A 113,545-nucleotide genomic window follows, 5' to 3' on the forward strand; every position below is an offset into this window, starting at 1 on the left:
GCTAAAGAGATTGAGGAAGCAATTTGAAGAATCTCAATGTACTGTTGAACCACAACCTGCATGTCAGAAAAGGAAGATTTTCTCTGCTGAACCTGAGGAGCCCGTCTTTGATGAGGACATTGTTCTTCACACAAGGTTAGCAAACTCTCTCTTACCTTATCAAGAAATTCCTTCTGAAATGTCCAACAAAGAATTTCTGGATTCACTGTTTGTTGACAATACTCAAACACCACACTCCTCTCCAACACATTCACAACACCACACTGAACCATTGCCAAAACTCCCACCAAACACAAACCTCAATGAACCCTTGACTGAAACAACAAATGAACCACTCACATCTCAACCAAACTCTACCATGAACACTGCTTTCATCACTGACCAAACTGCCGTTGCACAAGAGAATGCCTCTGCATTCCAACTTGTTCAATCTTTGCCTAAGTCATTGATTGCCGATGAGCATATGACTTCTACTCTCAAACCGTTCACGAAAGCAAGCACTAAGAAGGCAAGCAGATCCGGTACTGTTCTCTATTTTTCTCAAGCAAGAAAGAGGCGCCTTCAGACGCTAGTGTCCTCTGCTATCCAACGCAGACGCACCTTGAGGACTACCAAGGGATCGTTCAAAAGCTACCTGAACCTTCTGGCAAGAAAGATTGACAAGTCTTCAAGCAATCAGCTCACCGCTACATGGAAACGACAAGAGGGTGACAACTACTTGTTCCAACTTCACGCTTGCAAAGTTCCTGATCCAGAGTTCTGGAAATTGAGTGTCTCTGAGGGATATGTTGGTTACTCTGCCATATTCTCTCATGAATCGGACCTCCGCGCTCTCACTGAAATTTGGAACTTGGGTGTTTGTAGTCCTACCCACTCACATCCTGAAGTTGTTTCTCATTCTGAGAAAGCCAACACTGAAAAAGGAAAGGAGAAGATGCTTGAAGAAGCAGATGATACAGAGTCACAACTGAACAGTTCTGCTGATGGAAAAGAAGAAGATGAATCTGAGGGACTTCAAGCTGATTTCAAGACTGAAGGTGGAAGCTCAAGTGCTCAAGTCTTGGCGACTCAATTTGTCACCAGAGAAGACTTTGAAGACCACCGTGACCACATCAACCAGCAGTTCATGACTCTTGCCCAGAAAATCGATCAGCTGCTGACACGCTTTGGCTAATGGCCAACTCTCTATCCTGAACAATTCGCCTTTACTTTTATGTTTTCAGACAATTGTTCACTGATTATGCATATTTTATCGTTCCATCATGCTTATCGTTTTATAACTAACGTTTGCCATGTTTACTATGCATATTATACCTTTCCACTAATTTCTTTTCCCTTTCTTTTTAATAATGCCAAAGGGGGAGAAAATAGGAATTAGGAATTATAGAAAAGTTTAAGATCAAGTTCAAGGTTGTTTCCTTAACCTAACACCAAAGTTTTATACAACTCAGGGGGAGTAATATGATTTGAATAAGTTTTTTTTTTTTAAAAACTTTTATCTTACCCCAATTTAGGGGGAGCATAAATTCTTTTTACTCTTGATCATTATCCTTTTCAATAAAAATTGTCATTATCAAAAAGGGGGAGATTGTTAAGTTCAAACGTGTTACAACGTGTTTCAATCTTATTTTGATCCTAACAATTTTTATAAATACTTTTCTCTACTAAAATCTAATTCCAGATGTTAATGACATTTTTCAGGAAATATATATTATAAGGTCGCATGCTTCAACGAATATGTCTAAGCCTTATAAGGAAAAAGAAGTTTACGCAAGATATGACCGCATCGTCCAGTAAACAAGGAAGACACTTATTCTGTATCGTTTCATGCCACGTCATACCTCAGAATTTCAGAAGAAGCCTTTGAGCGGGAAAGTCAAAATTGTATCTCAACTATTTGCCCCATGCTTTAGTCAGAAGGAAACTAATCTGGTTACGTGCAAACTGATTTACCTTTGAAGAGAGAAGTCTCGATGACCAATGAAGAGGAAAAAGGACAACACGTCAACATCACTTTTCCAAAATGTCTCTCTTCTGCAAAGTAGCCCAAAGCTATCACCACCTACTAGCTGACAAAGTACACCTTTTTGGCTAAAGGATAGCTTTGAACAGCGGCATGCATTTAATGAAGCTACCAACCGGAGATTTGAATCAATGGTTAGATGACACTCACAACGGCTACAAACAACGGCCAGATTTTGTGTCTCAACGGCTACACAACTAGCAAGATCATATATAAAGGACATATCTGAAGATTGAAGAAGAAAAGAAGAGAAAAATTTATTGCAAGAAAAGAAAGAACTCAGAGCAGTTACTCCAAACATTCTTCAAAGCATTAAAAGCTCACAGCAGATTTCCTAAGAGTCAAATCCGATCTCATACCTCTGCTAAATCAAGAGAGAATACCAAACCTTAAAAGAGTCAAACCTCTTCTCTTACTTCTCTCTTAGATTCTGAACTCTTGTGTGCTCCAACGTCCTTTCAGAACCCAAAACACTTGAGAGTTCCAGTGCCATAAATTGTCTACACCAACTCTTTTGAGAAGAGATTTCTTGTAGAGCCAAACAATCTTGTTGATTGTAGGAGGAGTCCTGTACAATACTTGGAGAAGTCCGTGATAATACTAGGAGGAGTCCTGTACAATACTTGGAGAAGTCCGTGATAATACTAGGAGGAGTCCTGTACAATACTTGGAGAAGTCCGTGATAATACTTGGAGAAGTCCTGTCTAATACTTGTATTGGAGAAGTCCTTGATACTTGCTAGTGAAAATCTTGGTGGTGGCCAAGTACTGGACGTAGCCCAATCGTTTAGGGTGAACCAGTATAAATTCCTGTGTGCTGATCGTTCTGCTTTATTTACTTACTTCCGCTGCACTAAACAGTTTTTGAAAAGTCACCAGAACAATTTTCTTAAGAACTTATCTTCTTTTCATAAACTAAAGTTTTAACAAGTAATTTTTAAGAACACAATTCAAACCCCCCCTTTCTTGTGTTACTTATTTACATATCAATTGGCATCAGAGCTTAGGCTCTAGAACTAACATCTTAACAGGTGTAGAGTAAAGATCCATGGCAGAAGATCAAGCTATCGCTACAGGCTCATCCACCAACAAGCCTCCTTTCTTTGATGGAACCGAATATCCCTACTGGAAGACGCACATGCAACTTTTCATAGAATCCTCAAGCTACAAGTTGTGGGATATCATTGAAAATGGCAACATCGTCTATAAAGATGACGCTGGTGAACCCATCAAGAAAGATCAGCTGACAGAAGCTCAACGCAAAGACTATCAACTCAATTCAAAGGCAAAACTATTTCTCTTATGTGCCTTAAGCAAAGCTCAGTTGGACAAAGTTGATGGACTCGCAACTGCCAAAGAAGTATGGGAAGCTCTAGGGCTTGCCTATGAAGGTACAGCAAATGTACGTCAAGCCAAAGTAAGTTTACTAGTGGCTGAATATGAAACCTTCAAAATGAAGGAAAATGAAACCATTGATGAAATGTTCGCAAGATTTCAAACCATTATCAATGGTCTTCGAAATTTCGATCGCACATACGCACACATTGATCAAATCACAAAAATACTGAGGTGCCTTCCTAAAAGATGGAGACCCAAAGTTACTGCTATCCAAGAAGCAAGAGATCTTAGCACACTAAAACTTGAAGATCTCCTGGGATCCCTGAAGGTTCATGAGATTGAACTTTCTCAAGATGAAAGCCTAAAGAAGCAGAAAAGCATCGCCTTCAAAGCTAACATCTCCAAAAACAGTCAGACGAATGAAATGTCTGATGAAGAAGATTCCTCAGAAGAACTGTCCGATGATGAGCAAGCACTGTTCAACAGAAAGTTCAAAAAGATGTGGATCAAACAACAAAGAGGAAAAGGCCTGAAGAAGGACAACAAAAGAGAATCAAGTCAGAAAAAGAAATCCTTTCCACACAAAGGTGAAAGCACCTCAACTGCAGACAAAAGCAACATTACATGTTTCGAATGCAAAAAGCCAGGTCACATCAAACCAGACTGTCCTAGACTAGCTAAAAAGCCTGTCAGGAAACCATTCTACAAGAAGAAGAAAGCTCTAGTAACTGGCTGGGATGATTCTGAAAACAACTCTGAAGATGACGAGGAAGAAGAAGATGAAGAATCTCTATTCGCTCTCATGGCTTCAGTAGATGGATCAGATGATGATGAAGATGATGAGGTAAGATCTGAAAACCTTGAAGAAGAGTTTAATGAACTGCTTGAACATTCTTACACTTTATCTGAAAAATACAAGAACCTGAAGAAACGGTTTTCCAAGTTGCAAAAAGAACATGAGAAAGTTTTAAAAGAAAAAGATTCCATTATTCATGAAAATGAGTTTTTAAAGAAACAAGACTCCACAATGGAAGTATCGGCTTTAAAGAAAAGAATCAAAGTTTTGATTGATGATTTATCTACTTTCACAATAGGGCATGACAACTTAGTTAAACTATGTGGAAACAGTAGAGACTTATATGATAAAAGTGGTCTGGGTTTTGACAGCAGTGAACCGTCTAATGAAACTATGTCTGATATATCGTTTACTTCTTCTATTGATAGTGAATCTAAATTTGTTGTGAACTGTTCAATAGAAAGGGAAGGAAAGAAAATCTTCTATGAGAAGAAGATTCCTCCCAAGCGTGCAACTAACCCTATAGGACCCAAGAAAATCTGGGTACCTAAGAAATCAATAATTCCTGTTGCAGATTTACTTAACAGAACGAAGGAAACGCCAACAATGGTACCTGGACAGTGGATGCTCGCGTCATATGACGGGAGAAAAGTCTATGTTCCCCAAGATTCAAGTTAGATCTGATGGTGGATTTGTAACCTTTGGTGGAAATCAAAAAGGATTCATTGTTGGAGAAGGTACTGTTGGTAAGGAACCTCTTCCAGTAATTAATAATGTCTTATTAGTTGAAGGGTTAAAACATAATCTACTTAGCATAAGTCAATTATGTGATAGTGGGTTCACTGTTTCCTTTAATAAAGTGAAGTGTAGTGTTACTGATTCCGATGACAAAATCATCTTTGAAGCTCAGAGACAAGGGAATCTATATAAGACGAACTTGGAAAACCTAGCAAATCAAAATGTAACTTGTCTAGTATCATCAGAGGATAATACATGGCTTTGGCATAGGAAGCTAGGGCATGCATCCTTAAGGACCATTACTAAAATCATAAGTAATGACTTAGTACGTGGTTTGCCAAAACTATCTATTAAATCTGATGCTACATGTTCTGCATGTACTCAAAGCAAACAGCATCGTACCTCCTGTCGTGCTAAAAACTTTGTCAGTACTAGCAAACCTCTGGACCTCTTACATATGGATTTGTTTGGTCCCACTAGGGTAGCTAGTGTTTCTGGAAAAAGATTTTGTTTTGTCATTATCGATGACTACACAAGATTCTGTTGGGTCTACTTCCTAAGAAGCAAGGATGAAACATTCCAAGCATTCAAGATCTTCAGCAAAAGAGTTCAAAATGAAAAGGGCTACTGCATCACAGCCATTCGCAGTGACAGAGGAGGAGAGTTTGTGAATGAAGATTTTGAAAAATTCTGTGCACAAGAAGGTATCAGCCATCAGTTCTCAGCTCCAAGGACACCACAGCAAAACGGTGTAGCTGAACGGAAGAACAGATCACTTCAAGAAATGGCAAGGACAATGCTCAGTGAAACTTCACTACCAAAGTATTTCTGGGCTGAAGCTATTGAAACTGCATGCTACATTCAGAATAGAATATCTATGCGACCCATGTTGAAAAAGACTCCATATGAACTATGGAAAGATAGAAAGCCAACTGTATCGTACTTTCATCCATTTGGATGCAAGTGTTACATTCTCAACACCAAGGACAACATCGGAAAATTTGACAATAAGTCTGATCAAGGAATTCTCCTTGGATATTCTTCTCACTCCAAAGCCTATAGAGTTTACAACTCAAGAACAAAAGTTGTTGAAGAATCTATCAATGTCAAGTTCGATGATAGTTCAATCAAGGCCGTTGATCGTTTAGAAAGAGATTTTCTCAATCTAGACCTATCAGATCATGATGAAGCAGATGACGACACAACAAGAGCTCAACCATCAGAATCAGTTCATGAAGATCAATCTCCGTCACCTCCTGGTACTATTCCTGAACAGTCCGACCAAGTCATGACTTCAAGCGGAATCTCACTTCCAAAGGAGTGGAAGTACAGAAGTGATCATCCACCAGAGCAAATCATTGGAAGTGTATCAGAAAGAGTAAAGACCAGATCAGCATTCAGAGAAGAATCAAACAGCGCATTCATCTCAGAGATTGAACCAACGAACGTTGAAGAGGCTCTACAAGATGAAGGATGGATTCTGGCGATGCAAGAAGAACTAAATCAATTTGAAAGAAGTCAAGTATGGACCCTAGTTCCAAGACCAACTGGAAAATCTATCATTGGTACTAAATGGGTCTTCAGAAACAAGATGGATGAAAATGGGAAAGTCACTAGAAACAAAGCGAGACTAGTAGCACAAGGTTACAACCAACAAGAAGGAATTGACTACACTGAAACGTTCGCACCAGTTGCAAGAATTGAAGCAATAAGGATACTCCTAGCTTTTGCATGTCAACATTCCATCAAGCTATATCAAATGGATGTCAAAAGCGCCTTTCTGAACGGAGTAATTGAAGAGGAAGTCTATGTGAAGCAACCTCCAGGCTTTGAAGAACCATCCACTCCAGACTACGTGTACAGGTTGAAGAAAGCTCTGTACGGTTTAAAACAAGCCCCAAGGGCTTGGTATGATCGTCTAAGCAACTTTCTCATGAAGAATGGTTTTTCAAGAGGAAAGATTGACAACACCCTCTTCAGGAAGCAATTGAAGGACGACTACATCCTTGTACAATTGTATGTTGATGATATCATCTTCGGTGCAACTAGCAATAAACTGTGTAAAGAATTTTCTACTCTCATGCAAAGTGAATTTGAAATGAGTATGATGGGAGAACTGAAATTCTTTCTGGGACTTCAAATCAAGCAAGAGAAAGACAAGATCTTCATACATCAGTCCAAGTACATAAAGGATATGCTCAAGAAATACAACATGCACAAGTCAAATGAGATGAGTACTCTTATGTATCCCAACACTGTTCTGGACAAAAGTGATGAAAGCTCACCAGTTGACCCAACATCGTACAGAGGGATGATTGGTTCACTTCTTTATTTAACGTCCAGCAGACCAGACATAATGTTTAGTGTTTGTCTATGTGCAAGGTTTCAGGTAAACCCACAGCAATCTCATCTTAGTGCTGTTAAGCGAATCTTTAGATATTTAATTGGTACTGCTAATCTTGGTCTATTATATGAGAAAGGTGAAGATTTCAGGTTGAAAGGATTTTGTGATGCGGATTATGCTGGTGATCGAGTTGAACGGAAAAGCACTAGTGGAGGATGTCACTTTCTGGGAAACTGTTTAGTATCCTGGACAAGTAAACGTCAAAGCACTATTTCCTTATCCACTGCTGAAGCTGAATATGTGGCAGCAAGTTCTTGTTGTACACAACTCCTATGGATAAAGCATCAACTTGAGGATTACAACATTCATGAAAACAAGATACCTCTTTTATGTGATAACACAAGTGCCATCAATATTGCCAAGAATCCAGTTCAGCATTCAAGAACAAAGCACATTGAGATCAAACATCATTTCATTAGAGATCTTGTGGCAAAGGGAAACATTGATATATCTCATATACACACAGAAGATCAACTTGCTGACATACTCACGAAACCTCTTTTAGAAGGCAGATTCTCAGATCTAAGAACAAGGATAAATATGCACTCTGCTCAATAAAAGGTATGGAAACAAAGGTTTCTATTTTGCAGGTTTCGTTCTTCGAAGAACATCCGCACTGTTCTGTCTCCTCACTGTTCAACCAGTAGATCAAATCGTTCAACAACTCTCCGTTCAATGAAGTTGCTCTCAGGAAATCTATATCGTTTGGTTAACAACTGGCAAAGACATTGTTTAGTTCAATGCATCATTACTCTTGCACGTGCTACAACAGTGAACTTTGAAAGGTCTCATCACATTAAATGCGAAGCAGTTATCTCTCTTACTTTTAACGCGCGTGGTCTCAACTGCTCAATTGTTTAATAGTTTCCCTCTCATGAAAAGAAAACCGCCATCTGCACACCACCCAAAACTGCCATTCCTTATTCCAAATCAAATATATCCAAAAGATTTCCTTCTCTCTCTTTCACCTCACTTCATTTGACATTTACTCTCTCTCTCTCTTCCAAGTAAAGAAACCCTAAGCCTTCTCTGAAACTTCCTCTCATTCCCAAATGGCCGGAGTTCGTGCTACCTCTTCCAAAGCCCCTTCCAAATCTAAGGCCCCATCCAAGAAAGGTGGTAAAACACCTTACTCTGCTGAAGAAATGGAGATCATCCAGAGGAGATCAGAGAGGATCAACCGCCAACGCTCTGTTCAACTCAAGGAGGTTGGAGCCGTGAAAACTGAGAAACTGGGTGACAACTCTCTTGTGTCCCCAAGGTACTTTGATCTGAAGGTGTTTGCCTTCGTGAAGATGGCTGGGCTTGCAGACTTACTTCATCAGGACTGGGAGACGGTGTACACCATGGCTCAGCGCGAAGTGTATGTGCCTTTTGTAAAGGAATTTTATGACTGTGCCGTTGTGATAAATCACAGACAAGTCATTAAGTCCAAAGTAAATGACAAGATCATCTCAGTGACTCTCAACGACATGGCTGAAGCACTGAATGTGAAGTTGGAAGTTGGTGAAAAATATTCCCCAAATTGGTTTGCGAAAGTTAATGACTGGAAGTGCATTTGGAAGAACCAAGAGGAACCACTGACTATGGAAGTGGGCAATCTCATTGATGATGTAAAGTTCAACAATGCTGTGATTAGCAAGGTTGTCTTACCAAAGGATGGTGCAAGAAATTATGTAAATGCGCATGCAAGGTACGCATTGTACAAGATCTTGAAAAGAGTGAAAATTAACCCTGCACACTTGATGTGGAACTACTTGATCAACTATCTGGAGAAAAGCCAAGGATACCTTCCTTTTGGCTCGCTGCTGACCGTTATTTTCGAAAAGAAAGGTGTTATCAAAGAGTTTCTGGAATCAGAGGATCGCTTGAATGAAGATGTGATCTTTCCTTCACCGATCAGACTGGGAGATGTGAGCAAAATGAACATTCCCTTTGATGCCTCTGATGTTCCTGAAGAATACTTGCCCAGAACAAGGAAAAACACCAGAGGAAAAGAAAAGGTATCTGATGAACAGACAAGGAAGAAAAATCTGACAGAACTGTCCGATGTGTCAAAGAAGGAACCGTCCAAGAGAATCGTTCCTGCAGCTCTCCGCATCGCACCGTTCCCTGAGGACGAGGAAGAACAGTCTGTTCGAATCAAGATTGTGACGAGTGGTGAATCATTGCATTCTCAATCCAACCCCATCGCTTCAAGAACCAGATCAGGAAAAGGTTCTCCGCCTGTCAAGAATGCTGATCCCAAAAAGCTAAAGAGATTGAGGAAGCAATTTGAAGAATCTCAAGTTACTGTTGAACCACAACCTGCATGTCAGAAAAGGAAGATTTTCTCTGCTGAACCTGAGGAGCCCGTCTTTGATGAGGACATTGTTCTTCACACAAGGTTAGCAAACTCTCTCTCACCTTATCAAGAAATTCCTTCTGAAATGTCCAACAAAGAATTTCTGGATTCACTGTTTGTTGACAATACTCAAACACCACACTCCTCTCCAACACATTCACAACACCACACTGAACCATTGCCAAAACTCCCACCAAACACAAACCTCAATGAACCCTTGACTGAAACAACAAATGAACCACTCACATCTCAACCAAACTCTACCATGAACACTGCTTTTATCACTGACCAAACTGCCGTTGCACAAGAGAATGCCTCTGCATTCCAACTTGTTCAATCTTTGCCTAAGTCATTGATTGCCGATGAGCATATGACTTCTACTCTCAAACCGTTCACGAAAGCAAGCACTAAGAAGGCAAGCAGATCCGGTACTGTTCTCTATTTTTCTCAAGCAAGAAAGAGGCGCCTTCAGACGCTAGTGTCCTCTGCTATCCAACGCAGACGCACCTTGAGGACTACCAAGGGATCGTTCAAAAGCTACCTGAACCTTCTGGCAAGAAAGATTGACAAGTCTTCAAGCAATCAGCTCACCACTACATGGAAACGACAAGAGGGTGACAACTACTTGTTCCAACTTCACGCTTGCAAAGTTCCTGATCCAGAGTTCTGGAAATTGAGTGTCTCTGAGGGATATGTTGGTACTCTGCCATATTCTCTCATGAATCGGACCTCCGCGCTCTCACTGAAATTTGGAACTTGGGTGTTTGTACTCCTACCCACTCACATCCCTGAAGTTGTTTCTCATTATGAGAAAGCCAACACTGAAAAAGGAAAGGAGAAGATGCTTGAAGAAGCAGATGATACAGAGTCACAACTGAACAGTTCTGCTGATGGAAAAGAAGAAGATGAATCTGAGGGACTTCAAGCTGATTTCAAGACTGAAGGTGGAAGCTCAAGTGCTCAAGTCTTGGCGACTCAATTTGTCACCAGAGAAGACTTTGAAGACCACCGTGACCACATCAACCAGCAGTTCATGACTCTTGCCCAGAAAATCGATCAGCTGCTGACACGCTTTGGCTAATGGCCAACTCTCTATCCTGAACAATTCGCCTTTACTTTTATGTTTTCAGACAATTGTTCACTGATTATGCATATTTTATCGTTCCATCATGCTTATCGTTTTATAACTAACGTTTGCCATGTTTACTATGCATATTATACCTTTCCACTAATTTCTTTTCCCTTTCTTTTTAATAATGCCAAAGGGGGAGAAAATAGGAATTAGGAATTATAGAAAAGTTTAAGATCAAGTTCAAGGTTGTTTCCTTAACCTAACACCAAAGTTTTATACAACTCAGGGGGAGTAATATGATTTGAATAAGTTTTTTTTTTTTAAAAACTTTTATCTTACCCAATTTAGGGGGAGCATAAATTCTTTTTACTCTTGATCATTATCCTTTTCAATAAAAATTGTCATTATCAAAAAGGGGGAGATTGTTAAGTTCAAACGTGTTACAACGTGTTTCAATCTTATTTTGATCCTAACAATTTTTATAAATACTTTTCTCTACTAAAATCTAATTCCAGATGTTAATGACATTTTTCAGGAAATATATATTATAAGGTCGCATGCTTCAACGAATATGTCTAAGCCTTATAAGGAAAAAGAAGTTTACGCAAGATATGACCGCATCGTCCAGTAAACAAGGAAGACACTTATTCTGTATCGTTTCATGCCACGTCATACCTCAGAATTTCAGAAGAAGCCTTTGAGCGGGAAAGTCAAAATTGTATCTCAACTATTTGCCCCATGCTTTAGTCAGAAGGAAACTAATCTGGTTACGTGCAAACTGATTTACCTTTGAAGAGAGAAGTCTCGATGACCAATGAAGAGGAAAAAGGACAACACGTCAACATCACTTTTCCAAAATGTCTCTCTTCTGCAAAGTAGCCCAAAGCTATCACCACCTACTAGCTGACAAAGTACACCTTTTTGGCTAAAGGATAGCTTTGAACAGCGGCATGCATTTAATGAAGCTACCAACCGGAGATTTGAATCAATGGTTAGATGACACTCACAACGGCTACAAACAACGGCCAGATTTTGTGTCTCAACGGCTACACAACTAGCAAGATCATATATAAAGGACATATCTGAAGATTGAAGAAGAAAAGAAGAGAAAAATTTATTGCAAGAAAAGAAAGAACTCAGAGCAGTTACTCCAAACATTCTTCAAAGCATTAAAAGCTCACAGCAGATTTCCTAAGAGTCAAATCCGATCTCATACCTCTGCTAAATCAAGAGAGAATACCAAACCTTAAAAGAGTCAAACCTCTTCTCTTACTTCTCTCTTAGATTCTGAACTCTTGTGTGCTCCAACGTCCTTTCAGAACCCAAAACACTTGAGAGTTCCAGTGCCAAAAATTGTCTACACCAACTCTTTTGAGAAGAGATTTCTTGTAGAGCCAAACAATCTTGTTGATTGTAGGAGGAGTCCTGTACAATACTTGGAGAAGTCCGTGATAATACTAGGAGGAGTCCTGTACAATACTTGGAGAAGTCCGTGATAATACTAGGAGGAGTCCTGTACAATACTTGGAGAAGTCCGTGATAATACTAGGAGGAGTCCTGTACAATACTTGGAGAAGTCCGTGATAATACTTGGAGAAGTCCTGTCTAATACTTGTATTGGAGAAGTCCTTGATACTTGCTAGTGAAAATCTTGGTGGTGGCCAAGTACTGGACGTAGCCCAATCGTTTAGGGTGAACCAGTATAAATTCCTGTGTGCTGATCGTTCTGCTTTATTTACTTACTTCCGCTGCACTAAACAGTTTTTGAAAAGTCACCAGAACAATTTTCTTAAGAACTTATCTTCTTTTCATAAACTAAAGTTTTAACAAGTAATTTTTAAGAACACAATTCAAACCCCCCCCCTTTCTTGTGTTACTTATTTACATATCAGATCAAACAACATACTAAGCTCATTTACATAAGTCTTTCAAGGTCTTAACATGTTCATAGTCATCATACAAGTTCATGCAATCCTAATACACGATTCGTGCACGCTAAAGTCCAAGACCCGAAGTGCCCTTACCTCGATCGTTGGCTTTCTCCTTAACTTCTCTAGTCCGATTTCCTTCCTAGCCTTTAGCTCCTCGTAATGGAATGAACAAGGTGTTCTTCACCTTCACACAAGCACACAATGCACACAACCATCATTCAGCAAAATCAAATAGAAATCACACACACTCTTAACTAAGTCTAGCACTTCTCATGAATGAACTTAGTCTTAAGAGTTCATGGGTTTTGAGTTTTGAAACAACACTTTGAATGTTCTTTGAGAGTTAAAAACTGAACTTTTAGCCTCAAGACTTTTAAGAAACAAGCTTGGAAACCTACTATTGAAGTCTTTACTTCATGAGAACATTAAAACATCAAGATTCAACCTTTTGAACAAGAAAAGGTTTTATGATGAGTAGTTTTCTTCCTTTGCTCTCCATTTTCAAAATCTAAGGTTCAGAACACAAGAGCATGAAGCCCTAACATCAAGCTTCAACCTTTTTCAAAACACTTTTCACATGCATGAAGCCAAGGAGATCACAAGCACAACAACAACATCAACTCGGTTTTTTGAAAAGATGAAGAGAAAGATAGCTCCTTTTTAAATTTGGAAACCATCACCATGATCCTCACCTTGAATTCTAACTCTTTTGTGAAGGAATGGAAGACAAAAGATGATTTCTTGGTGGGGTTTAGAGATGTTGAAGATTTCAGTTTTTGGTAAGAAGGATGAAGATAAGATGAAGATGATGTTCACTCTCTCTCACTTATCCCTCTAAAGTCCTCTTATTTCCTTTACTTTGGTTCAGAAATCTGATGGGAAGCTTCTATGATAAGGTGATGGATGTTTCCCTAGGTGAAAGGTGGCTTGCACTTTTGGTTTTGGTTTATCTTCCCATGCACACTACTTATGGGAAAGCAATCATGATACTAACCTTTTGACCTTGGTTCATGAGCCTACCCTAATAGCCTTTCTCTCCACACTCAACATCTGAACACTCAACCCCAAGATCAGATATTTTCTGGCCAATTTCGTGATTGGCTCGTTTACGAGTCGAACTCGACTCGTTTTCGAGCCGAAAACACTACCGGGCGAGATTTTTGACCTTATATCGATATTACAGTCAAAATTCTCGAAATCACGCGTAGATCATCGTAATGATAAGGAAAATATTTATTTCAAATTCGAATAATAATTCGATGACAAAAGGGCGCTCTCGGCGAAACTCGTCGGTTCGACCGTTTTCTGTAGTGCAGCCGAATTCTCCGACGAACGAAGAATGAAACACTTGGAAAATAACTTCGATATTAATAATCAAAATACTACATTCCTAAGATAAAATTCACCATACAAGGTCACACCCATAAACATCACATTAACCGAGCATTAAAGCACTAAACCGAGAAATTGACTAAGTTTATTTCTCTTAAACTTTCACGGGTCTTACATTTCTACCCCCCTTAAATTAGTTTCGTGCTCGAAACTTCAAGTCTAAAGGTAGCTCTAACTACCGCACTCTCTTCTATTTACCCGAAGTATCACCTCTACCTAAACTCTTGGTAGCACATCCACAAACCAACACTTGGGGAAAATCAACTTGACACCGAAAGCTCCTTCTCTAGTTCGATAATTCCAACAAAATCCAAACCCTAGCTTCTTGATCACATCTCACTGAATCTTAAGTCTCTCATACTCATAGCAAGATTCCTCAATCCCTATGATCTAAACCGTTCTCAAGTCCAAATCTCTGCTATCCCCTCACCTATCAACTTCTAACATGATTCCATTTCTTAACTCCAAATCCTCTTCCATAAACATCAAGAACTTAATCCCCAACTCATTTTCCACTCTCTAACAATAAAAACAATTAATGCCAACTTTCTCACTCCTCTTATCACAAAGGAATACACTTAACTCGAAATCGAATCTTCTAAGCTATTCATCCTCTAACAATTTCCCCTAGGATTTCACACAACCAAACATTGAATCCCTCGACTTAGTCTCTCTCTACTTGGAGCAATCGTGTTAACTAACCAATTAAGGATCTCACAACCAATTGTACGATTCCTTCGTCATCAACTTCTATACTTAGGCACTATTTTCAGGGACAATCAAAGACAACACCGAACGACAACTCCGAAAATTTCTTAAGTCGTATAAAGGATTCTACACCAAAACTCGAACTCAAACAAAAGGGGTTTCAAATATTCACTTTCCCCATTCAACCTTCTAAACAAAAGCCCTTGCCCGCAATTAATCACTCGACTATAGTCATTCATCGAACTTCCAAGTATTCAAATCTTAATCCCCTATAACCAATTACTTATAACGGAAGCCCTAAACTTCTCAACCCGAGATTCCAATCCTAAAATGCAACTCCATCCTCTAGTCTTCCATCACAACTCACTCAATTCACAATTCAGTAGTCCGACAAGTTGGTATAAGCCCCAACAATATTTTAAATCGGCCTAAACCTCCACAGTCCAAAGATTCAAAACCTATCTCGTCACTAATAATCCAGTAATCAAAACCTCCCAAAATTCAAATCCTTATTCGAGAATCCATAATCTACTTCTCCTATCTCAACCCAAGCATTCTCAAGTCCCAATTCTTCGAATTCCAACTTATACACAACATGACTTAACTCACTTCTAAACACCCTAACCGGTACAACTTTAGATCCTTCCCCTCCTCAAAATTCCTCAAGCAAAATCATCCGCTTAAACTCTAAGATCCATTTACCTAAACAACAAGAACTCGATCCAATTCTGATCCTTACCCATGTCTAAGAAAAATTTCCAATTACAACCCTTCTAAGGATAGAACTCGAGCAACCATACCCATACGAGGTCACCTCCTAGGATTAATTCCTAGCCCTGCCTTCACCTAATCCATTACACGTAAGCACATCACAAGCCTCTAACCTAGTATAGTTCTCTCGTCCTTCGACACTTCCACTTGAAGATCGTACAACCTTAACATCTCACTAGAATCAATGCCCTAGTTCCTCTCTTCCTTTACCAACACATACCAGCACAAGACGAAATTCTAGGCCTAGTGGAACTCCTCTAAATCTCCCTCAAGAACACTACAAGGGCAACACACAAAACAATCACGCGAGCATATCACATGCCCAACTAAGGCACTGAACATATACAAGAGGTTTGCAATAAGACACTTGCTTCAAAATACCACGAGTAGCTTAGATAAGACAAGGTCGTAGTCAGAGACTTAACACCCGAAGTAGCAACATAAGAACAAACGGGAAAAAAAAACAACATAAGGTTTGAAGCTAGTTCCTACAATCCATAAAAGAAACAAACACGTCGTGCCTAAGCAAAACAAAAATTAGAGAACTTGCATCCTCGCCACACATCCTCAGGTCTCCTCCTCAGCATCAGTAGCCTCAGTCCCCGCCATTAAGTGCACTCGTCCTTCGACAGTCGGGTGAGTCCCCCGTGTAACGCACACAGCTAGCTCCACTTTTGGTGCCCTACAGTCTCTGGAAAGATGTCCAGGCTTGTGACAATTGTAGCATAATGGTCCATCCTCCTTGCAAGCAGCGGAAAAATGCCCAAACTCTGCACATCTGAAGCACTGAACACCACGGTTTTGGGCTTGGCTCCCTTGTCTTCCTAGGGCTGTAGGCATGGGTTTGTACCCTCCCTGAGACTTCTCATCTTCTTGTTGACAATGGTAAGGCTTCCTCTGATGTTGTTTCCCCTTGTCGCGCCCTCCTTGGCCTTGACTTACGGACCTCATCGGTCCTCCTCGGTACAGCTTATCCTTCCTCTTGTTCTTTATTGCTTCTATCTCCCTGCACTTCTCCACCAACGGTTGGAATGCACGTATCCCCAAAGGTTGCACCGACTCTTTGATCTCAGGTCGGAGCCCATTCGTAAACTTAGCGCATAGGTACGCCTCATCAACACGGTTGGCAAGGAAACCGTGCTTCGCCAAAGATTCCAGCTTAGCGGCATACTCTGCCACCACCATATTCCCCTGAAACATTTTCAAGAATTGTGCTTCCTTTTCTTCCCTTGCGCTAATCGGAAAGTACCTGTCCATAAAGACAACGCAGAAAACATCCCACGTCACAGGCACACGGTTGGATTCCATCATCATGCGTGTTCCCCTCCTCCAATATTCAGCTTCTCCCATCAGCAGATAAGTTGCACAATCCACCCTTGTCTCGGTTGGGGTTCTCGACACCCTGAAGAAATCCTCGATCTCTTGAATCCACAAGTCCGCCTTCTCCGGGTCGGCTCCTCCAAAGAACTGAGGCGGGACAAGGCGACCGAAATCAATGAGTCCCCTAATCTGAGCTTGTGCCTCCTCCTGTCGCTGCTGACGTGCCAGACGCTCTTCCTCGGCGATAATCCGTTGAGCAGTTGCGGTAACATGTGCAGCAGCATTAGCAGCTTGTCGCGCTACCACATTCGTCAAGTTCGCCATGGCCTCCGCCATACGGTTCACGGTAGTCGTAGTCTGTCGCTCCAGGTCCAGTCTTGGAGGCAACAGGTTAGTTTTCCCAAGATAAGAAGCATAACAAACGCGTCAGCCCAACTAAGAAGTCACACATGAGTCAAACAATGGGTATGGCTCACACATACCCATCCACAACATACAACACAGAAACCACACAACCTAGCACAGTAAACCTATTCCCCAACAAGCCTTGGTATCCCTAAACCAATGCTCTGATACCACAATGTAACGCCCCGATTTCCAAGGGTTACTTAGTGATCCAAAAGTAAATTAATCATGCTAATGAACTTTCGAAATCATAATAATGCAGGTATATATATATTTTTTTTTTCCTTCTGAAACATAATACTTTCTAATACTTTCCAAAACATGCTCTACCATGAGTAATAAATACCCAATAATAAGTACCCTTACATCAATGTAAATAATTACAACATATACTCCAAAAGAAAAATAAACTAAGAGGCTCATATGCCCACCGAGCTCCCCGTAATCTCCACATGACTAATCTCTGAATCGCTAGCTCGTCGTCACATCATTTCCTTGCGGCGTCTCCTCACATGCGTCCATCGGTCTCTTGCTCATCCTTTAGGGCGGCGTCGTCGAACATTTATAACAGAGAAAAGGTGCAAGGGTCAACTTCTTATACCACAAGGCCATAATTAGGACGTGCACACATACGAGCAAGTAAGAGCATGCATATTCACATATATAATCACCTATCCAGAATCTTACCAAACGGCATACTAATACATCCCTAAGGAATTCTAGATGTAGCATAAGATAAGGAAAACACTTCAACAAGCAAGGCACAAGGCCCACAACCACACGTTGCACCTTATAGGGAATTCAATCGTCTAACACAAGCCACAAGACAACAACCAATGTTCTTACGTCAACGACGTTCAAGGGAACCTATGTGTCTCTATATTGTTAGCGTATGCAATATGCTTGATGCTCAATGCACACCATGATCCGGATAAACGCCAACTCCATACCAGGCAGGCGGGACAAGGACCCTTTCCATGCAGTCACATGCCACTTATCTAATGACCCTTCCCATGCAGTCATTAGCCAACACCTCGGTGTACCCTATCCAAGCGGTACCCTCGGTCAATGCAATGATATGCTCCATGAATTAGTCAAACAACGAAGTTATAATCTTCTGTCGATCGATGACGACTCCACCACACCTTAACATGAGTGATCGGGGTCACCAACTAATAGGTGTCACCAGCTATCCGTCGCCACGGTAGCCCAACCATCGTAGGTTCCACATTCGATCTCATTCGATCAATATCGCCCATACAACGCTTATCATTCGATAAATATCAGGGCATAATTCAAGACTTACATTCATCATGAACATCCTAAGAGTTCATCATATCATATTCAACAAGTAGTCATGTACTCAACAAGTAAGCATGTTCTCACAAGTAATCATGTCCTCAAACATCAAGGCACCTAAGCATGTTATCATTTATCATGTTCATAAACAATTTCTCATGGTATTCAAGCATTCTTAACTCATAAACTTCATGTACATCATGCATATAATTCAGGCAACAAAACCGCAGAAAATGGTAGAATTAAAATTGAAAACTGTATTAAAATAGAAACCTAAAAATTATTAAACTTTCACCGATTTAAGAACTTTAAGTTAGCTTTCAAATAAAGTGGTTTCACACAATTTGGACTCATATCCAAGGAGTTATGCCCAAAACAATACGAACTGTCCAGCTTACTCGGCAGTAGAGAAAGGGGTGAAATAAAATTAAAAACTGTATTGAAATAGAAATCCAAGAATTATGAAACTTTTATAGATTGAAGCCCTTTAAGTTAGCTTTCGAATAAAATTGGTTTCACCCGATTTGGACTCATATCCAAGGAGTTATGCCCAAAACATTACGAAGCAGCAAAGGAAACGACACTTGGCGCTGGAGGGACAGAAGTCCCACGCATGTGCGTCGTCTATCCACGCACATGCGCCCATAGCTGCAGGTTCCCCACGCATGTGCGGCAGCTACCAACGCACATGCGTCGCGGTTCTGTACCTCTTCCGAGTTTCATACATTTTCTCACTTTTAACTTGATTTTTAGCCCAAGACCTTTAAGTTCCCATTCATGATTATAAGGATCATACAACATACTAAGCTCATTTACATAAGTCTTTCAAGGTCTTAACATGTTCATAATCATCATACAAGTTCATGCAATCCAAATACACAATTCGTGCACGCTAAAGTCCAAGACCCGAAGTGCCCTTACCTCGATCGTTGGCTTTCTCCTTAACTTCTCTAGTCTGATTTCCTTCCTAGCCTTTAGCTCCTCGTAATGGAATGAACAAGGTGTTCTTCACCTTCACACAAGCACACAATGCACACAACCATCATTCAGCAAAATCAAATAGAAATCACACACACTCTTAACTAAGTCTAGCACTTCTCATGAATGAACTTAGTCTTAAGAGTTCATGGGTTTTGAGTTTTGAAACAACACTTTGAATGTTCTTTGAGAGTTAAAAACTGAACTTTTAGCCTCAAGACTTTTAAGAAACAAGCTTGGAAACCTACTATTGAAGTCTTTACTTCATGAGAACATTAAAACATCAAGATTCAACCTTTTGAACAAGAAAAGGTTTTATGATGAGTAGTTTTCTTCCTTTGCTCTCCATTTTCGAAATCTAAGGTTCAGAACACAAGAGCATGAAGCCCTAACATCAAGCTTCAACCTTTTTCAAAACACTTTTCACATGCATGAAGCCAAGGAGATCACAAGCACAACAACAACATCAACTCGGTTTTTTGAAAAGATGAAGAGAAAGATAGCTCCTTTTTAAATTTGGAAACCATCACCATGATCCTCACCTTGAATTCTAACTCTTTTGTGAAGGAATGGAAGACAAAAGATGATTTCTTGGTGGGGTTTAGAGATGTTGAAGATTTCAGTTTTTGGTAAGAAGGATGAAGATAAGATGAAGATGATGTTCACTCTCTCTCACTTATCCCTCTAAAGTCCTCTTATTTCCTTTACTTTGGTTCAGAAATCTGATGGGAAGCTTCTATGATAAGGTGATGGATGTTTCCCTAGGTGAAAGGTGGCTTGCACTTTTGGCTTTGGTTTATCTTCCCATGCACACTACTTATGGGAAAGCAATCATGATACTAACCTTTTGACCTTGGTTCATGAGCCTACCCTAATAGCCTTTCTCTCCACACTCAACATCTGAACACTCAACCCCAAGATCAGATATTTTCTGGCCAATTTCGTGATTGGCTCGTTTACGAGTCGAACTCGACTCGTTTTCGAGCCGAAAACACTACCGGGCGAGATTTTTGACCTTATATCGATATTACAGTCAAAATTCTCGAAATCACCCGTAGATCATCGTAATGATAAGGAAAATATTTATTTCACATTCGAATAATAATTCGATGACAAAAGGGCGCTCTCGGCGAAACTCGTCGGTTCGACCGTTTTCTGTAGTGCAGCCGAATTCTCCGACGAACGAAGAATGAAACACTTGGAAAATAACTTCGATATTAATAATCAAAATACTACATTCCTAAGATAAAATTCATCATACAAGGTCACACCCAAAAACATCACATTAACCGAGCATTAAAGCACTAAACCGAGAAATTGACTGAGTTTATTTCTCTTAAACTTTCACGGGTCTTACACTATTCATGTTAGATTTGACGATAAGCTTGACTCTGACCAGTCAAAGCTAGTTGAGAAGTTTGCGGATCTAAGCATTAATGTTTCTGACAAAGGCAAAGCTCCAGAGGAAGCTGAGCCAGAGGAAGATGATCCAGAAGAAGAAGCTGGTCCCTCTGATTCACAACCTCAGAAGAAAAGCAGAATCATTGCATCACATCCTAAGGAATTGATTCTGGGCAACAAAGATGAACCAGTCAGAACCAGATCAGCCTTCAGACCCTCTGAAGAGACCTTGCTCAGTCTGAAAGGATTGGTGTCCTTAATTGAACCCAAGTCCATAGATGAAGCTCTTCAGGATAAGGATTGGATTCTGGCTCTGGAAGAAGAATTGAATCAATTTTCCAAGAATGATGTTTGGAGCTTAGTGAAGAAACCTCAAAGTGTTCATGTGATTGGAACCAAATGGGTCTTCAGAAACAAGCTGAATGAGAAAGGAGTTGTAGTGAGAAACAAGGCAAGGCTAGTTGCTCAAGGCTACAGTCAGCAGGAAGGAATAGACTACACTGAAACATTTGCTCCAGTAGCAAGATTAGAAGCAATCAGATTGTTGATCTCCTTCTCAGTGAATCACAACATAGTTCTTCATCAGATGGATGTGAAGAGTGCCTTCCTAAATGGTTACATTTCAGAGGAAGTCTATGTTCATCAACCCCCAGGTTTTGAAGATGAGAAGAACCCAGACCATGTGTTCAAACTGAAGAAATCACTCTATGGTCTGAAGCAAGCTCCCAGAGCATGGTATGAGAGACTCAGCTCATTCCTTCTGGAGAATGAGTTTGTAAGGGGTAAAGTAGATACAACTCTTTTTGCAAAACTTACAAAGATGATATCTTAATTGTGCAAATCTATGTTGATGATATAATATTTGGCTCTGCTAATCAATCTCTATGCAAAGAATTTTCTAAGATGATGCAGGCTGAATTTGAGATGAGTATGATGGGAGAACTCAAGTACTTTCTGGGAATACAAGTTGATCAAACACCAGAAGGAACATATATCCATCAGAGCAACTACACTAAAGAACTTCTGAAGAAGTTCAATATGCTAGAATCTACAGTTGCTAAGACTCCAATGCATCCTACATGCATTCTGGAGAAAGAAGATGCAAGTGGTAAAGTTTGTCAGAAGTTCTATCGTGGTATGATAGGATCACTTCTATACTTAACTGCATCTAGGCCAGATATATTGTTTAGTGTTCATTTATGTGCTCGTTTCCAATCAGATCCAAGGGAAACCCACTTAACTGCTGTTAAGAGGATCCTAAGGTATCTGAAAGGCACCACTAACCTTGGCTTGATGTATAAGAAAACATCAGAGTATAAGCTTTCAGGTTATTGTGATGCTGATTATGCTGGAGATAGAACAGAGAGAAAAAACACTTCTGGAAATTGTCAATTTCTGGGAAGCAACTTAGTCTCATGGGCAAGCAAGAGGCAATCAACCATTGCACTATCCACTGCAGAGGCAGAATATATCTCAGCAGCAATATGCAGCACTCAGATGCTCTGGATGAAACATCAGCTGGAGGATTATCAGATCCTTGAGAGCAATATCTCAATCTATTGTGATAACACTGCTGCAATATCATTGAGTAAGAATCCTATCTTACATTCAAGGGCAAAGCACATTGAGGTAAAGTATCACTTTATTAGAGATTATGTACAGAAGGGCGTACTTCTTCTGAAGTTTGTTGATATTGACCATCAATGAGCAGATATCTTTACAAAGCCCTTAGCAGAGGATAGATTTAATTTTATTCTGAAAAATCTGAATATGGACTTTTGTCCAGCATGAAGATGGATCAGAACCTCTGACTATGATACTTCTTGATCAGAAGATGTCTAGTCCAGAAGGTAACTCTATCAGAGTGTATGTACCCATTGGTGCTGACTCTGAAGCTGAGACAGTAAACATGTGTCAGTATCTCTGATGCATAGTTCCTTGTGCTCGTGTGACAGTCTGTCATAATGAGTGTTGATGTGCTTCTCTCCTGCGTGTGATATGTGTATTAACTGTTACTATGATGTCTTTAATTTTTAACTGTTGATTTTAAATTACTTTTGATCAACAACGGTTACTTTTAAAAACCCACTATACACACACGTTCTCCTACACTTACGGTTTTATTTTCTCTCTCTTTAGCTTTCAAACCCTTATCTGCACGATCTCTCTCTCTCTCTCTATTCATCTTCTTCCTTTCTACCCAAAACCTTCAACCGCTTTCAAGATGGTGAGACAAACCAGAAACGAAGCTGCAGGTGAAACAACCCAAGGTTCTCAGTTTCCAGTGATGGTAGTTGGTCAAGCTACAGGACAGGCAGGTACTGAGGTTCAGAGAACTCAAGCTCCAGTTCAAGGGCAGATGATTCCGATTACAGAACGGGGCTGTGCCGTTCACTGCGTTTATGCTCCGGAAGAACTCCAGGTGCTTACTGAATGGAGATTCGACCTGGATAATATAGCTGCAAATGGGTATGATCTTCGTCCTGAAGTCCGTGTTCAAGGCTGGGAAAATTACTTCAACAGGCTTCGAGGACCGGTGTATGACAAATTGGTCAAGGAATTCTGGAAACACGCTGAGTGTGATGATACTCAGGTGGTTTCGTACATTGCTGGCAGAAGGATCATCATCACTGAGAAGTCGATTGTTGATCTTCTGGGTGAGCACACTGGTAGAGGTTTCCGATTCCAATTGACTGAATCCAAGTTGAAACCCAGAACAAAGGAAGAGACAAACAAAGCTCTTTACACCACCTACAAACCAGGAAAGAGTGACTACAAGGTTGTGGATCTTCATCCCAAGCTTAGAATCTGGCATAAGATTCTGCTCCACTGCTTCAATCAGAGACAGAAGGGTAGCTCTCCTGACTACATCAATTTCAACCAGAAGGCAATGCTCTACTTTATTCAAGATCGTCAGAAGATCTGTCTTCCATTCTTCTTGTTCTCCTACCTCAAGGAATGCATCAAGAAATCAAGAACCACTGCCTCAAAGAAGTCTGCCATCAAGTACATTCCCTTTGGAAGACTGCTCTCAGATCTTTTCATTGAGAGTAAACTTGTAGAAGATCTGACCAAGGCTGGCTGCACAGAGGATCTGACCATGATTGTGAGTGATGTCTTCACTTCCAGTTCCTTGAAGAAGATGGGGCTGGTTCAGAAAAAGATTGCTCCTGCTCATGAAGATACTTCAGATGAAGTCAGAAGAAGAAGAATCCCTCTGAATGATTACACTCTGTGGTCTCAAGCTGACAACCGAGAAGCAATCCTGTGCTACATTGATGATCTGAGGCAGCAAGGCTATGAGATTGATGTGGATGAATTCTTCAGAAAATTGCCACCAGCTCCTGAGTTTGATTCTCCTCCCAAGAGGAAAACTAAGAGAAAGATCATCTTGGAGGAATCCTCTGAAGAGTCTGACTCTGATGCTGCTCTGAAGAAGAAGGCAAAGGCTGACAAGCCTAAGAGGCAGAATGAGGAGCCAACCAAGCCTGATGATGATAATGATGGTGATAATGATGGTGGTCCCCCTCCACCAAAGAAGAAGAAGCAGGTCAGAATCATGGTGAAGCCTACCCGGGTGGAACCAGCTGCTCAAGTGCTCAGAAGGATTGAAACTCCTTCCAGAGTGACTCGGTCATCAGTGCGATCATCAAGTAAGTCTGTTGTTGATTCTGATGATGATTTAAATTCATTTGATGCACTCCCCATCTCTACTATGCTCAAACGATCTTCAAACCCACTCACTCCTATCCCTGAGTCCCAATCAGGTGCACAAACCACTTCTCCACCCAATTCACCAAGATCTTCATTTTTCCAACCTTCCCCACATGAAGCACCTCTCTGGAACATGCTTCAGAACCAACCCTCTAGACAATCTGAACAAACCTCTCCCATTACCATCCAATACAACCCATTAACCTCTGAACCCATCATTCCTGAACAACCAGAACATGAACCCAGAACGTCTGATCACTCTGTCCCTAGAGCATCAGAACGTCCGGTTGTTAGAACCACTGATACAGATTCCTCAATTGCTTATGCTCCTGTATCATTCCCTATCAATGTTGCTGATTCCTCACCTTCCAACAACTCTAAGTCAGTTCGTAAATTTATGGAAGTTAGGAAAGAAAAAGTGTCTGCCATTCCAGAGTACTACCTTACAGTACCAAGCCCTAGGAGATACCCTGGACCTAGACCAGAACGTCCAGTTGACCCAGATGATCCTATCCCGGCTGACCCCTTACATGAAGCAGACCCCTTAACCCAACAAGTCCAACCTGGCCACGTTCATCAAGAGCCCATTCAACCAGAACCAGAAAACTCTGTGTCTAACCACTCTTCGGTTAGATCACCACATCCTCAGGTTGAAACCTCTGAACCCAACCTTGGAGCCTCTGAACCAAATGTCCAAACTTTTGACATTGGCTCTCCTCAAGGTGCCTCTGAGGCAAACAGCAGCAACCACCCAACCTCTCCTGAAACCAACATTTCCATTGTTCCCTACACACATCTCAGACCAACCTCTCTCTCTGAGTGCATCAGTGTTTTTAATCATGAAGCTTCACTGATGATTCGCAACGTCAAAGGTCATACTGATTTGAGTGAGAATCCTGACTCTGTTGCTGAAGAATGGAATAGTCTGAGTACTTGGTTAGTTGCTCAGGTTCCTGTTATGATGAGTCATCTCATTGCAGAAAGGGATCAAAGGATTGAGGCTGCTAGGCAGCGGTTTACAAGAAGAGTGGCTCTGCATGAACAACAGCAAAGAACTAAGTTACTTGAAGCTGTTGAAGAGGCCAGAAGAAAGAAAGAGCAAGTAGAAGAAGTTGCACGTCAAGCAGCTGTACAAGCTGAAAATGGAAGATTAGAGGCTGAGAGACTTGAAGCTGAAGCTGAAGCTATTAGATGTCAAGCTCTTGCCCCAGTGGTCTTCACTCCTGCTGCTTCTGATTCCACTCCAGCTCATCAACTTGCTCAGAATGTTCCCTCTAGCTCTGCACAGCCAAGTCCTTCCAGACTTGACATCATGGAACAACGTCTCAATACTCATGAGACTCTGCTGATGGACATGAAGCAAATTCTTCAAGAACTTCTGCGTCGCTCTGACAAACCTTAGTCTTAGGATTTCTTTAGTTTTCCTTCTTAACTTAATTTTATTTTAATTCTACTTTATTTTGTTTTATTTGCATTATTTGCTATGCTTTGTTAGTTATCGTTTATCATTGCACACATATATCTATAACTTTGTGCTTGCAAAACCTTCTTTTCTTTATTCATATCAATTATGCTTTTACATCATACATTTCTTTTTCCCTATAATCTAGAATGGAGGATCTTCTGCACTCCCGGCGTTGCTCTGCTCTTTCCTTCTCCAGCCGTTCAAGCGCATACTCTATGTTGCCAAGCTTGATGCTAAGCTCGGTTCTCTCCAGACTATCTTCTATAGTCCTGAGTCTTCCTTCCACTGAATCTCTTTCTCCTAGCAAATTCAGTTCCAGCTGGCTGAGTTCCTCCACTTCCTTCACGAAGCCAAGGAATTCCTTCAGATCTTTCTCCACTCTGAACTCTTATATTATTTAGCTCAGAATCTAGACTCCACTAACGTTTTCATTAAGTATTAGACTCAGGGGGAGCTAAGCTCAGAATCAAGCAGTGACTTGAATTCAGAATGAGCAAGATAAACTATTCACATCAGGATAAGTCTTATTCTATATCTCTAAACTCTGAGTGAATTCAGTTTATTGTTTAAGAATTGTTCATCAAAAATCTTAGTTTTGTCATCATCAAAAAGGGGCAGATTGTAAGATCAAGTTTTGATCTAGTAGTACAACTCTATGTTTTGATGATTACAAGTTAACCTTTTGATATGAACAATTATGGTACTCTAACGTGTTTTTCTGAGTGTGCTATTTACAGGCTCTGACCTCTATCTTATCTCACACAAATCAGAAGCACTATGCTTAAAGAGTGACCCAAGCAACGCTTTCGCATTCTCCATGTTCAGTCTGAACAGTGGAAAAGCTTCAGAAGATCTGAAGTAAATCAAGCTCTGATAAGGACTCAGCTCACTTGAAGCTCTGTTGATCCAGACGTTCCGACAACCTAGAGACTCTGAAGGTTCAGAGGTTCTGATGGTGTAGAAGACTCTGATGATCCAGTAGCTGATGAGTGAAGACTCTGAAGTCCAGAAGCAACTGGCTCTGAAGACCATGTACTGATCCTCTGAAGTGAAGATCAGAAGGTACAAAGGTCAGAGGATCCAAGCTTCCCTCTGACTCTGGTCAATCAGCTTCACAAGTTCCAACACGAAGCGCTCCTCTGATCAGAAGTCTACGAGGTTAAGGTCAAGTCACTATCCAAAGTACAAAAGCAAAGTGTACTATCCTGACGACCTACCTAACATCCTCAGCCACAGCAGAAGCTGGAATTTCCAGAACTGCCCTCCAACGGTAGCATTTCCATGCAACGTTCAACCCTAATCCTTGGAGTATAAATAGAGGCTGAAGATTGAAAGAAGCGGCTAGAAGCATTTTACACACGCGCAAGAAATATTCAAATCCTTCTAAGCTTTCTTTCATCTTGAATTTCATTGTGTTTACTATAAGCTTTTCAGAAGCACTTTCTTTGTAAACAAGAACTTCATATACAGTTGTATAGTTTGCCTTTAGGAGATCAAGGTTGATCGGATCCTAGAGAAGACTAAGAGAGTGAATCTTAGTGTGAGCTAAGTCAGTGTATTGTTAGTCACTTGTAGGTTTCAAGTGCTGTTGTAACACATACCTGATTAGTGGATTGCCTTCATTCTAAGAAGGAAGAAATCACCTTAACGGGTGGACTGGATTAGCTTGAGTGATTTATCAAGTGAACCAGGATAAAATCCTTGTGTGCTTTTCTATCTCTTATCTTAAGCACTTCTTGAGTCACGAAAAGATTTGATAAAAATCTTAAGGAAGTTTTATTTGAAAACGTTATTCAAACCCCCCCCCCCCCTTTCTACCGTTTTTCATACCTTCAATTGGTATCAGAGCGCAAGTTCTGATTACCACACCTAACAGTGTTCAATGATCCGGGCCGGTGTGAAAAACAATGGCTACCACCAGTGAAACACAGAAATATGGATACAATGCAAAGCCTCCCATGTTCGACGGTCAGCTAGAGTAATGTTACATGCTAAGAAGATTCCACACCAGTTCTGGGCTGAAGCTATGAGTACTGCCTGTTACATACATAATAGAGTCACCATCAGGGCAGGGACATCCTCTATACAGTATGAGCTATGGAAAGGTAGAAAGTCATCTGTAAAATACTTTCACATATTTGGAAGTAAATGTTATATCCTTGCAGATCGTGATCCTAAGAGGAAGCTTGATCCTAGAAGTGATGAAGGAATTTTCATGGGGTATTCTATGAACAACAAAGCTTATAGAGTTTTTAACTCTCGCACAAGGACCATGATGGAATCTGTGAATGTGACTGTGGATGATGAACCAAGCAAGAAGGAAGAAGCAATTTTGAATGAAGATGATGATGGTGCTGATGTTCCAGCCGATGCTCCAGCAACCGCCCTCGACAATGAGTCAGAAACAAGTGCTGATGAAAAGGAAGACAAAGATATCACATCAAACAAAGCTCCATCAATCAGGGTTCAGAAGAATCATCCTCAAGAAAACATTATTGGTAATCTTCAAGAAGGGGTGACTACCAAATCCAGAAGTATGATTGCTCACAGTTGTTTCATCTCTAAGATAGAACCTAAGAATGTAAATGAAGCTCTCACTGATGAATACTGGATAAATGCTTTGCAAGAAGAGCTAGAGCAGTTCAGGAGAAATGAAGTGTGGGAGTTAGTGCCTAAGCCTGAAGAAGTAAACATCATTGGCACTAAGTGGATATTCAAGAACAAATCAGATGAAACTGGAACAGTCACAAGGAATAAAGCAAGGCTAGTGGCTCAAGGATATACTCAGATAGAAGGAGTTGATTTTGATGAAACCTTTGCTCCAGTAGCTAGACTGGAATCTATAAGACTCTTGTTAGGTGTTGCTTGTCTCTTGAAGTTTATACTTTATCAGATGGATGTGGAGAGTGCTTTTCATTGAGAGCAAATTCATAGAAGATCTGATTACGGCAGGATGCACAGAGGATCTGTCGACCATTGCGAGTGATGTCTTTACCTCCACATCTTTGAAGAAGATGGGGTTGATCAAGACAAAGGTTGCTCATGTTCATGAAGGCAGAACCACTGATACAGTATCCACAACACCTTGTCCCTCTGTATCTTTTCCTACTAATGTTGCTGACTCATCACCCTCCAATAACTCTGAATCTGTTCGCAAATTTGTTCAAATTGCGAAGGAAAAAGAGTCTTCCATTCCTGAGTACTACCACACTGTACCTAGCCCTAGGAGATACCCTGGACCTAGACCAGAACGTCTAGTTGACCCAGATCATCCTATACCAGTTGTCCCTCTGAATGCAACAGACCCTTTAGCTCAACCCATTCAACCTGAACCAAAAAACTCAGTCTCTAATCATTCCTCGGTTAGATCACCAAACCCTCAGGTTGAAACCTCTGAGCCTAACCTTGAGATCCATACTTCAAATGTCCAAACCTTAGATGTTGGTTCTCCTCAAGGTGCTTCTGAGGCCAATAGCAGCAACCACCCCACTTCTCCTGAAACCAATCTTTTCATCGTTCCCTATACCTACCTCAAGCCAAACTCCCTTCTTGAGTGCATCAGTGTCTTTAATCATGAAGCATCACTGATGATTCGCAATGTGCAAGGTCAGACTGACCTTAGTGAGAATTCTGACTCTGTTGCTGAAGAGTGGAATTGTCTGAGTGATTGGATAATTGCTCAAATTCCTATTATGATGAGTCATCTCACCGCGGAAAGGGATCAGAGGATTGAGGCTGCAAGGCCGCGTTTCAACAGAAGAGTGTCTCTGCATGAACAACAGGTGAGAGTTGAGTTCCTTGAAGCTGTTGAGGAAGCCAGAAGAAAGAAAGAACAAGCAGAAGAAGCTGCACGTCAAGAGGCTGCAAAAGTTGCAAATGCAAGGTTAGAAGCTGAAAGGTTATAAGCTGAAGCTGAAGCTCTCAGATGTCAAGCCCTTGCACCAGTGCCTTTCACACATGCTGATTCTCAATCCACTCAAGCTCCTCACTCTGCTCAGAATGTTCCCTCTGCTTCTTCTCAGCCAAGTTCTTCCAGACTTGACATTTTGGAACAACGTCTCAATTCTCATGAGACTCTCCTGATCGACATGAATCGAGCTCTTCAACAACTTCTGCGTCGCACTACCAAGCCCTAGTTCTTAGGATTTCTTTCGTTTTTCTTCCTTAATTTATTTTACTTTTTATTTATTGTTTTCCTAACTTTAAGATACTTGCATTATGTGTTATACTTGTTTATTCCTTGTTTCTTATTGCATCATTTATGACATATGTTTGCAAAACCCTCTTTATTCATATATAATCTAATCATTACATCATACATTTCCCTATCTAGAATGGAGGATCCTCCCTCATTCTTCTGCGCTCCTGGCGCTGCTCCACTCTTTCCCCCTCCAGACGATCCAGTGTATATTCTATGTTGCCGAGCTTGATGCTCAGCTCATTCTTCTCCAGACTATCCTCTATCGTCTTGACTCTCCTTTCTATTATTTCCTTCTCCTTCAGCAGATTCAGCTCAAGCTGGCACAGCTCCTGAATCTCCTCCACGAAGTAGAGGAATTCTTTCAGATTTTTCTCCAACTCTGGACCAAGATCCTCTTCCAGCAGTGTCTTCGTCAGCTCTTGTATGGTTCTTGTACCATCAGGGTGTCTACTATTGAGGAACATATCTTCCTCGAAAGCTTTCCTTCTAAGCTCTTCTAATGCAATCACGTATGATGCTATTTTCTGATACTTGGAATTGATCGAGTTGTGAAGCTTACCTTGCTCCTAATCGCCTTATATAAGCTTCATTTTCTCTCTGGAAGTTATTGCTCCTACAGTTTCTCGAGGTTAAGTCCTTGGTAACTGAAGCTTCTCTTTACTCCCGTGGCCGGTGGTAAACGTTCTACATTCGCATTAATACCTTTCTTTAATTCACCTATTTCTCCTTCATGCATTTTTTATTTTTTTTTAACTTAGACCTTCTCTAAGGGGGAGTACCTTGTACTTCAAGCTAAGTTTTTCACACCCCAATCTTTTTGCTTATAACAAAAAGGGGGAGTACAACCCAGTTTTTGATGTGTAAGCTGTGTTAGTGTGATTTATTTTTATTTTGGAGAATTTAAGAGTTCTGTAACACCCCGATTTCGGTGGCGTCACTTTAGTAACCGAAAAGAAAGTTTAAGCGGAAAAACGTGAATATTTTTTTTTCTCGATAATACAAAATTAAAACTGAAAGAAATAGAGCTTGACAACAGAAGATAACAGAGCTCATATACAATAATAATTACAGCCCCCGCTGTAAGTAGTAAACCACGTCACGAGTAACCCTCCAGTGACGGACAGCAAAAGAGAGTAACGCCCGAAGGCAAAAGGTACAATCCAAAAGGAAAGGTTAAGTGTCCGCAACACAAACCCTCAAAACGAGAATAAGTCAGCCCAGATGGCCTAAAACAAGACGCCCTAGTCCAACCAACTCTCTGTGATTTCCGTAAAGAGAACCACAAGAAAAGCTAAAGGTCGGGGACCTACCCTGCCCAAAACGAAAGACTGAACATCAGAGCCAAGACGCTACTCCTACACTAATCCCAACTATGCATCCCCAAAATCGTCGTCTGAATCTAAATCCAAGACGACTATGTCGATGACTGCATCGGTCTCCACAGCTGGTCGAGCGGGTTCTGCACCCGATCCCAAGTCTATAGCAGCCGCGACAGTGGGTGAACTAGTGCCTGAAGAAGTCCCTCCCACAGGCACCTCCTCTGAGGGGTACTCGTCGTCCGAAGGCGACGGTGGTGGTGGCACTCCCAGTCCAGGTCCGCAGTGTACACCCGGTGGCAAGTTGAAGCTGATAGTGTAGTGCCTCCAGACTCCGTGCGTCAGGCTTGGCATCCGGTCAATGCGATCCTCCATTATTCGCCCTGAATAGATAGCTCGGTGGCCGGCGGGGTCGACCACCCATGAGCTTGGGGTGTCTTGGTCCAACATCTCAAACCTGGTCCCCCCCCGAAGGGACGACCGTCTCGTACCAGTCCGCCATACTCAACTGACAATGGCGTAGTCCGCCCAAACACACACAGAAGACGCGAGGGTCAACTCCAAAGAATTATATAAATAATAAAACCAGATATATAGGGTAATAATTATTTAGCCTCTCAGGCTTATACGTTTAGGGATAACATCCTAGGGTTGCATATATCACAATGAATATAAAGATCATAATAACAATTAGCATGCCTCAAGTAGGATAAACAGGTACCAATCACACTCAGCAACTAAGTCAGCATGTATGTTGCATGAAATGCAATGCTGGGTAACAAAATGCATTCCGGAAGAAGGATGGACACCATCGAGTCAGCCCTAACACCGGCCAAAGTGGGACCATTCCGCTCGGGCGCCTCTTACACCACACAAAAGTAGTCAGATCAGCAGTGAACCCGTAGGTCTGCCATTCCGTCTGCTACTAAGGACCACCGTAGTGTCCTAAATATGGAAATCCGGGTCTTATGACCATTTTGGAATCCACCGAGGTCCGGTAATCCGCCGTGTATTAACCTCAAAATGAGTGCATGAATGCAAGTGATTAGCCAAACAACGTCTCCGACCTCACTCGACACGTCGTCACGTGTTCTAGCTAACTTATTGTCTCTAAAAAGCCTACCCTAAGGCAAACGTCGATTCTGCGACAAAATGAATTAATCAAAAGAAGAAGAATGTACTTTGGAACTCATGGTTCCCGACTAAACTTTAGATAGCCAATCAATAAACTGCTCATCGAGCGAAAAGGTACCGAAGTACTTGGAAACTTATAGTCTCCGGCTAAACTTTAGATAGCCAAACATTAAACTGCTCATCGAGCGAAAAAGTATAAGCATACTCGGAAACTTGTAAGTTTCCTCAAGACTTGGACTCGACGACACTTCTCATTTTTCAAAACTAATATTCGAGCCCTAAACTTTCGTCTGAGACTTTTATCATTATATTAAGGGTTTTGAGGTTGTTTAATACATTATGGAGGTTCATTATGAAATTGTTTAAGTTTCGTCTCTAATCCTATTAGTTTCAAAGATCCCATAATTCCAATGATTCCCTGGAGAAGGTCTCAAAACAAAAGGTCCATCATCACCCAAGTAATGGCCCGAGAAGTTCCCAGGTAAGCTGGCCAGGCACAATGCCTCATTAAAAGCCCTTCTTGCCTTAGACAGAACAACCCAAGTTCTTACGTGAATTCAAATGGGGTTTTTCCAATAACATTTTCAAGCTCATTTTCCTTTGAGAAGGTCTCGATCCATAAAACAATAATAGGGTACGAACCTCGGTCCGTCCCATCAAACTTTCCCAAAATCTCAAAATAAAATCGGCATGACATGCCCGTTATCCTCACTCTAAAGCATAACAGATATAAGTGGAGTAACATAAATAAATCAGCTCAATCAATAAACATAAACAGCATATTCCAACACATCCTAGATTAACCATTTAGCACATAACATGTGAATCATTTAGCACACAATATCATGGCATCAAGTACTCAACAAGATCGGCCGAAGCCTCAGAAATCATTTCAGGCAATTAGCAATTAAGTGCATAACACATAAATCAAGTCGAATTCGTCGACACCTAAAGCATTAGCTAGTAATTCAGAGAGTAGCCCTCACCTGTTGATTTTCCAGCTCGCTCGTTGAACTTTCCTTCACGATCTTCCTCCTCAAGTCCTCCGAATTCCTCAAACGAGCCTTAAAGAAATTTCACAGAAATCAATCACAATGAGTCAGAAACTCAGCAAACAATAAGTCCTAGGGTCACACGGAACACTACAACTCCGTGGTACGCCAATCTAACGCGTTAGGAAGGGTTTTCGAAAAAGTCGGATTTCCTCCCCCCCTTGGTATAGCTCTCGGCCACTTTTCCTAATTGGGAGGGTCGATTTTTCTTCGATCAAACTTGGTTCCTAGGTTATCATAAGTCGTAACTAAGGCGGATCTAAGCTCGGAAAAATTTTCGGATCGAAAACTGACATAGGGGTAGTTTGGTCATTATTTTAAACTCAGAATTTCAAAACTGGATTTTTGAAAAACAAATTGGATGGAGACGTCAACAACGACGTTTATGACAACTAATCCTACTAGCACTAAGCCAAGTCGAGAGTTCTAAGCTAAAAGATTGAGACTTTGCCCCAAAATGGGTATTTGAGGTAGAATTGATTCCGGCGACATTACGAAAAAACTAATCCGACAGAAGTGCTCCTGAGCACGTAGGGAAGATGTTTAGACCAAGAAATCAAGCTATTTGGACAATTTTCCAAAAACCTCAAAACTTTGGACACATAAAGACTTAGGAGAAGTCGACAGAAACGACGATCAGAAGAGAGATATAGTTTATCTACCTCAAGGTCTTCGATTAGCAACGATCGGTGAAGCAAACGGGCAAGAATTCGCGAAGATCAACTTCCTCCTCTTCTCCTCTCTTGGCCGCGGTTTTGGGGAAAGAAATGGGTGAGTTTTGCAAAATTTTCATTTTCTAGCTTATAACCTATATATAGTGAAGGAAATGGAGATATTTTGCAAAGTTTGGATAAGGATGCATTGGTGGATGGATAAGGATGGATAGATATTTTTGAGAAGATATTTTGGTAAAGATATTTTGTAAAGATATTTTGTAGAGATTAGATAAGGATGAGTAGATATTTATCAAGGATCGGATAAGGTTGAATAGATATTTATCAGAAATTGGATAAGAACGAATAGATATTTATCAAAGATTGGATAAGAACGAATAGATATTTATCAAAGATTGGATAAGAACGAATAGATATTTATCAAAGATTGGATAAGAATGAATAGATATTTATCAAAGACTGGATAAGAACGAATAGATATTTTAGGGAGATATTTTGAGAAGATATTTTGTAAACCGGTACAGATTAGTTTAGATACCGGAGGATTTAACTCATAGAGTTAAAATAAAAATATAAGAATGATTCCTATTTTTCCGGCTTCATTCTCCGTGAGTTCTAAGATAGGTTTTGGCGACAGAATTCCAAAACTCAACAGAGGTTTCCTTGTATTTTAGGTGACTAACGCAAAGTCGGTGTAAAACTATTTTACCCGATAAGTTACTTTTTGCAGTGGATGTCGGATGAGAAAACTTCCTTCTGAAGAAAGATTAGAAATAACGAGAGAAATAGGCGAACGCGGGTGGAATCTTCATTTGAAGCTCCGAATAGAAAAAGTCTTCATCGTCCGTCGATCTTAGGTTTCTCGAACTATCAGGGATTCCGTTTCGGCAAACTTCCGAGAATTGGAATTTGACGTTCGTACGTTCCAGGGTTTCGCGTCGAAATACTTGTTTATAGACGAATAAGAGAAATTCTAATATTTCTCTGAGGTTTTTTTTTGGAATTAGTTTCCATCGTGTCCTAAAGTATAAATTAACTATTCACTAGGGTCTTCGACCTAAGATTAGGCGAACGTTAGTCGTGCTATAACTTTTATCGGTTTTGATATAATCCTTGGACTTTTCCTGAACCTTCTCTTTCATAAATTTATTTCATCCAATAAACTCTTGTATTTTATTCCCTTATCCAAAACTTAAAAACTTGGGTCTTACATTACTACCCTCCAAAAAGAAAGTTTCGACCTCGAAACTTATGGTTCAGTAAAAATTCCGGATACTGTCCCTCGATCTGTTCCTTAAGCTCCCATGTAGCATCGCCTATGTCCTTGTTCCAAATGATTGTCACCATTGCTAATTGGCGGCGCTTTTCGAAAGACAGTTCATCTTTCAGCTCTATGTCATCCGGCTCGACCCCTCGTGTCGGGTCTATGTTGGAAATAGTATTGGTTGGCACTCTGTGCAATCGCACAGCCTTAACCACTTGCTCATTTACTTTCGTTCGTCCGATATTCTGCTTAAACCCAGTACACCTCCGCCATTCCAGAGTGGATGTTCAACCTGTCCTCGTGATCTTTACTCATGATTCGAAACTTAACTCGATCGCTCTATATCTCATAGACGAACTTATTCCCTTGGAGTCTACCAATCTCTTAACGTCAGTTCCAACTTCGTAACTATCCTCATTCGCACCATGAAATCAATATTCTACTTATTCATCATTCAAATTAAAACTCGACTTGAGTCTTAATACCTTGTGCATCGCTAGACCCAATCCCTTTTAACATCCATTCATCAGCAACTTATAAGCTAATCACCATCTTAATATCTTACAATCCATTATTGTCATCTCCCCTTTTTCGAGACTTCCCTTACTTGAACCATAAAACCAACCTTCACTTATTCACAAACCACTTTACACTTACCTAAAATCCTTAACACTTCCCCCAAATCCGAACTTATTCCCTAGAAGATCAAATCATAATTGTACCTCAGGAAACTTAACTAGTCATTTTATCATCCTATCTCTCAACATTCTGAGGTTTAACTACAATCGTTAATGCTAACACCACTAAATATCTTATTTGTACATGATTTTCACCTCCCAAGGTCAATCTTAACCCTAAGATCCTCATTCAACTTAGTAAAAATCACTTGCTAACCCCAGCATGTAACATCGGAATCCATAACCAAGTTCCATTCACTCTTAGACTCTAAGAAATTTGTCCACATATAACAACCTCAAGTATTCATCTTCATACTAACTCATTATTTCCGTAACTAGATCGTCCTCCAATTAATCTGATTCTTAGTCTCTTGATCAAAACCTGACAAACCTTGAGTCCTACGCACTTAAGACAAGAATTCATAGACTTAGAACCTAAACTTTCACCAAGTTTGGACCTCCAATGTCTTTTAATTCTTCAATACTTCTTAAATGAATATCCATTTCTTAAAACTATAACTCCTTCCCAAAGGAAATCAATTGCTTAACAAGAACTTTACTTCCCAACTCAACTAATCCTCGATCCAATCAAATTAATCTTACCAATCCATCTATCAAAGTCCATTGCCAGTTCTGATTCCGAATATCACCCCCTCAATATTCAGTTGATCAGGCCTAATTCATCGAAGGTGAAGATTTAGAAAAACCCACTGGAACAGTCAATGAGTTCCTATCATCCAGTAGTCACAAAGATCTTGATATTAAATCCCCAATGATGCCGCTACGAAACTACACACTCTCGACATCATACGTATACTATCCATACGGAATCTCTCTGAGGTTCATCCTTCAGCTTCTAGCTTCTTGTTAAACGCATCGGTGCAAGACTACTTTCTAGGCTTAACGTGTTATTCTAAACCTCGTGTAACTTCTATAGTTTAAACACGAGCAACGGTCAAATAAAATATTATTAGGCGTAATAACTATAAAGTCAAAGCTCGACAGTAAGGGCAAGTTAGGTGTGTTGCACGTTCTACGAGAGTAATGAAGCGTATTATACTAGAATGAGAAAGAATAGTTAGAAGGTTACCATCGTTTGTGCGCTCTCCTCTGACTAGTCGACCAGCTCCCTCGCCGCACGAGACATAGACTCCTCCCCGTGCAGCAGGATGTCTTCCTCTTACCGTAGGCACAGATGGCTCAACCCTGGTTACATTGCAATCCTTGGCTTGATGCCCCGGGCGATTGCAGTTGAAACATAGAGGTCTCCCGTCTGGACACTTGTTAGAGTGGTGCCCCACCTTCTTGCACCTGTAACACGTTACTTGCTTCCTCGCCCCTTTAGATTTGGCAGGAAGTTTACCCTTCATCTTGTTGTCAGACGGTCCCGCTTGGAACGTCCTACAGTTCACGGCCAAGTGCCCTATCTGGTTGCAATTAAAACATCGAGGCCCTTGGTCCAGACATGCATTAGCATAGTGTCCATTCTTTCCACACCTGAAACATGTCACCTCAGGATGTGCTGATTGGCTTCCTGCCCCTGGAGTGGCAGTAGTCGAAGACTTAAAAGATCTTGGGGTAAAACCCCTCTCCTTCGGATGCTGATACGGCCCCAACTGACGGTACTCCTGAGAACCTGACCTCACTGGTCCTCCAGTTCCATCTCGGTCCAACCTACTTTGCTGGTACTTGGACGCCTCGATTAGCGGTTGAGGTTGCTCACGTGCCGCCTCCTCAGCGCGTCTGTAAGCATCCTCAGCAGCCTGATTCATCATTGCCTCAATCATGGTAGCTATTGCCTTCGCCATACGGTCAGGGCTTACCATCCTATGCTTAGTCAAACAAACAGTTAGTACTCATCATAAGATAGTCTCTGGCACAACTATACAATATGATCGAGCAATAACTTCAATCAATTCTAAGCGAAAAATCGCTTGGCAGACAATCAATTTTTACTCTTTGCAGAGTCACACAACCTAGCACAGAAGACTTATTCCCCAAAGACTCCCGAAAGACTCGACAAGCTCTGATACCACAATTGTAACACCCCGATTTCGGTGGCGTCACTTTAGTAACCGAAAAGAAAGTTTAAGCGGAAAAACGTGAATATTTTTTTTTCTCGATAATACAAAATTAAAACTGAAAGAAATAGAGCTTGACAACAGAAGATAACAGAGCTCATATACAATAATAATTACAGCCCCCGCTGTAAGTAGTAAACCACGTCACGAGTAACCCTCCAGTGACGGACAGCAAAAGAGAGTAACGCCCGAAGGCAAAAGGTACAATCCAAAAGGAAAGGTTAAGTGTCCGCAACACAAACCCTCAAAACGAGAATAAGTCAGCCCAGATGGCCTAAAACAAGACCCCCTAGTCCAACCAACTCTCTGTGATTTCCGTAAAGAGAACCACAAGAAAAGCTAAAGGTCGGGGACCTACCCTGCCCAAAACGAAAGACTGAACATCATAGCCAAGACGCTACTCCTACACTAATCCCAACTATGCATCCCCAAGATCGTCGTCTGAATCTAAATCCAAGACGACTATGTCGATGACTGCATCGGTCTCCACAGCTGGTCGAGCGGGTTCTGCACCCGATCCCAAGTCTATAGCAGCCGCGACAGTGGGTGAACTAGTGCCTGAAGAAGTCCCTCCCACAGGCACCTCCTCTGAGGGGTACTCGTCGTCCGAAGGCGACGGTGGTGGTGGCACTCCCAGTCCAGGTCCGCAGTGTACACCCGGTGGCAAGTTGAAGCTGATAGTGTAGTGCCTCCAGACTCCGTGCGTCAGGCTTGGCATCCGGTCAATGCGATCCTCCATTATTCGCCCTGAATAGATAGCTCGGTGGCCGGCGGGGTCGACCACCCATGAGCTTGGGGTGTCTTGGTCCAACATCTCAAACCTGGTCCCCCCCCCCGAAGGGACGACCGTCTCGTACCAGTCCGCCATACTCAACTGACAATGGCGTAGTCCGCCCAAACACACACAGAAGACGCGAGGGTCAACTCCAAAGAATTATATAAATAATAAAACCAGATATATAGGGTAATAATTATTTAGCCTCTCAGACTTATACGTTTAGGGATAACATCCTAGGGTTGCATATATCACAATGAATATAAAGATCATAATAACAATTAGCATGCCTCAAGTAGGATAAACAGGTACCAATCACACTCAGCAACTAAGTCAGCATGTATGTTGCATGAAATGCAATGCTGGGTAACAAAATGCATTCCGGAAGAAGGATGGACACCATCGAGTCAGCCCTAACACCGGCCAAAGTGGGACCATTCCGCTCGAGCGCCTCTTACACCACACAAAAGTAGTCAGATCAGCAGTGAACCCGTAGGTCTGCCATTCCGTCTGCTACTAAGGACCACCGTAGTGTCCTAAATATGGAAATCCGGGTCTTATGACCATTTTGGAATCCACCGAGGTCCGGTAATCCGCCGTGTATTAACCTCAAAATGAGTGCATGAATGCAAGTGATTAGCCAAACAACGTCTCCAACCTCACTCGACACGTCGTCACGTGTTCTAGCTAACTTATTGTCTCTAAAAAGCCTACCCTAAGGCAAACGTCGATTCTGCGACAAAATGAATTAATCAAAAGAAGAAGAATGTACTTTGGAACTCATGGTTCCCGACTAAACTTTAGATAGCCAATCAATAAACTGCTCATCGAGCGAAAAGGTACCGAAGTACTTGGAAACTTATAGTCTCCGGCTAAACTTTAGATAGCCAAACATTAAACTGCTCATCGAGCGAAAAAGTATAAGCATACTCGGAAACTTGTAAGTTTCCTCAAGACTTGGACTCGACGACACTTCTCATTTTTCAAAACTAATATTCGAGCCCTAAACTTTCGTCTGAGTCTTTTATCATTATATTAAGGGTTTTGAGGTTGTTTAATACATTATGGAGGTTCATTATGAAATTGTTTAAGTTTCGTCTCTAATCCTATTAGTTTCAAAGATCCCATAATTCCAATGATTCCCTGGAGAAGGTCTCAAAACAAAAGGTCCATCATCACCCAAGTAATGGCCCGAGAAGTTCCCAGGTAAGCTGGCCAGGCACAATGCCTCATTAAAAGCCCTTCTTGCCTTAGACAGAACAACCCAAGTTCTTACGTGAATTCAAATGGGGTTTTTCCAATAACATTTTCAAGCTCATTTTCCTTTGAGAAGGTCTCGATCCATAAAACAATAATAGGGTACGAACCTCGGTCCGTCCCATCAAACTTTCCCAAAATCTCAAAATAAAATCGGCATGACATGCCCGTTATCCTCACTCTAAAGCATAACAGATATAAGTGGAGTAACATAAATAAATCAGCTCAATCAATAAACATAAACAGCATATTCCAACACATCCTAGATTAACCATTTAGCACATAACATGTGAATCATTTAGCACACAATATCATGGCATCAAGTACTCAACAAGATCGGCCGAAGCCTCAGAAATCATTTCAGGCAATTAGCAATTAAGTGCATAACACATAAATCAAGTCGAATTCGTCGACACCTAAAGCATTAGCTAGTAATTCAGAGAGTAGCCCTCACCTGTTGATTTTCCAGCTCGCTCCTTGAACTTTCCTTCACGATCTTCCTCCTCAAGTCCTCCGAATTCCTCAAACGAGCCTTAAAGAAATTTCACAGAAATCAATCACAATGAGTCAGAAACTCAGCAAACAATAAGTCCTAGGGTCACACGGAACACTACAACTCCGTGGTACGCCAATCTAACGCGTTAGGACAAGTTTTCGAAAAAGTCGGATTTCCTCCCCCCCTTGGTATAGCTCTCGGCCACTTTTCCTAATTGGGAGGGTCGATTTTTCTTCGATCAAACTTGGTTCCTAGGTTATCATAAGTCGTAACTAAGGCGGATCTAAGCTCGGAAAAATTTTCGGATCGAAAACTGACATAGGGGTAGTTTGGTCATTATTTTAAACTCAGAATTTCAAAACTGGATTTTTGAAAAACAAATTGGATGGAGACGTCAACAACGACGTTTATGACAACTAATCCTACTAGCACTAAGCCAAGTCGAGAGTTCTAAGCTAAAAGATTGAGACTTTTCCCCAAAATGGGTATTTGAGGTAGAATTGATTCCGGCGACATTACGAAAAAACTAATCCGACAGAAGTGCTTCTGAGCACGTAGGGAAGATGTTTAGACAAAGAAATCAAGCTATTTGGACAATTTTCCAAAAACCTCAAAACTTTGGACACATAAAGACTTAGGAGAAGTCGACAGAAACGACGATCAGAAGAGAGATATAGTTTATCTACCTCAAGGTCTTCGATTAGCAACGATCGGTGAAGCAAACGGGCAAGAATTCGCGAAGATCAACTTCCTCCTCTTCTCCTCTCTTGGCCGCGGTTTTGGGGAAAGAAATGGGTGAGTTTTGCAAAATTTTCATTTTCTAGCTTATAACCTATATATAGTGAAGGAAATGGAGATATTTTGCAAAGTTTGGATAAGGATGCATTGGTGGATGGATAAGGATGGATAGATATTTTTGAGAAGATATTTTGGTAAAGATATTTTGTAAAGATATTTTGTAGAGATTAGATAAGGATGAGTAGATATTTATCAAGGATCGGATAAGGTTGAATAGATATTTATCAGAAATTGGATAAGAACGAATAGATATTTATCAAAGATTGGATAAGAACGAATAGATATTTATCAAAGATTGGATAAGAACGAATAGATATTTATCAAAGATTGGATAAGAATGAATAGATATTTATCAAAGACTGGATAAGAACGAATAGATATTTTAGGGAGATATTTTGAGAAGATATTTTGTAAACCGGTACAGATTAGTTTAGATACCGGAGGATTTAACTCATAGAGTTAAAATAAAAATATAAGAATGATTCCTATTTTTCCGGCTTCATTCTCCGTGAGTTCTAAGATAGGTTTTGGCGACAGAATTCCAAAACTCAACAGAGGTTTCCTTGTATTTTAGGTGACTAACGCAAAGTCGGTGTAAAACTATTTTACCCGATAAGTTACTTTTTGCAGTGGATGTCGGATGAGAAAACTTCCTTCTGAAGAAAGATTAGAAATAACGAGAGAAATAGGCGAACGCGGGTGGAATCTTCATTTGAAGCTCCGAATAGAAAAAGTCTTCATCGTCCGTCGATCTTAGGTTTCTCGAACTATCAGGGATTCCGTTTCGGCAAACTTCCGAGAATTGGAATTTGACGTTCGTACGTTCCAGGGTTTCGCGTCGAAATACTTGTTTATAGACGAATAAGAGAAATTCTAATATTTCTTTGAGGTTTTTTTTTGGAATTAGTTTCCATCGTGTCCTAAAGTATAAATTAACTATTCACTAGGGTCTTCGACCTAAGATTAGGCGAACGTTAGTCGTGCTATAACTTTTATCGGTTTTGATATAATCCTTGGACTTTTCCTGAACCTTCTCTTTCATAAATTTATTTCATCCAATAAACTCTTGTATTTTATTCCCTTATCCAAAACTTAAAAACTTGGGTCTTACAAGTTCCATCTTTATGACCATAGATGTGTCACTGGGCAAATACAAGGAATACATTTCACTTCTTCTGAAGTGATATTAGTTTGACTCTGATACCCTATTCGTGACTCTGAATACCTATGCGCTCTGAATATTCCAATTCATCTATGTCATGCAATTTCACTCTGAACTCTTATATTTTTTTTAGCTCAGAATCTAGACATTACTAACGTTTTCATTAAGTCTTAGATTCAGGGGGAGCTAAGCTCAGAATCAAGCAGTGACTTGAATTCAGAATGAGCCAAAATAAACCATTCACATCAGGATAAGTCTTATTCTATTTCTCTAAACTCTGAGTGAATTCAGTTTATTATTTAAGAATTGTTCATCAAAATACTTAGTTTTGTCATCATCAAAAAGGGGGAGATTGTAAGATCAAGTTTTGATCTAGTAGTACAACTCTATGTTTTGATGATTACAAGTTAACCTTTTAGTATGAACAATTATGGTACTCTAACGTGTTTTCTGAGTGTGCTCTTAACAGGCTCTAACCTTGACACAAACTCACACAAATCAGAAGCACTGTGCTTAAAGAGTGATCCTAGCAACGCTTTCGCAATCTCTATGTTCAGTCTGAACAGTAGAAAAGCTTCAGAAGATCTGAAGTAAATCAAGCTCTGATAAGGACTCAGCTCACTTGAAGTTCTGATGATCCAGACGTTCTGACAACCTAGACACTCTGAAGGTTCAGATGTTCTGATGGTGTAGAAGACTCTGAAGATCCAGAAGCTGAAAAGTGGAGACTCTAAAGTCCAGAAGCAGAATGGCTCTGAAGACCAAGTACTTCGCTCTGAGTTCAGAATCAGAAGATACAACGGTCAGAGGATCCATGCTTCCCTCTGACTCTGATCAACAAGCTTCACAAGTTCCAACACGAAGCTTTCCTCTGATCAGAAGTCTACAAGGGTAAAGGTCAAGTCACTATCCAAAGTACAAAAGCAGTTGTACTATCCTGACGACCTAACCTAACTTTCTCAGCCACAGCAGAAGTTGGAAATTCCAAATCTGCCCCTCCAACGGTAGCATTCCCATGCAGCGTTCAAACCCTAATCCTTGGAGTATAAATAGAGGCTGAAGATTGAAAGATGCGGTTGGAAGAATCTCATACGCGCAAGCTATATTCAAACTTTCTAAGCATTCTTTCATCTTGAATTCATTGTGTTTACTACAAGCTTTTTAGAAGCAATCTCTTTGTAAACAATACTTTCTTAAACAGTTGTTTAGTTTACCTTTAGGAGATCAAGGTTGATCGGATCCTAGAGAAGACTAAGAGAGTGAATCTTAGTGTGAGCTAAGTCAGTGTATTGTTAGTCACTTGTAGGTTTCAAGTGTAGTTGTAACATTTACCTGATTAGTGGGTTGCCTTTATCATAAGAAGGAAGAAATCACCTTCACGGGTGGACTGGATTAGCTTGAGCTTTTATCTCAAGTGAACCAGGATAAAATACTTGCTTGCTCCTTCTTATATTCTTTTGCACCTAGTTCTTATCTTTAAGTTTGCCAAAAGTTCAAAGAGGGAAACGTTTATCAAAAGCTCTATTCAAACCCCCCCTTTCTAGTGTTTTTCGCACCTTCAAATTATCCTAACTATATACAAGTAGGTAACGTGATTACAGGGACATATAAAAGGTAAATACTGTTTTGATTCTAAACTGACTGATATCCCTTAATCTATGGGATATTACAGCTAATTACACCTATGCTGAATGTCAAATATTTATGTCCTCACACCAACAGTACTTACTGCTGAAGATAGTAAGTCTATCAAACAGATTTACTCTGATGATGTCTGTCCTTTTGTCTTTATTAGGACCATTTTCTTAATCTTGCAAGTAATTCAATATATTATGCTAATAATGTAGCTAAGATACTAGTTGGAGCTGCTGGAATCTTTGTTTCAAATCACTGAGCTTGCCAACTTGACTATGTCCCTGCAACTATTATGGGTTTGGATGAGGTATTGCATTTTGTTTTCATATGATTTCGACTTTATCTCTCTCTCTCTTTTAATTTTTGATTTCATGTGATTACTTTTTGCACTAATACAAAATACCTTTTTTATTTACAGTTACTTCTAAAGTAGGCATTCACTTCTCTTATGTAGTTGGTGAGCACATAAATCACTTCTCTTCTTTGATGTTTAGAATTGATAATTTAGCTAAATGTTTAGTTAGATTTTTCTGAATTTCATATTTTTTTAATTTCTTCTTAAGTTAGCTTGGACAACCCTACTTTCTCAAGATTTAACAAGTGTATTAGTAAATTATTATTTTGTAAGTGTCGGTTGTGAGCATTTATGTTGATTTACATGCTTAGATTATTCTTTGATTAATGGCTTAAGGGAAGCATTTTAATCCTATTCTATATCATTTTTGTGATTATGGATGTATAATGCTTAGAATGATGATGCCAAAATATGGTTTTAGGATTAATGGCTTCTGGTCCTTCCTGGTTTCATCTTGGACTTATAAGCAGTTTTTGGTGGCAGGGGGCTACCATATCATTTTCTGACAATTTCACCCTTATTGCAGCGGTTTTGAACCGCCACTAAATACCAAATTTTTTGTAGTGATTTTTGACATATATCGACGGAAGAGAATTAATAGGTAAATCTTAAAGCATTATTATGTATTTCCGTCACTATACACTATACCGACGGAAAGAAAACCGTCGGTATAGCGAATTAAAAACCACGAAAATAATTTTCATCGGTATCAGTTTTTTGGGCTATACCTACGGTTTTTTATCCTTTACCAACGGTTTGCTACCGTCACTATATGGAAAGTTTTTTGTAGGGTCAATTTTCTTCCATCTCATATACATTTCATTTCCATTCAAATTCTCTTTATATTTCAATCTTCTTTTCTATTCACATCACACAATATCTGCAGGTGATCCATCCGAATCATAACCTTAGTAGTTCTGAATCTGAGGAAGAAAGCAATGAGAATAATAAGATCTAAAATCACAAGGTGGAGGCTTTGGTGAGAGACGTAATGGTAACAGCAGGACCAAAAGCACTACTTTTAAACTCAAATCCAAACGTATCATAACGTAAGAATAACTCCACCAAGAACAACCTGCACATGAGCACCACCAGATTCCTCCCCGGACACTGCTTGTTCCCAGCAGACGGCTCCTCCGTCTCTTTCCCGTTGGCCCACAACACATGCTTCAGCAGCTTCTCACCTTCACCCTCAAACCGCCGGGGCAGAAACTCCTCAGGATCATCAAAGATCTTGGGGTCTTTTTGTCGCGAACGGTTGGTACCTGAATAATATCTCGCCCTTTTTAAATGAAGCATCATGGCTACGAATAACTAAGTCCTCTCTCGCCTTCGCGTACTGATACGGTACCACGGGCTGAATCCTCAGGACCTCATAAACCATTGATTTCAACAAACTCATTTTCTCCAAGGATAGAATTGTTACGCCTCCTTCTTCCTTCACCACGCTCCTGATCTCGCTCGCGAGTTCGTCGTGAAGCTTCTTGCTACCTAAACCCACCCACTTTATCACCACAGGAAACTGATTCTTCAACCCGGCGTAGGCATTGAAGCCCGCCATGAAAACGAGGTTGTGGCACGCCTCACTTCTTTTCAACCCAGCCTGCTCAGCCTCGTCAAGCACCGTCCCCGCCGAGGTATAAAATGCCTCATAGAGCTTCTTGTAGCCGGAGCTGCATTATATTAGAATTTAGAACCAGTAAAATTGTTAACAAAGAGACGGTAACTATTTGAAATACAATCCTTACACAACAAATTAATTGTATCAGAATTTCAAAAAAAAAAAAATTAATTGTATCTGGAATTGTAAGAGAAAAATTGAAGTGTGGTTTTACATCAAGCAGAGGAAGATTAACAAATATAGTAGGGATTTGTTTTTAATATCACAAACTGACTATAACTGATTTAACAATCTTCTTCCAAACCAACTTTAACTGAAACTGAGAGAGGAAGATTAAGTGACTTTCCATTAAACATGAGAATTAGAAAACAGTAACGTATCTACTAACTACTAGTAATTTTTAGTTATAAATTTTCCTAACAAAATGATTGTGACTTATTTTACGATCTTCTTGAAAAACTTACTAGAATTAAAACTGTGAGAAGGAGGCAACCTAACAAAAAAAGAAGAGGGGTCCAAGATCTTGACAGGATATATAGGACAAAAAATAAACTATCTGCCAACTATCTCTTCAAAACTGATCTATTATCTTCATAACACTAGCTGTAACTGATCTAGGATATTCAACAAAAAAGTTTTAGTAACTGCATACTTTACTAAATGCACAAGTGTGGTAACTAGTGTTTTAAATTGCGGATGCGGTCGCGGTCGCGGTCGCGGTTGCGGTCGTTGCGGATGCGGGTAATGTGGTTACCGCAATGCGGGTTGCGGCTGTTGCGGTGTGATTTTTTTAAAATTTTCACCGTATGTTAAAAAATCAATTATTTTTACCGCAATGCATGTTTATTTGTTTTTTAAGACCTTGTATCATACTAATTGATTATTTAAATTAGATTAAACAAAGAAATAAGAAAACATAATACATATTACATAGGATTCACGTTTATAATTCAAGTACAACATTAGCAAGTAAGTAAGAGAACTTAGGAACAAGTCTAGGATAAATTTAATCAAATGAAACTATCCTAGAAGAATATAACTTGTTGCAAGTTGATAGTCATCAATCATCACAAATTCTAGCAAGTCACCATTTTGATTCACTGCAAAGTGTAAGACCCTAGACTTACCTATGTAATGCTTAAGTGATAGATTGAATTAAATGAGACTTTTGGCTAAGTTTGAGTCTTGACAGATTACGCCTGTAAAGACCTCATTTTGGAAACCTTTCTTCATGAGAGTTGTAGCCCTTTAAGTGTAGAAAATTCTCGAAGTTGAATCAGGTCATTCCGACCTCTGTAGCTTGAGATATTCGAATTTTACTGAGCAAGGGTCGGGCTGTAATGTGCCAGCGGATTAAGTGTTGTATTTTCTTTTTAATTCCGAGTTTAATTGGGTTTTAATTATAAAGAGTGGGGCCTATCTGTAATTTGGACCTGGTTAAGTGGTGATTATTAATGGGTCAAGGGTGGTTGCAGGCTTAAGTGAAAAGAAGAAAAAGAAAATGAAACCCTAGCCCACATGTGTGTGAGGCCGCGGGTTGCATGGGAAATAAGGGAGGAAAACCCTTATTTTCCCCTCATTCTGAACAAGAACAGAAACCATACAGCTCCACGTGAAAATCTGAGAGAGAGCAAGAGAGAGGCGCCGCCGATCAAGCCGCCACCACCGCCAGTGACGCACGCGCGAGAGGGAGAACCTTGCGAGAGAGAGAGAGAGCTGCGAGGGAGAGTGAGGGGACGTGGACAGCAGCATTCTTGGACCTTTTCTTCACCAAAACCTTTTCCTTTTCACCAAGTTAGCCAAGGTAAGGGCTGGTCCTAGGAGTTGGGTAGCATGTCTAGGCCATATTGCCATGCTTTGACATGATTTTATGTATGAACTTGATTGATGTGCTTGAGGTTTTGAATATGCGATGTGTGCTGGACTTTTTCCATGTCATATTGGGTTACACTGTGAACATGTTACTATATTTGATGCTGGTAGATGACTTAGAACCCTTAGAATAGAATGGCTACAACGAAATTGATGGCAAATGCATTCTCTGTCAGATTTCTGTGCTGGACAGTAAACTTCAGGTCCTATTTTCACTTGTTTCTGGTCGCAAAAAAAAGAAATGATTAAAATACAAATTGTAGATCTTCGAAAGATCTTTCCAGGCATATAAAGATCATAAATTTTGGTCTAGTATTGTGTGTTGTAGGTCATTTTGGGTAACTGTCATACCTGTTGTTTTTCCCAGTGTTGGACAGAAACTTTAAGGAGTAATATCACCTAATTCTGGGGCTCAAATGAAAATGATTTTAACTAGAGAGTTGTAGATCTTTAAAATAGCTTTCCAGAAAGATATTATACATGATTTTTTTGTTGGAGGACGCATTCTGTAGACCAATTTCAATGAACCTTGTTTTTGCTGTCCAAAAAGCTAAGTTGCGAAAATGTGTTGTTTTCCATGCATAAGCCTTATGTTACCTTATTTGATAATTTATGCCATGATGTGCCATGCGTAAGTGTAAGTTTATGCTATGCCTTACGTGAATTGTGATATTATTGGAAATTGTTCAAAGGGTCGCTCATCTAGCTGTAATTCCCGATGTGTCTGTGATCGTTTAATTGTTGTATTTATGCGATGTTGATGTAAGACTCTAGGTTGACTTTAGAGACTTAAACAAAGAGAAACGTGTAATTAACTCGCTTGCAAGTAAATGTGAATAATATGGGCATAGGTCTAGTGTAGACTATAGTCCATGAGAACGATGGGCTTGCACGCGAGGGAGAATTATATTGTGGATTGACTGTTGGTCTCCACGTGAAAAAGTTGACTGCGGTCACCTAGAGATTTTGTGGATCATTGCGGCTCCACGTGTTTGGTTGACTGCGGTCACCATGAGATTTTTGTGAAGTATTGCAGCTTCACGTGATTGTACATCTGCGGATGTAAATGATTGACCAAGGCAGGATTGGTGGGTTGTGTGATGTGAGATTCCGTTAGTAACTGACTCTTTCCCATAAAAGACATATAATGTACTTATATTATGTTGTTGTTGATTTTGTCATTATCATTCTTTTTGTTGGACCTGACCCTGCTTGTTTGCTATGTGTTTATTTGGGGGGGAGGGTAGATGGTCGTGAAGATAATGGCGACGACTCATTCTTGGGAGTTGATGCTACGTGACGAGCCACTACCGGATGACGACTACACTTCTGATGAAGAGGAAGAAGTTAAAGAGGAAGGGGCCAAGGATATGGTTGGGTTGTGAGACATCCATTTTTCTTTTGGGTTGGGAGTACCGAGTTTTGGAAGTATTGAACCATTACTTTATTTTAGTTGAGATAGTTTAACTTGATGTAATTTACTTTGAAGTTTTCTTCCGGATATTTATTTCATACTCTTTTCAATGATTAATAAAGTTTGAGGTTTACGTTGATGATTATTTCCGCAAGTTTGAAATGGTTAAGTTTCGAGAATTTTGTAAAATTGAACTTTTATCATTAATTCAAGATTAATAAGTGAATCGACGAAAACTCTTTCTGAAAATTTGTTAATTAGTTACTGTGTAACACTCGAGAAATCGGGGCGTTACACAAAGGAAAACATGATAAAAATAAGAAATTAATTTCTACAAGTTTTAAGAATATTAATATTTTTATGCATAAATAATGAACTAATTTGCAAATACAAATTTTAAATATAACTCACATGAATTTTTCTACCACATAGTAGAATGGCGCGGACGATCATAACTTCCAATTTCACTTTGGCTATCACCTTGTGTAGCTCCTTGTCCAAAGACATAACCAAAAAATCCACCACTTTGTTGTTGATAATAAGGATCATAATTAATTGATGAGTGGTTCAAGGAAGGATCTCCATCACTTGAGTACTCATTGTTAGTATTATAATAAGGATATTGATAAGTAGGTGGATAATACGCTTGGCTAGTTTCAGAAGATTCATCAATGCTAAAGTCACTAAAGCTTTGTGCAACATGAGAAGAAGAAGATTCATCAAGTGGAATATTTTGTGTTGATCTTCCTCTTTTAGATTGTGAGTACCGACCTGCAATATGAGAAGAAGACTTTCAAGTCCACATCTTATTTATTTCTTCCTCTCCAAATTTTAACATGCATACTCTCTTATCAAGAAATAATATATCCAAAGGAACCATACAATATACCTGATCTAAGACCAGTCATATCAGTCACTAGATTTTGGTCACGTCTAGTATGTGGCATCTCTTGGTATGGATCATTCATCATTTGCTCATCCTCTTCATCACCCTGTTCACTTCCTTGATTACCAGCTTCATTTCCACCACCACCACCACTATTGTTACTTGGTGGACTCAAAGCACCACCACTTCCATTGGAATTTGTGTCACCGCTGCCATCTTCCACATGTTCATCATCTGAACTATCTATAGGCAACCATTGTGAATTTTGTGTTCCATCTAACACTGGATTTTCTCTTTCTTCAATCCAGGGTGATAATGGATCATCTTCTTGAAATATGTAGTCAAGATTGATAGGATTGAAACTTTTTTCAATTTCTTCTGAACTTCTTCTCTTCTAATGCCTCATTTTCAACTTCATATTATAGTATGTGAAGACAAGTTTCCGCAACTTTTTATACTTAAGCCTATTCCTTGTCTTTGTATGTATATAACTGAATGTACTCCAATTTCTCTCACAATTTGTGGCTGAAGTTGTTTGACTAAGAACTTTTATAGCCAAACGTGTAAGTTGCGGAGCACATTCACCAAATACTTCCCACCATTCAGCTATTTTAAATGAACAACCAAATTAAATAAATTATTAGCTTTATAAAAGATAAACATGTCAATAATGAATGTGTTGAAATAGAGAGTTTTTACCTGGATTCATTTTACACCATCCCATTTGAGCTTGAGGTGTACCAAATGTCTCACCTTTTTCCTTAAAAATCATCAACTACACAACACAACATAACTTGCCAATACGTGAATGTATAATAATATGATAAAATTACAACAACAAGATCAAATAACTATTTAATAGTAACCTGGTTCAAAGCTTGTATTTGATCTTCCATGTTTCTTTCCAATCTCATTATGACCTTTGTAGTTCCATCAAATGTTTCTTTGTATGTCAGCAGACTTCGCCCAGAATTCTTTATCATTAACAATTTTTTGGGCTTCAAATGCAGCACCAGATTTATCTCTCCCAAACTTAGATCTTTTGAATTCTTGAGAGTCAAACATCTTGGTCAAGCCATCCTTTTGTTTCAGAATTGCTTGAAGCTGTAAGCATTGTGTTGCAAACCGAGTAATACCAGGCCGGACAATTTCTCTACCATTTGTAAACTGTTTCATGAGACTCACAGTCCATATGTGGTTGTAGATAAAATTAGTCACAGTCTTTGCATCATTCAATACAGCCTGCACATTTTTCTTTTTCCCTATATCCTCCAAGCAAAGATCTAAACAATGAGCAGCACATGCAGACCAATACAGATGGGGCCTCTTTTCCATTAGCTTATGACCAGCTGCTTTTAATGTTGCTTCATTATCTGTAACCACTTGAACTACATGTTCTTCTCCCACCTCTTCAACAATTTTATCTAACAACTGGAAGTAAAAATTAGTGTCTCTTGTCGCTGCACCAGAAACATCAATAGAGTTCAAGAAAACTGTCCCCTTACTGCTATAAACCAGAAAATTCATAATATGTGTATGATTCAAACCATCTGTCCAACCATCACACATTATTGTCACACCTTTATCTTTCCATGTGCCTCTCAAAGTTTTTATCCATTTCTGCATGGTATTGTATTCCTCTTCTAAATAAACATCAGAAACTTCATAAGGTGTTGGACATTTAACATTTTTTCCAACTTCAGCAGCTGCAACTATCAAATTGTGTAGCCAAGGAGAGTTAGACAAATTCATGGGTAAGCGTTCATAAATAATAAACTTGCTTACTGCTACTCCAAGATTCTTCCTTAATGTTTTCATTATACCCGGCTTAATTTTCGGTTGCTTCATACTTTTTGTCCTGGCAAGACTAATATCTGTAGACCTCAAAGCAAAAGCAATATCCTCAGGCCTTTCACCACCACTAACACTTGCACGAGAACCTCCCCCTTGTTCATAAATATTTCTGGATCCTCCAGGTTGATGTCTGAACATGTTCCTATCCTCCCATTGACAATGTGTTCTGAGGCTTTCTTCTTGAGCTAACCTTACTTGATCATCAATAGAATAATCATCTTCTTCATCATTATGTCTTAGACGTTCCTCAAATTCTTCTTTTCTTTTTTTTGAATCTTTTATTTTGCTTTTGTATCAGCAAGTAGTTTCTTCAAATTTTCTCTAATCAACTGGGTGACATTAGGGCAAGGCTTTACTTGTCCTCTGTCATGGGCTAAGTGTTGCTTCAATCTTGTGATACCACCCTTATATATCACATTGCAAAGATTGCACCTAATGTTATTTCGGTTTTCATCAACTTGTGTTCCAAAATGCCATCCAATATCATCACTTCGTCCATCTTTCTCTATGCCTACTGGCCATTCTTGTCTTGGAGGCATAGTAATATTGAGGGCCCTGTTTGAACAATGGAAGTTTAACATGGTGATGAGAAATACAAACTAAGGTACTAGTAGTGACTAGTGAGTATTGAGTAGTGACTACTACAGTCAAAGATTACCATTCTTTTTCTTTTCTAATAAAGACTATCATTCTTGTCATAGCATAAAAATAAAATTTTGCATTCACATACAAAAAACCAATATAATATTTGAATCCAATATGTATCAATTTACATTATTATTGCTCACATATATAATATATAATGCTATATCATGCTCATAACGAGAGAGAGACATAGACACGTTCAAATAAAAGAGAAATAGAGGTCATCACTCATCAGTGTTCTCCTAGTACTAAAAAGATGGTATGAAAAGCTTTCTGTAACTGAAGTTTTTTGTGAATGAGGCATCAGAAATCTAAATATGAAAGGAGATCTAAATCTAACCAGGTTCAAAGAAGTGAAGAACTGAAGATTGAAGAAGAACTAAATCGGAATTCTGAAGTAGAAGATGATGAGACTTGAGAGTTGAGACTTGAGACTTGAGACTGAGAGGGAGACCTTCATGTACCAGACACAACCACAAGCAGTAGCACAGATCTGGAATTTTGAGAGGGTAGCAGTAGCACTAGCAGCAGGAGTGGAGTGGGTGAGTGACCGAGAGAGAGTAGAGTAGCAGAGTTGAACCCAGACTTCCAGAGGCAGAGAGACAGAGCTGATTACAGAGTAAAAGAGGTGAAAAGATAAGGTTGGTCCTTTTTTGGAGATCTGAATGAGATAAGATTCCCTAAATAATTTGTTTTTTACCTTCCAATTGCTAAACGGAACGGTGTTCGTTGATCGGAAAACCCCGTTGCGGTCGCCGGAACCCCGTTGCGGACATTTTTTCCGTTTCGTTTATGTCAAAATGCGGTTACGTAACGGGTTTGGGTGAGAAATCGAATCTCACCGCAATTGCGGGCCGATGCGGTTGCGCTGCGCTCCGCAACGGCAATATTGCGGCCGCAACGCGCGTTGCGGTCCGCAATTTAAAGCCCTGGTGGTAACCCTAACCTTATAAAACATGACGGGAAGGGAATCGTGCGGAGCAAGATATCTTCGATGTAGCTGAAGATCTTCGGAGGACCCAACGTCATGAGCGGCGCCAGCTGAAAGAGCAGCCGTGTGTCCGACAGCTTCGGCCCCTCGGAGCCGAGCTTCGTCTCCGAGGAGTCCTTGTTGTCACAGAGGAGGCGGAACATGAAGTTGAACGACGCGGTACCGAAGACGTCGTTAAAACCGGCCTTGCCGGTTTTCTGTGACAACTGGTCCTCGATCTCGATGAAGGCCTCCGAGAGCGTGGTACGGAAGAGAGGGACGAAGGTGTCTTTCCGGGAGAGGAGAATGCCGAGGAAGAAGCGTTTCAGCGCGGTGTGTTGAGGCTCGGCGGTGTCAAGGTAGGCGCAGACGCGGTGGCCGCCGGTGAAGGAAGTGGAGGGCATGAAAGTGTCGTCGAAGACGTTTCACTTCTCGACCTTGTCGTTGTCGAAGAGGATGGGGAAAGAGGCGCCGTCGAGGAGCGCGACGACTCGAGGGTCGGAGGAGATGAAGGGGCCGGGAGGCATGTTGGTTCTGAAGACAGTGGAGTTGTATTTTTTGATTCGGGTGGCAAAGAAGGTGTCGCGGCCTTGGTGGTAGAAGTAGTCGTGGCGGTCGCCGATGGGGCCGAAGAAGGGGAGGCCATAGCTGCCTGGGATAGGTTTCAATGGGAGCTGGTTCTGCTTGGTGTCAGAAGAAGAAGTCATTGTTGACTCTGAACTATTGGGTTTGTTTCTGGTTTGGTATTTGTTTGGGTTATGGAAGAACAATAGGGGATTATGTGTACTTATATATATATATATATATATATCTTTTTATTATTGAATAATGTTTAGTTGACAAACTAATTGGACTTCCCCCTTACGAGATAAGGTAGGAATTAGAGAATAATGAGATATATGATTTGTGATGTTACAGAAAATGAATAGAGAAATAAAAAGAAAAATGTATGAAAATGTGATTTGAGAGAAAGTGAGGTATGTATTATTAATTAAGTATTTTATTATCATATGAAGTCTATATATATATTTGTTTTGGGTAAGTCAATAATTAAATAAATAAGCATTCGAGGTTAAATTGCTAAGTTTTTTATTTAGAAAAGAAAATTAAATTATTTAAACAACTCCTTATTACACGGATAAACATCATTATTGGGAGATTCATCAAGATCTTCTCTTTCCAAATATGTATTACTAGTACTTTTTACCCGTGCAACGCACGGGGACATTCTTTATTATTTTGTATTGTGTTTTTTATGTTTTTTTAAAATTATTTATTCATATGAAAGAGAAAAAACAATATTTTTTTTGTGATAATTAGGTTTTTTTTCGAAGTGTTAATTTATGTTTTTAAATTTTTTTTTTGTCGCAGATTTTCTTATGAGTGTACTTGTCTTTTTGATTTGTGTTGTTTGTCCTTGTTTATCTAATTGATGTTTTGGATTTATTCTTTTGATATAACAATTTTATTATACTTTACAGATAGAAGTGGTATTTTTTGGTAAGATCTTATTTAATATTAAGTTTGTCTTTTCAAGATTTATAACTCATGAAATAAATAATAATAAATTTATTTATAATAATTTGAAGTTAATAGTATAAGTTCATAGAATGACAATAATAAAGGAAGATCAAGAGGAAGGGTTAGGGGAGTTTTTTATTGAATGGCCTTAACTTTTAAGGTTTTTTATTTATATTAATTATTAGTTGATTAATATTTCAACAAATCTAAACATGTCTTATGAAATTCCCTATATATATTTTTTTAGTGATATCATATTTAATATAATTTTGTCCAATGTCATTCCATAACTCAAATGAATTAAATAATAATAAATATATGGAATGACATAAGCATGAAAGAGAAGAAAAATCTTGGTCCTTTTTATAAGAACCAAATGAAAGTTTGAATTATATTAATTATTTTTTTCCAATGATGCCCTTATTAATTCTAACTTGTAGAATGTGTCTCATTAATTATTCTCTCTCTTTCCCACTTTCCAACATGAATAACAAAGGGTAATTTTGGAAGTTTATTTTGATTCAAGACAAATTTAATGCATTTTATCTAGTTTTACTACATTTCTTAAACTATGTGAATTTTTTTTTTGTTGCTTATAAATAGGACCGGAGGGAGTATAAGACTAACATTGATGAAGGAAGTAAAGAGATATAGATGGTTTTCCTTTTCTTTTTGCATCACATGTTATGATATCAACTATATTAAATTGTACAAAATTATATTTTACTTTAGGAATAGTGTTACTTGTAGCCTCTTCAATTCTTGAGATGCTCATTCAAGTAATCATGTAGTTGTGCTTTGTGACTCTATATTTTCTAGCAGGTGCTTGAACCATAAAATTATGAATCGCATAAACTTGTCTTGCACATAGTGTGTCACTAAACTGTGGCATTTGAAAAACTACAATTTTAAAAATTCACTTTGCTATGGTAACAACAAATAGTTTGAATTAGGTACCATGAAAGTGGGGATAACAAATAAATTGAATACATTTTCAACGATTAAGAGCACTTAAATACTATTAACAATTCCAGGTGTTTTGAAATCTCTTGTTTCCCACACATGGAACATACGAACTGTTTGAGTCATCCTACATAACAAAAAGTTGAGCAAATAAATGAGAAAATAATTTTTTAGGTGTTTCAATTTTAGATGATGAAATCAAGTTGAAGATCATCATGAAATAAAAATCATGTTGTAACACATGTTAACATTCTAGGTTAGCACATCAATAGTTAGCCGTTGGATATATGTACCTGGAAAAATGTCTTGAAGCTTGAGCCTTTAAAAAAACAAAAGCAAATGCTTCAACAAAACTTATGTGACGTGCACATGTTGAATGAGTATTAACACTTATTAATTTATATAGTTGTAGAGAAAAGGGTTAGTGATAGTTTTTTTTTCTTTTTGATTAGATCTTATTTAGTATTAAGCATACTTTTTTGAATTTCATAACTCATATAAAATAAATAATAATAAATTGATTTAAAGTAATTTTCAATTAATAGTAGATATTTAGAATGACATTGATGAAGGAAGTTCAAGAGGAAGTGATAGTGGAGTTTTTTTTATTGAGTGACCTTTAACTTTTAAGGTTTATTATTAATATTAATTATTAGTTGATTAATACTTCAACAAACCTAAACTCTTCAACAAACCTAAACTAATAATATGTGTCTTATAGAATTCATAACTAATATCATATTTAATATTAATTTTGACCTATGACATTCCATAACTCATGAATTAAATAATGATAAATTCATTTAAAATAATTTTGAGCTTAATAGTAGAAACTTATATACTAACATTGATGGAGGAAATTGAAGGGGAATATCGAACGGCTGAGATTAAAAGTCTGTTGTATATTGAACGGTTCTGAAAAATCACATATGAAATAATATGCATAACTACTTAAATGCTCATAGATAAAAATGAATATATGAAACATTTTTTATTAATTGACAATTTTACCCTCGAGGTTACTAAACTTCTCAATATATAAATAAATATAAATATGTTTTTGAATTTCATAACTCATGAAATAAATAATAATAAATTTATTTATTTCAATTCATAGTAGAAGTCTATAGAATGACATTGATGAAGGAAGTTTAAGAGGAAGGGATATGAGAGTTTTTTTTTATTTAGTGACCTTTAACTTTTAAGGTTTATTATTAATATTAAATATTAATTGATTAATACTTCAACAAATCTAAACTAATGATATGCGTCTTATGGAATTCATAACTAATATCATATTTGATATTAATGTTGAACTAAGACATTCTATAACTCATATAAATTAAATAATAATAAATTTATTTAAAATAATTTTGATCTTAATAGTAGAAAATTATATTCTAACATTGATGGAGAATGTTCCAGGGGAATATCGAACGACTGAGATTTAAAGTCTGCTGAATATCAAACGGGTTCAAAGTAATTACATATAAAATAATATTTATAATTAATTACTCAAAACCTCATAGGTAAAAACAACTATATGAAACTTTTTTTTTAATTTAAGGATTTACTTTCAATAGAAAAAAAAACAAAAAAACAAAACTCTCCAAATAGAGTTGATAGATAAAAGGAAGAAGAAGGAAAAACAAAACTGAAAAAATAGTGTAAAATTAGAGACCACATTCATAGTGTAAATATCACCTAAAAATGACATAAATTGAATGAAACTTAAGGTAGACGATGAATATGACAACACCACACAAAGTTGTAAAGTAAAATAAAGGTGACTCTCATTTAGTCGACTAAGTTCATAATGAAACAATAAAAATTACGAAAAATGCAAGAAACTTACATGTTTTCAAGATGTAACATTGGAAGAATGAAAAACAACAATGGGAAAATCTGAAAAAATAAACAAATTGAAACTAAATCAATGAAATATAAAAGAGAAAAAGAGGTCGGCTTCATCGTACCGGATTAGAAGAAAAGATTATCATTTGGTCAACTAAGTTGATAATAAATTAATCAAAATAAAAAAAAGCAAGAAACTTACATTGGTTTAAGATTAAGCTGTCAAAGAAATGGAATCAAACATCATAAAATTGTGCAAGAAAAATAATGAAGCACAATTAGAGAAATAATCAAGGAGATGACCTTAATAGTTTATGAAGAAAAAATATTTTTGAAATGAAATAGAAGTTACAAACAGATCATAATAATATTGATAATCAACAACAAAGAACAAAACATGTATAAATTACAAAAGTAAAATAAAATTTGTAACTTTCATCTATTGAATAAGAAAAGTGATAAAGAAGAAGTGACTGTTGGAGAAGAAAAGACGCAAAAGAAAATTTTCTAACCCGATGGAAGATCTTCTTGTGCTGGAATGATGCTGTTGGAGAATTCAAATCGAAGTGATATACCCTGCACGTGAATGGAGATGTTGAAGGTCAAAATGAGAGAGATGAAAATAAGTTGAAAGGGAAATGAAAAAATGTTTTATATATAGGAGAAGAAGGAAGAAACTCTTGGTGATTTTGTAACCATAATCCATAATATGGAGTTACAAAAGCAACAAATAAAACGGCTAAGAATATGAAAAGGTTGTACAAAGGGTTTTATAAGAAAATGATCAACGGTTAGGATTAGAAGCAATGAATGACCAGGATTGATTTTATACTGAATTACTCACAAATTTACGTATATGACCATGGAAAAATTTCCACCCATGTGTATTAAAGTATTAAATTACAGTTTTACCCCAAAGGTTGCAAAAACTCTCCCTTTATACATAGTATAGATTTGTCAGACATTTTAATGAAACCAAAAACGTTTTATTCCAATTTAACATTTAGTGGAGAACAGGTGTTATTTTCCTCTGTAACTAAAAAAAGTGGAGAACAGGTAAAGGGTAAACTGGAAAAGAGAAAAAAATGACATGTAAATTGTAATAGTTTGTATGATAGAAAAGGAAAAAAGAGAAAGAAACAAAATTGGGTGAAAAATTAATTGGTAATAAATGAGATGTGAATGTTTTTTTTATTGATATTATTTTAAAGTTTTTTTTTGAACGTGATAGTAACGATTTACTCAAATCAACTTTCTTTTCCATAAAATTTTACTTACCTTTTTCTTTTATGAATAATTGCATTTTCGATGTCATCATCTATCATATCGCAAGGTTTTCCCAAGGAGATTTTATCCTAGTAAGGTTTTAATGAGACTGATTCTGGAGAGACTATTTTCAAGGAGGTATTAAGTAGGGTAGCTTTGACATTGGTAGGTTCTTACTATCATTCATTTTTTCTAGCACTTTCTCCCTTCTTTCTTTGTATTAGGTTGAAGTACCCCTTGTACTTCTATTTAATATATTTTTAACTTGTGTTCTTTACCCGTGCGTTACACGGCGATTAAATTTATTGTAAAGATGAATCAGTAGAAATATGTTTTGACTTAATTTAGGCTCTTTTTAGTAAGTAGAACAGATATGGAACCGAACATATGTTACAAATATGTAGATGAATGGACCACAATAAATATATTAATTTGATGAGGTTGTATAGACCTCACAATGTCAACATTTGAATAGTAATAAGAATCAAGTTTTTAAGGAATGCATTATATTGAAATTGAAATGAGATAAACATAACAATGACAACAACATGAACCCTTATTAGAAGTTGTAGTCCATGATTAATGATAAAACTTCATAACCGATCTTGTTGTTAATCAAACATATTTGAGCTATAGAACCTACATCGGAAAAAATTTATATAAGAGTAATTATCAGTAATCGATACAAATATAAACTGTGTATAATTTGAAAATTTTAAACAAACCTTATAGAAACTACAAAGTAACAAATAGGTCAGAGGAAAAGAAATTTAGACCGTATGTAGGGAGAAGAATGATAAATAAATAAGGTAATGTGAATATATCAATATTAGGATTCCTAATCTACGAAATTTATGTTGTTCCAACTTATTTTGATTGTAAAATAAAACTCTTCACAATTATTATTTGGAATTTATTCAAATATTAATCATATTTTTACGATTAAAACGTGAATTTTCTCCCAAAAATAGGATTGGAAAAAAATGACTTTTCATAATTTGTTATAAAGAAAATTAAATTTAACACTGAATACTGGTTGATAGATAGTAGAGCATATCTTGCATAATTTATCTTTGAATAATTATAAAAAATGAAATTTATGTATGCTTGATTGATTTAATTCCATAATAGATGCAACCATTTGATTACTTAAAATTAGAATTTAAAAAAAAAAATTGATTGAATAATCCTTCTCTGATATTCATTTAAAAAATTCTTTAAAAATCTTTAAACAACAATTAATGAGTTATTTCAAGATTATTTGAATGCTTGACAATGATGGGACACAAAACTAAAATCAAGGAGAAATTAGTCTGGCCATAAATTAGTCAAAATGAATTAGAGCTTGACACTTGTCAACTGAAGAGGAGGGTGGGTGAGAGTGAACCTAAGAGTGTCAACTCATCTACGTGGGTCTCACAGAGTTCTTCTTTTCTATAGTATATAGATAGATTGTATAGAGAAATAAACTGTAATTGGAAAACTTGATCATTGTTATTTGTTGCTGTCAGTTTAAATATACAAGATAGCAGACAAGATTGGGAGTGAATCAAGCTATCAAATTCCTATTGATTCTCCTCTAATCATGCGCTTATCTTTTGCCTAAGAATAAGTCAATAGACTTTTGACTAAAGAATGGGTCAACAACAGATTTACAAAATCTGAATAATTAAGATAATGAGAACCTAATTATTATTATTGATATCCTCCCGCAAGTTGTATAATCTGGAAGAGAGATGCAACTTGGACAGTAAGGACTCGAACCGAGGGCGAAGTAGAGGCTTGGTTAGAACATCAGCAAGCTGATCATCAGTAGACACAAAGGACACTCGAAACTTGCCATGTTGAACATTTTCTCGGACAAAGTGATATGCTAAGGCTATATGTTTCATCCGAGAATGGAAGACAGGATTAGCACTTAGATTTGTGGCACCGAGATTGTCACAATATATCACCGGATTGGCGGTTGGTGTGTGACCAAGTTCTGTGAACAAGGAAAGGACCCATAGGAGCTCACTAGCGGTGTCAGCCAAGGCTTTATATTCTGCCTCTGTTGATGATCGAGCAACTGAACGTTGCTTTCGAGAGCTCCAAGAGATGGGAGTGCTGCCGAGGTACAACAAGTAACCAGTGGTTGAAACATAATCATCCTTGTCACCCGCCCAATCCGCATCCGAGTAGGCATGAAAGGTCAGCGGGGCAGTCGCTGAGATGAAGACTCCTTTGTCACAAGAGCCCGCCAAATATCTGAGCACTCTTTTGAGGGCAGACCAATGCGTCGTTCTTGGGTTCTGCATGAATTGTGCAAGTTTGTTGGTGCTGAAGGCGATGTCTGGGCGTGTAAGGCTCAAGTATTGAAGACTTCCAACCAGTGCTCGGTACTCAGTTGGGGAAGGCAGGAGATCACCTGAATCCTTGAGTAATGGAACACTCGCAGACAAGGGAGTGGATGCTGGTTTCGTATCTGCCATGCCTGATTTATGGAGCAGATCAGTGATATATTTCCTTTGCGAAAGAAACATACCTGTAGCGGAAGGAATGACTTCGACACCTAAGAAATAGCTGAGACATCCAAGGTCTTTCAATGAAAAACGAGCAGCAAGTGTGGCAATGATTTTGGACAACTCTGCAGAGGAACTCCCAGTGACAATTATATCATCAACATATACTAATAAGTACAGTGTAACGCCCGGTTTTTGGTATATGAATAGAGATGCATCTGCAGTGGAATTGACAAAGCCAAGGGAGAGCAAGAATACTCGAAGCTCCGTATACCAAGCACGAGGTGCCTGTTTTAGTCCATAGAGTGCCTTTTTGAGGCGACAGACATGATCAGGAAAGGTTTTGTTGACAAAACCAGGTGGCTGTAGCATGAAGACTTCTTCCTTGAGTGTCCCTTGAAGGAACGCATTGTTGACATCAAGCTGACGTATGGACCATCCTTGGCGTACTGCAAGTGTTAGTACAATACGAATGGTCACCGGTTTAACAACTGGGCTGAATGTTTCCGTATAGTCCCAACCAGGGCGCTGGTGAAAACCTTTGGCGACTAACCGAGCCTTGTAACGATCAATCGATCCATCCGGATTCCGTTTGATTCGGAAAACCCATTTACAGCCAACCAAATTTTGAGTAGAGGTCCGACTAACAAGATCCCAAGTGTTGTTGCGGTCTAAGGCATCAAATTCGGCTTGCATGGCGGAGCGCCAATCAGGGTCACGAAGAGCCTGGGTGATGGTGCTGGGTTCGATGGGAGAGGAGGATTGGACATGAAGGTTGAGCTTTTTGAGGGGTTTGACGATGTTGTTTTTAGACCGGGTGATGATCCCACCGCCGTTGGGGTTGATAGCGGGTGGTGATGGTGGGGCAGGAAGTTGTGGGGACGGTTGTGAGGTTGGAGGGGGAGATTGAGTGGTGTTGGTAGATGGAGAGGAAGAGGCAGCGGAGAAATCTTCCAGTGGGTTTAGAGTGGTACTCACAGTGGGTTGGGTTATAGGCTGTAAAATGGAGAGTTGGAGTGGGCCTGTTTGTTGCTCTGCACCCGGACATGATTTAGCAACTAGGGAGCTGAATGGAAATTTAGATTCGACGAACTTCACATGGCGAGAGGTGTAAATCTTTCCTGTTGTGGGATCAAGACACAAATACGCATGTTGATCAGCCGAGTAACCTACAAAAACACACATAGCAGACTTTGGCGCAAGTTTATGGTTAGTATATGGTTTAATCCAGGGAAAACATAAACATCCAAAACATTTTAACTTATGATAATCCGGGCTAATGTTGAGCAACTTGGAATAAGGTGATTTGTACTCAAGAATAGGAGTTGGGAGACGATTTATGAGGTAGGCTGCAGTGGTCATGGCGTGAGGCCAATAGGTGAGGGGCAAGCCCGAGTGGTGGAGAAGAGAGAGACCGGTTTCAGCTATGTGGCGATTCCGGCGTTCTGAGATTCCATTTTGTTCAGGTGTATGAGGTGGGGTGGTGTGATGACTTATACCATGAGTGGTTAAAAAAGGACGAAGGCCAATATATTCGCCACCATTATCTGTGTATAAGATTTTTATTTTGTGGTGGTAAAAGTTTTCAATGAGCGATTTAAATTTAGGAAATATAGTTTGCACATCAGATTTGCGTTTCATTGGATAAAGCCAGATATAGCGAGTAAAATGATCAACAAACATGCAATAGTAACAAAGACCATCAATTGATAAAATAGGAGAAGTCCATACATCTGAAAAAATTATTTCCAATGGATAAGAAGATGTAAGAGTGGACTCATGAAAAGGAAGCTTGTGACTTTTGCTAATCTGGCAGGAGTTGCAATCTGATTGCTGGAATTTATTTGAACCCAAAGAAAAATGTTGTTGAAGAAATTTGAAAATGGAAGATGAAGGGTGGCCAAGCTTATGGTGCCATGACGCAGAGGATTCCGTGCGGAGGGCCAGAGATAAAGTCCATCGACACATGATCCTTTATGGGTTGTGTGGCCCGTCTGCAGATTCGTCACATGAAAAGAGTTTGGAAGGAAAACAACAGCAGAGTTAGTTTGTTTGGTAAGTTTAGAGACAGAGATGATTTTTTGTTTCATGGAAGGAACACACAAAACATTAGACAGGGATAAATCATTAAGTAAAAGTGTTCCAGAATGAGAGATGTTTAAACCTGAACCGTTACCCATAAACAGCGAGTCAGGATCGGTGTATGGATGATGGAGTGCCAGATTTTCAAGGTCATTGGTTACGTGATGCGTTGCTCCACTGTCAACCAAAAAATCAGTCTGAGGTGGGCCAGCAGCTGCAACATTGACCTGAGCCTGTCCAGGGTACGTCGGAGAGTTCCGAGGGGGCGGCGGGACACCGGGATGTTGCTGTTTGAAGATGTGGCACTGAGACAGAACATGGCCTTTGACATTGCACCATTGACAGCGGCCTAAAAACGGTTTGCGGTTGCTGGTGCGTTGATTGGACTGGGCAGAGGATTGACCAAATCGATACTGGTTGTTGGAGTTGGGTCGAGCCTGAGCATTCAAGGCAGTAAGGGGAGCAGGAGTTTGTCTCTGAGCAGCAACAATGGAGAGTTCCTGGATGAGCAGCTTCTCGAGGAGGTCATCAAAGGTAATTGGGGTATCCCTTGCATTCACGCCATCAATGACTGCTCTGTAGCCGTCGTCGAGGCCGCGCAAGACATGATCAGTCATGTCTTCAACAGAGACAGGAGATCCAAGTGATGCAAGAAGATCTGCCGTTTGCTTCAGAGAATGCATATAGGTTGTGATGGATTGGGTACCTTTGGAAGCCATACGGAGACGCTCTTTTAGTTGCTTGAGATGGCTGCGGGATGCTTTGGCATATGTGTTCTTGAGGAGGGTCCAAAGATCATGAGAGGTCTTTGTCTGAGACACCAGAGAGGCCACTTCGTTGGAGAGAGTGGTGAGGAGAGCGCCATAGATGAGGCGGTCCTGTCGACGCCATGTCTGGTAAGCAGGATTTGGGGTTGTCACTGGAGGTGTTCCAGTGGTGGAGATCGATGCCGGCGGCGCGGAGAAGGATCCATCTGGATATTGGAGAAGATCATAGCCATCAAGGAGAGCTTCAACTTGGAGTTTCCAATTAATATAATTGGTGGGAAGAAGCTTGGTGACACTGATAAGAGTGATACAAGCAAAGGGTTTGGATGGCTCATAGGGGTTGGAGATGAAGGAGGTGCTGTCACTGGCCATTGGAGGCAAGGGTGAGGAGCAGCGTTCTGAATTAGAGAGAAGGGGCTGGATCGTTTCTGACTGATACCATATAGAGAAATAAACTGTAATTGGAAAACTTGATCATTGTTATTTGTTGCTGTCAGTTTAAATATACAAGATAGCAGACAAGATTGGGAGTGAATCAAGCTATCAAATTCCTATTGATTCTCCTCTAATCATGCGCTTATCTTTTGCCTAAGAATAAGTCAATAGACTTTTGACTAAAGAATGGGTCAACAACAGATTTACAAAATCTGAATAATTAAGATAATGAGAACCTAATTATTATTATTGATAGATTGCTTATCAAAAAAAATCATCTATCGTATCGCATTCATGTCTTTCTTATTCATATCTCTTCGTGTTATTTAAATAGGACTAGACGATAGTGCAGTGTCAACAAGTTTTTATTTATAAAAGTTTAATTAGCTGCCTGCGATTAGTTTCAGCGGGAGCTGCGAGCTTGGTTGAAGATGGATTTGGAGATGCCATGGTCTTTTTTTTTTTCTTTTTTTGAAAAGGATGCCATGGTTGACTCTTGAATTATTGGGTTGGTTTGGTATTTATGTAGATTATATGATGATATGATAGCATAGGGTATGATTTGTATCACTATTACTATTACTATGGTATATCTATCTATCTATCTATCTATCTATAAAAGCAGAGTTTCTGCAGCCTTGAGGGCAAATCAGTAATTCAATAAGCCAATTTACATGAACTTCAATTTTAACATGGTTATTTTAGTAAATCTCAAAATAATTCAATCTTAGCCGTCCATTGATTTTAATCTTTACGGTCTTGGCCAAACCCTTTCGGATTGCCCTCTCACATTCGCTCAAGTAGATTTCCGTTTCCATTCTATCATCCCATCTGATGTTTACGTTTTTTTTTTCCGCAATCAAGGCTTCAGTTTCAATTCCACCATCTCTTCAAACCCTCATTCGTTTGGTTCCAGTATTAAGGTGGGTCATGGGTGACCGTTTCATTCGCTCTGAACATTCCCCCTTTCGTTAGATTGTCTGCATCAGAGAGATCAGTTCCGGCATCGACTACTTTGTCCAAGATGACTTCGACATCTTCACAAGGTATCGTTTTTCCCCTGTTTGGTTAGTGTGAATCCCTTACTTCATCTAACTCCGATGGTGGCACTGTCGGATCCTCCGCCTCCATTGGCTTTGCATTGAATCCATGCCTAATTTGCAGGTTTTGGAGCATTTTCTTTTCGGAGAAGCTTAGAAATTTGGTGTAGCAGAACACGAATCCTCACGGGTAGGTGTGGTTTCTTTCCTTTTTTCTCTCATACAATCTTCTTAAATTTCGGTTCTTATGTTTTTACTTTTATAACTTACATTATTACTATGAAGAGTGGTGCAAAAGAAGGAACAGAAGTCCAGAACATCGGAAGTACATTGGATGGGTAGGTGTGCATATTACTAATCCTTGCATCAGATTTTAGCTTTCCAATGAGAAGTGATCGTGGAAGGATTTATGGCTTGGAGATTGATGGAGAGTTCGATGGCTGCAATGGGTTCTGTTCAGGTAAAATCCTTTAAATGCATTAGATTTGACCCTTTCAATGAGAAGTGTAACATTATTAAAGATAAACTTAGTGGAAAGGTTGCGGAAATATGCTTTCATGATCATAGCTAATAACATATTTAGACAATCATGAATTCCACTGATTCAAGGATGATATTAGATAAGCTTTGGCCAATAGTTTGCAGCAACAATCATCCATACATTGTCCTCCAATTATAAGCTAGCCTTTCAAGAGAAGATGAATGATAGCCTTGCAACACCAAACCTTCCATATGGGATTCAAGCATGGCTGGATTCCACGGAACAAAAAACTCCTATAAATTCACATCCTTCCATATCCTTGAATCATAAAGGTTTTTCATTTCTTATATTAATATGAGAATTAGTTTAACTAGCGTTTTGCTCGTGTATAATATAGAAATCTGAGATAATATCATAACACCACTTTTCTGATCAAGAAAGAAGAATTATTGTCAGTTCTATTCTTTTCAGTATCATTTAAGTTAACATGTTCTCATTACCATGTGAGTGTGGTTTAAAAATGTTATTTCAGCTTTTGGTGCAAGACCTGGAGTCAGCTCCTTAAGTTGCATTTGTATTTTTTATATTTTTTTAAACTTCAAAGACAGAAGCAATCACATATAGTTATGATTTTTTGCAGGCTAAGGCAAACATCATGAAGTTGAATGAGGAAAGGCGCATGAATACTAGAGAAAAAAAATTCTTAAGAAAGAGTTGGGAGGTTTGTTTGTTATTTTTAAGACCATGACCATGTTATCAGTTTAAGAATTGCATGAATTTTGCTTTTCGTATTTAGTAGTCTCTTTTCCAAGCTAAATGTTAACAGTTTAGGCACATGCTCCTTCAGTATTCTTGCTATTTGAATTCTTATGACTTTATGTTATTAAACTCTGAATCTTGATTCATTTAACTTCAGATATATGCTGATTTTGCATAAGCCAATATTCCATCCGTTCTAGATTATGTGGGAACTGTCATTGAGGTAATTCTTACCTCGACCTCTTTAAAGTAACTGAAGATTAATATTTCCTATTGCTACAAGTCTGCTACCTTATAAACCGAAAATTTGTTTAGATCTGTTTTTAGCTTTCTCAATCACCTTTTTTAAAGATGTGCTTGCATGCCTATATGGCATCTAATACTATCCAATAAGTTTAATAATAGTCAAGTTTGTCATTTCCTGATGCTTTGATTATAAATTGTTCCATTTAATTCTAACTGAGTTGACTGAACATAAGTAGAATAAAATTGACTGAACATTTTAGTAAAACTTCTGATAGTGAAGTAAATATCAAGGGAGCTTCCTTATACAGTCAACTTATGAGGTGAAAGTCTGAAAGAAGCTATGGAAGTTGAAAGAACAATTCATGCTCCATCAGAGGAGCTATCAGAAAATTCGAGCACCTCATGGGTAATTCTCTAATTCCTTTATCTTTTCAGTTTTTTCACTACTTTCAATATGCATGTGTGTAATGCATAATAAAGATATCACTTGTTCTTTAGTGATTGTACCATGTGTTTCCTTTTCACTATTTATTGTAATGTTATTTGTGAGTTTCTTTTGTGCGTGAAAGTCTAAAACACTTAGAGCTTCTGCTTTCTTCTTCTTTTTTGCTCACAAGAAACTGTTTCCATAAATCATTACTCACAGTTAAAATTTTTTGTATGGTTATTTCTATAATCATGTGATTTATTGCAGAGAATCAATCATGGCCTTTAGTTGGTTTTTATATCTCCTTTCTTGCCCTTTCACCTAAAAGCCATGATCTTACTTCTTGAATTTCCATGACAAACGTCTACCAAAAAACTTATTGCATAATTTTTCAATCTTTTCAAATATATAATTAGTTTTGAATATTCTGTACCATATATATTTCCATAAACCTTAATTTCCTTATGCACTTACCATGTCATGTTCCTACTTTGAACACAAATGTTGCAAAGAAGGTAAATATATTTATTCTTAGCTTTGTGGTATGGCACACGAGCTATGTAACATTTGCATTATGAATGTTTCATGTTTCATGTTACCATTGATGCTTTTATGTTCCCTACTCTATTTTTACAGTGTGCACTATATTAGTTGATTTCCTGTAAATCTGCATTGTGAGGTGGACACTGCTACTTCATAAGGCTATTTGACTTGGTAGAATTAGGAGAGCAAACTATTTCTTAATAACATCTACGCTTTCCTCATGAAATAGAATTTTCAATTAGAAGGACTAAGGTAATATTGGAAGGTGAGTCTTAAAGATATAGTAACTATAGATGAAGAAACATTAAAAGTGATTAATTTGTAACAGGTGAGAGACATTAAAAGGTTTTAATTTGTAACGGATGAGATACATTAGAGTGATTACTTTCTAATGTGTGAAGAAACATTAATAGTGATTAATGTGTAACATATGAGAGACATTAAAAGTGATTAGTTTGTAACGGCTGAGATGAATTCAATTTTATGAAACCATTAGTTAATTAGTTAATTAGAAGAAATGAAGAGGAATAGCTATGAATAAATCTCATAAATAATAGATACATGAAAGTGATTACTTTGTAACCGACCATTAGTTAATTAGAATAGATGAAGAGAAATAGCTATGAATAGATCTCATAAGTAATAGATAGACAATGAAAGGCCCATTTAAAAGTTGAGAGTACATGAAAACTTCAATTGTAATTAAGTACCTAAAGGAAATGAACGACCAGGACACAAAGCATGACTCACCCCCTGTAGTGAAGTACCTTAAGCTCATGGTTCATGGAAAACAAATCCAGGGTCAATTGGTGAAAAATTTGAAGTAAAAAAAAAAAATGAGACTCTGGCTTTTGAGACTCTTATCAGAATTTTCATAGATATAACATACATTGCTTCTCATCAGTGTGATTCGGGGTTGTGTTTCGTATAAATGATTGTCTTTACAAACCCCACATGCACTAATCAAGTGAGAGTGACACTTCTGCATTCATGTTTGTTCATTGCTGAAAAGTTTTTTTCTTCATTTGGTTGAATTAAGCAGCAAAATGTTGATGTGGCTGCTGAAAATCTCAATGCTCTAGGAAATACTCCTAGAGCATCTTTTACACATTGACAACTAACAACTGATTAACCACCTTATCCTACTTGATTTTTCCTTTACATTATCCCTACATGGACTTTTTCCTTCAATGTTATCAATATTAGATTTAATTTAGCTTTATTTAACAAGAGGACCATTAGCTTGATTAATTCCATCAACTTTTTGTTCTGATCAGCTACTGGACGAGGTTCCACTGTTACTGGCACAGATGTTGATCTACGTAGATTAGGCATGGAAGCTGCTCGAGAGGTGTATCACATTTTAGTTATCTGCTATAAACGGTTTGTATTTATGTGAACCATTGAGCTTAATAAGAAATATAGCTTTTCTTTTTTACAGGTTAATTTCTTTAATTTCTTCCTCCCATTTTGTAGTCAACTGATAGTGTTGTCAATAAAACTGAGATCAATAGAGAATGTTGGAATGAAATGATTTATATGTTGCACTTGATAATAAAAAATTAGTGCTCTAGATGTTTTAATCCATAAAGAATGACAATTACATCCTAGAAAAGCAATGGATATTTTATTTTCATCTAAGCCTTATGGGTTATAGCCAAGTTCATTTACTTGAATGTGAATAGGGCGCAGGTATTCCACAAGGGCTTTTTTTTTATCACTTTTGATTCAATTGCAATTGCTTCACTATTTGCTCGACTCTCCAATTATTTCATGTTGAGTGATAAATCTGTGTAGTTATTGAGCTGTATTTGGGTGCAAATTGTTCAACAATTCATCCAAAAGCAAGTTGTTATAATCCAAATGCACTGAAAGACCGTGCTCCTTATGCATTCAATGACTACTACCGAAAGAACCATGCACCTACTAGCTATGCATTGGAGGAGCAGTAACACTTACTAACAAAAATAAATTTAGTGCCTCATCATAATCATTGAAGACAATAAAAAAATTGAATTATGTGTGTCTTGGTAAACATATAGATACCCGTTCTAGAAAAAACACATGAATCAGGTGGTAATTTGCTGCTCTACCTATTTAGTTTGAGCATTCTCTCTGTTTCTATCTCAAATATATATTTTAAATGCTAGCAACTTATAAATCTCTATTGCGGTAACTTATTGATTATAATTTAGCTATTTTTATTTTCAAATATATAATTAGTGTCGAATATTCTATATATCTTGCCTTAAACCTCAATTTCCTTTTCTTTGAAGTAAATGATTTTCTTGATGAACCCGGAACAGACAAGTATGAACGTGAAACAGCTTCAAGGGACTCTTTGTTTGTACTCTAAGTAGAAGGCAAGGGTTTTAATCTTCTTCCATCTTCAATTCACCATTAGATTCTTCCCCTTACTTTTCATAGATTATTATTCTCTTTCATGCATTATCCAGTTTATTTTCCTAATTGGTCTTACTGATTATTCTTTTGGTGTGATTTTGAACATGAAGAAGATCAACTTTATATCTTGTCATAGAGCAGGGCTCCAAGAGCTGGCTCTAGCGCAGTTCGATCAGGTCAGGTTACTGAGTTGTTACCTGACAAGTTTATGTGTTCAATGTTGATGGATGTATGTTCTAACTTGCGATATTTGGACAAGGGCAAGCAATATTTTACCTTCTGTTTCAAGTGCGGCTATTTACAAAACGAGATCAATGGGATACAACTCTGTGTACTTCCATGATTTCAAGCTATACTGCTACGCGTGGTTTAGGAGATCAATGGGATACAACTCTATGTATCATGCTCTGCATCTTTTTCCTTTAACCTTGATAGAGAATATTCGGTAGACGGAGTACATGGTTAGCTGTATTCTGAGTTATGTTTCCATTTTTTATGAGTAGAAGTAGGTAAAATCCATGCTTTGGTTATCATATTTTGGCCCCATTGGACATGATAGTTCTGAGACTATTCATAGAGCTTTTCATCTTGGTGCTAATTTCAAGACGATTATTGGTGCAAAGATGCTTAAAGTAAAAAAAAAACAGTGTAAATATCCACATGTATGGGATCTAATTGAGTCCATGCTACTTGAACATCAAGCAAATATGAGGAAATTGAGATTGATCTACATGACGGGAAAAGAAAATGTGAGTCTTTATGGCCTATATTATTTCAATTTGCTCACAATGAGAGCCCCTACACATTTGAAGCTGTTTGCAAAATGGAAGAATTGTACAGGTTATAGGGAAGGTTTAACTAGCTGCAGTTTTTCAAGAACTTTTTTGTGATGGATTCATTTTACGTGAAGTGAGTTATTGCTTAATTTTAGTGGACTATCATTGTTTTGGTGGGTTTTCACTTTTGATTTTAGCACACTTATTATGAACTTTCTTGACAGGTCCTCAAGATTTTTATCTATTATTTTCTGTTGTGGGTGTAGGAAGTCTAAGGAAAATTATAAAATAACAACTAATTTGTACACTTTTTTTTTACGTTACTCTAACATGCTTATGGCAAGTGAGCAATAATTATTTTCCAATCACCTCTAAATTCCTGTAAGAGTCTATTAGACTGCTACAATATACTTTATTATTCCAGTCTTTTTGGCTGCTGCACTAATTAAGATTGAAGTGTCTTTTTGAAGATTTATGATAATGTCATCATCTCAATTAAGTATTCCTTTCCGTAAATTTAATGCTTACAAGAAATTGGCAGCACAATCAAACTCATTTGAACCTAGCTAAAGATGTTTAAGTTTTTGTCCTTAAAAATACTAGGAAGTCTGGCTTGGCATAGTAGAATTCCTTTCAAACTTCAAATGAGACAATTTTCTATAGCACTCTCTTTTGCTCATAGTACTTGAAATGTAGTTTACGGAAAGGTATTTCACAATGTCATATGAAGGAGATACTTTTTCAAAAAATGTGAAATATTACACTCTCAATTTTATTCTCAATGAAATAATGCCAATTGCAAAAAAAAAACACATCCTGTGATAAACTATTCAATAGATATAAAAATAATATTAATCTAACATTTAAAACAAGTACAAAACTTAAAAAATAAAATAACAACTCGAAAAAACAAAAATAAACATTTGTTAAAAAGATTTTTTTTTAAGAATTCATAGTCTAAAGTAAATTTATATCTTTTAATCAACATAATATATTTTTTATAAAACATATTTAAACACAAAAACCCACAACAACAAAAAATGAATATCCCCGTGCATCGCACGGGTAAAAAGTACGAGTAATAGACATAAATCATCATGATCTGCGTGCAAATGACAAATGTGAATGACATATATAAATGCTTTAAATATGGTTGCTTCATGTACTCTATGAATAGTCGCATTTTTGACAGCTAGAAGGGCATTTCATAATGTCTACTTGTAGCATGTCATGCTCTGATCATCGTGCATCCTTAAGCATATGGGCAGATAAATATTCACAGGCGCCCATATGTAAAATGTTATGATGACAATAACATTGTTGAATATAATTAGAGAAGGATGCATGCTCGACAGGGGCGTAGCCAGGATTTGCACGTCGGAGGACTATAGATCAAACAAATGATTTATATATGCATGTTTGGTAAAACTTAAAAAAATTATAGTGGACAAAAATAATGTAAAATTGCTTTTGTCGACTATCATTTTGCCTTAACGTTATTTTTATTGTGTATCCAAACATTCACAATTATTAAAAAGAATTTTTTTCCTCGTGAAATCAGAGTATGTTTGGATACGAATCACATTTTTCGTTAAGTATGTTAAGGGAGAAAAATGTACCTTAATATGTTTTTATCTTTTTTAAAAAAGTCATGTAAACGTAATAAAGTATGTTATGAGTGTGAAAACGTAATTAATGAAAATGTATAAATGTGATACCTTTTCTATTTCACTTTTGTGTTGAAACACAAGAATTACAAAACTTTTCACAAAGGAATCTAATATTTTATACATTTTATCAAATATAATTTTTTCAATTGCTATTTTTTATAAATAAAAGAAATATATAATTAGTTTGAGTATAAAAGATACCAACAAAAAACTGTGTTTGTTATCTAAAAAAACAATAGAAAATAACACATAATAATTAGTATGAAATATTTATCACAATGATCAATGATGTTAATATTTCGATGTATAAATAACTTAAAACTTCAATAAAAATTCAAGAGTTGCACCTAGTATAATGGTAGTTCACTCTCACAATATTTTTTTGGGAATGGGTTCGACTCCCATTCAAATCAGTTATCAATATTTTTTTTCGTTAAAAAAAACATATAACAGGGAAATTGAGATTCGAACCCGGGACTCATTGATTGAAGGAAAATAATGCTTGCCACTGGACCACCAAGTGACTTTTGATTCTTTTTTTTGGAAAACCAAAATAGAATATATAAAGCTAGATTGGAGAACGACCAACCAGCAAAGAGAGCCAGTACAAAGAGTAGCAGGGAAAAGACAGAAACAAGAACACAAAGGGAAATAATAGAGCACTACACAGATAAGCTACAAAACAACAAGGAAAAGCAAAACAATGCAGAAGCTAAACAGAGAAGAGGGAACGCCAAGCAGCGAGGAGCAAGCGACCAGCAATCAAGGCAGATCCTGACGGGGCAGCCGCACACTCAGGACGCAACCAGAAAAGCAGCCAAACAAAACACCAGTATTGAAGGAAACATAGCAGCAAAAGAACCAGTGGACCAGGAAGACCAGAAACAAGGCACCAGAACACAGAAATCAACTTTCTAGCACAGTGGGATTAGATACATTACAAATCCACAAGGGAGATTCACGGGTTACTCCTTCCTTAGCTAGCTGATCAGCTTTATCATTGGCTTCCCGGAAAATGTGATGGATGCTGAGACAGTTAACTTGTGGTATGAGATAGTCAATTTGATTGAGGTCATTGATCAAAGCCCATGGCCTGTTGCTTTTCAGATTGACCCACCCCACAGCCAAGGAGGAATCACTTTCAATTATGATATTGCTCAGCAAGAATTGTTGACAAAACAGTAATGCCATCAAGATAGCCTTCACCTCTGCTGCATAAGCCCAACCTTCTACAACATTTTTGGAAAACATCCCCAGAATTTGTTGGTTCGCATTACGGATCAGACCTCCAACACCGCATGGACCCGGGTTACCAAACGATGATCCATCTACGTTAAATTTGAGAATACCCAGCTGCGGAGGATCCCAAGTAGCAACACGCGGGCCAGGTAATTTCTTCCTAATTTTGATATGACAGTAGTTGGATAGGAGTTGAGAGATATCGTATGGACACTCTGGCCAGGAGCCCTTCACCCACCATGCTGCCCTCAAGAGGTGCATATCCCATACCTCTTGAGAGGAAAAACACTTGTCCTTGAACAAGCCATCGTTCCTACCAAGCCAAATAACGTTTATTTTATATTATCTTTTCCACCGGTGGTAGAAAAAAAAGTACATAGTATTGCTATGAAAATTTAAAATTCTCGGGGGTGCGGAGCACCGGTAAGCCACCCCGGTGGCTCCGCCCCTGAATTGCTGGGGAAGGTTCTAACGTCAACCAAGGTGGTGGCTGGTGCCCTAAAGGCCGTGATGCACAACCTCTGGAAGTCCAAGAATTGTGTGGAAGTGCGCAAGGGTGGTACCAATCTTTTCTCCTTTCGCTTCCTGACCACTAAGGATAGAGACTGGTTCTCAAGTCGGGACCATGGTTCTTTGATCGGCATATGATAGCGCTGAACAAATTTGATTTGAATATCAATCCTGCTGAAATCCCTATGACCCAAGTTCTGCTCTAGGTCCAGATTCATGGGATACACTTTTAGAACAGAGAGGGTGGCGAAATCAATGGCAGGAGGCTTTGCAGGATTCCTTGACTGGGATCGACGTCGGGATGGCCGAGAGAGTTTGAGGATCAGGGTATGGGTAAGCAGTGATGGATCTAGAAATTTAATGTAGTGGGGGTAGTATATACGTATAAATTCGTAACAAAAAAAATTAACATATATATACTATTAGAAGTGAGGACATTTTTTACCAAAGGGACACAAGTGAGCACATTTTTTACTAAAGGTCATAAAAACCACATACTTTTACTACTCAACTGAGAGCATTTAGGAATGTGAGACACAAGTGAGGACATTTAGTAATGTGAGACATAAATGAGAACATTAATTTTTATCAAAGGGGTCATAAAAAACCACACACTTTTACTACTCAATTTTTTTTTTCTAATGTTTTTTCTAAAATAGAACTACACCTACATCCGTCCCTATGGGTAAGAACTGATAAACCACTGAGAAAGGGTCAAATTGTTGCTATGGATGGCAAGGCTCCATATAATTTATGTTTTACTTGTGGCTGTTTGGATCATTGAAACCAGGGACATGGTAGCGGGTATGGTGGATGGAACCGTGGAGGAAGACAAAATTGGGAAAGAAACGCAGGAGGCAAAACTCTTAAGAAGATAGCAGAACAAAAGAAACAATATATCTGTTCAAGAATGGTGTGAATGTTTTCTGATATTTTATTCATTGACCAAGAGGATATATATAATGCAATAGATGTGTACAAAAGAATGGAAAACCTATTTCTAAGGCTTGATAGCCGTGATCCACAATCAGTGGGATATAAGGGAATATACAAGGAAGAGAGTAAATACATAGGAGAGAATATTAGGAATGGAATAATTACAGCAAACACAAAATGTCAAAACATAAATTACATTTATTCTTAATACTCCCCCTCAAGTTGGAGAGTGAATATCTTGAAGTCCCAACTTGTTACGTAGAGTCACAAATTGATCGTTTCCAAAACTTTTGTAAATACGTCTGCTAGCTGGAAGTGAGTTGATACATAAAAAGGATTAATCATCCCTGCTTGCAGCTTTTCTCGAACAATGTGACAATTGTAACACCCCGATTTCGGTGGCGTCACTTTAGTAACCAAAAGTAAACTTAATGCGGAAAAACATGAAATATTTTTTTTTTCGATAATAACTAAGACAAGACTGAATTAAATAAAAGCGAAAAGCAATAGAACTAATATACAATATATAAACAGCCCCCGCTGTAAGTAACAACCTCGTCACGAGTAACCTCCAGTGACGGAAAGAAAAGTGCAACGCCCGTAGGCAATATATACAAACCAAATGAAAAGGGTGAAGTGCCCGCAACACCATCCCTCAAAACTGAGAATCAGCTGACCCAATGGCCTGAAAATAAGACCTCCTAAGTCCAACCAACTCTCTGTGATTCCCGTAAGGAAACCACACAAAAAGCTATAGGCGGATCTACCCTGTCCCGAATGAAACAAATGATGTTCAGAGCTAAGACTCTACTCCTACACTAATCCCATCTCGAGGAGCTCACACTAACACTCAATCCTACATGCTAGCGTGATCGTCGTCCGAATCTGAATCCAGAACGACTAAGTCTAGGTACATCCTCCGTCCTCTGCTCGCTATCGCGATGCGCTCCTGTTCCAGCATCCCAACTCTAGTTTCCCCCGAAGGGTGAACCGTCGTGAACTAGTTCGCCAAAGACATCTGACAAAGGGCGTTTGTTCGCCAAAGCACACACAGAAGACGCGAGGGTCAACTCCAAAGAATTATGTAAATAATAGCAAGGATAGATACAGATAATAGGATAGCCACTTAGGCTTTTAGCTAGGGATAACATCCTAGGGTTGCATATCTCATGATGAATATAAACGACGATAAATCACAGTTAACATGCCTCAAATAGAATTAACAAGTATCAAACACACTCATCACTAAGTCAGTATGCATGTTGCATGAAATGATATGCAGGTTAACCCAGTTAACCACATGCATTCCGGAAAGGGATGGACATCAAACGGATCAGCCCTAACACCAGCCACGGTGGAACCATTTCGGCCCGCGTGCCTCTTACACCACACAAAGGTAGCAAGATCAGCAGTAAACCTGTAGGTCTGCCATTTCGGTCTGCTACAAGAGACGTCTATAAACGCTCTTTCACGGCATTCCGGGTCTTATGACCATTTTGGAAACCGACGAGGTCCAGAGTACGTCCTGTGTTAATACCTCATTAATGTTGCATGTATGCAAAATGATTAGTCAAACAACGTCTCCGTCCTCACTCGACACGTCGCCACGTGTTCTAGGGAAGTTAAAGTCTCTAAAAGCTTACCCTAAGGTAAAGTCGATTCTGCGACCAAAAGACACACTTCATAACGACACATAGCTGCTCCAACAGCACCACAACAAACGCTGCTCCAACAGCACAATAACAAACGCTGCTCCAACAGCACAACAATAAACGCTGCTCCAACAGCACAACAACAAACGCTGCTCCAACAGCACAACAACAAACTCAACACTTGGATCCGACGACACTCCTCGTTTTTCCAAAACTATGATTTGACTTCCAATGCCTGCCTTCGAGGTTGTTATCATTACTTAAAGATTTAGAGGTTATTTAAGGTCTTATGAGTTTTCTTTATAAAATAGATTCCATTTTGTCTTATCGCAAGTCTTATACATTTTCAGGATCTCCCAATCCCAAGTCGCTTCCAGAGGATGTCTCGATCCACTAAACAAAATTAAGGCCCGAACCTCGTTCGTCCTATCAAACTTTCTCAAAACTCTCAAAATAAAATCGGCATGACCTGCCCGCTATTCTCACCATTCAGAATCTCAGATTCCAGTACAGAGCATATTTAAATCATGACAATCAACAACATGTCATATATCAATAAATCGCATCATAAACACTTAGCACTTAGCATATAAAGCATGCACCACACATCCTAGATTACCCACATAGCACATAGCATGTAAGACAATCTCAAAAACATTCAGTAGATGAATCATCTACATTGTCAGCCGAAGCCTCAGAAAACATTTTCCAATCACACACAATTCTAGTGCATAAACAGTAAACAATGTCGAAACATCGACCCTAAGCATTAACTAGAGATTCAGTGAGAAGCCCTCACCTGAAAGTTCTCCAGAATGATCAACTAGTGCTTCCTCGCTCTCAAAGTGTTGGTCCTCGGGGAAATCCTCAAAAGCACCTTTACAATAAAATCACAGAATACTATCAGAATCTATCGGAAACTAAGCTATCGATACTTACTAAGGTTACTCGAAGTAATCTATACCCTAAGGTACGATAAACTAGCGCGAAAGACAAGTTTTCGGAAAATGAAATTTCCTCCTCCCCCTTTAATAGCTCACAGCCACTTTTGGTAATTGTAAGGTTCGGTTTTTCTTCGATCAAACTTGGTTCCTATGCTTTCATAAGCCGTAACTAAGGGTATTCTGAACTCGGAAAAATTATCGGATCAAAAACTGTCGCAGGGGTATTTTGGTCATGATTTTTAACTTAGGATTTTCAAAACTGAAATCCCAAAAATAAAATTTTGCAGGGACGTCACCAACGACGTTTATGACAACTAATCCTACTAGCACTAAGCTAAGGCGATAGTTTTTAGCCTAAAGGTTGAAGCTTTACTCCAAAAACTCCAAAAATGGGTATTTAAGGCTAAAATTGATTCCGGCGGAATTCCGGCGACATAACGGAAAATCTAACCCGGCAGAAGTGATCTTGGGCGCATAAGGAAGAGGTTTAGAATCAGAAATGAAAGATTCAGGATATTTTTGCAAAAACCCATAAACTACTAGCTCAGAAAAGCCTACAGAAAAGCTATGGAAAAAGCGATCAGAGGTAAGGATTAGCGACTATACCTCGAAACCTTGAAGCAGCGACTAACGGATCAACGATCAAGCAAGTAATGAAGAAAACTCTTCTTCCTTCTTCCTTGTTGAAGCTCGCGGCCTTGGAGAGAAAAATGGAGGAAAATTTGAGTTTTTCTTCCTTTCTTTGCTATATATAAAGGTTGGAAATTCGCGGGAAAATGAAAGTTTCGCGAATCTGATTTTTCCGGCGTTATTCTCCGTGAATTAATAGATATGTTTTGGCGAAAGAATTCCAAAACTAAGATGAGGTCTCTTTGTATTTTTGGCAACTAAAGCATAGTCGGTATAAAACTATTTTACCCGATAAGTTGCTTTTTGCATCGAATGTCGGAATAGAAAACTTCCTTCGGAAGAAAGATTGAAATCATCAAGAGAAATGGGTGTACGCGTGTAGAATATTCATTTTAAGCTATGAATAGATAAAGTCTTCATTGTCGAGAAATTCTAGGGTTTTGAAATACCAGGGATTCGGTTTCGGCAAACTTCCGCTGATTGGAATCGGACGTTCGTAGATCCTAGAGTTTCGCCTCGAAACGGTTGTGATATATGGAAAAAGAGAAGTTCTAACATTTCTCTGAAGATTTTTGGAATTAACTGCCATCGTGCCTAAAAGTGAAAATTAGCTATATACTAGGGTTTCTGACCTAGGTTTAAGCGTAAAACGTTCGTGCTATAACTTTTATCGATCATAATGCAATCCTTGAACTTTTCCTGAACTTTCTCCTTCATAAATATATTTCATTTAATAAACTTTCGTTCAGGTTTCCCTTCACATTACATCAACCCTAATCGTGAATAAGAAGTTTATTCACTTAGCATAAACTTAAAAACTCGGGCCTTACATTACTACCCTCCAAAAAGAAAGTTTCGCCCTCGAAACTTAAGGGTTAGTAAAAAGTTCTGGATACTGTTCCTGAATCTTCTCCTTCAGCTCCCATGTCGCATCACCAGTGTCTTTATTCCAAATGACCTTCACTAACTCGATCTCTTTCCCTCTCAACTGTTTTATCCTGGTGTCACCAATGCTAATTGGCGGTGTCTCGAAAGACAGATCATCCTTCAACTCAATATCATCCAGCTCGATAACATGTGTCGGATCCGCAATATATTTCCTCAGTTGTGACACGTGGAATACATCATGAATATTTGATAGAAATGGAGGTAGTGCAATCTGGTAAGCGACTGGTCCAATTCGACGAGTGATCTGATACGGTCCAATAAACTTGGGCGTAAGCTTCTTTGACTTGATTGCTCGACCAACTCCCGTCGTCTGAGTAACTCTCAGAAATACATGATCTCCTTCTTCGAACTCCAGAGTTATGCGCCTCTGATCTGCATAACTCTTCTGTCTACTCTGAGAAGCCCTCATCTTCTCTCTGATCTGCTTGATCTTCTCAGTGGTCTGTTGCAGAAGTTTCGGTCCTACCAACAGATTTTCTCCGTTTTGGTACCAACACAAAGGTGTTCTACACTTGCGGCCATACAAAGCCTCATACGGTGCCATACCAATGCTCGTATGAAAACTGTTGTTGTATGTGAACTCAATCAATGGCAATAAGGTATCCCAACTGCCCTTGTTGTCTAGAACGCAAGCGCGTAGCAAATCCTCCAACGACTGAATAGTTCTCTCAGTCTGTCCATCAGTCTGAGGATGATAAGCAGAACTTAGTCTCAGCCTCGTTCCCAAAGCTTCTTGAAGAGCTCCCCAAAAATGTGATGTAAACTTCGGGTCTCGATCGGATACAATACTTGTCGGTACTCCGTGAAGTCGTACAATCTCCGCTATATATAACTCTGATAGTTTCTCCACGTTGTACGTAGTCCTCACCGGTACGAAATGAGCCGACTTAGTCAGTCGATCCACGATTACCCAAATAGAATCGTATCCCTTCTGAGTTCTTGGCAAAGCCACGACGAAATCCATCGATATGCTATCCCATTTCCATTCTGGCACATCCAAGCTTTGTAGCATACCTGAAGACTTCTGATGCTCCACCTTCGCCTTCTGACATGTCAGACATGCAGCTACATACTCAGCCACTTGTCTTTTCATTCCTGGCCACCAAAAATTCACCTTCAAGTCCTGGTACATCTTCTTCATTCCAGGATGAATGCTTAACTTGCTCTTGTGACCTTCATCCATAATCAATCTTCTCAAGTCAGGGTTGTTAGGTACACAAACCCTATCCTTGCACCGTAGGATATCGTCACTTCCTACCTTGAATTCTGGGTCTTTACCTTGACTTACCAAATTCCTTTTCCCGAGCAGAAACTCATCTTGTAACTGTTGGTCTCGGATTTCTTCCATCAATCCATTGGTAATTCTGATCATCCCAAACTTCAGTTCTCCCTCGGATAATTTCACATCCAAGCTCATATCTCGAAATTGTTCCAGCAGTTGCAGCTCCTTCACCATCATCGACGAGATGTGCATCTTCCTACTCAAGGCATCAGCAACAACATTCGCCTTTCCAGGATGATATTGCAGAGTGAACTCGTAATCTTTGAGAAATTCCATCCACCGACGCTGTCTCATGTTCAGCTCCTTCTGCTCAAACAAGTACTTCAAGCTCTTATGATCACTGAATATGGTGAAATTGCATCCATATAAGTGATGTCTCCAAATCTTCAGCGCAAATACGATTGCAGCTAGTTCCAAGTCATGAGTCGGATAATTCTTCTCATGCACCTTCAGTTGTCTTGAAGCATAAGCAACCACCTTCCGATGTTGCATCAGCACACATCCCAAACCTTGATGCGAAGCATCACAGTATACCTCATAAGGTTCCTCCGGTTGCGGTAAGACGAGTACAGGTGACGTCGTCAACCGTTCCTTCATCGTCTGAAAGCTAGTCTCGCACGCTTCAGTCCATGCAAAAGGTTGGTCCTTCCTCGTCAGTTGAGTCAAAGGTCCAACAATCTTCGCGAAATTCTCGATAAAGCGACGATAGTATCCCGCCAAACCGACAAAACTTCTGATCTCCGTCACTGTCTTCGGCCGTTCCCATGACAATACGGTCTCTACCTTTGCTGGATCCATAGCTATCCCCTCCTTAGAGATCACATGGCCTAAGAATTTTACCTCTTCTAGCCAAAATTCGCACTTAGAAGGATTGGCATACAACTCCTTCTCCCTCAGCACTTGTAAAACTTGTCGCAAGTGCTCCTCATGGTCTTCAGCATTCTTTGAATAGATCAGAATGTCGTCGATAAACACCACGACGAATCGATCCAGGAATGTATGGAAAGTCATATTCATGTAAGCCATGAATATTGCCGGCGCATTTGTCACCCCAAATGGCATCACTAAGTACTCATAGTGTCCATAACGGGTTCTGAATGCCGTCTTCTGGATATCCTCGGTCTTGACCCTGATTTGATGATAACCCAACTTCAGGTCGATCTTCGAGAATATTGTAGCTCCTCGCAGTTGATCCATCAAATCATCAATCCTAGGTAACGGATACCTATTCTTGACGGTTACCTTGTTCAATTGTCGGTAGTCGACACATAATCTCGACTTCCCGTCCTTCTTCTTCACCAATAAGACTGGCGCTCCCCAAGGTGAAACACTTGGTCGTATGAATCCCTTCGACAGAAGATCTTCGAGTTGGGACTTCAATTCCACTAGCTCCGCAGGTGCCATACGATATGGTGCAATCGAAATCGGCCCTGTTCCCGGTACGATGTCTATAGCAAACTCAATGTCGCGTACAGGCGGCAATCCAGGTACATCGCCAGGAAAAACATCCGTGAATTCTTTCACCACTGGAATACTGCCAACTTCTGGGTTCCCTTTGCTCTCCAAGCTTAGCAAAACAGAATACTCCTGAGATCCCTCGTTCAAAGCGACGCTGATGTGATTGGCAGATAGATACTCGGAAAGATCCGAATCAGGAAATACCACTCTCTTTCGGTTGCAGTCCAAAAGACAATGATAACGGGACAACCAATCCATTCCTAGGATAACATCTAGGTTCTTAAGAGTTAGGCATACTAGGTTAGCATGATAGATCCTATTGTTGTATGTTATCGGACAATACATGCATGCTGAATTAGCAAGTAGAGTCTTGGCAGGAGTAGCAACTATCAGATCGAAGCTCAAAGCAGTAATAGGAAGTCTTAATCTGATTGCACAATCTCTAGAGATAACTGAATGCGTTGCTCCGGAATCAAAAAGTACGGATAGAAGGTTACCGTCAATCTCGCAGTTGCCTCTAATCAGTCCATCGACCCCCTCAGCATCTTCACCATCCATGGTGTAGACTCTCGCCTTTGCAGCAGGACGCTTTCCTTGAGCAGTGTTGACGGTTGGCTCCGCCTTTGGTGCCCTGCACTGAGCAGCAGTATGCCCCAACTTGTTGCAATTGAAGCATTGAGGCCTCGTGTCGGGACAAGCACGAGCAAAGTGCCCCGACTTCCCACACTTGAAGCACGTCAGTTCCCTGTTCTGAGTCTGACCCCCAGAACCACCAGCAGCACCCACCATGGGCCTGTAAGATCCTGATGCAAACCCTCTACCAGCAGGACGCTGATACGGCCTCCTGTTTTGAAACCTTCCCCTGTTCTGAATATTCTGAGAGCCCGACCTCATCGGCCCTCCAGTTCCAGCCCGGTTCAACCTCCGGTTCTTCATCAGCTCCACTTCCGTGGCTTTCTCCACCAATGATTGGAATCGCATGATTCCCAGCGGCCTCACTGAGTCCTCAATATCGGGTCTCAGTCCATTCACGAAGCGCTTGCACATGTAGCGCTTGTCAACATGATCATTAAAGAATTGGAAATGCTTTGCCAAAGACTCCAGCTTCGAAGCAAATTCCGGTACAGACATACCTCCCTGACGGAGTGTCAAAAACTGCGCCTCCCTCTCATCCCGGGCACTTGTCGGAAAATACTTCTCCAAGAACGCGGTCCGGAACGAGTTCCAGTTGATCTCTTCATGGTTGGCTTCCATGATTCCCCTGGTGCCCTTCCACCAGTATTCAGCATCTCCTAGCAGAAGATAAGTCGCCATGCCCACCTTGGCACCCTCAGCAGTTTGTAGTACGCCGAATATCTTCTCGATTTCCTGAATCCAGAGATCCGCTTTGTCTGGGTCAGTACCACCAGAGAACTTTGGTGGGTTTTGCCTCCTGAAGTCATTAAGGCCTTTGTTCTGGTCCAGAGTTACTTCCCTCTGGCGCTGATGTTGTTCACGTGCTTCTTCAGCAGCACGCCTCATGGCATTATCGTTTGCTTGCGCCGTCACAGCTTGGGCCATAGTGGCCATCATCTCAGCTAACTGGGTAGTGTTCACCATGTTCTGTTAAGTTAGACAAACATTTAGTACTCATCATAAGATAGCATTTCCATAACTATACAATATGATTAAGCAATAACTTCAATCAATTTTTAAGCGAAAAATCGCTTGCAGACAATCAATTTTCACTCTTTGCAGAGTCACACAACCTAGCACAGAAGACCTATTCCCCAACAACTCCCGAAAGACTCGACCGTGCTCTGATACCACAATGTAACACCCCGATTTCGGTGGCGTCACTTTAGTAACCAAAAGTAAACTTAATGCGGAAAAACGTGAAATATTTTTTTTTTCGATAATAACTAAGACAAGACTGAATTAAATAAAACCCAAAAGCGAAAAGCAATAGAACTAATATACAATATATAAACAGCCCCCGCTGTAAGTAACAACCTCGTCACGAGTAACCTCCAGTGACGGAAAGAAAAGTGCAACGCCCGTAGGCAATATATACAAACCAAATGAAAAGGGTGAAGTGCCCGCAACACCATCCCTCAAAACTGAGAATCAGCTGACCCAATGGCCTGAAAATAAGACCTCCTAAGTCCAACCAACTCTCTGTGATTCCCGTAAGGAAACCACACAAAAAGCTATAGGCGGATCTACCCTGTCCCGAATGAAACAAATGATGTTCAGAGCTAAGACTCTACTCCTACACTAATCCCATCTCGAGGAGCTCACACTAACACTCAATCCTACATGCTAGCGTGATCGTCGTCCGAATCTGAATCCAGAACGACTAAGTCTAGGTACATCCTCCGTCCTCCGCTCGCTATCGCGATGCGCTCCTGTTCCAGCATCCCAACTCTAGTTTCCCCCGAAGGGTGAATCGTCGTGAACTAGTCCGCCAAAGACATCTGACAAAGGGCGTTTGTTCGCCAAAGCACACACAGAAGACGCGAGGGTCAACTCCAAAGAATTATGTAAATAATAGCAAGGATAGATACAGATAATAGGATAGCCACTTAGGCTTTTAGCTAGGGATAACATCCTAGGGTTGCATATCTCATGATGAATATAAACGACGATAAATCACAGTTAACATGCCTCAAATAGAATTAACAAGTATCAAACACACTCATCACTAAGTCAGTATGCATGTTGCATGAAATGATATGCAGGTTAACCCAGTTAACCACATGCATTCCGGAAAGGGATGGACATCAAACGGATCAGCCCTAACACCAGCCACGGTGGAACCATTTCGGCCCGCGTGCCTCTTACACCACACAAAGGTAGCCAGATCAGCAGTAAACCCGTAGGTCTGCCATTTCGGTCTGCTACAAGAGACGTCTATAAACGCTCTTTCACGGCATTCCGGGTCTTATGACCATTTTGGAAACCGACGAGGTCCAGAGTACGTCCTGTGTTAATACCTCATTAATGTTGCATGTATGCAAAATGATTAGTCAAACAACGTCTCCGTCCTCACTCGACACGTCGCCACGTGTTCTAGGGAAGTTAAAGTCTCTAAAAGCTTACCCTAAGGTAAAGTCGATTCTGCGACCAAAAGACACACTTCATAACGACACATAGCTGCTCCAACAGTACCACAACAAACGCTGCTCCAACAGCACAATAACAAACGCTGCTCCAACAGCACAACAACAAACGCTGCTCCAACAGCACAACAACAAACGCTGCTCCAACAGCACAACAACAAACTCAACACTTGGATCCGACGACACTCCTCGTTTTTCCAAAACTATGATTTGACTTCCAATGCCTGCCTTCGAGGTTGTTATCATTACTTAAAGATTTAGAGGTTATTTAAGGTCTTATGAGTTTTCTTTATAAAATAGATTCCATTTTGTCTTATCGCAAGTCTTATACATTTTCAGGATCTCCCAATCCCAAGTCGCTCCCATTTTAAGGCCCGAACCTCGTTCGTCCTATCAAACTTTCTCAAAACTCTCAAAATAAAATCGGCATGACCTGCCCGCTATTCTCACCATTCAGAATCTCAGATTCCAGTACAGAGCATATTTAAATCATCATAATCAACAACATGTCATATATCAATAAATCGCATCATAAACACTTAGCACTTAGCATATAAAGCATGCACCACACATCCTAGATTACCCACATAGCACATAGCATGTAAGACAATCTCAAAAACATTCAGTAGATGAATCATCTACATTGTCAGCCGAAGCCTCAGAAAACATTTTCCAATCACACACAATTCCAGTGCATAAACAGTAAACAATGTCGAAACATCGACCCTAAGCATTAACTAGAGATTCAGTGAGAAGCCCTCACCTGAAAGTTCTCCAGAATGATCAACTAGTGCTTCCTCGCTCTCAAAGTGTTGGTCCTCGGGGAAATCCTCAAAAGCACCTTTACAATAAAATCACAGAATACTATCAGAATCTATCGGAAACTAAGCTATCGATACTTACTAAGGTTACTCGAAGTAATCTATACCCTAAGGTACGATAAACTAGCGCGAAAGACAAGTTTTCGGAAAATGAAATTTCCTCCTCCCCCTTTAATAGCTCACGGCCACTTTTGGTAATTGTAAGGTTCGGTTTTTCTTCGATCAAACTTGGTTCCTATGCTTTCATAAGCCGTAACTAAGGGTATTCTGAACTCGGAAAAATTATCGGATCAAAAACTGTCGCAGGGGTATTTTGGTCATGATTTTTAACTTAGGATTTTCAAAACTGAAATCCCAAAAATAAAATTTTGCAGGGACGTCACCAACGACGTTTATGACAACTAATCCTACTAGCACTAAGCTAAGGCGATAGTTTTTAGCCTAAAGGTTGAAGCTTTACTCCAAAAACTCCAAAAATGGGTATTTAAGGCTAAAATTGATTCCGGCGGAATTCCGGCGACATAACGGAAAATCTAACCCGGCAGAAGTGATCTTAGGCGCATAAGGAAGAGGTTTAGAATCAGAAATGAAAGATTCAGGATAGTTTTGCAAAAACCCATAAACTACCAGCTCAGAAAAGCCTACAGAAAAGCTATGGAAAAAACGATCAGAGGTAAGGATTAGCGACTATACCTCGAAACCTTGAAGCAGCGACTAACGGATCAACGATCAAGCAAGTAATGAAGAAAACTCTTCTTCCTTCTTCCTTGTTGAAGCTCGCGGCCTTGGAGAGAAAAATGGAGGAAAATTTGAGTTTTTCTTCCTTTCTTGGCTATATATAAAGGTTGGAAATTCGCGGGAAAATGAAAGTTTCGCGAATCTGATTTTTCCGGCGTCATTCTCCGTGAATTAATAGATATGTTTTGGCGAAAGAATTCCAAAACTAAGATGAGGTCTCTTTGTATTTTTGGCAACTAAAGCATAGTCGGTATAAAACTATTTTACCCGATAAGTTGCTTTTTGCATCGAATGTCGGAATAGAAAACTTCCTTCGGAAGAAAGATTGAAATCATCAAGAGAAATGGGTGTACGCGTGTAGAATATTCATTTGAAGCTCTGAATAGATAAAGTCTTCATTGTCGAGAAATTCTAGGGTTTTGAAATACCAGGGATTCGGTTTCGGCAAACTTCCGATGATTGGAATCGGACGTTCGTAGATCCTAGAGTTTCGCCTCGAAACGGTTGTGATATATGGAAAAAGAGAAGTTCTAACATTTCTCTGAAGATTTTTGGAATTATCTGCCATCGTGCCTAAAAGTGAAAATTAGCTATATACTAGGGTTTCTGACCTAGGTTTAAGCGTAAAACGTTCGTGCTATAACTTTTATCGATCATAATGCAATCCTTGAACTTTTCCTGAACTTTCTCCTTCATAAATATATTTCATTTAATAAACTTTCGTTCAGGTTTCCCTTCACATTACATCAACCCTAATCGTGAATAAGAAGTTTATTCACTTAGCATAAACTTAAAAACTCGGGCCTTACAACAATCTATTTCAATGTGTTTTGTACGCTCATGAAAAACGAGATTTGCTGCAATGTATAAAGCAGCTTTATTGTCACAGAATAAGGGTGTAGGGGTAGTTTGTATGCTTTTCAAGTCCTGTAATATATAGTGCAGCCAAGTCAGCTCTAAACATGTGTTAGCCATAGCTCGGTATTCGGCTTCTGCTGAAGATCTAGAGACATTGGCTTGCTTCTTTGATTTCCATGAAACAATAGAATCTCCAAGAAAGATGCAGTACCGAGTGACAGACCTTCTTGTAGCACGACATCCACCCCAATCTGAATCACAAAAGGCTTTCAAAGCTAGATTGTTATTGGATGGAAACAATAAGCCTTTGCCAGGCGTGCCTTTTATGTATCTAAGGATTCTCAAGGCAGCGTCCCAATGAGGCTTTCGTGGTTCGTGCATGAATTGATTTAGAGTTCGAACAGAGTAGGAAATATCAGGCCTTGTGACAGTAAGATAAATTAGTCTTCCAACAAGTCTTCTATATTTAGTTGGATCATTCAGTAAGATTCCATCAGTGGGAGTGAGCTTTAAATTTTGTTCCATTGGAGACTTGTCTGGACGTGCACCGAGTAGTCCTGAATCTTGCAAAATGTCAAGAGCATATTTTCTTTGAGACATGAAAATACCTTTTCTGGAACGAGAGAACTCAATGCCCAAGAAATATTTCAAATCTCCAAGGTCTTTGATATGGCGTTTGAGAAGAAAATCTTTGAGACGCTTCATTTCTTGAAGATCATTTCCTGTAAGAAGAATATCATCAACTTAAATAAGGACAACAGTAAGTGAAGTACCTTGAGATTTGGTGAAAAGAGAGTAGTCCGCCTTTGATTGTTGATAACCAGCCTTCTGAATGGTGTTTGTAAATGTGGAAAACCAATTCCTCGATGCTTGTATGAGTCCATAAAGTGACTTGTTGAGCCGACATACAATGTTCTCCCCCTGTCGGTGAAGGCCAGGTGGAGGCTTCATATAGACTACCTCTTGCAAGTCACCATGAAGAAATGCATTTTGTACATCGAGTTGGTGTATGAACCAATTGCGGGCAGCAGCAACAGTAAGAAGGCAACGTAGAGTAGTGAGTTTCGCCGTAGGAGAAAATGTTTCTTGATAGCCAACGCCTTCAACTAAGGTGTATCCCTTGGCAACGAGACACGCTTTATAACGCTCAATGGTGCCATCAAATTTATATTTGATTTTGTATACCCATTTACAACCAATGGGCTTATGACCAGAAGGAAGAGGATCCATAGTCCATGTGTTATTCTGCTCGTGTGCTTCTAATTGTACTTTCATTGATTCTTGCCAATGTGGATCAAGGACAGCTTGATCATATGATTTGGGCTCTGTATGACCTGCAATGTTAGCTAGAAAAACACAATGTGTAGAAGAGAGGCGCGAGTATGAGAGATAATGGGAAAGGGGGTATCTTGTACCTGATTCATGACTTGGCTTGGAGGCAGGTTGATTGGCTTGAGCTAACAACATGTAGTCATTATGCCACGCTAGAGGTTGTTTATGGCAAAGGGACCGCCTTATTGGGGGAATGGAAGGAGGTGAAACATCTGAACTGTTAGGAGTTGGAGAATCTGAACTAATAGGAATTGGTGTTTCAGTTTCAGTTTCAATTAGAGGTGAAGGTGCAGAAGGGTGGTAGGAGTTTGAGAATTCTCAGATCTAGGAGATGAATGTGGGAGAGAGGTAGACTCTTGTGATTCATGAGGCTTGTTCGGTTGAGGTTGATAGGGTTAGGTGGTTGTAATGGGCCAGCAATCTGTGATGTCAAAGGCAGAATGTGGTAACACGGGGTTGAGATTTGTGGATGTTGGAATTGAAGGAAAATATGTTTCACAAAATTTGACATCTCGGCTAACAAAAAAACTCTCAGTTTCTAGATCATAAACTTTGTAACCTTTTTGACCTATAGGATATCAAACAAAGATGCAATGCTTGGCACGAGGATCAAACTTCTGAGTAGGATGAACATTAGTTGCATAACATAAGCAACCAAAAACTTTCAAGTGATCAAGAGACGGGGGACGGTTGTAAAGTAACTCAAACTGTGATTTTTTAGATAATAATGGTGATGGTAAACGATTTATAAGACGGACAGCTGTTAAAACACACTCACCCCAAAATTTAAGAGGTAGTTTTGATTGAAAAAGTAATGCACGAGACACATTTAAAATATGGCGATGCTTGCGCTCAACAACACCAGTTTGTTGTGGTGTGTAAACACAAGTACGTTGATGTTCGATCCCATGAGATTGGAAGAAATTTCTCATGGACAAAAACTCTGAACCATTGTCCACTCTAATAGCTTTAACAAATGCTTGAAATTGAGTATGAGCAAAGTTAATAAAAGATTGTAAAATGTTTTGAGTTTCAGAATTATATTTCATAAGGAATACCCATGTGCATCTAGTAAAATCGTCAACAATGGTAAGGAAGAAGCGTGCTCCTGAATGTGTTGGAACCTTGTAAGGCCCCCATATGTCACAATGCAACAAATCAAAAGAGGCACGAGTTGATATAGAACTTGGAGTAAAAGGAAGTCTAGTTTGTTTAGCCATGGGGAAAATGTTACAATTATCATCAAAAGGTAGATTATTGGAAGGCAATAAAGGAGAAACTAATTTAAAAAGTGACAGGGAAGGATGTCCAAGACGCATATGCCATAAATTTGAGGGTTGAGAAACTTGGTGAGAGGCTGATGTCTTTGGTAACGGGGACATGTAATAGAGACCTCTATGTTGTTTACCCGAGCCAATCATCTTCCCCGTAGCCAAGTCCTGTAAGACATAGAAGGTAGGGAGTAAACTGACGCAGCAATTTAGAGCATTGGTGAGTTTACTCACAGACATCAAGTTCACATGAAAATAAGGAACATATAAAACATTATTCAAGGTGATATCTAAGTTGAATGGTATGGCCCCAATAGATGTAACTGGGGCAGAAGTCCCTGTAGGTAAATTGACAACCGGTATTGATGGAGATTTTGTTGGAGTAAATAGTGTGGAATCACGAGTGATATGATCAGTAGCTCCGCTATCCAAAATCCAAGGTTTAGTCATATTAGAATTAATTGAAACATTAGAAAGAAGGGACAAACCTGCTGCATTTGCATAGGAATTATCGTTACCAGATGCATGGTTTGAAGACAACATAGATAAGTCTTGAGCAAGTTGTTGAACTTTCTCTGTAGAAAATCCATGTACAGATTGTGAAGATTATGTTATGTTAGCATTAGAGGATGATTTGGGGGCAGATCCATGAGGTCCATGTTGCCGTTGTGATTGATTTTGTTTGTAGCCTTGGATTCCTGTGTTGCTAGACCCCATGTACCATTTTTAAACTTGCACCTATCCTCTGTGTGTCCTCTCTTATTACAGAAGTTGCAATGAAATTTAAGAGTTCGATAAGTTTCAATTGTGTGTGAAATTCTGGTTCTCTCACAGGACAAATGTCCTACACGATGTTGGGACAACAGGTTCAACAATTGACTAACAGTAACAACAATAAACAAAAACACAAGTAAACAAGACACAAGAATTGGTAACCCAGTTCAGTGAAAAACTTCACCTACGTCTGGAGGGTTTTCACCCAAAGAAAGGAAATCCACTATCTCAAGATTCAGGAATTACAGACACTCATGAACAAAACAGTTCATAGTTCACTTCCTAATCTACCCAGTGTATTTCTACTTAGAACCTCAACCTAAGTATGAGAGCCCCTTTCACTTTCTCTCAATCACTGCCACAGTGATTGGTAAAAAACAATCAACAATCAGAGTTTGCAGATGCAACCAACACAGATCATAACCTTGCTTTATAGAATCAGTGAGCAAGGTATGATCACAAGCAACAAAGAACAAAGAATAATAACAATCCTAAAACACTTGATCTCTCTATTAGCTTCGGTGCTCTTTTAGCTTTAGGTCTTTGTTCTTTTATAGTCTTCAGCAGCGGTGGCTTGGGCAATAGGGTTTGCTTGGCTGAAGTAACAGATTGCAGCAACAAATCAAAACTGAATCTCCAAGATATTGTTGCAAAATTCAAACGTGAAGATAGAAACTCAATCTTTTATCAAAGATTGTTTCAACAAATAACAACCCACAAATCAAACTCTTCCGGTACAGCTACTTGTTCCTCAAGTAACTACGAAAATATATCTTTATAAAATCTACAAGGGCCCACAAGTAACGTTCCAAACAGAGGACTGATGTCCTAGTATCACAAAGGCAGATGCCACGGCATCAGCTTCGACATCCGGTTGTTTTTGACAAAATGCAAGACAACAAAGTAACAACAGTGTGGCCTTCTCTATTGCAATGCTCACAATGCTTGTCTTTGGACTTACTTAAGGAGTTGTTTGGGTGGCTTTGGGCTGCAGCAGCAATGGAGAAATTCTCAATTGAATCTGAAGACATTTGACGTTGTGTTTCATCTTGAATGACCAGTGAATAAGCTTGACGTACATTGGGCAGTGGTGACATCATAAGAATGTTAGAGTGAACAGTGTTGTAGGTGTTGTTTAGGCCCATGAGAAACTGCATCAGTCGATCTTCTTCCATTTGTTCAATATGTGCTTTCATCTGGTTGCAAGTGGGCAAAGTTCGATATGTCTCCAATTCATCCCATAGGTCTTTGAGTTTTGAGAAGTAAGTTGAGACTCCCATGGTTCCTTGAGAGAGAGATGCTAATGACTTTTGAATTTGATATATTGCTGGAGCATTTTTCTGTGAAAATTGATCTTTGAAGTCCTCCCAAACTTGATGGGCTGTTTTAGCATGAACAACCCTTTTGGCTAAATTTGGTTCTACTTAATGAGTGAGCCATGATAAAATCATGCTGTTGCATTGATTCCAGAGAGCATAATCTGCAGGATGGTCTTTTGTGGAAGGTGGCTGAATCGATCCATCAATAAAACCGATTTTGTTTTTGGCTGTGAGGGCATGGATCATGGATTTACTCCATTCTGGATAATTGCTGCCGTTCAACCTTGTTGGAACAAGCATGTGACCAGGGTGATCAGAATGATGAACATAGTATGGGTTTGAAGGATCCATACCAGAGTTGTTGCTTTTGGATTGTTTGGAACGAGATGCTTTTGGTGGTGTGTGATCACTGTCTGATGAGGTTTCTAGATCTTGCTCTGATGCCATCTTAAGAAGATAGCAGAACAAAAGAAACAATATATCTGTTCAAGAATGGTGTGAATGTTTTCTGATATTTTATTCATTGACCAAGAGGATATATATAATGCAATAGATGTGTACAAAAGAATGGAAAACCTATTTCTAGGGCTTGATAGCTGTGATCCACAATCAGTGGGATACAAGGGATACAAGGGAGTATTAGGAATGGAATAATTACAGCAGACACAAAATGTCAAAACATAAATTACATTTATTCTTAATAACAACATGTAGGAATGAACACGGGGTTGGGGAGGATGCTGAGGAAAAGAAGAAAAGAGTACAGGAGGAGGGTAATACACGTAACAAAGAAAAAGAGAAGGATGAGGTGGCGCATTAAACAGATGAAGTTGAGTATGGTGAATTCCTTAATAATAACCAAAAAAAGGGACCTTTGTTCCTAAGAGCAGGAAGCATCAATATTGAGAAAACTAACTATGGAGACTTGGCAGATAAGTACCATAAGAAGCGTCCAAACCTTTCTTCATCTCCAATTGGCATGGGTCGTACTAGGGTCTCACGCCCACTGAAGAAACTTAACTCTGATAATGGATTGGGCTAGGCGGCGGCTGCGGTGCAGCCCCGCCCACCTCAATGAGGACTTTATCATGGAACAACCGCGGGCATGGGAACCTAGGGGCAGTGCGCGCTTTGCGTAGGCGTATCCATTCTGAAGTTCCCGATGTCGTGTTTCTGATGGAGACTGAAATTCTGGCAACCGTAGGACATATGTTATACAAGATGTCTAAGACATCTTGTACAACATAATACAGATAACAATGTTCAGATATGCAATCAACAATGATATATACACACCTTACCATAGATGCCCATTGTAGTCATCCAAAGTGCACATAAACCAGTGTCATAATTAGTATAGACCATGGGAATAAAAGTCACAGAGCCAGCAGGCTTCAGCAAATACATCCAAAGACAAAAATCGAAGTGATGCACTATGAGTTGCATAATTGGCAGAGCCATTCACATCTTCTTCTTCTCCAGGCTCTTTTTCTTCTTCTTCAACAGTTTCATATTGAGCTTCCTCTTCTCCACCTTCAACATCCTCATCCTCTTCAACCTCTTCTGCTTCTGCAGCAGGGACATTAGTGAGAGCCTTGATGAGTTGATCCACATTATGCTTCCTTACTTTGCATGCCTGAATGGTGTCTTGCAAGGTCTTGGAAATCTCCTGCAACTCAACCACAATATCCTCCTTGCGTGGCCCAGGTGCCTTAGTGCCACTAACACTGGAAGTTCCCTTTTCAACAAACAACATAATGTCTGGAACATGTGTCCGAACAAACAAACGGTAATCAAAATTGAGGGGCAGAGGCTTCTTACCTTGAGGCTGATTAGCCCTCACAATATCAGGATGTTGATGCACAATCAATTCAGACAAAAGACAAGGAAATAAAATAGGCAGCTTCACAGCCAAATATCCTGCATGCTTGATAGTCTTCTCAAAAACATGATTTCCAAAATCAAATTTACCTCTTGTTCCAATCAAGAACATCATCTTGGCCAACTGAGGAGTCACTCTAAAAGCATACTTTGATGTAAGCTTTCCAGATGGAAGCAATCCTTTCTTGGGCAACTTCTTAACCAGATTTCCAGTGAGGGTGTTTGCAAGCCTATTCAGATCAGGCCCCCCCTCGATGATAGCATCAGGGCTTCTGCCAAAAAACTCATTAATCACTTCAGGAGAGAAGTTGACACACTTCCCCTCACAAACAGCTTCTCATACTCAACACTGTCTTCATCATCACAATCAGAAGGGATGTTCACAATGAACTCCCTGAGGTCCTTGATAGTCTTCATAGTCTTCACAACTGGATATAACATCTGCTAAGGTCCTTGATAGTCTTCATCAAGCCAGCCTGTTCAAGAAGATCAGTGATCTCCTTATAACTCAAAACCTCTTCACTCAATTCTCTTTCTATAGAAATCCTCCTTTGAAACACAAACTTCCACCTCTGAGAAAACTTTGCAGAGTGGAAAGACACATTGTCCATTGGAGCATCAGAAATATTCAAAGGAGCTCTCTTTCCCATGACTCTCTTCCTGACAATGGTAGAGATGTCTGAGACATCTTGTTCAACTTCTGGCTTAGAGTCAGTGGCAGAAACATGCTTCATTTTCCTTCCAGTGGAGGCTCCAGCTTCTGTACGTCCATGGGGGTCTTATGAGAAGACCCTTCTTTCTTCTTCTTTTCATTTGAAACCTTTTTTCTTGTACAAAAAGAAATCTTCTTGATTAAGACCTCATCATCAGATTCTTCATCTTCAAAAACAACAATTTTCTTCTCCTTGCCCTTCCTAGCAGATGGTGCAGGAGTCACCTTTGTAGGGACCTCCACAGATGGAGTCTTCTCACTGACGGAGTCAGTCTTTTCTCCATCAGTATCATCTTCCTTCTCATCACCAGCAACATGAGACTTTTCTCCAGAACCAGAAGCAGATAAGGAGTCTTCCTAATGTTCAACATTTGGTGTAACATCTGGTGTTGTTGCAGCATCAGCAAGAGTTTCCAGCACATTATTGACAACATGATCCACTTCAGCATCTGGAACATCATTTTTTTGAACAACATCAACATATGGATCTGGTATGGAATCATCAGAGATGTTCTGAACAACTGAGGCTTCAACATTCCTCTTCTTGGTAGCGACATGCTTGATTCTCATACTTCATGTCCATTTTGCTGGACCAGAGGGATCTGGAGAAGCAATTGATGCAGTGGAGCGGGTAACCCTAAAGGGTGTGGATGATGATGGATTTAACCCAAGAAACTAGACACGTTGAGCATTGGTGACATGTTTGGGACCCGCAACATTCTTTTTTCCTGATTCTTAAGACATGGTGATGAAGAATTTGAGAGAAATTGAAAAAAAAAAACCGTTGGAGGTTAGACAATTGAAAGAGAGAGAACAATTAGAAATTTCGAGATCAAGGAAGTATGAGATGATGACTTCCGAAAAATGTGAAAGGGCGGTTAAATAGAAGAAAATATAGTTGTTACCCTTGACATGTGTCAATAACTTCTATAAGTCAGTTTTTACACAAATCCCTAATTTCCCTCTTAACTTCTCAAACTTAGCCGCATTCAATGCCTTTGTAAAAATATCTGCCAACTGCAATTCAGTTTCCACAGGCTCAAGTGCAATAATTTTCTCTTCCACTAAATCCTTGATGAAGTGATGACGAATGTCAATATGCTTGGTTTTTCTATGTTGAATTGGATTCTTAGAAATATTGATAGCACTCAAGTTGTCACAGTAAAATGTCATAACATCTTGTAAGACATTGTATTCCTTCAACATCTGCTTCATCCACAGCAATTGAGTACATCCACTTCCAGCAGCTATATATTCCGCTTCTGCGGTTGATTAGGAGACAGAGTTATGTTTCTCGCTAAACCAAGATATTAAATTATTCCCCAAAAAGAAGCATCCTCCATAAGTGTTTTTTCTATCATCTGCATTTCCTTCCCAATCTGCATCACAGTATCCTACCAGACTTGAATTTGTATTGTGAGCATAAAAGATCCCATAGTCAATGGTTCCATTGATATACTTGATGATTCTCTTTACTGGAGTAAGATGGCTCTCCTTAGGTGCAGTTTGATACCTGGCACAAACCCCTACTGCAAAGGCAATATTTGGTCTACTTGCAGTGAGATACAAGAGGCTCCCTATCATACTTTTATATAAGCTTTGATCAACATTAGCTCCACTGTCATCTTTGGTCAGTTTGATATGAGTGACTGCTGGGGTTCTTTTATGAGTAGCACTTTCAAGGCCAAATTTCTTGACTAACTCCTTAGAATACTTGCTTTGAGAGATAAACATTGAATCTTCCATCTTCTTTACTTGCAATCCCAAGAAGTAGTTCAGTTCACCCACCAAACTCATTTCAAACTCTGATTTCATCTCATTGACAAAATGATCTACCATCTGGTCTGACATCATGCCAAACACAATGTCATCAACATATAATTGAGCAATCGTCAGTTTTCCCTTGTTATTTTTCACAAATAAGATCTTGTCAATCCCACCTTTGCTGTATCCATTATTTGTTAGAAACTCAGTGAGTCTCTCATACCACGCTCTTGCTGCTTGCTTTAACCCATAAAGGGCTTTCCTTAACTTGTATACATACTCTACAAAGGTTGGATCAATGAAACCTTTTGGTTGTTCAACATATACTTCTTCATTCAAGTATCCATTCAAGAAGGCACTTTTCACATCCATTTGATAGAGTCTGAACTTCAGTAAGCAAGCAACGCCCAACAATAATCTGATTGATTCCAATCTCGCAACTGGCGCAAAGGTTTCATGAAAGTCCACCCCTTCAATCTGAGTGTATCCTTGAGCTACCAACCTGACTTTGTTCCTAGTAACAGTACCATTCTCATCAGACTTGTTCTTGAAAATCCACTTGGTACCTATGACATTTACTCTATCTGGTCTTGGAACTAAATTCCACATCTCATTTCTCTTGAACTGAGCTAGTTCCTCCTGCATAGCATTGATCCAATACTCATCTGTTAAAGCCTCCTTGATGTTCTTATGTTCAATTTTGGAGATAAAACAACCATTGGAAATGACTTCTCTGGATCTAGTAGTAACATCTTCATTAAGATCACCTATAATGTTTTCTTTAGGATGAATCTTCTGAACTCTAATAGAAGGTCCTTTATTCACTGGTGTTAAGCTTTCATTCTCTTCTTCAAATCATTGTTTGACCGTATGTCTGAGATATTTGGTCTATCAACAATTGGCTGAGGTAATGAGTTATCTTCATCTTCCTCTATGGCATTTATGTCCTCCAAGTTATCATCAACCACAACATTGATAGATTCCATCAGGGTCTTAGTACGAGAGTTGTACACTCTGTAAGTTTTGCTAGCTGTAGAGTATCCTAGAAAGATGCTTTCATCACTCTTTGGATCCATTTTTCTTCTCTGTTCATGACCAGCCAGAATATAAGATTTACTACCAAAGACATGGAAGTATTTGACTGTTGGCTTTCTTCCTTTCCACAGTTCATAGAGAGCAGAGGTAGTTCCAGATCTAATGGTCACACGATTGTGAATATAGCAAGCTGTGTTCATAGCTTCAGCCAAGAAATGATATGGAAGCTTCTTAGCGTATAGCATTACCCTTGCAGATTCTTGCAGGGTTCTATTCTTCCTTTCAACCACTACATTTTGTTGAGGGGTAATGGGAGCTGAGAACTCATGATTGATGCCTTTACTAGTAGTCTGAGAACTTGTTGTTTTCAAACTTCTTTCCATGATCACTTCGTATTCTTACAAAGCCATAGCCTTTCTCCCTCTGGATTTGCTGGCTAAGTTCTTTGAACACATGAAATGTGTCTGATTTTTCTGCAATAAAGCATATCCATGTATATCTTGAAAAATCATCAACACAAACTAAAGCATACCTTCTTCCTCCAATGCTTTCTACCTGCATTGGTCCCATAAGATCCATATGGAGAAGTTCCAATGCCCTGGTAGTAGCCACATGTTGTAACTTCTTGTGTGGAACCTTAGTTTGCTTTCCAATCTGGCATTCTCCACATACTCTCCCTTCTTCTATCTTCAACTTGGTTAATCCTCTGATAGCTTCTTTGGAGATGATCTTCTTCAAGCTTTTGTGATTCAAATGCCCAAGTTTTTGATGCCATAGTTTGACTTCCTCTTCCTCTGTTATCAAGCATCTTGAAGACATGGACTTATAATAAGAGATCCACATATAGCAATTGTCCTTTGACCTAGCACCTCTCATTACCACTTCACCATTTCCATTTGTCACTTTGCACCCAGTTTTACTGAAAGTAACATCGAGATCCAAGTCACATAACTGGCTTATGCTTTTCAGTTTGGCTGTTAGAGCTTCAACTAGTAAAACATCATTCAACTCAGGAGATCCACTACTGACAAGTTTGCCAGATCCCTTGATTTTTCCTTTAGCACCATCACCAAAGGTAACATAACTGGTGGAATGTGGTTTCATACCATCAAGATAGTTCTTCACTCCAGTCATGCGTCTGGAACATCCACTGTCCAAATACTAATCCTCTCTTGAAGACACTCTCAGACAGGTATACACAACAAGTGCAGACATGGTACTTTTAGGCTTCCACTCTTTCCTACTTGAACCATGAGTATTCGGCTGAAATGACTTCCCTTTTGGAAATCCATACAACCTGTAGCAATTAGGTCTTATGTGTCCATACCTACCACAATGATGACATCTCTAGCTTGTGTTCTTTGGCTTATGAACTTAAGAATAAACGTAAGGTATTTGAGGATACACATGTTTGACACCATGTTTCAATATCCAGTTTGACATCTTGAACTCAGTTTTTCTTTCTGCATGAACAACCTTGTGAGTAACCTTTTTGCTTTTTTCTGGTGTAGTATCACTCTCATATCCCAAACCTTTCATGTCCTTGGCTATCTTCCTTATCTCCAATATCTGATCAAACATATCAGTGCCATTGTTCAACATATGTACAGATTTTACCATTCCTTCAAGTCTAGATTTCAGCACAGATATTTCCTCCTGAAGATTGTCATGGATATCCAGAAGATTTTGTTTATCATCTATAAGCCCTTTGACAGTTCTTTCCAGCATCTTACCATAGTCTCAAGCCTCTTGCCATTTCTTGAATAATAGCTTGTAAGTTTCAGTAAGTTCTTCCTCTGAGATCTCTTTGTCACTAGACTCATTATCAGAATTTCATTTCACTGTCGGACCCAACACTGGACTCTCATCTTCCTCTTCTGAATCATCATCATCTGACCAAGGTGCTACCATTCCTTTTCCTTGTTTCTTTAGATAGGTTGCACATTCAGCCTTGATATGACCATAACCCTCACATTCGTGACATTGAACTCCTTTAGCCTTGTTAGGTCTATCTTCTTCCTTACCTTTGCGAGGATATCCAGAGTTCTTGATAGTATCTGGCCTTTTGTTAGCAACGTTTGGCCTAGTTCTTCTATTAAATCTTCTCATGACTTTGTTGAATTTTCTCCCTAGTATAACAATAGCTTCTGTCAGATTCTCATCAGTGTCCTTCCCAATTAGATCACCTTCTTCAGTATTGGACATAAAACCTATACTCTTGCTCTTCTTTTCAGACCTATAATTGAAAGACATTTCAAAAGTTTGCAGAGAGACCCAATGAGTTCATCCACTTTAATACTGCCAATATCATGTGCTTCCTCAATAGCTTTGACCTTCATGTCAAACTTTTTAGGTCATGACCTGAGGATTTTTCTAACAAGTTTCTCTTCAGACATCTGTTCTCCCAAAGCAAAAGATGTATTTTCCATGTCACGTACACGCATATGAAAATCAGAGATTGTTTCATCCTCCTTCATTCTGAGGTTTTGAAACTGAGTTGTAAGCAGTTGAGGCCTTGACATACAAACTCTAGTGGTACCCTCGTGAGCAACCTTAAGAATATCCTGAGCATCTTTAGAAACACTACAGGTATTGATCAGTCTGAACATGTTTTTATCAACACCATTGAAAATAACATTCAATGCTTTTGAATTTGCAAGAGCTTCTTCTTCTTCCTCTTTGTTCCAGTCTTCCTCAGGTTTTAATACAGTAGTAGAGGTTCCTTCTTTATCAGCCTTCATAGGGTGCTTCCAGCCATTGAGCACTGATTTCCAGGTCTTGTTGTCAATTGATCTAAGAAAAGTAATCATGCGTGCCTTCTAGTAATCATAATTTGTCCCATCAAGCATTTGTGGCCTTTGAATCGACCCACATCCATGTTGTTGTCCATATCACCAAAATAGTAGTTCCCTAGAGCTCACCCAAAATAGAACAGGGTGCCTGCTCTAATGCCAATTGAAATTCTGGCAACCGTAAGACAGATGTTCTACCATATGTCTAAGACATCTTGTACAACATAATACAGATAACAATGTTCAGATATGCACGTTATTGAACATAAATAACAAAATAAACACAAGAGATTGGTAACCCAGTTCGGTGCAATATCACCTACGTCTGGAGGGTTTTCACCCGAGAAAGATAATCCACTATTATAGGGAAACAAGTGCACAAAATGTCTTAACTGAACAACCCATATTCACTGCATTTCCTACCTATCTCTACCCGTGGTTTATTACTTAGTCCTCCCCCCAAGTATGCGAGCCCTCTCACTTCCTCACACACAATCACTGCCACAATGGTTTATCTCTTACAACAAAGAGCAAAGATAGATCTCAAGATCACACAACTAACACAAACAACTCTCAACTAAAACAACAACATAAAGCTGCTGAGAGAACAACAAGTATGAACTCAGAATAAAACCTTAATCACTCATTTGCAGCTCACCCAGCAACTAGGTCTTGGGTCTTCATAAGTAGGAGTCCTTCAAGCCTTGTCTTCGATGGGCTTGAAAGATCAAAGAGTCCATACACAAACAGGAAGTTTTTCCTTTTTAAATCAGCAATAAATCAGCAACAAATCTTACTAGATAAGATTTGAGTAACAGACAAAAACTTCCACAAATAACTTCAAATCAAATCCTCTGAACGCGATTTGATTACACTTGATATATTCCTCGAGCGCCGCAAAAGAAGCTTGTTGAATAACCCTAACTTGATTATCACAAAATCAATCCAAAGCTTCTTGAACAAGACAGCCAAACACACAACACGTTCTTAGGGACAAATGTCACAGCATGATGTTACAACATCTTGTCCCACATCTTGGCACACAAAGTACATTAGCTAAAATGCAGAAAATCATAACAAAGGAACGACAGAGACGCAAAAATATTGTTTTGAGGTACTCACGCATCGTGGCATTGGTGGTCATGGAAATATTTTCCCCGTCCAATGTGCTAGACGTGGGAGGTCTCGAGCAGGGGGCCTTTGCCTCTTGTGGCGATCAGAGGTAGATGTTACTATTATTAATGCATCACTTAATCATATTTTGTTTAATTTGGTCCATCCGGATCACCCCTCTGTGTGTATGCAGGTGTTAGTGGTTTATGGTTTTCCAGAGAAGCAACACAAATTTCGTACCTGGGAGTTCATTACTAGGTGTAAACCACCTTCTGCCATTCCCTGGTTATGTATTGGTGACTTAAATGATATTCTTTCCCCATCGGACAAGCTTGGGGGTGCCCCTCCTGATTTGGGTAACCTAGAGGTGGCGAACCGAGCTTGTTCTGATTGTGGGCTTCACAGGGTAGAATCCTCATGCTACACCTTTACTTGGTCGAATAAAAGAACCTTCCCGGATACGGTGGAGGAGCATATTGATTATGCGTTGAAGCTTGGTGTGATTCAAATCAGGCGTTAATGAGGCGTTAATGATTAAAATTGAAGGCCAAGGTCAAGCATTGGACTCTTGGGGAAAAGCAAAGTATGGCGATCTTCCAAAAAGATAGCGGATTCTAAGGCATCGTTGCAGCACTTAAACAGACAGGTTCAGACTGAGCAGATACTGGCTGCGGCTAGAGAAGCGGAAAAGCAACTGGATGAGCTTCTAGAGCAGTATGAAATAATGTGGAGCCAAAGATCTCGAGCAACTTGGCTGAAACAGGGAGATAGAAATACTTGCTTTTTTCATACAAAGGCGAATCAAAGGCGAAAGAGAAACTTGAAAGAGGAAATAAAGGATGATGAGGGACGGACCTTCGTGAGGGATGTGGATATTAGTCGTGTGTTATCGGGCTACTTTAGGGATTTATTCGCTTCATTGAATCCCTAAGACATTGAGGAGGTTGCTACGCTAGTGGCTAAAAGGGTAACAGAGACTCACCTCGGTATTCTAAATGCTCCTTTTTCTAGGGAAGAGGTGGAGGAAGCGCTCTTTCAGATGCACCCAACTAAAGCACCGGGGTTGGATGGTTTCCCAGTTCTCTTTTATCAGAAGTTTTGGGACATAGTTGGTGATGAGGTCGCTGATTTATGCTTGCAGGTCTTACAGGGGACAATACAACCATGTATAATTAATCAAACCCTTCTTGTTATAATTCCAAAGGTGAAGAAAGTTATTTTTGCAAATCGGTTTAGACCAATAAGTCTTTGTAATGTCATTTTCAAAATCATAACTAAGACTTTAGCAAATAGAATGAAACTGATTCTGCCTGATTTAATTAGGGAATCCCAAAGTGTGTTTGTTCCGGGTCGCCTGATCACGGATAACGCTTTAATTTCATATGATTGCTTCCATTATATGGAGAAGAGGATATCAGGTAGAAAGGGGATGGTGGCCCTAAAGCTTGACATGTCTAAGGCTTATGACCGAGTGGAATGACCTTTCTTGAGAGCTATCTTAAGTAGTATTGCGTTCCCCCCTTGATGGGTAAACCTGATTATGGATCGTGTTTCTTTTGTTAATTCCTCAATTATGTTAAATGGGAATCCGCAACCGACTTTCGCACCCCATCGAGGTTTGCGCAAGGAGATCCTTTGTCTCCTTAATTATTTATTCTATGTGGTGAAGTGTTTTCTGCTTTGATTCAAAGATCTATGGCATCTTCTTTATTGCATGGTATTAAAGTTGCTAGATCAGCACCAGTGATTTCTCATCTTTTGTTTGTAGACGACAACGTTCTTTTTGCCCGGGCTAATGTTCAGGAAGCGGAATGTATCAAAACCATTCTTGCGACTTGTGAACGAGCTTCTGGGCAGATGATTGATTTGGACAAGTCCATGCTTTCTATGAGCCGCAATGTGCCGGAGAATTGATTTCATGAGCCGAAAGAGTTGTTAGGTCTTAAGGCTAAAACCCAAGTGTTCAGATTTGTCCAAGAACGTGTGTGGAAAAAACTCAAAGGATGGAAAGAGAAGACTTTGTCTCTTGCAGGTAGAGAGGTGCTTATTAAATCTGTGGCCCAGGCGTTTCCTTCGTATGCGATGTCCTTTTTCAGGTTGCCGGATGGCCTTTGTGATGAGATAGTAGGCATGATTGCTCGTTTCTTTTGGGGAGGGGATGCCTCTCATCGTGGTTTACATTGGATGAGTTAGAATAAACTTTGCCGGCCCAAACTTAGTGGGGTACTCGGCTTCAGGAATTTTAAACATTTTAATTTGGCCCTGGTGGCAAAAAATTGGTGGCGTATTTATACCTCTTAGAAACCTTGCTTGCAAGAGTATATAAGGTTGTGTATTTTTCAAAGAGGGGTCCATTGTTGGGGAAAAGCTAGGCTATAGACCGAGTTACGCTTGGACTAGCATTTCGAAAAGTAAGAGGATGTTTGAACAAGGTGGGTGCTGGCGTGTGGGCAATGGCACTAAGGATCGTATTTGGGATGATAAATGGTTCCCTAATGGAGCACCGGTCAACTTCCGTCAAGATGTGGTCGAGGAACTTGGACTTAAGATGGTGGCTGATCTATTACTACCTTCAGGAGTATGGAATAAGCCCTTGATTGAGAGGACTTTTTATCCGACAACTTTTGAGAGAATACTAGCTGTCCTTCTCCCTTTAACACCAATGGATGATAGCTTGTTTTGGATGGGGGCCAATGATGGTGTGTATAGTGAAAATACAGGATATTTATTTTTGCAACAGGTTTATGAATAAGGTGTAGTTTCCCCTTCAACGTTAGATACAATGGAGGAAGGGATGTGGAAAAAAATTTGGGCAGCTCCATCTCTTCCAAGATGTAAGGAGCTCTCATGGAGGCTCTATCATGGAGCGGTCATTGTTCGCTAGAACCTTCGCCAGCGTGCGGTGGATATGGATCCTAGCTATCCTATTTGCGTGTTGGAGGATGAGTTTATTGATCATTTGCTGATGAGGTGCGATGTCATGAAGGCCAGCTGGTTTGGTTCTCGGCTGGGAGTGTGGGTGGATTCACAGCATCGTTTCCCTGCTTTCTTGCAGCTGCTACTTCACGACTTGGATGAGGAGGGGGTGGCTGAGGTTCAGAGTTTGTTGTTCGCGACGTGGGAGGCTAGGAATCGGGAGGTCTTTGATGAGAGGAAGGAGGATTGGAGGGATGTAACCCCCCGATTTTCACGGGTCACTTTAGTAACTCAAAAATAAAATAAAGCGGAAAAACAGGTATTTTATTCGTTTTCTTTTAAATAAAAGACTTATCAAAATAAAGACTCAACCCAATGCGATAAACATAAACTAATTTACAATATATATACAGCTCCCCGCTGTAAGTAAAAGTCAACGTCACGAGTAACTTCGAGTGATGGAAAGTAACTGAATGTGATGCCCGCAGGCTAATAAGTATAAACCATAATCAGTCATAAGTATGTAAGTACAGTCCTCCAAAAGAGTAAGTGTAACACCCCAATTTCTCAACTGAGGAGTCACATTAGTAACCTAACAAAGTCTAAGGACCAATCTGCAATCCCTAAAAACCAAGGGAATTTTTTTTCTGTAAAACAACTAAACACTTCGGCTAAAAGGTTGGAAACATACCATAACTTTATTTAGATAACTTGTTTCCCGATATACAGTAATAATAGTTTACAATACCATAAGTAAGGTTCAGAATAAACATGCGCACTTTAACAGTGGCGGAAGCAAGACTTTAATAACAGAGTTCTCATAAAGTAAAAGTGACTCCAACATAATCCACAAGAAGAGAAGCAAAGCTGCTTCTCATACCTCTACTCCACCGCTTACAACTCGATCTCCAACTCGAGTAGCTATGCCTCGGCGGAAGGATCTCCATCGCCTAATAGCGTTAAGCGCCCAAACAACAAGTAGCAAATAGAAAGGGTTAACTCCATGCAATTACCATGTATAAAAGAGAAAAATCATGCTGTTCGAATTTAATTACCTGGCATGGTAAATAACTAGCAACATAACTCAACTCATATATCAACAACTTAAACATAAATCGGACTCAGATAATAATAACCTCAACAATGTAACATCAAATCAGATATCAATAAACCAATACGAAAATCCAACAACATAGGGTCAGGTGTTAGTTCCCTATAATGCAACTATATGCTGCTAACAAAATGGATCGATCAATATCGTCTCTCAAGACGGGACAATGATAGGACACACCTCCTCATCGCCACTTATAACGTCATACATGACGGGACAATCATAGGACACACCTCCTAATCGCCACTTAACGTCACACAAGACGGGACAATCATAGGACACACCTCCTGATCGCCACTTAGCATCTCGCAAGATGGGACAATGATAGGACACACCTCCTCATCGCCACTTGACTCAAGCCCTATATGCCAAGTCAGACAACAACAAAGCCCAACCAAGGACCAATCCAAAGTAACCACATGTTCCATCCACTAGGAAGCAGTAACGACAGAAACCAGTAAACGGCCGAAGCCTCTCAGAAAACGTTTTCCAAATTCAGCATAATAATCATAATCATCTGCCAATCAATATAAACATCTTCATCTCAAACACAGGCAGTGCGATAAAAGCATGCAAGACTCAAAGACGCTCTAAAACCGAGTTACCCTTACCTTCGTGAGTAGAAGTTGGGCATGGAAATTGCGAACCTAGAACAAAGAAAACACAATCATCAACACAAGCTTCACTAGGAGCAACACGATCTACTAATACTAATCGAAATCGTAAAGAAAGCCTCTAAAGCTTCAGAGTTCCTATTTAGGCACAAATTGACAACGGAGACTTCGTTCGCTAAAACGAGCATAACTCGAGCTACAGAACTCAGAATGACACGAAACCGGCGCCAAAATTTCGACAATTGAAAGAGCTACGCAATGGCTCAGGTCATAGAGACCCAAAAATTATTTTTGGACACGGTACCCAAGCAATTAGGTTTCGGCCACTATGGAAAATAGGGTTTTCGAACTTTTTCTTCGATCTAAATCAATTCACAAGGTAGTTTTAGGGTAAAACTAAGGCAAAGAAATTGTCGGAACAATTTTCGGACAATCGGGTCGAAATACGACTATCCAGGGGCATTTTGGTCCAAAATAAAGGCTCAAAACTTCAAAGTTATCAGTTCGGAAAACAAATTTGACAGCAACGATCCTCATGATATCCGTGACAACAAATCCTAAAGGCACGAAGTCAGATTAAGTCTTTTCGACAATAAAGTTTCGAAATGTGAGACAAAAAGAGTTTTGAGTCAATTTTTCAGATCCTGGACAACTGAATCGCAATCAGAGTTTACTGACAGAGGTTTTAGACTCAGGGGAACATAAGGAACATAACCCAAGCGAGAAATCAGAGAAATCGGACAATTTTAGAAAAAGCTCAAAACTTAGAGCACAGAAACGACTTCAGAAACTCAGCAGAAACAGAAATCAGAGGCAGGATTCATGATAGTTACCTCGATACCTAGAAGTAGGGACGAACTGCACGAAGATTGGTCAAGTTTTCGCGGAAATCTCCTCCCCCCTTGCTCCCCACGAAATCAGCCACAAATGGAAAGAAAATGAGAGGATTTTGCTTTTTCGCGCTATTTATAGGCGGGTGAAATCGCGGGAAAATGAAAATTTCGCGATTCCGATTTTTGCAGCACGATCACCGAGAAATTCTAAGAGAGATTCTGGCGTCAGAATTCCAGAACTCAAAACAAATATCTAGGATTTGGGAAAAACGATATCGAAAAACTCAAAAGCGGTGTCGGTTAATCTGCCCCGAAAAACTACTTTTTGCTGTGATGCTCAAACGACAAAACTTCCAACTGAAGAAAGATTGGAAACGTCGAAACAAGTCTGGCAACATGGACGGAATCTTCGTTAGAAGTCCCGAATAGAAAAAGTCTTCATCCATTGCTCGAAAATAGGGTTTCGAAGCAAAGAAATTAGCGTCGGCGGACATCCGAAAAGTGAAACCTATCGTGCGTACAGTCCAGAGTTCCGAAATGAAACGCTGGTCGAAGGAAAAATAAAGAAAATCTTTAAATTTTCCAAGGATTCGAAATCTCACTTAAAACGTTGCTCTAAAGCGAAATTAGCCTATTCTGGACACGCTTGCCATAAGGCGGGTGTGCAGACGACTCGCTCTAATTCCTAAAATGACTACGCAACATTCCTCAAGCAATTCCTGAACTTTCTTCTTCATTAATCTTTCTCAAATATCAAACTCCTGTCACGCTTACACTGATTCTACGCGTGAGTCGGAAATTAGCTTGTTCTGAAAATCCAGGTCTTACAATACTACCCCCCAAAAAGAAAGTTTCGTCCTCGAAACTTAAGGCTCAGTGAAGAGTTCCGGATACTGTTCCTTCATCCTCTCTTCTAGTTCCCAAGTAGCATCGCCCGTGACTTGGTTCCAAATCACTTTTACCAGAGGAACCTGCTTGTTTCTCAACTGCTTGATCCTACGTTCCTCAATCCTCATTGGTGCCACTTCAAAAGACAAGTTGTCTCTAAGCTGAATATCATCTTCCTTGATGATGTGAGAGGGATCAGGAATATACTTCCTCAATTGTGACACGTGTAGCACATCATGAATCTTGGAAAGAAAAGGTGGCAACGCAATCCGATAAGCTACTTTACCGACTCGCTCGATAATCTGATACGGTCCAATGAACTTCGGTGTCAGCTTCCTCGACTTTATCGCTTTTCCCACTCCGGTAGTTGGTGTCACGCGAAGAAACACATGGTCTCCCGCCTCAAACTCTAACTCTCTCCGTCGTGTGTCAGCATAACTCTTCTGTCGACTCTGTGACGTCCTCATCTTCTCTTGTATTTGCTTCACTTTCTCAGTAGTTTGTTGTACTAATTCAGGTCCAACGAGAAGATGTTCGCCATCTTGAAACCAACATAAAGGAGTTCTACATCTCCTCCCATACAAAGCCTCATAAGGTGCCATTCCAATACTAGCATGAAAACTGTTGTTATAAGTAAACTCGATCAACGGCAACAGCTCATCCCAGCTTTCTTGACTATCCAGAACACAGGCTCGCAGCAAGTCTTCCAATGACTGTATTGTCCTCTCTGTCTGTCCATCCGTCTGAGGGTGATAGGCAGAGCTCAACCTCAACTTCGTCCCAAGCGCCTCGTGCAACGCCTTCCAGAAATGCGAAGTAAACTTCGGATCTCTGTCAGAAACAATACTCGATGGTACTCCATGAAGTCGTACAATCTCAGCGACATACACTTTTGCAAGTGCCTCCACATTGAACGTGGTCTTCACCGGTATGAAATGTGCTGACTTCGTCAAACGGTCCACAATGACCCAAATGGAATCAAATCTCTTCCTCGTAGCTGGCAAAGCTACCACGAAATCCATAGAGATACTGTCCCACTTCCACTCCGGCACATCAAGTGACTGCAACATACCCGCAGGCTTTTGATGTTCTATCTTCGCCTTCTGACATGTCAGACATGCCGCCACAAACTCTGCTACATTCTTCTTCATTCCTGGCCACCAAAAATTCAACTTTAGATCTTGATACATCTTTGTCGATCCCGGATGAATACTCAATCTGCTCTTGTGACCTTCGTCAAGAATCATCCTTCTCAACTCCATGTCCAATGGTACGCAGACACGTCCTTTGCAACGCAGAATGTTGTCGGTTCCTACCTCAAAATCCGGCGCTTTTCCCAAAATGATCAAGTTCCGTTTCTCGATCAGCTCCTCATCTAACAGTTGTTTCACCTTGATCTCGTTCAGAAAATCACTAGTGATCGTCACCATCCCAAAGCTCAATTTTCCAGGTGTCACTTGCATACCCAAACTGAGGTCGCGAAAAGTCTCGATAAGTTCCAATTCCTTAATCATCAACGATGAAACATGAATTGTCTGGCGACTCAGTGCGTCTGCTACAACATTTGTTTTTCCTGGGTGGTACAACAAAGTGAAATCATAGTCCTTGATGAATTCCACCCAACGCCTTTGTCTCATATTCAGATCCTTCTGATCGAACAGGTACTTCAGGCTCTTATGATCACTAAAAACAGTGAAAGTGCTCCCATAAAGATAGTGCCTCCAAATCTTGAGCGCAAATACCACAGCCGCTAACTCCAAATCGTGCGTAGGATAGTTCCGTTCATGTATCTTCAATTGCCTTGAAGAATAAGCCACAGCCTTTCGGTGTTGCATCAACACACAACCCAAACCTTGGTACGAAGCATCGCAGTAAACCTCGTAGGGTTCCTTCTCTTGTGGTAATGTCAGAACTGGCGCGGTCGTCAAACGCTTCTTCATATCTTGGAAACTCTGTTCACAATCCTCTGTCCAAGCAAAAGGTTGGTTCTTCCGGGTGAGTTTCGTCAATGGTCCTGCAATCTTAGCAAAACCTTCGATGAATCGTCGGTAATATCCAGCTAAACCGATGAAACTCCTTATATCTGTCACAGTCTTAGGACGCTCCCATGCAAGTACCGCTTCCACTTTACTGGGATCCACAGCAATACCCTCCTTTGAGATGACATGTCCTAAAAACTTTACTTCTTCGAGCCAAAATTCACACTTTGTCGCGTTAGCATACAATACCTTCTCCCGAAGAACTTGTAAAACTTGTCGCAGATGCTCCTCGTGTTCTTCACGATTCCTTGAGTAGATCAAGATGTCGTCGATGAACACCACAACAAAGCGATCCAAGAATGGATGAAAGATCCTATTCATGTAGTCCATGAATACAGCTGGTGCATTCGTAACTCCAAACGGCATCACCAAGTACTCATAGTGCCCATAGCGTGTCCTAAACGCCGTCTTTTGAATATCCTCATCCTTGACTCTAATCTGGTGATATCCCGATCTCAGGTCAATCTTCGAGAAAATAGCAGCACCCTTCAACTGATCCATCAAATCGTCAATCCTTGGCAACGGATAACGGTTCTTTATCGTGACTTTGTTCAACTGTCGATAATCCACACAAAGTCGCGATCTTCCGTCTTTCTTCTTCACAAGCAGCACTGGCGCTCCCCATGGAGAAACGCTAGGTCGGATAAACCCCTTCTTGGTTAAATCTTCGAGTTGACTCTTCAGCTCAGTCAGTTCTGCCGGTGCCATACGATACGGTGCGATTGATATAGGTCCAGTGCCTGGGACTATATCAATTGTGAACTCCATATCTCTGACCGGAGGTATTCCAGGTACGTCTTCGGGGAACACATCCTCGAAATCTTGCACAACAGCAATTCCTTGTACTCCATTCTCCTTAGCTTCCACCACGGTTGTAGACATGAGAGAACTCAAAGCTCCTTTCCTCAAAGAAAGCTTTGAAAAGTACGAGTTCAGGAACTCAGCGAGTCCAGCATCGGGAAAGATAACTACCTTATTGGCGCAATCAAGAAGAACATGATGGTGGGACAACCAATACATGCCTATGATCACATCCAATCCCTAGAGGGGTAAGCAGGTCAAGTTAGCTACAACGTTCTCTACCTAATACATGTTGTTCGATAATAACTAACTATGTATATACTTATATCAGATGTATAATTAACAATAACTAGCATAAGGTTATTCACTTACGAATAACCTTCAAAAATAATCTATATAAAAAGTAATCAAGCACACTCTTCCTCCGATTGACACCCCATCAATCGGTCTCAGAGTTCAAACATCTTAAGCAGGCACTCTACCCAAAAGCTCTGGTTTTCTAGACCAAAGCTCTGATACCACAATTGTAACACCCCAATTTCTCAACTGAGGAGTCACATTAGTAACCTAACAAAGTCTAAGGACCAATCTGCAATCCCTAAAAACCAAGGGAATTTTTTTTCTGTAAAACAACTAAACACTTCGGCTAAAAGGTTGGAAACATACCATAACTTTATTTAGATAACTTGTTTCCCGATATACAGTAATAATAGTTTACAATACCATAAGTAAGGTTCAGAATAAACATGCGCACTTTAACAGTGGCGGAAGCAAGACTTTAATAACAGAGTTCTCATAAAGTAAAAGTGACTCCAACATAATCCACAAGAAGAGAAGCAAAGCTGCTTCTCATACCTCTACTCCACCGCTTACAACTCGATCTCCAACTCGAGTAGCTATGCCTCGGCGGAAGGATCTCCATCGCCTAATAGCGTTAAGCGCCCAAACAACAAGTAGCAAATAGAAAGGGTTAACTCCATGCAATTACCATGTATAAAAGAGAAAAATCATGCTGTTCGAATTTAATTACCTGGCATGGTAAATAACTAGCAACATAACTCAACTCATATATCAAACAACTTAAACATAAATCGGACTCAGATAATAATAACCTCAACAATGTAACATCAAATCAGATATCAATAAACCAATACGAAAATCCAACAACATAGGGTCAGGTGTTAGTTCCCTATAATGCAACTATATGCTGCTAACAAAATGGATCGATCAATATCGTCTCTCAAGACGGGACAAATGATAGG

General features: G+C 39.5%; 3 protein-coding genes, 1 long non-coding RNA gene and 1 pseudogene across 7 annotated transcripts; 1 reads left to right on the forward strand and 4 right to left on the reverse strand.

Moving 5' to 3' along the window:
• Positions 1-16,083: 16,083 nt before the first annotated feature.
• On the reverse strand, positions 16,084-17,172 carry LOC130735954 (uncharacterized). Its single transcript, XM_057587822.1, has one exon. It carries the CDS (start codon positions 17,170-17,172, stop codon positions 16,084-16,086), a length of 1,089 nt encoding a protein of 362 aa, XP_057443805.1.
• A 28,582-nt stretch (positions 17,173-45,754) lies between these two features.
• On the reverse strand, positions 45,755-55,042 carry LOC130737451 (allene oxide synthase 3-like; annotated as a pseudogene).
• On the reverse strand, positions 51,702-52,760 carry LOC130735955 (uncharacterized). The gene has a single exon (XM_057587823.1). The coding sequence runs from the start codon at positions 52,758-52,760 to the stop codon at positions 51,702-51,704; it is 1,059 nt and encodes a 352-aa protein (XP_057443806.1).
• Positions 55,043-66,037: 10,995 nt separating the features above from the next.
• On the forward strand, positions 66,038-72,450 carry LOC130737452 (uncharacterized). Of its 4 annotated transcripts, none has more exons than XR_009018698.1 (8): positions 66,038-66,672; positions 66,791-66,856; positions 66,952-67,126; positions 67,788-67,868; positions 68,064-68,129; positions 68,413-68,558; positions 70,400-70,505; positions 71,399-72,450. It is a non-coding gene; the product is annotated as an uncharacterized LOC130737452 (long non-coding RNA). The 4 variants fall into 4 exon arrangements; XR_009018699.1 differs by having other exon boundaries at positions 66,040-66,672; positions 68,433-68,558; XR_009018697.1 differs by having other exon boundaries at positions 66,044-66,672; positions 66,791-66,860; positions 68,428-68,558.
• A 22,685-nt stretch (positions 72,451-95,135) lies between these two features.
• On the reverse strand, positions 95,136-96,082 carry LOC130735956 (uncharacterized). Its single transcript, XM_057587824.1, has 2 exons — positions 95,997-96,082; positions 95,136-95,937 (listed from the first exon to the last, which is right to left on the reverse strand). Exons 1-2 carry the CDS (start codon positions 96,080-96,082, stop codon positions 95,136-95,138), a joined length of 888 nt encoding a protein of 295 aa, XP_057443807.1.
• Positions 96,083-113,545: the final 17,463 nt, after the last annotated feature.

Source organism: Lotus japonicus, chromosome 2 (genome assembly GCF_012489685.1).
Source record: "Lotus japonicus ecotype B-129 chromosome 2, LjGifu_v1.2".
Taxonomy (NCBI): Eukaryota; Viridiplantae; Streptophyta; class Magnoliopsida; order Fabales; family Fabaceae; genus Lotus; species Lotus japonicus.

Excerpts from the sequence above, each read along its gene's own strand:
- LOC130735956 (XM_057587824.1), bottom strand. The coding sequence starts at position 96,082 with ATGAAGACTATCAAGGACCTCAGGGAGTTCATTGTGAACATCCCTTCT. Across the intron at positions 95,938-95,996 it reads AGTGTTGAGTATGAGAAGCT|AAGCCCTGATGCTATCATCG; the intron begins GTTTGTGAGGGG and ends GTTTTTTGGCAG.
- LOC130735955 (XM_057587823.1), bottom strand. The coding sequence starts at position 52,760 with ATGTTCAGACATCAACCTGGAGGATCCAGAAATATTTATGAACAAGGG.
- LOC130735954 (XM_057587822.1), bottom strand. The coding sequence starts at position 17,172 with ATGGCGGAGGCCATGGCGAACTTGACGAATGTGGTAGCGCGACAAGCT.